Below are 104,683 nucleotides of genomic sequence, written 5' to 3' on the forward strand. Positions count from 1 at the left end.
AGCATTCTCTAGCAGAGAATGAAGTTTCTTTGTTGCCATTCTATAGTCTCTGGTTGTTTCTAACCTGATTGCATTCGGTAGGTAGGAATTTTAGTTTACTTTAAAGGCTTGAAAGGTAATAGTTTTTACAAAGTGGAAGTGTAATTAACAAAAGAAAGACACACGCATTTTTTTATTCACTACAGAGTCTAGCATGTAGGGCAACTGAAAAGAAGTATGATAGAGATGCAGCTGTTTATAAATGCTACTGTGGTGGCAAATACGGGTTGTACACAGCAGCCTAGAACTAGGAATATGGCTGCAACTATAAATTTCGACTACTAAATGCAGACACTAGGAAGGTCAATAATTTTAAACAAAGTACATATAAAACTACATAATAATAGATATAATCATTACTAAATATAATTTCAAACAACCTCCCTACTATAATTCGAAACTTTCACTAGAAATACGATATTTAAGTGTGACTAAATAGATCAATAGTACTCACAAACTGTAACTACTGTAAATGCTATTTTGACTGCGAGTTATACTAAAGCAACGGAGAATATTTGAACCAATATAATGAATTCGATTATGACTATTAAATATCGACATTAGAACTCTACTAAATTTTGATCATAGCTGAAGCACATGTGAAAATTAAAAGTTGTAGTCATTACTACATTTGAGAATACGATTCTGATTGGTATTTTAATTTGCACGCCTACGTTTATAACTATATATAGAAAAGCCCATCAACTTATTATTAATACTAACATAACTTTTTCTTACAAATCCTCTATTCGTAGTTTCGTCCATTAACAACCCAATCGTAGTCGGAAGATACAATACAGTTCTGTGGTTAAGGAAATTTCAATGGATGCAGTAGGACTGCATAAAATACTACGACTTCATTATATCACAGACAAATAAGTTCCAGTAGAAAAACATCGATTCGGTTCAGCAAATATTTGCATGATGATAATGAAATTTATATCTAACTACAATCCATATTATCCATAACATTATTATAATCGGAAGGACTTGTGAAGGATCCCTATTTAAAAAATGGACATATGGACATCGGTAACATGCTGTAATTAATATTGTTTGTAAGTATGACAGCATTAGCTGTGAAATAGCTTTAAAAGCTCTAGCTTATCATTGTGGATATAGAACATTTTAGTTTTTCCTTTAGATTATGTATGAGACTCCTAGAAGATGGCGCTGTTTTTAGTGAGTCAGTGCATTGTAGGTGTTGTTATAGTTAATATCTCAACCTTATTACCATTGTGTAATCTAAGTGTGTGCATTAAAAGATAGTGAAACGAGTTCTTAGAAAATTTTAAACTACTTTTTTTGCAATTACAAGAATCCTTTTTTAAAAGTTAAAAACGTAAATGTATTTACTTAGACCCCTTTCAGTTGCGCAAGTCTGTTTATCATTTTCAAAAATAAAATTTAAAGAACAAACCAACTTGTCGTGTACAATCAAGTCTGAACTCAAATTTGACAAATTTTCTTCTCCTTAACCCTGTACAAACACATACATTGCGTAGACTGCAATCCTCCTTAGCGGCTGGTCTGATTTCGATGAAATTTTTTGTGTGTGTTTGAGTGGGTCCCTGGATGGGTTACATTCATAATTGACCTATATAGTAGATACAATGGGCGTGGCACCTCCCATACAGAGTAAACATTTATTGATAGCTATGGTCAGCTAGTAATGAGAAGACTACTAATACTAATAGTTCTTTAATGTTGACTAATATTCGTATATCCAATAATGTAACTAGAACTCCAACTAGCTATGGTGTTTAATTTCTGTTTTATTTTTATGTAAAACCCCTTTCTAGTCCAGCCTCTACCAAATGTAATTGACAAAAACTCGTTCGTTTTTTTTTTGTTTTATGTAGCAGAAAACTTAATCTCAAATCGTACGGAAAATCTTTTGACTCGCTGAAAATATTGCAAACAGAAATAGGATTTTATTTGCAGTTAGTCTTACAAATAATTTAATTAAGTTTATTTTTTCACACACAAACACACACACCAGATAAAAACGGCCAGCTAATCAAATCAACTGAAAAGGGGTTAAACTGACACATCCCCAGCCAGTTTTTCGCTTATTTTAATTTAATTCAATTTTAAACATCGCCCTCCACAACCACCCCAAAACACAAGTTGTTATTGTTGTTGTTGTATTTGTTATGAGTATTATTAAAGTTGTTGGTTGTTGTTTATTATGTTAGTCCTTTTTTTAAGCCTAAAGAGCCTTTGTCCTTTTCAGAGCCGCATTAAATCTATGTGCAACATGTTGCGCAGCAATGTTGCATTTTAATGGCCAAGAGTTGCCATTAAAATATGTTTATGTTTGGTTGAATTATTTCATATTTTTTAGGTTGTTTTCTTGCCATTTTATTTCCGAGTGCCCTTCCAACAACATTGAGTTGAGGTACTTCGATCTGGTAGTAGTACATCAAGCTGGCTTATGGCCATTTCAATCTAGACAAGTAAGATTTGATTTTATGGCGTTGCCAAGCATTAAATATTTTAATAGCTTTTGGTGAGCACAAAAAGAAAGAAAGAAACAAACACACAAACTCATAAAAGATTAAAATTTATAATTATTTTTAAGAGCATCTAAATTTTTTAAATCCGTGTAAAAAGAAAGTATACATTAAGTTTTCATTCAAACAACGTTGCAAATAAATTACAAGTTCTCTCTTTTGTTTGTTTGGTTGGTCGGTCTCTTTACTTTGTAACAAATGCGTTTCTATTACATTTTAGTTTTTATTCGCCTTTTTCATTTTATTTATAATTTTTTTTAAACCATTTTTTTATATCTCACTGTGGCCTTTGTTTGTTTGATTGTGTGAATAAATTTGTGTGTGTGTGTTTGAGTTTATGTGTATTGTCTGCCTCCTGCTGCTGCCGTCTTAGTCCTGAGCATAGATTTAAGATGAGATGTATGCTACATAACGACGGCACATTACTAACTTGTTTTTTATAGCGGTCAGTGTGTTAGCCAGATTCGGTTTTTATGTCTGATTTTGTATTGTTGTGTTGTGTTTCTTTCATCTTTTATATTTTTCAATGTCTAATGAGGATTTATGTGAAACGCCTGCGCTGAATTTATTTATTTTGTAAGGCAACATTAGTTGGAGACTGGAAGGAATGTTATTAACATGACAGTTATAACTGGAAAGCTTTGGAAATTAGCAATGAGGGGCGTTATAAGGCACTTCCATTAAACAGTTCTGAAAAAACCCTGCCACCTATTAATATTTCCCATTACAGTGAGTTCTTAAACCAACAATAAAACTTTATATATTGTCTTGGAAAAACTTAAAATTTCTATTTTACATTTCTCAATTAGAGTTAGTTCAAAAACCAATGTTTATTGGTTTGGGAATCCGGACAACACAGACAGCCATTGATGACAGAATCAAAAACCTAATTCAAGAGAATGTATTGTTATATTGTATTGCAATTGTGTTTAATTTTTTATCGACATGTCACTCTACTTTTAATATACATATCGCTCATTTGCTGGAACAACGTCATAATTCAAAAAAAGTCGTTTCGAGAAAAACGATTTTGAATGTTTTATGACATTTTACTATTTCTTAAATAAATTTTCAACAAATCATGCGATTTCAGATATAAAACCTGATTTAAATAGTAGACACTAATATTTTTCTAATCTGTTTTTTACTTGTCAAATATACGAGAAAACATGAATTTTCATTTTGACATTTACAACAAAAAAACACTCTCATACAAAAAATAATTGACTTTTTTTAAAACTGATAAAACTATGTATATGAAAGACTAAAGAAGGGCGCATATTTTGTATTACTCAATTCAAAACACCCGGATTTTGAGTTATGACGTTGTTGCAGCAAATGAGCGATATATCGAAAAAGTTCAACTAAATTAGGTAATGTAGTTTGTTTCATACTGTATTTTCACTAGGCGCTTAATTTTATAAAACGAAACGATAAATGTTTAAAAGAAATTGTAGGAAAAATATCAGTGAATTTATATTTCATTTATTTGCACATTAAATACCTGAATTTGTACGTAAAGTAAATTTAACTATGTGTGGTTTGAGAATTAGTTTTTAAACAATTTGACAACCCTGTTGCCAAAAAAAGTTTTACACGTTATCCTTAGAAATTTTATAGGTTTATTTATCTTAGACATCCACTACATTATATTTAGAAATTTTATTATGAAAGCTTTTATTTTGAGCTATTGTGCAAAATAATTTACATTTATTGTCTTTGACAAAAACCTTTGTGGTAAAAACAGGCTCCCCTAACGTATTTTTATGGTAATATTTGTGATTTAGCGGATTCGAGAATCAAAAAAGGACTTTTTAATTATTACATACCGACCAACATAATTGCTCTTACTGTATATCTTGTTAAGGACCCAGAAAAACATTTTCATTATTATCAAAGTTATATTTTGGGAAACAACATTTTTATTCAGTCAGTTTTAGTTATTTATCGCGCTTTCTAGTTCCTAATCGTATTGCAAGGCCAGATCATCAGGAAAAATTTACCCAAAATGCTTTAGAAAATCAGAAGATATCATAAAAATTTAACTAAAAAGTGAATGAGAATGACAGATATCAGTATAGATATCTTAAGCAATGTTTCGAAAGAATTCATTACAAATTAATTCATATGCATTTAGTACTTCAAGCGTAGTGAATTCTTTGTAAAAAACATAAAATTTTTTAAATAGAGTTTAGTAAGGCATTCAATTGTATATGAAACTTAAAATAAAGTTTTTCAGATCAAAATTTGGTTTCCATTTTCAGATTCTGCGTGTGGTGTTGCGGTAAATAGGGGTTTCCAGTCAAATCGCCGGCAAATTTCGGCGTCCATTTTCGGATTTAGCGTGTGGAGTTGCGCTGAATAGATGTCTCCAGCCTAATCGGTAAATTTAGGAGAAAATGCTAAAAACATAAAATCTTAAATTTTCAAAAAATGTATTCACAGCACAAATGCAACTCTCATTTATTTCCAAATAAAATAACAAAATTTGTACTACATATTTTAGACTTTTTATTACATTTGAAAAAAAACGTTTGTCAGATCACAATTTGATGTCCATTTTCGGCTTCAGCGTGTGGAGTTACGGTAAGTAGGGGTTTCCAGCCAAATCGGAAGGTAAATTTAGGGGAAAATGCCAAAAAAAAAACATAAAATCTTGAATTTATGTAAAATGTATTTGCAAAACACACATACACCTGTATGTGTATCATTTATTTACAAATAAAATACCAAAAATTATAATGCATACTTTAGGGAGCTTTTTTTATTAAGGTGACTGGACCAAAAATTTTTTGCAAAAAAGTTTGTCCGATCAAAATTTGGTGTCGATTTTCGGATTCAGCGTGTGGAGTTACGGTAAATAGGGGTTTCCAGCCAAATCGGCCGGTAAATTTAGGAGAAAAATGCAAAAAACATTAAATCTTGAATTTGTGTAAAATTTATATTTAACACCTATACATACGCATGCTCTCATTTATTTGCATATAAAATACTATAATTTGTACTGCATACTTTAGGGTCCTTTTTTTATTAAGGTGACTGGACCAAAATTTTTTTGCAAAAAAAATTTGTCTGATCAAATTTTGGTGTCGATTTTCGGATTCACCGGGTGGGGTTACGGTAGATAGGGGTTTCCAGCCAAATCGGACGGCAATTTTAGGAGAAAAATGCAAAAAACATAAAATCTTGAATTTTCATAAAATTATTTTTTAACACCTATACAAACAAGTGCTCTCATTTATTTACACATAAAATACCAAAATTTGTACTGCATACTTTAGGGGTCTTTTTTATTAAGGTGACTGGACCAAAAATTTTTTGCAAAAAAAGTTTGTCTGATCAAATTTTGGTGTCGATTTTCGGATTCAGCGTGTGGAGTTACAGTAAGTAGGGGTTTCCAGCGAAATCGGCCGGTAAATTTAGGAGAAAAATGCAAAAAACATAAAATTTTGAATTTATGTAAAATTTATTTTTAACACCTATACATACGCATGCTCTCATTTATTTGCACTTAAAATAAAAAAAAAATTAATGCATACTTTAGGGGGCTTTTTTTATTAAGGTGACTGGACCAAAAATTTTTTGCAAAAAAACTTTGTCAGATCAAATTTTGGTGTCGATTTTCGGATTCAGCGGGTGGGGTTACGGTAAGTACGGGTTTCCAGCCAAATCGGCCGGTAAATTTAGGAGAAAAATGCAAAAAACATAAAATCTTGAATTTATGTAAAATTCTTTTTTAACACCTATACATACGCATAATCTCATTTATGTGCACTTAAAATAAAAAAAAATTAATGCATACTTTAGGGGGCTTTTTTTATTAGGTGACTGGAACAACATTTTTTTGCAAAATAAATTTTACACAAATCCAAGATTTTATGTTTTTTGCATTTTTCTCCTAAATTTACCGGCCGATTTCGCTGGAAACCCCTACTTACCGTAACCCCACCCGCTGAATCCGAAAATCGACACCAAAATTTGATCTGACAAACTTTTTTTGCAAAAATATTTTGGTCCAGTCACCTTAATAAAAAAAATGCTCCCTAAAGTATGCATTACAATTGTTGGTATTTTATTTGCAAATAAATGAGAGCATGCGTATGTATAGGTGTTAAAAAAGAATTTTACATAAATTCAAGATTTTATGTTTTTTGCATTTTTCTCCTAAATTTACCGGCCGATTTGGCTGGAAACCCCTACTTACCGTAACCCCACCCGCTGAATCCGAAAATCGACACCAAAATTTGATCTGACAAAGTTTTTTTGCCAAAAATTTTTGGGAAAAAAAATTTGTCTGATCAAAATTTGGTGTCCATTTTCGGATTCAGCGTGTGGAGTTATGGTAAGTAGGGGTTTCCAGCCAAATCGGCCGGTAAATTTAGGAGAAAACTGCAAAAACATAAAATCTTGAATTTTCATAAAATTATTTTTGAACACCTATACATACGCATGCTCTCATTTATTTGCACTTAAAATAATAAAAATTGTAATGCATACTTTAGGGGGCTTATTTTTATTAAGGTGACTGGACCAAAAATTTTTTGCAAAAAAAGTTTGTCTGATCAAATTTTGGTGTCGAATTTCGGATTCAGCGTGTGGAGTTACGGTAAGTAGGGGTTTCCAGCGAAATCGGCCGGTAAATTTAGGAGAAAATTGCAAAAAACATAAAATCTTCAATTTTCAGAAAATTATTTTTTAACACCTATACATACAAGTGCTCTCATTTATTTACACATAAAATACCAAAATTTGTACTGCATACTTTAGGGGTCTTTTTTATTAAGGTGCCGGACCAAAAATTTTTTGCAAAAAAAATTTGTCTGATCAAAATTTGGTGTCCATTTTCGCATTCAGCGTGTGAAGTTATGGTAAGTAGGGGTTTCCAGCCAAATCGGACGGTAAATTTAGGAGAAAAATGCAAAAAACATAAAATCTTCAATTTTCAGAAAATTATTTTTTAACACCTATACATACAAGTGCTCTCATTTATTTACAAATAAAATACCAAAATTTGTACTGCATACTTTAGGGGTCTTTTTTATTAAGGTGACAGGACCAAAAATTTTTTGCAAAAAAAGTTTGTCTGATCAAATTTTGGTGTCGATTTTCGGATTCAGCGTGTGGAGTTACAGTAAGTAGGGGTTTCCAGCGAAATCGGCCGGTAAATTTAGGAGAAAATTGCAAAAAACATAAAATCTTGAATTTGTGTAAAATTTATTTTTAACACCTATACATACGCATGCTCTCATTTATTTGCAAATAAAATACCAACAATTGTAATGCATACTTTAGGGAGCATTTTTTTTATTAAGGTGACTGGACCAAAATTTTTTTGCAAAAAAAGTTTGTCTGATCAAATTTTGGTGTCGATTTTCGGATTCAGCGGGTGGGGTTACGGTAAGTAGGGGTTTCCAGCCAAATCGGCCGGTAAATTTAGGAGAAAAATGCAAAAAACATAAAATCTTGGATTTGTGTAAAATTTATTTTGCAAAAAAATGTTGTTCCAGTCACCTAATAAAAAAAGCCCCCTAAAGTATGCATTAATTTTTTTTTATTTTAAGTGCACATAAATGAGATTATGCGTATGTATAGGTGTTAAAAAAGAATTTTACATAAATTCAAGATTTTATGTTTTTTGCATTTTTCTCCTAAATTTACCGGCCGATTTGGCTGGAAACCCCTACTTACCGTAACCCCACCCGCTGAATCCGAAAATCGACACCAAAATTTGATCTGACAAAGTTTTTTTGCAAAAAAATTTTGGTCCAGTGACCTTAATAAAAAAAGCCCCCTAAAGTATGCATTAATTTTTTTTTTATTTTAAGTGCAAATAAATGAGAGCATGCGTATGTATAGGTGTTAAAAATAAATTTTACATAAATTCAAAATTTTATGTTTTTTGCATTTTTCTCCTAAATTTACCGGCCGATTTCGCTGGAAACCCCTACTTACTGTAACTCCACACGCTGAATCCGAAAATCGACACCAAAATTTGATCAGACAAACTTTTTTTGCAAAAAATTTTTGGTCCAGTCACCTTAATAAAAAAGACCCCTAAAGTATGCAGTACAAATTTTGGTATTTTATTTGTAAATAAATGAGACCACTTGTATGTATAGGTGTTAAAAAATAATTTTCTGAAAATTGAAGATTTTATGTTTTTTGCATTTTTCTCCTAAATTTACCGTCCGATTTGGCTGGAAACGCCTACTTACCATAACTCCACACGCTGAATCCGAAAATGGACACCAAATTTTGATCAGACAAACTTTTTTTTCCAAAAATTTTTGGTCCAGTCACCTTAATAAAAAAAGCCCCCTAAAGTATGCATTATAATTTTTGGTATTTTATTTGCAAATAAATGAGATTATGCGTATGTATAGGTGTTAAAAAAGAATTTTACATAAATTCAAGATTTTATGTTTTTTGCATTTTTCTCCTAAATTTACCGTCCGATTTGGCTGGAAACCCCTACTTACCGTAACTCCACACGCTGAATCCGAAAATCAACACCAAAATTTGATCCGACAAACTTTTTTTGCAAAAAAATTTTGGTCCAGTCACCTTAATAAAAAAATGCTCCCCAAAGTATGCATTATAATTTTTGGTATTTTATTTGCAAATAAATGAGAGCATGCGTATGTATAGGTGTTAAAAAAGAATTTTACATAAATTCAAGATTTTATGTTTTTTGCATTTTTCTCCTAAATTTACCGGCCGATTTGGCTGGAAACCCCTACTTACCGTAACCCCACCCGCTGAATCCGAAAATCGACACCAAAATTTGATCTGACAAAGTTTTTTTGCCAAAAATTTTTGGTCCAGTCACCTTAATAAAAAAGCCCCTAAAGTATGCAGTACAAATTATAGTATTTTAAAATTTAATGCATACTTTAGGGGCTATGTTAAAGGGTCATTCAATTGTAAATGAACCAATTTGCAAAAGAAATTAATAAAATAAGGCTTTTTGGTTTTCTAATAATTGTTTCTTTTATTTCTATGTATGAACTTCTAAAAACTATACAATACAATTTTGTTCTGTTTTTCTTTTTTAAGTTATTATTATATTATTAATATCATTATTTTTTTTATTTATAATAATTAATCATGTTAATATGTTTACTTTGTATGTATAAGTATATATTTTTATTGTTAATTTTGTTGTTGTTGTTATAATATGTTTGTTGTTATTTCTTGTTGTTGTTTTTTTATTTCATTCTAAATATAAATATGGAAATGTATATAATTTGTATAATAATTTCTTTCTTTTTGTAATTAAAAAATTAAAATTAAAAAACAATCTAAACATTTCAACTAAAAAGCTAAGAAAAAACCGATAACAACCAAAAGAATTATTGCACTTATAATTGGAATAGTAGAAAAACATTAGTTATTGGCAACAAAAGAAAAATTCATTGCACAGAAGAAAAGAAAAACAAACTAATTAAACTTAAATTATTGTTTGGCACACAAAACTACATATATAAACTAAATGAGAATGGGAACAGAATAGTTTTAAAAACAAACATATAAATATTGCACTTAAAGAATAAACGCTTATAAAACGATAAAAATAACATATGACTAGTAAAGTATTTTTTAAATAGTATACACATATAGACCAACACACACACACAGATACATACATATGTATTTATGTATTGATATGTATGTGAGTGTTTACAGATGTATTAGTTTAAAAACATATTTATGTATGTATGGCTTATAGTTTTGCTCTTTGAGAGTCTTTCTTTTTTTTATTTAACTTTTTCTTTTAGTATTTTAAGCGGTTTACATAAAATTAATCAACAAAGTATTTTTTTCGTATTATTTTGTTATCGTTACACTTTTGAATTACTAAATAACTAACGAGCTGAAATATCGATTCTTTAGTTTATTACGAGTATAAAGCAAATTCTACAAAGAAATCCATTTAATTATACATATTTTAGTTGCATTCTGTTCAAAGAGATGAGTTAAGAATCTTTAAACAAATTCATCTTTAAAGATGAATTTATTAAAGAAACTTTATCTTTGCTTTTAAAAAACTGAAAAAGAAATTAAAAATTTAATAAGTATTTTATTAATCTACTGATTAAATTCATAAATTATGTATGTATGTTGTCTGTTAGATGAACATAAATTAAAAATGTTTGCTTTGAATTTTCATTGAGATGTTTCAACAGTGTTTCTAACATTAATTATGAGAGAGAGATAGAGCAAGAGAGTGCGTTAGTTGATTTATTGTATTTAATTTATGTAAAAGTATTTAGTTCTACGATAACTGGAAGATATATGTATGTATGTTTTCATTATCATTTTTTGTTAATGTTTTTTTTTTTTGTTATTTATTTTAAATCCATGTAAGAATGCTTGCTTGCTTGCTGGCTTGAGTAGTATGTGGTGTAAGTGGTGAGTACTTTTAAAGTAATTGGGCAATGACGGGCTCTATTAAGCACATGTGTTCGGCTCCTCTGACTGGCAGACGATTCAGACAAAAGTGTCTTATCATATCGGGTACCGTTTCGAAGGGACGACTGAATTGTCCCAGTATATATTGACCGCTATCATTGCGTTGTATACGCATGTGCATAAAACCTTTAGCTCCCCTTTAAAATTAAAAAAAAATAAAATCGTATTAAAGTTGCTCTTTACATTTCCATTTCAACAATTACTTACTTTAAGGATAACGAATAGTCCTGTTTAGTTGACTCACAGTTGCGTACTAAAAAGCTGCCTTCTGTTAAGGGTCTCAGTGTAGTTTCGGCCTCAATACGTGTTACCGAACCATGATACCATCTTTAATAACATAAACACACAAAACTGAATGAATTATTGAACATTTCCTACATGTTTTCTAAATCCACTTACCCTTGTCTCTCCAGTGGTATTGAGACATCAATCAAATCGACTGCAGTGGCAAAGGCTGTTGCATTCAAATTCAAATTGAGTTCTTTGTTGTTGGTAAGACCACGTAAGTCCAAGCTACCAAACTTATTGTTCGCCTGGCGTGGTTCATTGAGATTCAAGGTGAGATTTTGACGGAATATGGCAGAGTCTGAAAAAACACAAGAACACAAAAGAAATTCATTTATTCATTATTCTCACACTCGATTTCCTATTGGCTTTTGTTTTGTTTGGTTTCGTTTGTGTCCAGGTACATCAGCCGTATATTGCATCAAATTATGTTTATGTGTTTGAATGTATATATTTAACCAAGTGTTTAACAATGTGAGCCACTTTGTTTGTATGTTGTACATATGGCTATTGAAGTGGAATGAGGTTAATTAAAAAATGTTAACACTGATGGCTGATCAAACTCTTGCACAATACACAGCCACATAATGAAAGCAGAAAACAAAGGCATTCAGTTGTGTACACACCCAGAGAAATTCATTATTCTTACCCAGTTTCATAGCAGTTTTAGTGTCATCCCTCATAGAATGACTGGATGAGGCCTGTGAGATTCCACTAGATTCTGTGCTATGCATCATAAGATTATTGATTTCCGCCTGGTTGGCTCGCAAACGTCTTCTCAGTTTGGGCATATCGAAGGGTAGATCACCCAAATCCACCGATGTGGCACTACCCGAAGTACAAGCATCCTAAAAGAGATACAATTTTATTTCTTTCCCTTCTCCATATAAATATAATTTTGTTTTATACACACCTGTTGTAAAGTTTTTCTTCGTCTCAATTTTGGCATATCAAACGGAAGATCTCTTAAATCCTGCGGCAAGCCCACACTATTACTCATGGCACCTACCGCACTAATATCACTATGATTGTTTCCCTTGTCATTTGGCGGGAAATTTAACTTTGGCAGCGTAAACTTTTGCAAGCCCAGCAACGGCTTGCCGTCTTCTCTCGAGTGCAATGAAATGCCACTGTCCGAGCCGAGTATCTCATCTGTCAGCTGCATGAGGGTTTTATTTGCCGGTGGTCTTCGTTTCTTCAAGGCATCTATATGTAGCTGGGGAGAGGGCCGTACATTTTCTGTATCGCCTGAGCGCAGCTGGAGCTGTTGTTGTTGTTGCTGCTGTAGCAGCTGTTGATTATTTGTATTCGTTTGGATGGCTGCGCCATCTTCGGGTGAAGCATTTTGGGTTTTATTTTGTTCAGACAATTCTGAGGCCGGTTCTTGCGAAGACTTGTCTGATATGGGACTAAGGATATGCAATTTGGAATGTATGACCACTGGTGCTCTAAGGGGAAAACCAACACTCGAGCTACCAGATTCAGAGCTATGTGAACTCAACGAGGTCGAGTGCCTTGACTCTGAACTGGACGTACTGCGATTGCCCTCGCTAGTGCTCGAGCGTAGCGATTCCATGCTGCCACCACTACTCGATGTTGCTATGCTCTCGGTCGAGGAATAATTATGCGGCCTTCGACTGCCATTACCAACATGGTGGTGGTGGTGAGAGGCGTGGCTTTTTCGCAGCTCCAGCACCCGCCCCGACTCAAGAACAAACGATCGTGGTCGGCTGCGGGATCTGGAGCCACCTGTTACATTATTCGTGCCTTGATGGGATGACAAATGATGGTGATGGTGACTGTTATGATTGTGGTGTAGACTGGAAGATGGTGGATTCACGTAGGCGCTGTCGGTTAGACTGTTCTCATTGCTGGTGGCCAGTGAGGAGCCCGTTTGCTGCTGTTGTCTCAAATTGGATTGTAGTGGAAGACGGAGATCGCGTAAACGCGGATGGGCCGGATTCGATGATGGCAGGTTGGGTGCACTTCGTATGCTGTTCATGAAAAAACGCTCATGTTTACCAGGAAACTTCATAGGCAACGGGGCTGTAGATGGCGGTGAAGGCGTATAACCACGCATGGGTAATTGCGAGCTGGACGTCGTAGGATTATTTTGTTGATCCACATCTTGTTCTCTTATATGGACATTGCTTAACTCCGTCGATAGGCCCGACACAATGCTGGCCACTGGTTCCACGGTACGATTCACGGATGCCACCGTCAAAGGGGAACCACTGCCGCTATTATTACCTCCTGAATTGCTGCCTTGTTCTTGGATAGCTTGATTCTTAGAGTTCTTCAGACGCTTACCCTCCAAACGGCTTTTTGATGACTTGGAGGCACGAGAATCCGTCTTTGGCGGTGGCAAATTGCCATTGTTAAGCTGCAGCAATACCGAATGATTTGTTATGCGATCCACTTCATCCAAATCATCGTCTGACTTGGCAATTTTGCAATCGAATGCCGTCTCGTATATCTGGCGAGTACGTCCCGACATTTCGTCTTCTTCGTCGGCAACCACAGAGATTTCGTCGAGAGCGTTATCGGACTGGGCTAGACTGTTCGAGTCCAATGCACTGTGAGAACTAGTATTCGTATTTAGATTTTTCGTATCGGGAGCACAGTCAACACATTCATGAACTCCATGTGGGTGCACGTAGAAGATGCTGCGAGGGCGAAAATATTCCTCTAAGTCATCACCAAGAGAGGGGGCGACACAGGCACAAACTGCAGGACCTAGCAGTCTATGTGGTGGCATTGACGCCGATTCTTCTGCTAGATTGCCACAATTTAATTCCGCCGATGACTCTTGACAAATATTACCGTAATCGGTAGCGGCAGCCGGATTCAAAGGCTGAACGTTACAAGTCTTTCTTACCAGAGCCAAGGCTCTTGCATGCCATTCGCGACGTTTTAAGCATTCACTGCAATCCGACTCATCCGAAGTTGTGGTGGAAGGCGAGTCACAACGTATTATGTGGACTCCTTCTTCAGTGAACGAATAACGCTTGGGTGTGTCTAGGGGACCAGGAAGGACAGTGCTATTGGTTGGCTCAGTTTCATCAAAATCGTCGTCCTGCTCTTCTCGTTCCTCGGAGCGTTCGGGAACGTCAAGACTAGTGCTCTTGCGATAGGGACCACTAGCCTCTGGAAGTGTTTGAGTGGATTGCGGAGGTTCCGATACCGTAGATTGGCGGCTTTTTAGTTTGGCTTCCTTGTCGTTCGCCCCCACTGAGGCTGAGGGATCTTTGGGTTTAAGTAAATCAGAGTAGTAGTAAGGAGACGGATTACGTTTGCTGTACTCTGATTGAGCAGCTGTTAACTTGCGTGGACTCCTATGAGTTTGGGGTGGCAAAGGCCTCACCAAATCATCTGAGATGCTATCTGGAGAATTCAGATCAGGAACTTTAACTGATTGATTGTCTTCTTCGTCATCCGAGGACTTTGGTGCCGATGAATCTGCAAAGTCAACAAGAAAACACAGGTTTATTTATAAGTTTACAGGAATAACTTTAGGTAGAGGTGTGTGGAAAGTGTTGCCTGAAATGTCTATTTCATGCTTGAAAGCCTTTGCTTGTTTATAAATGTGGTGGTAAAAGAAATAATTACACTGTCAGGAGTTTTTGCACTTAACATTTGCATTGGAAAAGGCACTACTGGTTGGTTTCTATCTTATTTTTAACTTTTCTATTTTCAATGCTGTTGTTAACTACAGTATAGAGATGGTAGGGAGGTATATACTTTTTTTTGCAAATGGTTTGAAAGTTAATTTATTTCATGCAGTTGTTGTCGAGCGTAAGTGAAAGTTGATTAAAATCGTTTAAACTTTGTTAAAGAGTTAAGCAAGCAAACAAGCCATTGGAAAAAAAATAACACTGACAGATTAGTTGGCCTTTGGAGAAAAAAAAATCACAAAACCCTTGTGATGAAGTGAAATAAAAAGAAGTAAAATAATGGAAAAAATAAAAAAAATAAAAACGTACTGGACCCCATGTGTAACTAATTGCCAATTGTTATATGTATTTTTAAAGGTGGATGGATGAGTCAGTCAGTTAGTCTGTCTGGCTGTCCGACCTTATGTCCATTGTATTCGTAGTGATGATAGTGATTTTTGTTTTGTCAGGGATGATTTCTTCTCACCACTCACCTGAATTGTAATTGCTGCGTTTATCCTTCTCTTTGGTTTGAGCAGCTGTTGTTAACGTTTGCGAATTATTAGATTGTTGCTGATTATTTTGTGGCTGTTGCTGTAGTTGTTGCAGCAGCTGTTGGCGGCGCTTTTTATGAGCTCGTCTCTTAGCCTTCTTGTGATAGACTTTTTTATGGCGTTTAGTATCTTTGGGATCTGAATAGCCTTCAATAAGTTTGACTGATGCTTGTTTAATATTAGAAATTTGACTTTGTATGTGTAAAGGCGGTGGCAGAGAGGCTACAGTGGCTGTCGATATTACAGCACTTGTCGGATTTGGTAAACGTTGATGCGTCTGACTACTACGTGTGCCATGTGACTTTTGCGAATGATGATGTTGTCGTTGTTGATGTTGGTGGCTCTGGACTGGCTGTTGAAGGGTAAGTGATGGTTGGTGTTGGTGTTGCTGCTGTAGTTGTTGCAGAGCACCAACTGTTTGTGTGGGTAAAGTGCTGTTATGGACTGCTGTTTCCTGGGCTAAAGCATTTAGATTTGCATTTACTCTGGAGGGTAAAGTCGATAAAGGGGCCGGAGGTGGTGGTGCCTGTGATTCAGCCTGCTGCTGTTGATGTTCAGCAAATTTTGCCTGCAATTTATAACGAAAAATTTGTGTTTTAATTTAAATTCACTAAACAACCACTTAATAATAATTAAAATGTTGTTAATAAAACTCAATTATAGTGAGTAACTAAGCAAGTTTTTCATCATCTTCTTTGAATTTTAAGAAGTTCTCTTAGCATTGCTAAAACCGAAAATTGCCGAAGGCAACTCATTAACGACACTAAAAATTGCTGTTGGCAAACCAAATTTATAGACATCTACCAAGGAGGTTAAATATAAACAAAATTATAATTAAATTAAATAAACATTTTGATAGATTTCTTTGAATGCGTTTTTGAACTTAAAATCTGCAATTAAAATTTCTCGATTTTTTTCTCAAACAATTATTGACTAAAAAATATGAAATTTTTGTTTTTTTCATTGTTAATAAAAACAACTTAAGCGATAAAACTCATCACATTGACAGTTGACTGCGAAAGATAAAATGCCACATTTTGCATGCATCATCATCAAATGCCATTAACAAACGAAGCCTAAAAATCACAAGCAGGGGAAACAACCATTATGCCACAGTTACAAAGTCACAATTCGGAAAGAGGTTGAGTGAATGGAAAGTACTAAACATACAACCAGTAAGTTAGTCAACCAACCAACCATTTAGCCAGCCACAATTTCAATGTTTTTGTAATTTATAGCAGCACAACTGAGTTTCATACCTCTGGTTTTTTTTTACCAAAAAAAAGAGGGAAAATGGCGTCTAATGTTTGTGATGTAAAGTGGATATTTCTTTGAACCAAAAAGTGCACGTGTTTTGTGGAATATTTAAAGAGGAGTTTGATAAAAGTATTTTTTTAAAGGATTTTAACGATTTTTTAAAATAAATTATAATTTTTGCAAGTTTGTATTACTTATTATTTTATAACTTCGCTAACAGTAAATGTTACTTAAATGATTTTAATTAAAATTAATGAATCCAGTATTTAATTTATAGTGTAATGGATAGAGGCAAATATGTAGAAGTAATATAGATTTTAGAAAAGGGTGGTAATATATTCGTAAAAGAGAAAATGGTGAAGGAAGTTGTATTTTCAAAAGGCTGACGTTTTCCTACTTATCGGAAAATAAACGTTTTCGAAAAATATATTCGATTAAAAAAACAGTTAATCCCATAATATTTTATATTCTAATTTTTTTTAAACATAATTTATTTATTTATGCTTAATTTCTATGATATCTATAAATAAACGTATTCAAGTAATTTATAAAAACCGGATCGAAACTTATTAGATTACTATTAATACTTTTAAAATTATAATTCAACTGCGAGTATTAAGCAAAATGGTTACTTAAAATTTATTCGATTAAATACCGACTACTCGAATAAAATAGTTGATTTCATACTGCAAAAGGATATTTTTGGAGGTTATTCGAATCAAATTCTGAATTTAAAGTAGATTTTTGAAGAACCCGATTATTCGATCGGTTATTAGAATAAAATTTTATTTGAATTTAATTTAATATTAAAACTTGGTTTGCAAATACAAATTGACTCGATAGTCGAATAATTTTTTTTTATATGTATATTTGTTTTTTTTTTAAATTAATTCTAAAATCTAAACAGTTGTAAATAGTTTATTTGACTAAAAACCTATTATTCGAATAAAATAAAACATTTTCATTTAATTATGATTCTGAATTCGAATAAAATGTAAATTTTATTTTTATTGAAATTTAAAAAAATATCAAATTCGTTTTGAAAAACCATTTACAAAGAATTGAATCGATTACAAATTTGTTATTCGAATAAATTTTTAAATAACCGGTTAACCTAAACGATTATAAATACTTTTTTCTTTTAAAACCATACATATTCGAATAAAATTAAAAAAAAAATAACCTTGATTCTGAATTCGAATAAAATTTTGATTCGAATAAAAATTGGTTATTCGAATAAAATTAAAATTTTAATGTTAATTCAATTTTACACATGAAAAGAAAGGCCGTTTTGTATAAATTATGTTTTATTAAACAGTAATACTCTATAAATCATAATATCATAAGTGCTCGAACTAACCTCAAAACTATTCTTTAAGATTAGTAAAGTGTGTATCAGAACTTTCAAAATATTTTGTATGAAGTCCACAATCAAAATCAGGCAAGTTTTTATGTTTATGAAGAACGTGACATTATGTATCGAATTTTTTAATATCTTCACTTCTGTTTTAATTCAACATTTTATGGTACTAACGACCTGTTAAACTTACATACACTGACTTCCGCTACAATAGAGGAGGACATTCATTATAATTGATTTATGTCTAAAAATTACCTTATGTAAATCATAAATACATACAATGTACAACAATATGTAATAATGTAAATAAATAAAATGAACAATAGCAGCAACAAACTGAAGCAACAGCTCACATTTTATAAATACATATGATACAGAAAAAATATGTGAAGGTATAGGTGAGTTTAGCACAGACAATTTGACAGGAATGAATGTATGTATCTACTACATACAATATGTTTAAAGCTAGACATACATAGAGACTACTTAAATATTGTTCTCCATTATGTTGTATACATATGTAATATGAATAAAAGTTTATTCTATTGTTACCTTATAAATGACAAATGACATGATATTAATATTGACAACAATAAAAACTCATCTACCTCTAACCACTCAGCTATAATAATTTAAAAATTCCATACAAAATGTTTGCCCAGCAACTCTAAAGTAAAGTCTTTTTCATTGGATGTTGACTTACAGCCATTACTAAAGGAAAAGATAAAATTACACAAAAATATGTCTGGTGGTGGCAATCTGGGTGAGAGTGCTGTGTGTAAGTGAGCCTATTTATAAATTGCTTACAGCGTTCATTACTTTGACATAGAGTATTTATATGTTTTTGTTTTTATTTTTTTGTATTATTATTTGCAGATATGTAGTCATAAGTATCAATATCATAAAGTATCAGCTGTATATGGCTGAGTATTGCACGTTTTTGTTATTATGAAGGTCTGTCTTTTCAACTGGCTGACTGTCTATCTGACTGTTGGTTTCCATTTGTATTTGTTTGCTTGTTGAAATTTGTTTGTCGTACTCATCATTGTTGCTGTTTAAAGATAGCAATGACAACACTCATTACTGTTTATTGTTTACCACAAACAATTGCACAAATGCCCGTAAAGTCAAAATCAACATTGTCATCATCATTATCACCCTCAACGATGTTATCGTCATTGTCTATTTACATCTTTACCTGCTCCAACTCTACTGCTCTAACTCACTCTCTCTTTCTTACACTCATTGTGCTCAAATATTTAGTTTAACAAAAATTGAAAGTGATACTTTATTAATATTGCCTGCTGCCTACTTTAGGGAGAAATTGAAATGATTGGAAATGTCATTTATTTTCAATTTAATGTTTAAATTTTGTGTGTAAACGATAAGGCATCATTAAAATTGTTTACTGGCAATTAAAAGTTATCAAGAATTTGCATAAATTTATGAAATATGTAAAATAAATATAAAAAAATGCTAAAAGAAGAATTATTAAAATAAATTTTGTTATTTTTCTGCATTAGCAATGAAATCGTTGTTATAATTAAAATTATAATTATAATTCACTCGTTTACTATTTATAATTTATTATTTGTAACTATCTTTGCAGTTATTCTTAGTATATAATTATCCTTTTAGTAGCTGTCATGTTTGTTTCGCATATGAACATACCCGAGCACCTGTTCTGTTGCTGATAAATGAATGTGTTTGCTGTTTTTTTGGTACCACTTGCAATAAATTGTAATTAAGTGGTAATTTATTTTGATAATATATTAACGAGATACTCAGTTGTAATAAACTACAAAATGACCATAAATATTGAGCTTAACAAACCAAAAAGATGAAATTGATAATTAAATTAAATTGAATTTAAGCTAGAACATAAAATTTTATTTAAAAAAAGGAGTAAATGTTTTCAAAGATTCCAAGTTTTCATAGATTCAAGATTTTAACATAAATTTATGTTACTTCGGGACTTCTACCACAATACAGGGGATATATATCCGTTCAACTAGTTTTTCATTTGTATTTTGCTTTCAAATTCAATCATCTTGAGTGCCAGCAACTGATTTGGAAGATGGAACATCAAAATGGTAAAAAGAACACATTGAGATAAATAAAAGGAAGAGAGTCGAGTCTTCAAAATAGAATATCACTCGTCTTAACACTGAACCCCATTTATATACAATACGTACACTGGAAATACCTAGGGCAAAAGTTGAGAAGGAGTTTTTATATAATAAATTTCAAGCGGAAACTCGCCGTACAAAAATCATGTCTTCTGTAAGGGAAATCGTGAGACACTATGTTTGCTCTCCAGCTTCTTAAATTTTTCTAATTTGTATGGCGGGTTCCCGCTTGGAACTCGTTTTAACCATTGTTCTAGTTTTCTGGCTTACAATTGATAGTGTTTATCTTACACTACAGCATCTAAGAAGCGGTTTTCACAGAGTGCACAAATAAATGCATTTCTTCTCTGCTTCGAAGAAAGAAAAAATTTCAATTTATTTCCTGGAACACTTTAACTCATACTAATAATATTACTAGAATAGTAAAAAATTTGGAATTTTTTTCGAGGCTATAACTTTTTTCTGCTTAACCGATTTTTGCTGATTTTTAATAACAAACTGCATAAGATAACCAGGGAAACCAAGGAGCCCAGGAGTCTAATGGGCTCATGGATAAGATATTTACACGTTTCAGAACTATTTAAGAATTTTGGCATCGATTTGGTAGTGTATATTTTTGCATATTTTTGCATATATTTTAGAGCATATTTTACTGTTTAATAGCATATTTTGACTTTATCAAAAACTAATTCTGTCTTACTTATTTTTCGCTGTTGTGTTACAGGTTTTTATTTCCTTTGTTTAAAATTCAAAATTGAAAAATATATGGCTTTTTTAATATAAATTAAGCACTCTTTTAATAATAGCGCCATCTAAATATCATATTTTAGTTCTAATTCAAACTTAACCGTTCTAAGTGTTAAAGAAATATTATCTTTTAAATTTGCTCCTACAACATCAATTGATGTCAAAAGAACATTTTCTATGTATAAAAGAAATGTTTTCAGATCCAATAGACAAAGATTTTTATTTGAAAATTTAAGTCAACATTTTGTAATTTATTGCAATAATAACCTTAATTGAAGAAGCGACTTTATATTTATATAAAATATCACCAACAAATACCTCTCGATGCCTTTTCATAACTTAAGTTCCTATTGTTTTTATGTTGTATTTATTTTTTGTTATACTTGTTTCAGTTCTTGTTATTTTTGTTTATTTTATGTTACTTTACCTTTTTAGAAATGAATTGTATTGATTTATTTAAATAAAAGTATATTTTTTGGTTAAAAATTATGTAAAAGTTTGTTTTTTATTTTAAAGTTTTTACTGCATATTTAAAGCGCTTTTTTTAGAGCATATTTCAGGTTTCCCTGATACAAACAAACATTTCACATGAATGTCTTTAATATCGGTTTGAAATATTGTATTTTACACAGACAGACATTTGAACATATATAACTCAAATAAATGAATATTTATCGTTACTTTAGTGACCACATGTGGTAAGTCTACTTTTAATGAATATTTAGATTTTAGTACAAAACGTGGTAAGTAAACTTTTTAATTAAACAAATTTTTTACAATTATTTCCTGTTTTCTCGTATGCAAGATTTAAAAATATTAAAAACAAAAGATTCTAGAACTGTACAATTTGTGAAAGGGAACTTATCACGTTTGCACACTAAGCTAAGGATATATTATGAGAGGTCTTAGACAAATATTTCTAAGTGTTGCATTAAAACTCATTCTAATATCTCAACTATTGCAAAAATAGATGGAGTAAAGTTTAAGCAATATGTTGTAAAGAGCATTCTTTCAATGTTTATATTTTTTCCGCATATCCTCTACTGTGCTGCATATCATATTACCAAAGCTTTATTGTAAAATAGTATAATGAAACGTAGTTCCAATGAAATTAAAGAATTCAACGAGATATTGATTTATATTTTGTGACAATATAAAATAATAATGAATAAAGATTTGCTTAAGGCTTGAAAGTGTAATCAGCTTGTAGCATAATCACGTTTTAAATAGGAGATGTTATATGAATAAAGAAATGTAAACAGCTTAACAATGTTTTTAAGAATATTTTCAAAAAAGTGTTTCTTTTGCAAGCCTTAAGAAAATCTGTATTTAAAATCTCAAAACCAGAAATTTTCTTAGTTTTTTCCATTAGCACAAAATCTAAATCAATATCTTGATGAGTAAATCAATTTTAGTCACACTACGTTTTATTGCTGTTTAACACCTTTGCTGCTAAACAAATACAACTTAAGAACAATTTGATTAAAAACATTTTCCTTAATAATAAACAAAACAAATATTTATCTTTTCATTATTTACGATTAATACGAAGCAGTGAAAACCGTTTACTTTATTGCACTTATTTTCCTCGTATTTTTTTATATGATTCAATGTCATTTGTTGGAAGCCCTGTCATAAATGTAAGGCTCGTTTGGATGCGAGCAGAGAATTTCAACAGCAATAATGGCAACATTACTACTTGAAATTTTTTATGCGTATCACTCATACGCCTTCGTAACAATGAGTGGGTAATACGTATTTTTTTTTTATTTCCTTGATACTGTTTTGTTTGTTTGTCTTTATTAATAATGGTTGCGTAGTAAATACTGGCAGCAAACAACAGCAACAACAATATAAAGACTACATGTGGTTTTTGTTGTAGTCGATGTTGTTGCTATAGCTGCTGTATATTACTACTTAGTCAGTATTGTATTGTTAGACTAAAATATGCGTAATTTTATCTTGTTGTAAAGAAAAAAGTACAAGTAGTAGTAAATATTTACGTAAAAAGCATCAAGAGTTAAAACGTGCATACACAGCTGGTTGAATGCTACAGCATGGTTCGTTGGCTGTGTGGTGGCTGGCTGTATGGTGGGTTGTTGGGTTAGATGTTTGATGGGTATTGGCAAAAATAATAGAACACCATGGGGTGCCATAAACAAGAACAACAGCCAGCTGTATGGAAAAAATCAAACCGGCAGAAAAACAACAAAAATAAAACCTAGCAACAACAAAAATGTAGACATTTAAAAGCAAAAAAAAAACACAGTATACCTCTCTTACTCTGGCTGATGACTCTTACTATGCAAAAAAATATAGTTATATACATATATAAACGACAACAACAGCAGCAATAACCAAATAGGAAATAAGTCTAGCACGTAAATGTAGTAGGGTTTCCGTTTTTATTAATTTCAATAAACAAACCAACATAAATAAATAAATGAATGAATAAAACACACAGAACAAACATTTAGGAACATTTTGTATAACTACAATAAATAAATACACACATTAGGATGGCCCTTATTTTGCGCTTTTTATATTTTCGATGCTCTCAACACGCAGAGAAAAAATATAGTTACTCATGTTTACCATAACCATTTCAAAATTTCTACAAGTGTTTTAACAATATTATGGTCACTGTAATTATTTATATGGTAGTGGTAACAATAATATGTAAACGTTACCATTTACATGATTATGGCAATCATATATACGTTTGTATTAAACATTTTATGGTGAAGTATTAACCATATAGTGTTATTCGCGGATAAGGGTTATCACAAACATATTATGATATGATTCATCATGAACATGATTGCCATAAACATATATTTATTTACTACAATATGATTTCTACAATCATGTGAATGGTAACTTAAACATATCATGGTTACCGCAATCTATAAATAATTACAGTGACCATAATATCGTTAAAAAACATTTTTAAATGGTTTTTGTAAACATGTCCAACTATATTTTTTCTCTGGGTGAAGGTCTAAAATTGTTCTCCGTCAACAACTACTAAAACTGAAATACTGAAAAAAGCAAAATAAGGTCCATCCTAATATACACATGTATGTAGTATGTTGGAATATTTATGTGTATCTGATTGTAGGGTATATTTTTAATATCATCAAATAACAGCACTTTTATCTAAAGCATAATCATTTATATTTGTTTTGTATTTACTAGATTTGCTGGTGTGTATTTGTAAACAATAATGATTCATGGTTAGTTGATTCATGGTTAGTTGATTCAAAACCAGGCAGGAAGAAAACAAAATTACTAAATTTAAATAATCTATGATCTTGTTTGTTTTTCTTTATTTGTTTAACAAAACAAACATAAATTCAAAAAAAAAAAAAACATATGAGAGACATTTAAGGCACCAACTCCTTCCTACCTTTAAGAATATTCCAATGTATAATAAAAATCATTTAAGGAAACTTTAAGCATTAACTTGAGTATATTTTAAAGTAAATATTTATTATACAAACTTTTTCTTTAAACAGTTTTTGCTAGATTCTTAAATATATATTTAATGTTACTTAGTTTTTTTAGCCTCTAGCTAAGAAAACACATTTATTAATAAATATTTTTAGCCTTCTCTCAAGCTGCTATCTTTTTTACGTCTCCCACTCTCATCAACTAAGTAAAACCCATCAGCACATGTCTCACATGTACTTGTTCGTTATATATGTATGTATTTTAACTATACACACGTTCAATTTACTCATACTGCAAATACATACATACAATATTGACGTTAAATCTTGTGAAAGCCGCCATGAACAAAAAAAAAACAAGCGAAACATTTATGATTTTTGCAATATCTAAAACCTCAGCCCCTTAAATAAGGGGCTCAAGTAGAAATGTACACACTTACAATCGAACGCATACACATTTATGACTTTATGACATTGAAGCCTTAGGAAAATTGAAAGTAAAATCAATGCATATATTGATACTCATACATACAATGAAAACATTTGTTCAAATGTGTTTCTATTTCTTTATGTATGTATAGAAATTTATATTGAAGACTGTGTAAAAAAATCTATAAAATTGGGTAATAAAATTTATTAAATTAAATACTTTTAACCTCTAAAATTTAAAACTTTTTAATAGAAATTCAATTCCTAATAATGATAGATTCTGAATCAAGACTTGTTTTGTAAATGAAGGAAATACCACAATTACTTCCAAATTAAGGCTAAATATATAAAGAGCTACAATTTTTTATTAAGGAAGACATCATAAATGGTTGCCACAACCATATAAATAATCAAAGTGACCATAATATTGTTAAATAGCTTGTAATCATGTTGTTGTCGTAATAGTCCCACTGCTACCGATAGTAAAAAAACTTTCGGTTGATTCAACTGTCGCTGAGTTGACAATCATAGGCCGATTATAACTCGCCTCGTTCCGGAGCGAAGAACCAATTGTCATGTACAATAGCATTTTTTCTCTGGATATGCATAATATTAAATTCTCACTAGCACTGTTGGAAACCTACTGTGTAAAACCTGCGATTAATTCCAAATTAAAACTGTGTACGATTGATTTCTCATTAAAACTTAATCTATACAAACATACGATTACTTCTTAATCCTCATCTCACCCTTGTGTGGAAAACAACACAAAATTTTTATCCCGCTTTTTTTTATTAATGATTGGGCTGAATATGTTGCTGGTGGAAAATACGTATGTGTGAAAAACCACACACGATGGTGAAGGTGAAGGTTAAGTAAAAGTGCTTCTAAACTTCAAGTGCTTCTAAACTACAATTTTAAAAATAATCAACAAACTTACAAATTGTTCCTAATTCATTTTTTTTGGAACTAGTTTTCAATAACAAACCGAATTTTAATAAAAAATAACTTATCTTTGCATGGAAAATCATATAAAAATAATTTTTTTTCTCAAGGAAAATATCTTGGAATTAAGAAGGGCTACAGTAAAAATGATGAAACTTTAAATTCACTCATAAACTTTAACAAAAATATATAGCTTAGTTGAGCTTAAAATTCAAATTTCATAAATAAAATTTTATAAAAAATAACAGTATGTACTTACAAATTCCTGTTGTGGACTAGCAGCAGCTGCAGTTGCCCAATTTTCGGGATTTGTAGGTAATGCTTCTGCTAAACAGGGATCAAAACTGGACGGTCGTTTTTTAACAAAGTCCACAGGCAGACTATAATCATCACAGATGGCAATCTAAATTCAAAGAAAAGAAATACAACATAAATTAATGAAATTCTCTTAAATTAATTAAACATATATTAAATTTTTTACACAACATACAACAAAACAAACAAGTAAATACTTGTAATAAAAAATATCTCTATGGCTTAATGGCACTTTACACCCCCTTATAAATATAGAAAATAGACACGAATTTTTATCTTAAGACAAAATAGTTGTTTTTTGTTTTTTATTTTTTTGTTTTGTGTTAAAAATAATCCACAAATCTTACAAGTTAAGCACGCACCCTTACCAGCACAAACTAGAGAATTCAAAACATTCACTAACATTACTCTGACAGACCATACAACAAAAGCCTTAAGGATATAAGGATGTAAAAAAACGCCACCATTTCTAAAGGACCACCATAAAGAAACAAAATACTCTCGAAAAATTACTTGAAGAGAAGGTCAGCAAATGAGTCGTAATGATAATGCTGTAGCTGATGATGCCTGGGAAAACTGAATCGAAGTTTTCCATAAAACATAATTATTCGTGGAAAGTAAAAGTATTTCATAATTATCATCATAGTTGTTATGTATGCTCGCACTTTGGTATGAGTTTTTGTATTGTTCTTTTAGAAAGCATTCATTTTTTTTTGTTTTGTTTCCGCATAAACATATTTCTTTTTTCCAGCCATTGTATTTTGAAATATTTTTCATTTTCTAAAAAGCATTTCCTTTGGAGTATGGTTTCTTTTTTTTTTTGTACCATTAAAAGCTGCCTTACTAGAGGGCTTTTTTAATAGCTTCTTATGTTTTGGAGGGGGTAATTTCTGTACTTGCTTTTTATTTTTATTTTTTGTGTTTGTGTTTTATTTTTCTCTCTTTTTTGTAGATGAAGGAAATAATTATCATTCTTTAAATGTAACTAACAATGTGAGAGGAAGAAATTAAAATTTTATATTACCTTGGTATTTTTGGTGAATATTTTGAGTTGAAATTATAATTGGATTGTATAAATTAAACAATATTTAGAATAGCTAACGAGAGGTTACAATCATTAGTCGTTTATTATAGATTTAACCTTAAATAATGAAATTTTTGGTTTAGGAATTAAATTCATAATTTGTTTTAACACAATCTGCATACTTCAAACTTTAAACTTTAGTTAAATTTACTTTTAAATTGTTCATATTTTCTGTCTAACTGATGTCTTTTATAAACTCTTTTCCTACTTAATCAATTTCATTCATTTTCAATATGCAACTGCATAAGAAAATAACAAATGAATGTAAATAATTGTTTTATATTTTGTGAAACTATATAAGAATAAATAGTTAATTTGTTCTTTTAGTTTATCCAAATGTAAGCTGATTTGGTATAATTTCAGTTTTGAGAGACATGACGTATGATGAATATTAATTAAGGGGTTATTATATAATTTCTTTAATAACTTTTAAAATATAACAATAATCAGAAAGATTAACATAGATTTTAGTAAATATTTAAAGCTTCTTTATCAAAATATAAAATATTTTGTTTAGGTAAATTCCGTTAAAAATAAATTTAAAAAAATAAAATATTTTCTCAGAAACTTTAGAACATTTTAGATAAATTTTAGTTTCAATAGAATTGGTGCTATGTACAAGCAATTAATTATTAGTTTATTTCATATTCTTTTCCAAAATATTTTTAAAATTGGTAAAAAGTAAGAATTTTCTTGAATTGTATACATACATATATGGAAATACATGGCGTATGATTAATATTAATTATTGGCATATTGTTTAATTTATTGATATATTAAATTTCCACTCAAAGTACTCGTTCGCTATAGAAAAACAGCACATTAATTTTCAGTTCAAACTTTTTGAAAAAATTTAAAAAATAAAATTTTTTGTTGAACTTTATATTTTTAAAATAAACGACGTATGATTAATATTAACAACCATTAGGGTAATTTTAAACTATGAGAGAAATCAAAAAGATTTCAATTGCGAACATGCCACTATATTCAGAAAAAAACTTTAAAATTTAGAAATGCGTGTGTATTTCAAATAAAATATTAGGTGGACTACATGTGGTATGAGTAATATGTATCCAAATTGAAGTCGCTGGTATTTCAGTTAAATATTAATCATACGTTCCAATACCACTAAACATTCGAATTGATTTATTTCCAGTCTTTATACATTAATATTCATTTCGAAATTACTACATATTATTATTAAGTCTTAAATATTAATCATTTGTAAAAACTAAATAATCGTTACTAGAGTTGTCTTGACATGACATGACTTTATTTTGTTTTGTTTTATTTTATTTTGAACACGAAACAGCACTTGTCTAGTTGTTTTGTGCATTGGCTGACACACCTTCTAAAGACATTTTTCAAGTTGAAGGTCATTCAGTTATTTATTTATTTTTTTGTTTCATTTATAGCGCGAAACGTGTTGAATTCTCTTTTCGTACTTAATATTTCGCCTCAAACATAAAATAATAAAACGCATTTAACAATATGTATGGCTAAAATTTTAATGAGACAAAATGTCAAGGTTTCACCTTAAAATGAATCATAATTCTAAATAAAGCAACCACTCCAGCAATGTACAATATACATATACATACATATTTACCTCAAAATACAATTGCAAACGATACAATTGACGACAGTGGCAACAATACCATTCTAATTCTTGATTTGCCAGCATTTCGCGTGCCACTGCATCTGGCAAATCGACACAGCGATTGTGAAAGAACCAGGCACAAGGACCGGAACACTGTATAAAAGGCTCATTGGGCTTGAAATCCAACCAACAGCGACGGCAAAACATTTTTGTTAATGATGGTTCTTTTTCTGATTCCCAAACAAGACCCAGGTGTGACCAAAGTGTATGAAGTGTCTTTTAAAACTGTTTGCCATAAAGTGTAAAAAGTATTAACGAACTGTTTAACATTATTTTCTTTAGCAGCTACCTCTAAACAATTCCCAGCAGAGTCATTAAAAATTATGAAAAAATACCCGTGTTTGTAGAATATTTGTTTTTCTTTTAACAAAAAAAAAGAAGAAGAAAATATTGAAATAAAAATGACTTCAAGGATTTCATAATATTTACACAACAACTTGTTTTAGCTCGACATCTCATTTTTTAATATGCCCTTAAGCTGACAGCATTTTTCTTTCTTTCTTCTAGCCAAACAACATCTATTCATTGGCATTGAATAAGATTTATAAATATTTAAACACAGCCTTTAGAAACACAGTATATGTATCTACTATCTAGCTATGTTTCTAAGTGTGTAAAAGAGTGAGTCAGTTCTAATAACACCCGCCAAATGTGAATGTGGTTTATGTAGTTGGTGGTCTCGTTAGAACTGTTAGCAACATATGTTAAGGCATGCAACAAAATGAGGTAGACAAATATGTAGTGGAACTAGAGAAAAGAAATATAAATTGTTTTGACACGATTTTTGGTTTTGGATTTAAGCCAAATTACTCTACATTTGCTGTAACGGCTTTTCTCACTCTAAGAAAATTCTACAAACAAAAAAAACAAGGTATGAATCATTTCAGTGACATTAAAAGTAAAAGAAAATAAAACACAACACAACGACCAATGCTGGTTTATTCATCTGCTGTTTATCTGTGGCCAAATGGTAATAATGACAAAAGTATGAACCAACCATAAATGTATGAAAGAAAGAATATAATTCTTTATACTGCAGCTTGGCCAACAAACTTGCTAAAGAGATGCTAAGCACTCACACAAACACTATTTTTCTTTTTTATAAGTAAAGGTTTTGTTTGTACTTTTGTTTGCCCCACTACTACTTTTACAAGAAACTTCATTTAAAATTAATGAAAAAAATCTAGTTCTATGCCTTAGCTGAAGCAGGCAATGAGTGTGGAGGCAAATCTGTGCCAACACTTGTTACTGTTTGGCTGCTGGTTTCTTTTTTTCACAGGCAAAATAGATCAAGATTCACAATGAAACTACAACTTGTGAACAAAAATGACCTAAGGGAGTTTAAAGCTTTGAAAAAAATACACAAACAAAAAAATAGAAATGAGTACAGTTTATTGTATATGTATGAGGTTTTTTGTACTTAGAAACATTGTTGAACATCTAAATGTAGCAGAGTAAATATTTTGCTTAATATAAATTGAATAGATAAGTGCTGGAAAATAATTTATTATAATTTGGTCAGCATCATATAGATTAGTTTAATACATATGGGGCCAATGTTGGCTTTGATATGGGCAATTTGTAAATTTTTTGGAAAATTAAAAAAATAAATTTTGTATTCTTTCAAAGAATTTATGATATTTTGCTGAATATTGGAAAAACAAATTGCAAAATCCAGTTTACCATTTGTATGAAGCTAAAAATGCTGTCATTATAAAAACTTAAAACAACAATTTTCTTTAAAATTTTAATAATCTAAAATATTGGCGTATATTTAGAAATTATTATTGTGTCCATGGATGCACCTTTCAAATACCTTTTATATGATATCAAAATTTCCAATTATTCTTTTGGAGCAATTATGTGAAAAATCAAAAGAAACATGAAGAATACCATTTCTATACTACTGTACGTATGATTATTTTGCAATATTTGTTTAACACTCATATGCCTTGAAAAACCAATCTAAATGGTGTATAGTTCTATGTGTAGATTTACACCAAAGAAACCATTACTGGTGGTCCATCTCATATTTATTAATTCGCCAGTCCTACGCCCAAGTTTAAGTTAGCAGGAGAGTTTGGGTACACCTACGCATTACATATTTAATGACCTGCTCATCCCCTGTACGTAAGCAGGTCCCTATTTATGTGCAGCTAAAAATATCGTATACTAAAGTAGGAGTAGGGGCTGGTCAAAGAAAACAAAAAATATGAGAAAAATCTGGAAAAGCCTTAAAAAGAACCACTTTGTTCCTATAAAATTTTTTATTTTTATTTTTTATTTGAAATTTGCAACTGAATTGGACATTTATTTTATGTTGCTCCATATTACTTTCAAAGACCTTTCATATAGATACCAAAATTTCATATACATCCTTTGGAGCAAATATAAGAAAAATCAAAATAATCAAAACAAGAACTCTTTTGTACTACAGTACGTATGAGTTGTATTCAATATTTACCCAACACTCATACGCCATGTTATGTTATGTTGTTTGTCGTTGGCACAATGAAACCAAAATTTATTTACTACTCCCCCAATAATTTGTTTATACGACAAAAAAAAACACACCATGCACAACAATGTTGCTGCTGTTTTATTTTTTAATTGTTGGGCTAAACAAATTTTCAACATCTATTCCCTGGGTTTTGCGACTGCAACTGATTGCCAGATCAACAACAGACAAAAAAAAAAAAAAGTTGCTCAGTGTGTTGTCTGCATACAAAAGAACTAAACTGTAAAGGATACATGTAATAATAATTGGTAGTGGTTTAGTAACGTAAATAAAAGAGTTTGGCTTAAAGCCAACATACAAAAATGACAAAAAATATATGTAAATAATGGTTGTGGAAACTCCAAGCTATAACATAAAAATACAATATATAAGCCAGTAAATGTTTATGACATTATAGTTTATAAAATACCATTTATATAATAATCGAAAATATATAAATAAAATTTAGGAAATCTGCTAAAGTTAAACCATAAAATTATAAATATTATTATTTATATAGATTACAGTTTGGCTTACTAATTTGCCACCGGTCACAATTAACTAAAAATCATGAACTTTTATTATTAAAATGCTGCAAATAAACATAATTTTAAGCAACATTATGTATTCTAACATGATTACAGTTGCCAAGGATTGCCAAGTTTATGAAAACTATCATTAAATACTTAATTTAAGTAGGTGTTTTATTATTACAACAATCTGGGTATTTAGTAGTGTAATAAGAACAAGTACAAAAACACATTAACTTTGGCACTTTAGTTAACACAAGCTAGACTCCCTCCCTCCCCACTGCTCTGTTTGCAAAGACTCGTGCAAAATAAGAATTTCATTTGATTTGACTTGTAAGTTTAGCAGTAGTGACCATGCGTGTCCTTTTGTTATTAAATTCTTTGTTGTATATATTAAAACCTAAAGCACCCTCTTTTACATGAACAAATATTAGAAGCCAAACTCTAGACAAACATGCATTATAAACATAGAAAATCATTTCAACAACTTAATGTGTTTCAAGTGCGTCTTGTTTTTGTGTTAAGTTTTACTAGAAAATTTAAGAAAATTACTTGATTTTCTCATACATAATTGCATAGTAGAGTGTTACGGATATAAAGTTTTTTTTTTTGAAAATCTTTTTTGCTTTTTTATTACAAATAAGAGACTGTAGACAAAGTTGTATTTACGCTCGATTAAGTTTGAGTTTTTGTCTTGTTCGTTCTGTTCATTGCTTAAACAAATGAAAACATTTTAAATTGATTTTTCCCTCTTTTAGAGTTTGTGTTTTAAAAAGAAATTTCAATTGTTATATTTTACCTTTAATTGAAATCAGAAAACAATTGAAAAAATGAGAATACAAATACAACAATTGTATAAAAGTTGAAGTCATTATGTAGCATCTAATTAGTCTTGCACTAGAATTTTATTACAAAGGCCAGGAAATACTAAACAAAGCTGTAATAAAGAAAGGAAATAAAACAACTTATTTTAAACTTTCGTTTAAAGACTTTAAAATAACATTCTACCTTAAGAATCACTTACATGTAAGGACTACTATAACTCATTGATTGGAAGGACTTATGGAGGTCATTATCAGTAAAAATAAACATGGAATAGAACGAGTTGCTTTGAAACTTTAGAATGAAGAAACTTTTGCAATTGCCAAACTGCATCCAAAGAAACAATATAGATGTCAGCAATCATTTTAACAGTATTACAGGATATTCAATAATGTTATGGTCACTGTAATTATTTATATGGTTACGGCAACCATAATATGTTTTAAAGATGATTCACAAGATTGCAGCAATCATTAGTGTTTTTAATATTGTTAAATAACTTGTAATCATGTTAAAATGATTGCTGTATTCATTCTCTGGTTGTGTTTAAAATATTCTTAACTTAATCCGAATTATATTGAGTTTTTGTAAGGATTTGATACAACTCTTCATGAGGATTAGATGTCTAATAATTCAGTATTTTTATATAATTGTTTAAAACACACATTACTAAACTAACTCCAAGTAATGCAGACAATATAATGTATTTATAGCAAACTAAGATATACAGTAACGACATGTAATTAGCAAGTTTTTGCGAAGTAAATAGCAAAATATAATTGAGGTCTGATCAGATGTTTAAATTCACATAATTGAAGAATAAAGTCTATAAGGTAAGATAAAAGAAACTTGCTTTGACACCAGTACATACCACCTTCTTATAGCTACAAAACAACTTTAACTCTCTATACAGATGGCAATAACGATGATGATGATGAGTTTTAATCCCTCGTTTGTACTAAATAATAGTTTAGATTTAACCATAATTACAAACATTTCCCTTGTTTTCTATACAAAAACTCGGAGACTAAGTAATAATAAGAAGCATTAGGGAAAAGGAGAAACTAAAATGAATTAAAAGATTAAGAACATTTGCCATTACAAACAAATTAAATACTTCCTTAATGAATTTCTGTAACAATAAAACAAAACAGAAACAGATAGAGCAAAAAATAAGCAAAGAAAAATGAGCTAAAACAAATCAAACTTAATGGAGAACAACACCTTTGGGATATTTATTTAATAAAAATATAAAATCAAACTTTAGATAAAAAAAACACATGGTCCCTGAACCTTAAAAACAAATTGAAAATGCTGACGACATTTAAATGGGCCGGAATGTAATGAAATGTTATTTAAATGTCATTATGTAGAATATTGACTCAACGGAAGTTGACAATTGCTCTTTTGAGGGTAACAGCAGCAACATGATTGTCACCACAAATCAATTAGTTGGCCAGCAAAGCCTGCACTTATAGAAAAACCCCCATAGGCTGGTCTATACATGTGTAAACACCCCTAAACACCACTCTTAACTCTTGTGACTATTTCCGCGTTACGTTAAAATTTGTAAAATTTAATGAAATGTTTTCTTTATATTGTACAAAGGAAGTTGTAAGTAATTACTTTTATAGCCGCCCTAAGACTCATCATCAACATCATCATGTGTGGCTGGCTTTTTATACCTAAAACTAAAATGTTTTCAACAGATCCCCTTTAACGCAAAAGGAAGTCAATCAATCAGTTTCACATGACATTTGTAGCCAAAGGCTAAAGAAATTTATTAATATTAAGGCATGCCAGCCATAAAAACAGGAAACCTTGTTTTAATTTTTATCTCGTAAATAACGCAAATATTCAGCTTATTTCTCCGTTTATTAATTTCTTAATCTTTCATGTGTTCACAAAATATTGTAATAACAGGGTGGGGGGAAAAGGTCAAATATTTAATATTCAGTCAGCCATTGTTTCATTTGTGTTTGAAAGCTGAGGGTTTGTTTTTTTTTGCTGCATTGTTGTTTTTGTTGTAATTACAATCGTGTTTCTACCTCATTGATTTATGAAAATTTCAATTAAATTGAATCACGTTCAATCAATATGCGATTTTTTTTCGGTTCATGGTAAAGTATGCAAAAAAAAAAAAGAACGGAATGATAAAAACGAAAAAATTTCATCAAACAAAGCAAGATTAATTATGAAAATATTTCAAGTTATATTACAACTTTAATGGATTAATTTAAATTCAAAGAAGCTGCTTAATTTAATGGCATGAAATTAAAAACAAATAACAAAAATAAATTAATATTTACTATTGAATGTTGAATAAATTAAAGTAAAAATTTCAAATAAAAAGGTTTGTGTAAAACACGTTCAAGTTTAATACACTAAATCGAAATGAATAAGATTCATGTGGCATATTTATCATGGTCCTAGGCAGTTTGGTATTGAAAATCAGCAAAACCAGTTTAGAAGAACGAAAGTTATGAACCAAAATGTAAAGCAACCATGAAAGATTGAAAAACATTCAATATTTTTAATAAAACGCAGGATTAATTAAAATTGAAATAACGAAAATATAATAATAACAGCTATTGGATACGGGACAGTCTGTGTAAATCACACTCAAGTTCAAAGCACAGTATCGAAATTATCAAGATTCATAAGGAATATTTATCAAGGTCCTAAGCAGTTCAGTATTGAAAATCAGTTAAATCAGTTTAGTACAAATAATGTTATGAACCAAAATTTAAGACAGCCTAGAAAAGAGTTAATGTTTTTAAGAAAAACCAACTTTCAATACTGTTTCAATACTGTAATGTGTATAAGTAAACATTATTCTGTAGTATTGATTGTAGTTGTATTTTTTACACTGTTTAAGAAAACACACATTTAATACTTGTAAGCTAGTGTAAGTGATGGGGCATCAATGTTGAGTTGAGTGTAATTTGCGTATTTTGAAATTAAAATCTGGTATTTAACAATTTTACCAGTTTCATTTAAAACTCTTTTAAAGTATTTAAAAATCAAGCCCGCCCATCATATGCATTCGACACCAAGCAACATTTTAGAATCATTAGCAACTACAAATTTGAAATCTTTTTTCTACAATTTCCAAAGGGATACTTGAACGTGAATATCATGGCAAATGTCTAAAAAAAATTGCTAGTGATATGACTACAAACCGTTTTACAATTTTTTTTTTCACATTTTTCGGAAACTTTTTTAAACAACCCTGATAACGAATTAAAAGGAAAATGAGAACTAAACAGACTTGCAAAGAAAAAACAAAAACATACACTAAAACCAGCATCGACAGACAGTTGAATTCAAATGATACGTCTAGTGAAATGGTGGCAGGATATGTGAAGGCTTAAATAAATGGACATCTTTTTGTATTTTATTATTTTTTTTAGATTTCACATGTTGGTTTTTCTTGTTGTATTGTCAATGTTGCTGTATGTTAAACATAAATTTTAATTAAATATTTTAAAAGCCAAAGAAATCCCCATTGAGACCAAAAAATGCTACCGCACAATGGGGAGTAACAAACGTAACAGAAACTTATCCCAAAATAATATATAAAAGACGAAAAAGAAAATGTCGTTGGCAATGTGCGTGTAACGGTGGGTATATTTTTCAAGTGTAGGTATTCCAAAAAAAAAAAAAAGACAACTCAAAAAGAAAGGAAATATGTATAACGTTATGCAGATTCACAAACAGATCTATGGCATTTGCAGCAAAACACAAACAAATAAATATAATAGACTTGTAAGGTAATGAATAGCTGTGTGCCACCCCTGCCCCCTTCAAGAAATTATTTCTGTTTGTTTTAAACTTTACAAGTGTTTTTCGAGTACAATGCTGCTTGCTGCCTTCGCCGTTATTTTAGAATTGTTTCCATTTGTTGTTGAGGTTTATTTTTAAACATTTAAGAGGGTTGTTTTGTTATATTGTCTTTGTGAATAAAACTAAAGTCAAAATACAAATGTTTTATTACTCGTATCTGTATTATTTTTAGCCATAAGTTTTATTGTTTATACAAAAATTTTCATTTGATTGCAATGAACATTTTAGCAAATGTTTGTGTAACAATTAAAATTATGGTTGACATTGTTGGTGGCATTGGTTACAACAACAACAACCACAAAAACTAAAGAGATAATAATAGAAAAACCAACCCTTTTTTCCACACCAGCAACACTCCACCTAAAAACACAAGCAAATACACACAAATCCCTTAATTTAAATAAATACCAACACAATTCTGTTTAAACAGTAAAATATTTACCTTTACTCAATACAGAAATGTTTTAGTTAAATATTTATTGATTTTGGTTTATAAAATATGATTTATAAACCAAAAAAATAAATAAAGATTTCTTGAATATTTATTTCAAAGTATTTATTTATGATTATTTTCATAACAGACCACTTGAAACTTTCCACCTCGTTAGCAAATATTTAACCCTTAAGTCATGTTACTCTTCAATCCCAGTTATTTTTTGCTTTTGTTTTTTGCACTGCTTCCTTGGAAATAATAATAATAAGAATGTTGTGATTTAACTTTGGTGAATTGAAGCATAAACTTGTATATTTTTTATTATTTTTCTCATATTCCTTTTTTCTATTTTACGTTGTTGTTTCACTAATATACATTTTAATACCACCACTGTGAATTTGAGTAGATGGTTTTAAGTATTTACTCAGGTTGAATGCTGTACATGTAGATTAATAACCTTGTTTGGGGGAAAAAGCTGTTTCTTTAAAGTAAAGTAGTTTTTTCAACATTGTTGAAGCTTAAAATGTTAGCATTCTAAAATTTTTTACCTTGGACTAACTTTTAAGACCTTTATAAACCCTCCCCGCAGTTTCTCCTAAAAAAAACTTGAGAATTAAGCATGCAAATCATTAATGTCGGTCCTTTTTATTCAAAATTTATTTACACAAATCAAATTTCGATACTCCCCATACTCCCCATTCGATACTTTCATACAATCATGTTAATGGTAACTTAAACATATTATGGTTGTCGCAATCATGTAAATATTACAGTGACCATAATGTTGTTAAAAAATGGTTATGATAAATATGTACAACTATATTCATTCTCTGCGTGTTTGTACACACAAATTGTCTTTCTCTTCAGTTAAATTTTACTGGAATTTCCCAGTTTGAATGCTGGTGTTTTAACTCAGACTAGTTTATTTTTAGTAGTTGCTCCTAAAGATATCACGAATACCATATTGCCTAAACCTCACACTTAAATAAATACCTGTGGTTTAAACCAACATCGTTACTAAAAGGTTGTCACCTGATGACAACGACTCTTAACCAAGTGTAAATGAAAACTTCATTATAACTACTACACATGTACATATTTACCATGTTGCTGATTTAAAACGTTTATAGCTAAACTACTCAAGTATTTATTGAGATGAGAATGAGAAACTTAAAAGTGGTGATGGTAGCGTTGGTTACAAACCCACAACCTTGAGCATATTTCAAATCTAAGTGTGTTGGTTTTCTTAATTTTTCTAGCTAGCAATTTATGCGAAAAACAAATACATATTGACAACTAAAATGAGTTTAGAATTCAACATGGTGTGTTTTACTAAGAAATTAAAAATAAAATTTAATTGTTGCCAGCAAACCTCAGTAACAGGGCTGCTATTGATTTTTTTTTGTGTTTTTTTTTTAATTCTATATTGGTGTCATCTTGTGTGTTAGAAGAAGAATGTTAAGAAAAATGCAAGAAGAAAACTGTATTGTTTTAATTGAAAATTTTTCTATTGTTGCAATTCTAAACAAAAACTATGTATTCATATGTTAAGACAAAAAAACAAAATCTAACAATTGAATGCTTGAAATGTTTTATAGTTTTTCTGGATTTTTAAATGGAACAATGGTTGCACAAATAAAATAAAACCCAACTTTAGGTATTGTAATGCAATAAGGAAGTATTGTTGTTTTAGTTTTACTTTTTCTGCTACTACTCTTGCAAACCCCTTTGCATTTATGTTTTTATTTTTTTTTTTGGAATAAAAGTTTAAACAAATAAAAACAAAACAAAGTTTTTACTAAGCTTTTGCTACAAGGGAAGTGGAGAACAACAGAGTGAGTTTGTTTTTATTTTAACCCAAATAACTAAATGCTAAAAAAAATCCAGTAAGCTGCTCTTAACTAAAAAAAAACAAACAATTTTGAATGAGTTTTTTGTGGAGAAAAAAGAAAATAATTTTGTGCTATTTTATTGTGTTGTGTCAGAGATTAAAATTCAGGGAATTTCGAAGCATATTAGAATGAAGTATGACTGCAGAAAACTCTACTTTCGATTTATGCTAGATATATTGATCGGTTGTCTAATATTATCACCTGGTAACTGATATTTTTGTTCAGTCTGACGAACGCTGTTTTAATATCTATAACGCTAAAATTTTGTTGGCATAATTATTACATGTTGAAAATTTCAATTATGAGCTGCCAACATGTGATCAACGATCAAAATCCAACTTATTACATGAACATTTTTCTGTTCACTTCTGATCACAACTTTAAGTCATATTTAAACAACTTTTGCTTAAAGTAGGGAACAATTTGTCCCTTTAATAGAATATTTTGGTTGTTGCAGTCATTTGGGAACCACCTTTTGGTCATTCCATATTATTTTTATTTAATTTTATGCAGTCATGTGTTATTTATGGCCTACAGTTTCATTATTTTTATTTCCATCTTCTTGGTTATTTTGTTTTTTTTTTTTTTCAATAAAATACTTAAACGTTCCAACATTATTCTGAAAATATACTAAATACATTCATACAAACGCACTGAGTTTTATCACAAGTTTTGTTTTTATTTGTTGGCATTTGTTTTGTTGCTGTTTTTATTTTTGGTCAGTCAATTTAATGGCTTTTTGTTGGATAAAACCCTTTCACACTCATACTCATACACAATTTACTCCCCTGCCATTTTATACAAGAGATAGAGACAGAGAGAGAAAGAGTGTATAACTAACTGTAAGTGCACATTTGCACACACACATCTTTATGCAAATTAAAACCGGAAAGAAACACATGAATGCAAATTTTTGTTGGTGTTGTTGTTTGTTGCTATTGTTGTTGTATAAACACATGAATTTATTTAAATGTCTCTTTTTTTGGGGGTATTTTTGTATTGTCTGTAGATTTTTGGCCATTAAGATAAAGGTTTTTATGAAATTTATTTGTTGTTGCTGTTGTTGTACACATGTGTATGTAAATGGTAGGGGAGTATAAAATTTAAAAAGGATTTCCTTTTAAAATTTATATTTCCCTTTTATAAATTGAAATTGTTTTTTTCTTCTCAAAATAAATTAATAAACAAATGAGCTTTTTGTGCTTTATTTTAAACATAAACTCTAATGTCTTAAGCATCTTCATACTTTTGCAATTAATTTGTAATCCTTGACACACACACTCCTTTACCCCTACACACACACACACAGACACACTAAGACGAGTTAAGCCACTTTATTTGTTTAAGGTCTTAGTACGTACTCCAAAGAAACTCTAGATAGAGATAAAATTCTAAGCCATTTCATCTCTCATCAAATTAAGCCATTATTTTTTGTTTTTATTGTTTTAATCTACAAAATATTTACTTCCTGTTTTTTGTGTTTTCTTTCTGTCTTCAACAAATAAAAGTTCATATTACAATCCTTTTTGGTTTGCCCTTGTATTATAACTCATACATATGTACGTTCTGGCTTTATTTTCCCTGTTTTGACTAGACCAGTTGGTATTTACTAAGCTGATTTGCTTGTAATGAGCGACACGCTCCTTCAGTTAGCAAGAACGAGTGCCAAGTCCATTTATATTTTTTTTTATTTCTTAGCATTTCTGTGGCTACTATGGTTTGCCAAATTGTAATAAACTACTGGAATTACACCTCTCTTTTTACATATCAAACATACAAGCACCCCCTCTCTGTCTCTCTTTCTCTCAATATATATCGTTGCTGTTATTAGTTTTAAGCTCAATGACCTTTAGTCCGTTATTCCGTTCCCATAGACCCATTAGATATTGTGTTTGGGGGAGCAACGTAGTACTGCATTCGTTTCCTTTGGGTTTTATGACATTTATTCTCTTAAGCTTTATGGCCAAGTGTCACTTTGATGTTTATTTTAATGTTGAGTCTTTCACAAAACTGCCACAAAAATAATTCGAGCATATTTTTATAGTCAGCTGGCTTACTTACTTGCCCTTGTTGGTTGTGTATTTTGCTAGAGAGTAAAAGAATTTTTGCAGTTGGTATGTTATGATGTTGCCTCCATTGTCGTTTAAACATAAATGTATTTGGCATGTTAGAACAAGTAGTTTTGAAGGGTTTTTTGTTGGTAGTTATAGTAACTATAAAAATAATCGTAATAATTTTTAACATTAAAGGTACTTAAATGTTGTTTGCTTTTGCTACGGTTACAGCTTAATTGTGACCGGTTTTACAAACTTTGAGCAGGAGCATCAGCCTTATGTTTTTTGCCAGGGAAACTATTATTTATAATAAGTTTGATATGAAGTAATAAGAGGCGGGTTTATCAACTCATTATTATTATTTTAAACAACTTAATACATATATAATCATAAATATTATAGGCCGTATTCATAATTTTCCATACAAAATTTGATTAATTTAAAATTAAAATATCTTCATCCTGTAGTGACAGTCATTTCGTTTCTTATGTCATATAAGACTATTAAATCGATATCCATAGGTATGTTGAAATCATTTTTTAATGTGCCTCCAAATATTTAATGGATATTTATGTAATAAATCACATATGCTTTTAATAATTTACAGTGGCAGAGTTATGAGCTAAATATTAAAGTAAAACTCAAGCCAAATTGTAAAATAAAATATCTAAAGTATGATTAAAAAAAATAAGCCAAATCGGCAGAGATATGTGAGAAAATCATTAATTGACTTTGTATTGTGTTTGCTCGAACTCTGTTCTTTAGAATTGGAAAAGCTACAACAGTAACAACAGTTTCACATTGCGTGTTTAAAGAATTTTTCTCGAAATGGTTGAAAATTCAAGCCAGTTTAACTAGTATGTTTAAAACAAACTCACGTCCAAAATACAAAATTAAAATTAATAAAAATCATATAAAATGTTTATCATTTTCATAGAAAGTATGGTATTGAAAATCAGAAAAGTCCGTTTAGAAAGAAACCAGTAATGAACAAAAATTCGTGACATCTTTAAAAAAGAAAATTTAGGTTTTCAACGAATCAAATTTTCAACATCAAATCCGTTCATTAGGAAAAAAGTTATAAACCAAAGTTGTTCTAATGTTTATATGAATTTTGTAGATTTGATAAATATTGAAAAAACAAGTTAGAACGGTATATTCGGCTTTGCCGAATCTTAAATACCCTCCACCTTACATATTCTTTAGGTTGATATATATGGGAGCTATAACCAATTATAGGCCGATCATCATAGAATTAAGTATAGCGATTTTGGTATATATGGGGATTAGTTATGACGAATTTCAACTTAATAGCGATATTTATATGATATTTATGCTAATTTAAGTGATTTTCGGAAGTGAACAAATATGCCGATCCACAAAAAATTTAGCGTTGTATTTTTTTTAAAACGAAACTTATTTTTGCTGAATTTTGTATGGATACTGCAATTTTGAAGGCATTTATAGACCATAGAACCATATTTCGGGAAGAAATTTGTATGGGGGCTAGAAATCATGAACCGTTTCTTATAATTTTCACCACAGTTAGTCCTTTTATTATAAAAATAACGTGTGTAAAGTTTTATGGTATTATCTGCAATATATTTACACAAATAACCAAAAATATGTGAAAATTGTGAATTTTTTTTAGGTTGTCTCACATTTTGGTTGATAGCTCCGGTTCTACTGAAACGATTTTGCTGATTTTCAATACCAAACTGCTTAGAACAACAATAAACATATTTTTTTGCAAGTCTACCAATTTTGTTTGCATATTTTGGACGTGAGCGTGTTTTACACAGACACACAGACGGACAGACGGACATGGCTCAATCGACTTAGAATTTCATAAGGATCAAGAAAATATTTACTTTGTTGGGTCTCAGATGAATATGAATATCAATGTTACACACGGAATGACAAACTTATATATACCCTCATTCACCACTTGTGGTGGTGGAGGGTATAAAAAATTTGGTAAAAAAAATGTTTTTTGAAAAAGATGTCAAATAGTCGAGGTAATCGTGGTTTTTTGCTGTGTTTAAATAGACATCAATAATTTAATTCTCTTGCTAAATTTAAAATTTTCTTTAACATTTCTACACCCTATTTAAAATTGGAGATTAACTTAATACTTGAAAATTATTTCAATCTAAATAGAAAAATCTTAATGCAATTATTAACAACAGCAACAAAAACAACGTTGTCTATAGTCCCTTAAGGAAAACAAAAATTAAACAAAACAAAACTATTATAAACATCGCCATTGTTGACAAATTTTCTTGTTGTTTTTGCCACCAACAAAAACTTTTAAAATTTCCTAAACAAAAACTTTTTTGTGAACAAAGTCTTGGCATTTAATTTTACACCACAAAACTTTTGTAACAAAAACTCCATGGAAACCCTTATACGTACTTATTGTTCTTTCACAACTTTATATTATCTGCTACAATTCGTTTTATTTTTATTTTATATTCAGCTGCTAAATATTAACAGATACTACTACAATATTAGCCCGTATTTATTTATGAAATTTATTATGATGTTGTCTTATTGCTGTAATAAGATTTTCAAAATAATCCAACTAAATTCATAAGCATGGCATTCACTCATCCATCCATTCATTCATTCTGCCATGACTGCTAGCGCTCAGAATAAAAGCAAATATTAAAACGATAATAAATAATTTTTAACGTTTTGACAATTTTTGAAAATTATTTTCTCCAGAGACTTGAGGAAAAAAAATAAACAAACAAAAAACCCAAGGAAATATAAACGGGGTATGAAATAAATTCATTTTTCTTTGCGGTAATCAAGAGGAGGCTGTCATTGCTGGGGTGGTTGTCTGCCATGTCAGGCAAATCAGTAGAATGAAATGTAGCTGTAGTACAGCAGCTGCTGACAGCCGTATTTTGAAAATCCACTTTATATTACACATGTTTAGAGCGCCACAAATGACAGCTACAAAAGCAAAAAATTTTGTTTGTAGCAATAACAAGCAAAGGAAATTGTTGCAAACCTTACATAATAACGACTACAAATTGTGGTATTTTAAGAATTAAAGGATTAATCTTAAAATAGGCGCTAAAGGCTTATTAATGTTACTTTTCTATGCCTATAATGTAAATAGCTAATGTAGGGCATTTGTGTATTGGTTTGGTGGTTTATGACAAATGCATTGGTGTGTTAATTCAAAAGCCCATAACAGGCTTTATGGATATCCCAGGCATAGCATTAACAGACATAAGTATTTTTTTTTTTAAGAAAAACAGCAACCAGACAATAGAAACAAAAAGTTTTTATTAGAAAAATAAACCAGACTCAGTAACACACACATTTGCACAAAAATGCACTTGATTAAAAAAATACTGTCAGTTTATAATGAGAATTTCTGCTTTGTATTTGTGAAAAGAAAAACAAAACGAAATCTAAATATGAACTTGAAAATTGAACAGAAAAACAATTTCATTTTCAAAGGACTTTAAAACGAAGGCAAATGATAATTTTTTTAATTACTGGCTTTAATATAAAGGATACTTGTTATAAAAATACTGTTTAATAAATAAGTTGATTTAAATTATAAAAATGTATAAGAATTGCTAATGATATTTTATTGTCTGTGTAAAACACACTCAAACTCAAGTCTGAAATAAGTATCCAAAATAAATGATATTTTCTGAAATCTTTGTTCTAAGCAAAAACAAACTGCTTAGGACAAACGCGAATAATCTCAGCAAATATAATTTATTTTGGTTGCGTATTTTGTTATTGACACACATAAATGATCAAGGCTAGAACAATATAGAATTTCATAAAGTCTTATAGATTTTCATTATTTTTCAATAGTAAATATCTGACAAATCGGTTGAGTTGTACAAAAAATGTAAGTTATACATAAGAAAATGAGTATTTTTTAATTACTGGCTTAAATAGAGGATATTTGGCATGAATTCTTGTGTTAAATGAATAAGTAGATTTAAATTTGTAAAGATAATATTTAGTTTTCGAAAATCATGTAGATTTATAAGATTTTCTTTATGAAATTCTATTTTGATCTAATTTTGACCGTTTATGCGTGTGTGTAAAACACGCTCAAGACCAAAATACATAACCAAACTTAATGATATTTGCGGAGACTGTTGGTGACTATCCTAAGCAGTGTGGTATTGAATATCAGTAAAATCGGTTGAATAAAACAAAAGTTATAAAGCAAAATTTGAGACAACCTCGAACAAATTTGATTTTTTAACGAAAAAAATTATCAACATTACATGTTAGTCCCTGCCTTTGTTATTTGAAAATTTACGTATGTGTGGCATGTTGCAAAAAACTACAACAACAAAATTGAGTCATAAAGAAATATTTTCATCTCATCAAAAAATCATAACATTTTAATAATGCACAACACATTCCAACTCAAACACATACTTTAGCTCACACATGGACACAAATTTATTACAACTTAATGTTTGTAGGTATTAGTATCTTATAAATACACACACACACAAATCACATACTTATACACATCTATATACAACTACATTTGCATCTAAATAAATGGGTATGATACCACTTCATAACAGTAGATGCCACATTAAATACTTATACTTTTACATTTTAGCACACAAGTACATGTGTGAGTGTGTGTGTTTTTAGCCATTACAAATACATATTGATACACATTTCCAATTTGCCACAAGGGGATCAATAAACTTGCAATAATATCAAATGTTGTCTTACAAATAAGATTCATATGTTTTAGTTGTTTGTGCCAAAATGGGTTTATTTCTTTTGGTTTCTTTTCCTCGTTTTGCACCTACCAATACTTTTTTACATTATAATCTTTAAGCAATTTCCATAAAATGGAATTGAAAATCACACAAACTCTAACATCAAACAATCTGTCTGTCTGCCTGTCTTTCTGTGTTTGAGAGTGTAAGTGTTTACAAAGTATCTTACAAATATGAGAAAATACTTTACGTATTTGCTGGGTGTAAATTCTGAACACATAAACGCCACATAAATCAGATTTATTTTTTGTGATTTCATATTTTGATTTCTTTTTTCGTTTACTCTTTCTCTTGTATGAATTTTTTTTTGTTTTCTTAAACAAACTTTGGGTCTCAAGTGTTTGATTTTTTAGTATTTTTGTATTAAGGATATCACGGGCGTTACAGCAGGATTTTTTTGCTGTTATAAACAAATTTAAGGAAATACAATTTGTTAGTAATTTATACAATAACACTTGAAGGTAACCCAGCTAAACGAAATTGATTTAATAGTAAAAGTCTACATATATTTTCGCACAGTGTCTGTAATATACTGTTACAGTAACTCCAATAACAATATGAAACATTTACAATTCATGGATTTCTTAATTAAAAAACTGGCTGTCCTAGCTTAATGTGGAACTGGAACTGTCTTGCAATTACTGAATAACATACTTTTCAATAACTACAAAGAGAAAACAGATTCGTGATAGCAACCGAATTTGTTGCCAATCGAATGATTCGGTTGCACACATAGAATTTTTCAGTTCTTACAACAGAAAGTCAGTTGATAAAGAAGAATTTCAGTTGAGGCAACTAAACTTTAGTTACCCCTTCCAAAATATTGTAGCCACAACTGTAAAATTCGGTCACTAAGACAGAATCATTCGATTAGCAACAAATTCGGTTGCTATCACGAATCTGTTTTCTCTGTGTACTAACTACCGTCTGCATTACTGAGAAATAGTTGAATAATGACTTATTCATTATCAGATCTATAAGTACTTCTTAAGAGAATGTACAAAATTCGTTTGTGATTTCAAATTAAAAATGTAATATTCTAAATAAAATTGCATAATTATTTATGATTTCTTATGAATTCGCGAGCTTAAAAATAAAGGACGAAAAAGGACAAAAAACAGCGTTTGCTTTAGAATTTAAGTTTAAATCAATCTCGAGTTTAAAAATATCAAGAATTAAAAAACTCATTCGAGAGCGAATAAAATAATCATTTTCATTCTTCAGTAAAAAAAAAGCTTGAGTATGAATATGGATACTCAAAGGAATTCAAGAAATTTATTGGCAATTTCTAATTATTCGAGAGTTGAAAAATAAATCTTAGAAAAGAATACAAAGATTTAACTTAAAAAGAAACACATTTTATAAAATAAATAAAGGAATTGCCATAATAATTTTTGTCACGAATTTTATTTTTAACTCGCGAATTAAATTTTTTTCATTCTGAAACTTGTTAACTGGGTGGCATAAAAGTGTGTGTCTGTAAGTAAGTGAGCAGGTTTAAGTAGTGGTTTGTAATGTAATGTAATGATGATATTGCAACACATAAACTCTTGCATATTTCATGATTACATGTGGTGTAAATGGCTGAAACGTCATGTACAACGTACACAATCACTTTTCTTCGTTTACTACACATTTGTCTGGATTTTATTTTTTTTTTTTTTTTTGTACAATTCGGATTGTTTTTTTTTTTGTTTCACTAGATTTTCTTTTGCTGTGTGATGTATTACATGTGTTTGGATGTTAAATATGTATTATACAATAGTATATAAGGCCAGGCCGGCTAGAAATGACACATCCATCCTAGAGCCACAGTCAGTTCAACATGTTGTTTGAATACCAATAATAATGGGGGTGGTGGCAGTTTGACGCATATTAAATTAGCCTAGTTTGTGCTAGTGGCTGTGGCAAAAATACTTGTAAGTGTGGCATACACTCAAACTAAATATTTATGAAACTATAAGTAGTTGAGAGAGTATTTGGTAATTGTATGCTGCTAACATTTGTTATAAATTGCTTATTTATGGCAGAAATGTGGAAATATTACAGCATGTAAATTGTACATATGTTTGTACTTTGTTTTAAGTACGCAAGTTTCCCACTTGCAAAACAACAGTCAATGTACTGTACCAAATGCGTAACGAAGCAAAAGTGCGTTTAGTTGTTGTGGTCGATTTACAAGAGCCACCCCCGATCCGACCACTTTAACATTTTTCTAAAATGAATCAAATTCATTTTCTTATAGTTTAAAGTAAACAAGTTTTTCGAGTGTAATGCGAAACGACAAGTGGGCGTTTAAAATGCTGCTCAAACTTGTCAGGGTTAAAAAGTGTTTAAAAATGCATGTTACATGAAAAGCAAAACACATATTGCAAATAACAATAATGACAGACATATGTATGTATGTGAGAGTACCCACAAGTACTTGTATAACTATAATGTGGCAATTCTAACAAGACTTGAGCATTTAGCAGTACGAAGCCAAAAGGAATTCCACAAAAATCTAATAAAACTTTAACAAATCACTTGGATGTGAAAAAATGTTTAATATCTCTCCAATGAATTTGCATAAAAAAGGCGTTAAATTGTAGCCAAATATTTATAGCTGCACAAAATTAAAATGTAAGAACGCACATTAAACAAATTTATAACCCAAAAAAAAGAACCCCCAATTGAGATTCCTCCATCCCTCACAACAAAACCAATCACGCACTACTAACAATCATTTTAAACAGCCGAAAAAAAACCAAACAATCCAACTGTCAATAGAAATGAGCTCAAGGATACAAGCAAAAAACAAAAAATCGTCAGTCGTTGAATGAATGAATTTAAACAATGCCAGCCATGAATCACTAACAAAAGGCAAATGTTTCAACACTTGAAAATCAACTAACAATTTCTAACAACTTTCTATTTGTGTAAAATTTTAACAATGGCATTTTTTGGTTTTCTTTTTCAATTTATCCTGACAGCAAAAACAACCAAACAGCCAGCAAAACTTTGGCACATTGTTAACCAGGCCCCTAGATTAAAATACAAAAGAGTGAAAGAGCAAAACTTTTGTATTGGCAGGCAAATAATGCCACATAATGTTGTAAGCAAAGCATAGAGCTACCAAAGGCCTTAAAATTGCTATTAAATACTACTACATACTTGTAGTTCCATGATAAAAATTAATTTATATTGCAAACAAACAAAAAAAAACAAGACAACAATGAGACAACAGTTTTTGTGTTCAAAATTAAGCGAACATTTCTCTCCAGCCATCCATAAAAATGACAATTTAACGCCGAGTATTGTCAGCAAATTTAATAATACTTGAGACTTTTGCTGCAATCAGCAATTTTATTAATAGTGCAAGCAATTGCTATTTTTTGGTTTTCTGTTGTTGTTTAAAGCTTAAATATTATAGTTTATAGAAATCATGTACTAAAAAAGTACTAAGGATTTGTATGCAAAAAGTACCTAATAAATATAATTATTACTACACTCCAGCATAAATTTATATTCTCTTTGCAACAAGCAACTAAACAGTTGCAATGAAATTCTTCTTATCATTTTCACATGGTATTGGAATCTAAAAAATCTTTGGTTTTGCACGAAAAAAATACAAAAAGTACCTTTTCTATTGGAAATGTTCATTTGAAAAAAGTACCTTAAAAAGTTCCTAAAAATTATTAAAATTGTACACTTAATGTACTAATGTACTTAATGTACTCATATACCTTTAGTTTAGTACTAAAAAGGAACTTTTGTGCTTTAATAACTAAAAATATCCCAAAAAAAAGATCCACATACAGTACTTTTAAAAAGTACTATTACTTAGTTTAGAAAATAAATTAAAATTATCTAATAATACAAAAATTTTAAAAGTGCTTTAAAAAATTAATTTAAAAAACGTACTTCAGTTTAATACTAAAAAGGTACTTTTTAAGAAAGTTCTATTAGATAAAGTTAAATAAAAAACTCTAAGGAAAAAGTGTTTAAAAAAAGTATAAAAAAACGTACTTTTAATTCGTAATCAACTTAGAAAACTAAAAATATCCAATAGTACCAAAAAAAGATCAAAAAAACAGTACTTTAAAAAAGTACATTAAAAAGAGCTTTTATTTAGCTTAGAAAATAAATTAAAATTATCTCAAAGTGAAATAAAACAAGTAAGAAAGTATGGTCGGTCAAGCCCGACCATATAATACCCTACACTAAGTAAAAGAGCAAAAACATTTTTCTTTTAAAATTTCAATAATTTATATTTTTGAGTGATTTTCGGAAGTGGGCCTTATATGGGAGCTATGACCAATTATGGACCGATCACCATGAAATTAGGTCCTGTGATTTATGTCTATATTAAAGTTAACTATGTTGAATTTTGTGTGTATACCAAAATTTTTAAGCGATTTATGCACGTTAAAGTGATTTTCGGAAGTGGGCCTTATATGGGAGCTAGGACCGATCACCATGAAATTAAGTCGTGTGATTTATGTCTATATGAAAGTTATTTATGTTGAATTTTGTGTGTATACCAACATTTTTAAGCGATTTATTCACGTTAAAGTGATTTTCGGATGCGGGTCTATATGAGAGCTATGACTAATTATGGACCGATCGTAACAAAATTTGGTTACATGAATTTTGTTTATATAAAACTTATTTGGAGCGGAATTTGTGGATATACATACTTAAATTAAACACATATGACCGATAAAGTCTAATTTGGGAAGGACATTTGTATGGGGGCTAGGTGAAATAATGGACCGATTTCAGCCAGTTTCAATAGGCTTGGTCCGAAAAAATAATATGTACCAAATTTGATCGAAATATCTTCAAAATTGCGACCTGTACTCTGCGCACAAGGTTTATATGGACAGCCAGCCAACCAGACGGACGGACGGACATCGTTTAATCGACTCAGAAAATGATTTTTAGTCGATCGGTATACTTTAAGGTGGGTGTTAGACTAATTTTTGGGCGTTACAAACATCTGCACAAACGCATTATACCCTCCCCACTATGGTGGTGTAGGGTATAATTACTATTTATTTCCCATTTTTGTTACTAAAATACACCCTAAATTCTTAGTAGTACTTAAAAAAGTACTTTAGTGAAATTATGACTAATTGCTCTGTTGCCAACCTATTATTAGCTATAGCTATTAAATATGTCTAAATACTAACTAAATAAGACTAAAATTAAATCTTTAATTAAATCATTTAGCTGAGACCAAAACAATTTAATTATGCTTCATATAAAATGTCGCAATTGGACAGGTGCTAAAGTTGTCTGTGTTACTTCAACCAAAAAGAATAAAAGAAAAAACAAATACAAACATTGTAATACAAACTAAATGGATTAGTTTTGTTAATTAGCGTGGAATTGATTAGGCTGCGTAGTTCCCACTACTCATACTAAAAATAACTATTCTGTACATTTCCACAATTCTAGAGGATTTTTATATGTTAAAAGCACTTTAGACACATTTTACTTTATTGCTATGTGTTTTTGTATTTTATGTCAAGTCTCCCTAATGGGTGGGTGTCAGTCAACATAACAATATTGTTCATTTACTTGTTCACAAACCAGCCGTGCCGTGGTCGGTCTAGCTGCATTTGATTGGAGGGCGTTCATTTGTGTTGAGTAATAAAGGGCTTTTTATATAAAAATCAAGTACAAGTAGGTACGTACGTGTGTTTAGTGTGAAGTTTCTAATAATTTATCAATTGTGTTGGTAATAAAAAGGCAACTAAAGCAAGATTTTTATCAAAAACAAATTAATATTTTCTGTTTATTTTTTAGAATTAGAAAAAAAAGGGGTGGATTATAAATAACAAGGTGCCCATGTATTGAGGTTAAACATCACGTACACAAAGATGAACACACGATTTTCTTTGAAAGTGGAAAAAAAGAAAAAGTTTTTGCTTTTAGGAATATGTACGAGTATGTTTCTTTTCTGTTCAATATAAAGTTCTTTTCTTTGTGATTATATATTTGCTAGAAAATGTCTGTACTTTTATACCCTTTAATGCTCCAATTAACCAAGAAAACTCTTATAGAACAAATCAAATGTTTGTTGGATTTCCTTAAAGGCTTTAAGTTTCAAGCAAAAACAAAACTCTTTCATTTGAATTATTGGCATTACGCCCAATTCATGACAATACCAAAAAAATACTGCTTCTTATTAAACACTTTTTTAGACAAACGACGGAAGAGTGCAAAAAAAAGTAATACAGACATAAAATCCAACCACGCGTAAATGTGTTTAAAACGTTGTCTGAATTATAAAAATATAAATCAAAGTGGAGGAGTTTTTTTTTCTTTACTTTTCAAAAATAACTAGTCAAGGCAACTTGGCAAAAATCAATGCTTTCAAAGAAAAAATATATGATTTCCGCCACCAAGAACCTTAGTATTATTAGTATAGAGCGGTTATTCAGGAAGAATAGTAGCTATAAAGAATTGAAAATGTATTGAAATTTGTTTAAAGGAAATTCGATACGATCTAAAATATTTAAATATATGTATTTTAAAGCTACAGGTATTTACAATATCTTGGAACAGTTTTATTTAATTTTATCTTAATTCTTATAAAACTTTTAGGCGCTTAACTATGTTTCTCTTCATGTCTGTGTAAATCACTCTGAGCTCTAAAATTCAATGCAAGACTAGTGAAATCTTTCTAGAATATTTATCAATGTCCCAAGCAGCAACTAATGAAATCTTTCTAGAATATTTAACAATGTCCTAAGCAATATGGTATTGAAAATCAGCTGAATTGGTTCAGTAGGAAAAAAGTTTTGAACTAAAATAAGAGACAACTTCAAAAAAAAATATTTTTTTTTTATAAAATTAATATTCAACAATGTGTGTCGTAAAAAGTTCTTCCCTGGTTGATATATAAAGGATGTTAACATATTTGGCAGCTATATGAATGTATAAATCCTATAACCAATACTAATAAAACTCTTAGTTATTTTAAATCAATCTGATGTCTATAATACAAAGCAGAAACTACTGAAATTCATCTATGCAATTTAGTATTGAAAATCAGCCAAATTGGTTCAGTAGGAAAAAAGTTTTGAGTTTAAATAAGAGACAATATTGAAGCAAATAATATTCAACATTGATATCACTGCTTTGCTTTTTGTTTTAATGTGTATATGAATTTAAAATGTTTTCGTAGTTCTTATAAAACTCTAAATCAAAATTTAGCTTTGTTCCTCAGTATGTGTGTGTAAATCACTCTAACGCCCAAAATATAAAGCAGACACTACTCAAATTCATCTATAACATTCATCCTAAGTCCTAAGCAAGTTGCTATCGAAAATCATCATAAATTGGTTGAGGACGAAGGAAGTTTTGAGCTAAAATGTGAGATAACCTTGAAAAACATTGATTTTAAAACGAAAACAATATTTAACATTGATATTGATATTGCTGCTTATATTGTTGTTGTAATGGGTATAGATATTGAAAATGTATAAGCTAGCATGTTGTTGTAATTATGATTTTTGTTGCATTTGTGAATTAATGTGTTAGACATCATCGATGTTGAAACTAGTTTAGGTGGCGGATTTTTTTAATACTCAATAAAGCCGATTATAGTATTCTAACTTGAAAAACAGCTTTAAATATCATTATTGAAAGTATTGTTTCCCTTCCCAAATATTATAAGCCATTACGTTGTTCCCAATATTGACCCAGGTTGCTTTATTTTTCTGTGTTTCTTCGCGTCTTTCGCAAATTCTAAGCCAATTTGTCATTTTACTGGTGTTTACAAGTGTTTTTGGAGCCATTTTTTGGTCGTTTTATTTATTTTCATTGCTTTTTCATTTTGGTTTTATTTTATTTTGTTGTTTATGAAACATTAAATATGCACCCCTTTTTAAAGCTTTAACATTTTTCTTTCTTGTTTTTTTTTTTGTGTTCGTATCCGCATTGTTTTCAAATAAGAAATGAACAAAAAAAGGAAATCTTTTATAATGTTTAACACACCTCATACCACTGCTACTGCAGACATTATAATAAATACAAAGACACTTGTAACTCTTTTAAATGATTTTTGGTTTGAAACTGTTAAACATTTACAAGGATATGTCAAAAGTTATATAACTATCATTAAACAATAAAATACCCTTGGAATTAGTGAGAAATATATACCACTTCATAGTCGATTAGGCTATGTCCTGTTGCTTGTCTGTGTAAATCACGCTCTCGTCCAAAATAAAAAAGCGACATTAATGAGATTCACTCAAAATGTTTATTATTGACCTAAGTAGTTTGGTATTGAAATTAAACTAAATCGATTTGGTAACAAAAAAGATATGAACCAAAATATGAGACGGCCCCAAAAATTTTATATTTTTAATGAAAATCATTTTGAATATAGTGTGTATGAATTCAAGAGTATTGTTTATAAACAAATCAATTAATAGCAACAAATATATAAGTTTATAATAGAAGTCTGTATTGGCAATTTTCTTTAAGGCCGTAAAACAAGTCTCATTTATGGTGAATTATGTTGTAAACCTACAATAATAATGATATACTCATATGAGTCTTTTATGATTCTTGTAGATTTGTAGATTTGTTTTTTGTTTTGTGTGCCTTTCTGTTTGATCATTATGGCTAAAACTGATGTTTACACATTTACGCCAGGAATTTAAAAGTGTTTTGTATTATTTTTTCATAGAAGCAAACAAAAAAAAAGGATACAAACTCAAGTGGAGCTGTGAAGTAGACATTAACAAACACATACATATGTTTTTCTATCTATGTATCTATCTAAACTATGACTATAAACAAAAAGTATTTCTTTATTTAGTAGACACGGATGTTTATCACTTTAACTTTTAAATAATATTTACAATTTATGCTTTTATTTTTTTACATTTGGCTGTTGGTTTGAGATGGTTGGGATGGTTACTCTGGGGACGTGCTGATTCATTGTATCACTCTTGTCTTTGGCTGTAAACTATCTAAAAGCGACGAATACTTCAAAATGTATATTTTAGTGCAAAAGACTAAGTTTTCTCATACTTTACATGGTTGGTGGCTGTCAAGTGGAAAGTTGTAAACAATAAAAAACAAAATACAACATGTTTACAAACATCTTTGAGTCTGTTCATTTCAGCTTCCTAACACTGCCACCACCACCACCCTTAAACTCACTCCTTTTCTTATATTTCTGTAAACCTCCCCTGATTTAATGTTTTCAACCAGTAATAAAAATAAAAAGAAATAAATACAAACAAAAAAATCAGTTTATATTTATTTTTTAATTTTATGAGCAAGAGTTTTTTTATTTTGTAAAATTACATACTTAACATATGTTTTTGTTTTTCTCAGCTTTTATTATTATATTGTTTTTGTTGGTAGTAGAAAAATTTTTAATATGTTGCGTTGAAAAGTGTTCAAGAAAATAACAAAACAAAAATTTGCATAAAAACACTTTGGAAGTTTTTTTTTGTGAGCTTCGTTTTTTGCAACATCATAAACTTTTTCAATATACAAATATTTACGTTTTGACTGTTTTTTCTTGTTGTTTTTGTTTTACAACACATCTTAAATATTTGTTTATATGAACTTTTAGCTCATACAACTAATTTGCATAAACACTTTGTGCAAAAATATAAATCTCTTCTTTAGCACAGCTTTTAATTCAGCGATTAAAACATGTGTTAAGAAATGAATAATGAAACTTTTAGTATGTTAATTTAACAAGTTGTCTTACATTTTGGTTTATAACTTTGGTTGTTCTAAACCGATTTGGCTGATTTTCAATAGCAAATGACTTAGGACAATGATAAATATTTTACATAAATTTCAATTATTTCGAAGTGGTATATGGGACTTGGCAGTGATTTACACATACAGCTAATTTTTTTTATAGATTTCATTAAAATCTAAAATCTTTATATTTTGAACATCAAATGTATGTGTATTAATTAATTCAGCACGAATGCCAAACCGATTTGGCTGACTTTCTATACCAAATTACTTAGCACAATGATAAATAATATTGATAAATTAAATTTATTTCTGATTGGTATTTGAGACATGAGAGTGATTTACACACACATCTAAAATGTTTTAAGATTTCATAACCATCAAAAATTTATACATATATTTAAAAATTTTCCAAAGTATTACACATATAACAATAAATGTTACCGAATTTATTACGTGTTGTGTGTATTTTAACATATTGTCTTAAATTTTGATTCATAATTTTGGTTGTGCTAAACCGATTTGACTGATTTTCAATAACAATTTGCTTAGGGCAGTGATAAATATTTTACATAAATTTCATTAATTTTGGTTTGGTATTTTACACGCCAGAGTGATTTACACACACAGCCAAAATTTTGGTAGACATCTGCCAAAATATTTGTCTATAACCCCATGTCTGTACTTGACAAATATTTGTCATAAAAACAAGTAAGAAAGTATTGTCGGTCAAGCACGACCATATAATACCCTACACTAAGTAAAAGAGCAAAAACATTTTTCTTTTAAAATTTCAATAATTTATATTTTTGAGTGATTTTCGGAAGTGGGCCATATATGGGAGCTATGACCAATTATGGACCGATCACCATGAAATTAAGTCGTGTGATTTATGTCTATATTAAAGTTAACTATGTTGAATTTTGTGTGTATACACATAATTTTTAAGCGATTTATGCACGTTAAAGTGATTTCCGGAAGCGGGTCTATATGGGAGCTATGACTAATTATGGTTATAGGTTTACATGGACTGCCAGCCAGACGGACGGACGGACATCGTTTAATCGAATCAGAAAGTGATTCTAAGTCGATCGGTATACTTTGAGGTGGGTGTTAGACTAATATTTTTGGGCGTTACAAACATCTGCACAAACGCATTATACCCTCCCCACTATGGTGGTGTATGGTATAATAATGAAGTTTGTTGTTAAGACAAACTTGTCTGAGCAAAAGCACTAAAAAATTGTTCAGAACATAGCAATAATACCAATAAATAGAGACTATACCTGATAATTTTTTATCTTGATAACCATTTTGACGTTTATCATGACAAAAATATATCATAGGGTAAGTCAAATATGTCTCAAAATATCATTTATAAAGAACTCTTTTTTAAATCCTTATCATTAGAATTTATATTTATATAATTTTCTTTAAATTACCAGTTAAATGTTTTAATGTCTTGTAATATACACAAATTATCCCTAATAGAACAAACATAAATACTTTCTTTTATAAATTGCAGCTCATTATTTTAAGGCTTATTTTTAGTTTTTTTCCTTAACAAATTTCATTATTTTATATAACAAAATAAAAACCAGAATATTCCAAACATTTGTGGTTGTAACCATAATTTTATATAATTTAAAAAAAATATTATGAATGTGTGGAACAATTTGACAACATCACTTTACAGAAAATGTGTATTTTTTTATTTATTCCTAAGAAGCATATCAAATTATTTAATCTCGCATTTATTATTAAAAAGGTACCCGAAAATGCGCCAGAAAATGTTTGTTACCAACAAAAAAAGGTTACAATGTAATTTGAGGAAAATTACAAAATATAAAGGAAAACTCAACTCAGTCATAAACTAAACATGAACACTCATGCTAGTACAAAATGTTAAAAATGACACAAAAATGTTTATGTTAATATTAGATTTCATGAATAATAAATAAGCTATGCTTTTGGGTAGGCAGAATGTATAATATGAAGGGAATATCAGACTGTATACAATTTTGAAGTATTTTTGAGAAAATATAAAAAAATGAAAGAAGACAACTTTAGGCAAGTGATGAAATCAACAACATTTATCTCAGAAGCAAAAGTTTGCAGGACAAAATAAAAACAAAATTGTTACTTTTGAAATGAGGTGATGAATTTTGAGACTGCTAGGAAAATGATAAAAAAACACCAGAATCTATTTATATATACCAAGGGTTAATACAATGACAAACAATACAGCTGGACTTTAATGCAAAAGTTTCTTTTTTCAAATCAATGGTGTGAGCAAGACAATCCTCTTACATGAACAACAACAACACAAACAAGAAAATTCTGACGCAAAATGTCACAAAAAACTGAACTAAACTGTCTGCTACAATATAAAAAAAAAACGAAACAGAAAAAGGTTTTCCCAACCGCCATAAATGACAATTCTTGTGCTAATGATTAATGATGTCTTAAATAAAAAATAAATAAAATAAAAACATCATTACAGCCTTAGGCAGGTTTTCTTCGTCTTCAGCAAAAAAAAAAGAAAAAAAAAACTGCGAAACATTTTACATTTTCAACAATAAACTGCAAGTGTATGAGCAAAAGTCTTAGTTGTATGTTGGGCTATGACATGTTATGCCCTGGCATGATAAACTTCCTTTTCAGCCAGGACTTTCATTACATTTTGTCAGCTGTTGCAAATCTCAACATTGTGATTATGCACGTGCCGTTGAAATTATTTAAGTCTGAATGACAAATGTTGTTAAGAAGTTGCTTTTTTCAATTCTATACAAAAAAATATCTACCTACAACTTATAATTCAAGGTATTTTTTCTTTATTTCTTTTCCTTTATTTTTCCAATGTATGTTTACGAATAGCTGTGTACAGTTTTTCCTGCCTTTTGCAAATAAAGTGTTGATAATGGTTTTACTTATACAGCAACAACAACAATAGAAGAAGAAAAAACAAGTTAAGAAAAATTGTTAAGAAAGGGAGTTTATTTAAGAAGGAGAAAATTATAGAGTAAATTGTTCATTTTAAAAGCATATTACTCTTACTGCTTATTTTTTTTGCCTTTTGATTTTTGCCAGAGTCCTTTTATGCAAGTTCATACACTAACTTAGAGTTGGTTAAAGGTAGGTAGGTAGGTAGGTAGGTAGGTAGGTAGGTGGCTTAAATGGCAAATGTTGTTTATAAGGATTTGAGAATAAAAACTTTAAGGAGTTTTGAAATGTTGGTTTGGTACTTTATTATTTGTTCACTTGTGTCTTTCATAAACTTAGTAACACCCTCTAAAATTTAGTCAAATGTCAGCAATACAAAATCATTACATTGTTAATAATATTGGTAGAGCTTAGTATGGAAAATGTTGCACAGTGAGATAGATTGCAAATAAAGCTTATATAAATGAAGTAAAAAGTAAAAAATGATTCGGCTTAAAATCGGACAGATTAAGCAATTATGAAACAGAAAATTTAAAAACTGGAAACCATCAAGAAATACTATTCCCTCATTTTGTTCACTATGAAAGAACAGTATAAAATTAAAAAAAAAAATCACTATAAAAAGAAGGTGATCTGAAAAATATGCTGGTGGGTTATTCCCTATTTCGAGTCGAATATCGTTTTCGGAAAAGTGGAAAAAGATTTAGTTTTTTGCATAAATTAGCCAGTAATGTGAAATTTGAGTTTATGACAAGCTATGTATTTATTAACGTATGTTATAAAGATTTTTATTTTGGGAACGGTTTTGAGTTTATTCAGGAAAAAGTATTTCAAGTTGGAACAGTTTAATTTTTGTTGGATATATGTATATAAACAAATGGTTATAAAATAAAATTATAACTTTTAGAGTGAGATGTAATTGTTTTATAAACGTATATGTTAATTTTTAGACTGAGAACAGTTTTTTAAAAAGTGGGAACAGCTTTAGTTTTATATAGGAATAGTTTATTTTTGTTTGAAAATCCTTTTAAAATATATTAAAGCGGATTTTAACTGTAAAATTTAAATTTATAAGTGGGAAGAGTTTTCTAACAAGTGGAAACAGTTTTAGTTTTAAATAGGAATAATTTATGTTTGCTAATTTTAAGTGTAACATTTAAATTTTATGGGTGGGAAGAGTTTTCTAATAAGTGGGAACAGTATAATTTTGTATTTATAAATTAGTCAGGAAAGTGGTATTTATGACATGACACGAATTTAATATCAATTAGCGTAACAATTCTTGATTTGGGTACAATTGGATAAACGGTATTCGAAATGGAAAATACTTTGTTTTGGAAACACTTTTTAGTACAAACATAATTGCTTATTAAATGAGAATTAATAAAGGAATTTTGAGAGTGGGAACTGTTTAGTAACAAGTAGGAACAGTTTTTTTTCTCATAAGTTAAACAGTAACGTAGGAAAATAAACCGTTAGCTTTACCGTTTACAGACAAAAGGACCTAGATTTCCATATCCTCTTATGTTGGTAATATAGATGTCACACAGTCGAATTCCACTTGCTTGTGTATTTTCTATGTTTTTCGATATGCTTTGTGTGACAGCTTTAAAAATAGGCGGTTTTAATTAATAACTAAACAGTTTGGAAATACTTAAAACTTCAATAACATTTTCATTAATTATAACTTGCTGATTAACTTAACTTATTTAAATACTTGTACAAAATTTATTTATTTATGCCTAAACTCCTACTTCTCAAATTACTTTGATGTGGTTTTAACAAAACGTTTATTGCAGTACATTTTGTGGGTTTCCTTTAAATCAACAGTTTAACAACAATGTCAAGTAACTATTCCAAAGATCCTTTAATTAAATATGTAAGTACACAATAATTAACCGTTTAGCCAAAGTAGTAAAACGATAACGACATGATTTCTTTTATTTCTAGTATTTGCAGACTTTATTAACAACAACGCATTTTATTTATGGCCGTTAATTTGGTACGCTAGTAATAGACACGCAACCCATACCCTAATGATGTTCAAATGAGGAGCCAACGTTCAAAAGGTGTATAACAACACACGGCTATAAAAGACAACAACACCTGTATGTTGTTGAATACTGACAAATACAGTCGGGAAACCCCTATTGGTAGGTGGCGTTGGGTCATGGAATATACCTTAAAGCCCCTACCATAGCCCACAGCAACGATGAGTCATGAAGGTCATGACGAAAGCAATACAACAATAATAACAACAACAACAACAACAAAATACAAACAGAAACACGAAAATACTCAAAATACTAGTATAAGCAAATAATATATAATTTTTCGAACTTTAAAACAAATACAAATAAACATGGCTATTTATATAGGAGAGCCAAACAGAGAGAAAGCCATTTCTATATGGCGAGAGTGGCAGAGAGAAAGAGAAAATTTACCGCTTTTAAGGAAGACTTAAATAAATAAATATGAATCACATAGCGGTATTTCTTACACACTCAAGCACTCACACATTCGTTAGTATAACAGTTGACAAGTTGTTTTTATTTTTGTTTTGGTGCTGCTGCTGTTATGAATTGTTCTCGCTCTCCGTGTTAAAGGATTTTTGTTCTGGTCCTTTTGTACATTTGTAATTTTGCCAGACAGTATGGCAGTATCGTTGTCATTATTATTATGATTTTGTTTGTTGTTTTCATTCTTGTCAGCCAGTATTTTCTGTGCTGGGAGTATTAACCTCAAATTGTAAACAATAATATTGTGTGTGCTTGAATGAGAGAATTACGGAGAGCAAAATTCATTAGCTCTATAACTAATATTACACAAGAGATAAATTCTTATAAAAAAACCGAAAAAAAGAAAAGCACAGTTGTATGGGTAAGTTTAAGTTCGAAAAATCAATTTCGCAACACACATAAGAAAAATATTTGTTAAAAAACCTTTTAAGAAAATGATTAAAAAAATTAGAAAAATTGTTTTAAAAGAAATTACATTTACTATTTATAAATACCAAAATTATTTAATTTATTTACAAAACAGCATCCTTTTCTAAGCTTTACTTTTCTTTTAAACAAACACTTACCTATTTTCTGTAATTATTTGGTTATTTAAACATAATTTGTTTGTTAAGTATAATAAATTTGTATTAAATTCTTGATTAATAATTTGGAAGGATTAATTTGAGAGTTTTACTTAATTAAATTATTTACAATTGATATGTTTTAAATTGGGTTAAATTTGGTGTTTTTTTCTTTAGAATTTATTTCGCAATTTTCTTGACACTTCCGTTTTGTTATAATTACTAAACACTTTTAAAATTTTTAATAATTTCAACTGTTTATTTTAAACTATAAAGCAAATTTTAGTTTATTTTCTTTTTAAATTTTCTTAATTTAATTTTTTTCATATATTTTTAAGTTGTTTTTTTTTTAAATTAAAGTAAAATTGTTTAGCGCTTTCTAAATTCTGTTGCTTTTTAAGTGTTTACACATTGAAATCTCCCGTAGAACTGTGGAAATTTTGTGCGGAAAGTGGTTTTAATGCAACCCTTATACGTCAGAAAAGGGAAATTTTGTTCGCTACACACAATGTTGAGCAAGTCCCTTATAGTAAAGAAAATATACCCACAAAAATATCCCCTTTAAGCAAATAAGGGTGGAATTCTTGCTTATAGCGGTAAATATGGAAACAGACTTGCCAGCTTAGAAAGTTAAAATAAAATTTCCCTTTAACAAAAAAGAGAAGAGAGAAGAGAGAACAAGACACCAAACACCGAAAATCTTTTACTGTTTACAGTAATAATAATAATAAAAAATATTTCTATGACAAAAAATACACACAAACTTAAATACATTTCTACCATAACTTATTAACAAACGTTAGCAACAACCACATTAGGCCTACAATTTTTGGTTGTTGGTGTATAATGGCTGCTGTGCTCTTTTATTATGATAATTTTCTTGTTCATTATGAAGTTAATAATGATTTTATTTGTATTTTTTTATTTCTATTTACAGACAATAAAAGTTTTAAGGAATTGCCTAAATATTTTTGTGGCTTTTGGGTTTAAATGTTTTGAAATTAACAGTTATTTTATGTTAAATACAACGTGTACAAGATAACACATAAATGGCCTATAAAATATTAACATTTCTTGGGGTCCTTTTTTTGTCTTGTTTGCTAATCTAAAGGACAAAATTCATTTACATGTGTTGGCTAGTGCGTTTATTTGTTTATTTTTTGGTCGTTTAGATGTTCAATTTTTATTTTGTGTCAGTTTTGTTTTTTTCAATTCTGTTCAAAACGGATATTACGTGTCTTGTGTTTTTTAATTTTGTATTGTATTGGCCTTTAATAGTGTCCAATATATACCTTTTTTTGTTTTGGTGTTGCAATTTTCCAACACTTTTGTTGGTTGTTTGTTGGGCTCATTTGTAACACATGGTTGATTGTGTTGACTTAAGGTTTTTGCTTTTGGTTTTGAAAATAAAAAAAACGGTATTTTTCATATTATAGTTTTGTACACTCATATTTAGAGTTTAAACAATTTAAGAATAAATTTTAAAGCTAAAAGAAGAATTATGTTCAATAGTTTTAGAATTGATAAGCTGGCAAGTTTTCATTTCAAATCGATTTTTCATCAAAAACATAAAATTAATTGTTCATTATAAAAAAAATTTAAAACAAAACAAATCTTGCTTTTTAAAATGCTTGTACATTAAAAAAAAACTTCAAAAACATAAAGTTTTTTTTACATAAAATCTTTAAAAAATAAGATTTTGGAAAAAAGCTTTTCCTCAACAAATACATTTTCATTATAAAAAAGATTTTATAATAAAATATCACTTAAATCTAGCTTTTTCAAATTTTTGTACATAAAATTGTTAAAAAGTAATTTTTTTGAAAAAAAAAACTTTAAAAAAGCTTTTTCACAAAAAGTCGTAATTTATAAAAGCGTATTTTAACAAAAAAAAAACTAACTTTTTTCAAGTTTTTTTATGTATAATCGTTAAACAGATTTGTTATAAAATAAATTTAGTTTTTGCCCCTTAAATCTTTAAAAAAAATATGTTTTAGAAAAAAGCTTTTTTCATTAAACAAAACTCTTTTTTTTTTGTAAAATTATGCATTTTTTCATTTAAAATTAAAACATATAAGTTTTTTTTTGTCCAAAATTTGTTATTCCAACAATTTTATTTCTCCAAAATTACTTTTCAAAAACAAAAAGCTTTTTTCAATGCAAAAAAAAAAATAAAAATTCACCAAAACTTTCTCTTTAAAAAAGTTTTTTTAACTAAAACACTTTTATTAAAGAAAAATATTTTGCCAAGAGAAAAATAAAACTTTTTTTTAAAAAAAAGAAATTTATCTTAGAAATATTAAAAAAAGCTTTTTCTAAAAAAGTTCAAAATCAGTTTTCTTTACAATTCAACGAATTTTTCAACAAGTTTCGATTTTTTTCAATTAAGTAGAATATTGTCACAAAAATCTTTTTTCTTATACAAATGTTACTAAAAATAAGCATTTTTTTATAAAAATCTATATTTTTAAAATTTTTTTTAATAAAGATTTTTTTATTTCTTTTTTAATTTTTTACTTATGCCCTTTTTCATGAGTGTAATGAGGAAATAATGTTTTTTTCATTTCACTTCCAAGTCATTCAATGCAATTGCAATTCCAAATGGACCAGCAAACTGAGCCAAGTAATTAAGTTGAGCATTTCTCTACATTTCGCTTTATTTTATTTCAATTTTTTGCTTTTTTTACTTTCTTTACCAGAAAAAAACACACTTTTTACAAATTTATTTACAGAAACTGTGCCAAATGGTAGAAATGAAAAGGCATGACAACATATGAAACAAAACCGAAAAAAACCAACGCTAGATAATTAAGCAAAATGAAAACTCAACATCAAATAAGTTTTATTGAAAAAGACAACATGGACAATGGAAACAGACAGCACAACTAAAAGCCAGCCACATGCCAGACGGACGAACCCAACAGTCAGCTAGCTAGAAAAAAACTAACAACAACTACGTGTTCTTACTAATTACTAAATTAACAACAAATTCCATATGAATAAAACAAGAGATTCCAACTCAATTGACCAAGTTTCTTTAACCCCTCCAACACCCTTACTCCTGCTCCTCATTCTATCTATTTTATACTTTAAACAACTTCTTTAGCAGCTCGTAAGTTCTAAGGGAAAGAGGGGAAAGAGATATTTCCAACATAGTACATAAATCATTTGATTTGAAGTTTGATATATTTTTTTTATTCATTTGTTTTAGCTACAACTGCTACATGTGGGAGTATTGCGTGCTTTCCGGTTATATATCCAGCATCCAGCATCTATCATCTTTGGGTTTTCTTTTAAGAAACTTTAAGAATTTGTTGCTATCTTGTATTGTATTGTAATTATTGTTTAAATACTGTATAAACCACCTTGCTCTACTAAATAAATATATAAATATAAAATAGTATTTATAACCCCTGCTGTCTAAATTGAACAGAGAAAGAAGCAGACCTTTTCCTTTTGCAGTTGATTTCATAGCAATTTAATTTCCGTTTATTATTGCTTTTAATCATACGGGTACTTTTTTACATTTGCCTTAAAGTGTATCGAAGTCAGTTGGTGTATTGTAAGGGATATTTGTTTCTTTGTCATCGTTTAACATAAATTTTCCATAAATCCTTTAAACAGTTTTCTCTTACATTTCTTTAATTTGTTTTATTGAAAACTTATCATGTGTATACGAATTAGAATTAATCCTTTTGTTATCACTTCAAACACGTTTTGTGTACATTTTGTTGTAAGGAAATGTTTGTCAAACTTTCTTTTTCTTTTAAACCCTGCAAAAATGTTTTAAATAATTTCATAATAAAAAGAAATTATTTGTAAAAATAATCAATTACAAAGTTTTGCTTTTCTTAAAAGAAAATAAAAATTATATTTAAAAAAAAAATCAAACAAAATTTTATTGCCTCTTAAGCAGTTTTAAGGATAAACGTATATTTGATAACTAAATCCTGGCATATACTTGACTAAAAAAAATGCAATCAAGCATTTAGTTTGAAATCAATTGAAAAATAAACTTTAGAAGACCCAATGAAGCCAAAAAAGAAGAAACGAATAACGAATAAAAAACCATTAAAATTTATTAAGCAAAAGAAAAAATTATTTGAATTTGAGAGCTATTATTTAAAGCACGAAATAAATTCAAACTGCACTAGTAAACAGAAATGAGCTCGTATGGAAATCTTAAAATGTTTTGAGATATTTAAAACATTTTTATAAATGAAATTTTAATTTAGTTCAACTTAAAGAAGAAAATATAAATCTGTCAATATGTTTGTAATTTACAATTAAACGCTTTTTACTACAAACGCTTTTTCAACTAACAAAAGACTTCAACAAAAATTATTTGTTTATTAACAAAAATCTTGTTTTTTATAAAAAAAAAAACAAAATAAAATTTTATTGAAAACTGTTTTTTTAATAATTTTTTTTAATAACAAAAACCTATTTTTATTCTAAAAAGAATTTCCAAAAAATAGCAAAAAACTTTCAAAATATTTTACTAACAAATTCTTTACTAAATACACTTTTTTTTAATAAATTTTTTGAGAAACAAAGCTTTTTCAATAAAATTTTTACTTAAAAAGCATTTCCAATATATTTTTTTCACACAAAACTTTACAAACCAAATTTATCATATAAAAAAAAAACGTTGGTAAAAAAGCTTTTTAAAAAAAATATTCGGAAAAGCTTTTTAATATTTTTTTTATAAAAAAAAGCTTTTTCAAAATTAAATGAAATCATAACTCCTCTCACGATTCGAATATTTTTGCATATTTCTACATGTACCTCAAAATGAGTTCCATTTTATGTCACGTACGATATACCCTTATTTCGCTCAATATTTTGGACAACAATATTTCGAAAGAACTTTTTACATATTTAAAATATAGTACCCTCTGAATGGAACATAAAGACCAAATTATTTTTCAGATACTCTTAATTTTGCAAAATCTATTCCACTCTATAGGCATACAAATGTCACGTACGATGATATGGAATTGCCCATATTTAACTTTTTTACTAAAATGTTTTTTAAAATGCTTTCTCAAAAAAATTTGTTTTAACGTTTTTAGTTATTTGCTAAATTAAAATCGTTCAATAAAAAATATTATTTATTTTTTATATAAAAAATAGTTTAAAAAATGAAAAGCTTTTCGCAAAAACATAGTTATAAATAGATTAAAAAAAACAATATTTTTATCAAAGAAAAACAACCCTATTTTAGCCCTAAATATTATAGTTTCAATCATAGAGAAACATAGAGCGGAAACACATACCAGTTTTGTTTTTGTGTTCACATAATTTTTTCTACTAATACATTCTCACCACTTAGGTTTCTAACAACTGAGTTAGGTATTTGACAGGAGAGTTTCCGCTCTATGTCTATTCTATCTCTCTCTCTATGGTTTCAATCTCAAGAATATTGTGATATTTTTATTAGAACATAAATATTTATTTTTTCATTTAAATACCAACTTTCTTTTTTAAACAAATTAAAAGTAGCTTAAAATATTATTTTTAATCTATGCCGCTTGAAAAAAACATATTTAAATGTAAGCAATTTAAATTAAGCTCAAAACCAGTTAAACTGTGTTGAATACGGTTATTTATGCTTATTGACAGCAGAAAAAAAAACACAACGATTTTGTTTTGATCTTCATATTCTTCACATAAACTGTTAAATAGTTAAACAATACAGCAAATAATAACACAAACAACAAAATAAATCATTACTAAAATATTTAAAAGATACATCAGCACCTTTTGTTTGTAGCTTTTGGCGATATTTATAAATAAACTGAAACGTACGTCAAGAAAAAGAGTTGCCATTATGGGAAACAAATTTGAAATAGAAAAAATTAAGTTATGTTTTTTACAATAAAATAAGAACTATTATAAATGAATTTAATAAAAAAAAAAAATTTAAATGAAATAAATTTTTGTAAAAAAAATATATTCAGTAATAATTTCTATAATTTATTGGAAAATAATTCTTATAGCGGAATTATTTTTTGAACTATGACCACCCTGCTTATTAGTTTTTTGTCAGTTATTGTTTAAAGCGGATGGATGCCCAATTAATTAATAAACATGACTTAATAGCAGAAAGTGAGAAAGAAATATTAACCAGAAAAGAAAAAAAAAACTAATTTTGAAATTGGAAAACCCCCTGCGCAAAAAAAACTGTTTGAAATAAAGGTGTTTAAAGTATTGTATGAACAAACCCAGTTTTTTAAAACAAATTATTTAATGATTAATTACAATATGTTCACTTAAACAAGAGAAATATACAAAATACTTTTTTTTGTAATTAATTAGATTCCAAAATTGCAAAGTATTGAGTTTTTTTGTTAAAAGCTTTAATTTTATTTAAAAAGAAATATTAATTACCAGTTAATAAATAAAATTAACAAAAATACAAATGAATATGTTTATAAGTGACAAACAAAACAAATAAATTTATTATTCAAATCAAAAACTACAAAAAAATTTAACAAATCAATTTAATACTACTTTTTACAAATACAAAAAGATAATCATTAAATTACTGATAAAAACAACTTCAAAGCTTTTATTTGTTGTTGGCTTTAATTTATAATTATTTTCCTTTTTATTAACAATCATTCATTTTTCAATATGTTTTATGACTTATCGCAAAAAACACAAACTGATTTGAGCCTTAAACTTGCTTCTAAACAAAATATATATAAAAAGGACCCCCTTACACATGCTAAACAGTAAATGCTTAATATGCTGACTATGTTAAGAAAAAAGAGAAAACCAGAGAGTTTGAATATGAAAAAAAAACAGCGTATTATCAATAATGTCTTTCTTAACTTATCGCTCATCATTCAAGACCATAAATCTAGCAAAACACTATACAATGCTGATGCTTTAGCATCTGTTGAACGCACAGCTTATCAGTAAACAGTATCCTGTATTTTCTCATTCATTTCTCATTCATCTAAAAAATAAAACCTACTCTAACTGAAAACAAAATTTGAACGGCAAATGATTTAAGGAAATCACCCTTAAAGCTATTAAGCTTAAGATTTTTTCTAATACATTTTTAAGGCCAAATTTCAACCCCGATGACACTAAAATGTCATTGTTATTGTTGTTGCTCTAACATGTACTAAAATGCTTGTCAGTGTGCACGTTCTTGGAAGCCAGTGACAAATGTAGTGTTGTTAATGATTATTAGATGGAAAAACAATACGATTTGATGGAGTCATTAAATTTAAATGGATTTTTGTTTAATTCCCTGGTTCATTTAAAGGCAAAGAAATAAGTACTACACAGAAATTGTAATTTAATTGAAATTAAATCTGAATTAAAAACAAGTTAGAATAATGAAAAGAATCTTAAGTAACCTCCAACTAAAATTTAAATTTTCTAAATCATACTTATTTCAACATCATTATGTTATTGCAGCTTTTTCCTAAACTGTTTAAAAATTACAACAACAATACAAACTTCAACATTGTGCATGCATATTCACACATAATAACAACAATCTAAAACAACAATATTGAAATAATTTTTGTTAAAAACATGAAATTTGTAAGAAGTAGTCACTTATTTTGTGTTCCAACTTTTGCTCTACTGCATCGATTTGATTGATTTTCAATACGAAACTTTTTAGGACTATAGTAAAGCTACTGAATGAATATCATTAGTTTCGGTTACATAGTTTTGATGTGAGAGTGATTTACACACACTCACTTTCGAGCATACAAATATTAAGTGCATGTTATTGTAGATTTTTCTTAAACAGTGTAAAAATTACAACATCAATACAAACTATAACATTAATTATACACCTAACAACAACAAACTAGACAACCATTTTGAAATGTTTTTTTTTTTTGTTAAAATTATCAAATTTGATCGAGGTAGTCACACATTTTGATTTATAACTTTTTCTCTACTAGCACGATTGTACTGATTTTCAAATACCGTGAGTTTTGGTTGCATATTATGGACTTCAGGGTGTTTTACACACACCAACATATCGACTTTCTTTATATATTATATAGTCTTTCTACATACATATGCATATATTTTGAGGGGTCTTACGTAAATTTGTATACGTGTTATAATGGAACCACATACTTATTTAAGCTCCATAATCACGGCAGATGATGATGCAACCCAATACAAATTTTTAATATAACTTAAACTCAAAAAGAAGTTGAAATAAATCCCTGCCACCTTTACATAATTTTAAAGAAAATCTTATATATTTAAATGATTTCCCTTTAAAAACATCATACAACAATTTTAAAATGTCACTTCGGCATATTTGTTATCACAAATTTGCTGATTCAAAAACGAAAAAATTCAAATCTAGTTTTTAATGTCTTCTATTTAAAATATGTACATTTATCTGTGCAATTTTTTTTTGTTTACCACAACACACAGTATCATCATCATCAAAATTAAACCACGTCATTTTCCAATTTGAAAAATTTTCATTGTGAAATGTACAACAAATGCATACAAATTCATTTCAATGTCTGCTGATTCCATACAACAATTTTTTTCTTTCTGTGGGTTTTGTTTCTTTCTACCAATCCATCAAATGTAACCAACCACTTCCTTTAGTCTGTCAATTTAAACATTCATTGTCATGTTCAATTCAAATGTGAGTTTTTTGTTTTTGCAACAATATACACAACACCCATGCAGTTTTTGTAGTTTTGTTATAATGAAGAATATTTTCAAGGAAATACGCTTTAAGAAGCACCATGTTGTAGCATGCCAGTAGTGTTCCTAGGCAGCCAGTGCACGCATACAACCAAATACTTTACAATTTTCAATGTTTTATGTGTGTAATAGGTCTATTTTTACACCCTACACGTGTAAACGTAGCGAATGAATTTGTCGTTTTAAGAGCAGCACTTAAAATATTCGATTCTTCTAAAGTTCTAATTTGATTTAGCTTTATGCGTTTGTATGTTTGTTTAAATCATTGCCTCTTCCAGAATACAAAACAGAAATTAATGAAATTTACCCAGAATTTCTATCACATACCTAGGCAGTTTGGTATTGAAAATCAACAAATTGGTTTCACTACAAGCAAAGTTATCAGCTACATAGTTTTGCTTGCTAATTGTTAGCATGTTGTTGAAATTTTGTTTATAGTTGGTCGTGTAGATATGTGTAAATGGGTGTCAATATTGAAACGTAATTTTTATTTAGCTGCAGGGTATTTCAAATTCGTTACAGCCTAACAAAGCATTCAAACTTCTGTTTTATTGTAAAGTTCATTACAATTTCATTTAAGAAAAACATTAAAACTACTGTTAGCTTAGAATTCCACACCCTTTGTATGTTTAATTTAACACTAAAATATGATAATGAACCGTTATTAACGTTCATTACTACAAAAAAGATGCCTTTCAAAAGCTCTATTTTCAAGATTTTGGTTTTAATTTTTGAGATTTTTGTGATTTCTTTTACGTTTGTTTTGAAAAACCTCAAGCGGAAGACGTTAACAGCAAATTGAGCTACTGTTTTATGTGAAATCTCAGGCCATAGAATTTTGTGGTCTTTGAAAACAAATAAATGCAAAAAGTATTAAAATTCACTGCAGCATGAAACATTTGAGGTGCACAGCAAGTGCTTCTTTATTTAAATCACAATAAAACAATAGCAATAAAAATATGTAATATAAACTATGATTTAAACACTTAAACAATTTAAACATTTTTAAATTTTAAACTACAAAATTAAAGTTTGAAAACAAATTTCAAGTATAATGTTTCTAACTTGCTTTTGTCTTTTTTTAATAATTTTGGGTGTGTTGTTACCTTTTTAAAAAGACTTGTAGTAATTGCTTTATATATTTTTTGATTGAATGTTATTGGCCAAACAAAAATAACACAATTGTTAATGATTAATTGAGTTTTTACCCACAACCAGCAAAAATCTTTTGTATTTAAAAATCAACAACCAGGAAATTTTCTTATTTTAAACTCATATTGGTTTCACATTTTTTGTTTAAGGGAATGGATTGATTAACTAAACTCAGTATAAAGTTCAAGTTCATGAAATCAATTATAAAGATCCAACAAATAATAATTAGTTTTAAAACAACGATATCATTACAAAATAGTAAATAAATATTTAAAGGCTAAAAATGTATATTTGTATACAAAAAGGCTTGTCTACAAATTGAGCAAAAATTAAAAAAAAAAATCAGAAACAAAGAAATTAGTTCTAACTAATGAAGATATTTTTTCAAAAAAAACTTAACCTTAAGAATATTCTACATGTTAATATTAATTGTCTTACTTGTATCAATTTTTGTATTTCAAGTTTGTTAAAAAATGGCCTTTAAACTAATATAACAGGATATAAAGTGATAGAAAATGGCAAACTGGGATTGAACAATTTGGTACCTTTTCGAAGCACTATTATAAATGTAGGAATTTTTATATTATTTGAGAGAGTTACATATGTCTCACAGATAACTTCCCCGAAATAAACTACAATATCAAAAATTTAAGGTAATTTTCCTTGTTTTCCCCTTGGTACTTTTTCTTCTAATGATAATTTTTAATATTTTAAATGAAATAATCTAAAAATGAGCAGATATTGAGCAGGTTATTGAAGTAAGAATCGAGAAAGGAGATTTCAAGGTAGTTTTTGTTAACTTCTGATGGTACCAACAAATTACCACATATACCCATAATGTATTTGCTGATGTCACAAATTAATATTGCAAAAATTAAAAACGAAATGACAAACCCTATTCACTCATGCTGAACGCCATAATAAAGAAATTTGAATACTATTATTAAGAATAAATTATATTAAGCAATAAAAATTAGATGTTTGAATGTTTGCCTAAAATTTGCTGCACTTTTTTAGGAAATATTTTTTGTTATGTAGTTAATTAAATCTTATATATGATCAATTAAAATTTATTAATTAACTACTTGATACTTTTAACAAGAACATTTTTTTTATCTAAAACCCATAATTAAAACAACGATTATTAAAATTTATTATGTATTAATAAAAAAAAACTGTTAAACATTGTTTGCTTAAAAAAGAATATTAGTAAATAATGACGAATTGAAAACTATTCCAAAGAAATACAATAGAAACACTTAAAGTGCATAAAAACCAATAAAAACAACAAGAACGTTAACTAAATATAAACAGTGAAGCCAATAGAAATTCGAGAAATAGAAACGCAAATAACAAAAATATTTTAACAAAAAATACTTTAATTCTAGAGCAGGGGTCAGCATAAAGAGAACATAACATATATCTGCAGTGGTCTCTTGTTTACCTATACTTTTTTTAAAATCAAAACGACATGACCCAGCCTTAATCAAAGCGCTCTCTGATTAGCTCACTTTAATAAACCGATCGGGTTCGTTCTCTGGAAACTAGTTAGGCGAGCCATATCCTCATATCAGGTTTAAAAATTGAATTAAAAATTACAGAAATAAAACTCCCGATTTTTTTTTAAATTTTTTTTTAAAAGGCGCCAACGTTAACTAAAATCGTTACACTGCAATAATAATTGATGTTCAATTTTAATTGACGTAATAATGGCAAAGAAACGCCACCACAAAGAAGAATCTCAGCAACAAAAAAACTCTAAAGAATTTATAAGCAAATTTTTGTTTTGTTTCGCAGAATCTATGAAACACAATCTCATTCTAAACTCTACAATAATACAAATGCAGATAAATACTTTACATACATTATTCTAATGTTAAAAGACAACAGACGATAATGATGTTGGCAATAATCATCAAGTTAATAAAGCAAAACTATAACACGAATCAGACGATGAAGATGAACTAGAAAAAGAAGAGAGAAATAGCAAAAAATTCAAAACAAAACAAAACAAATCAAATAAACCAATAGAATTGTATGAGATTTATGAATTGTTTGGCTATAAAATTGGCCAAGACGAGTTGAGTAGTTATTAGTTTGAAACAAACATTTCATCATCATACAACTAAAAGAACAATCAAGCTAGCAAACAAATCAACAGCATTATGAAATTTGTAAGGATACGAAGAAAAAAAGGATAATCGAGAATAAAAAAAAATTAAATTTAATTTGTGATTTTTTTTCTTTTAAATTTACTCAGTTTGTGTGTATTGCCACCGTTGCCGTGTGTTTGGGGGTTGCTGCCGCAGGCAGACCTTCAACTAAATATTTGCCACCCAACTTTGCGGCTGTAGGTGCTGCTGGTTCCAGTCAATATCCTCATTATCATGGTGTTAGTGGTGGACGTGCTGCCCCTGGTGCAGGCCACCAATATGCTGCTGCTGCTTCAGCTCCCGTGCATGCTGCCTCCCAGTATGGTCATAATAGAGCAGCTGCTCAAATTCCCATTCTAAGAAATGATTACAGTAATGATGGCAATGGCAACTATAACTTTGGGTAAGTGGAGTTGAATATAAAAACACTAAATTGAATTCTACAGTGTGGAGCTGTTATTCATAATGAAATTATTAGTTTATTAATAGCTTATAAAACTAAATTTCCTAACAAAAATTTGTTTTATAAACCTTTGATTAAATTAATATGTCAGTAACCCCCATTAACACGAAGCCTGGTTATGGCCTAACTAATAGTTATACTGTCGGTTAAAAAAATTTTTGTATGAAAACTGTCAGTTTAACCATTACAAAACTCTTTCAAAATTTGAAGAAGCTACTGTCATAATTATTTTGAAAATGCATTTAAATTTAAATTGAAATCTTTGTGTTTTACATAAAAGTTGTAAAGATGAAAATCTATAAAGCTTGAATTTCAGCTTTCAAACATTTCAAAATTAATTTAATAAATATTTCCTTAACCAGATTTTAAGTTCAATTTGAAATTACTGCATTGTACGTGAAAGCTTTAAGCTCCTGATAAAAACTGATACTAAACACAGAAATAATGCTTTAGAACAGTGCTTCGAATTTATCATTTAAATCTCTGTGTTTTATATAAAAGCTTTAAAGTTCAAAATGAAACATCTTTAAAGCTAAATTCAGTAAAATCGTCATTTCATAAAACCATTCCACAAACAAATTCTTTAGTTTCATTCAAAGAATTTTATTTTTAATATTTTATTTGATAAATAACTGAATTAAATGATAATAAAATTCTTTCAATCTTTGATTTTTTGAATATCTGTTAATTCAAATCTAAAACAATTTGCTTTATTATTTGATGTTTGGAAAGCTTTATAATTGAAAACCAAAATTTAATTTACAAATTCACTAGTTTCGAAACCGGCAATGGTATTAAACGTGACGAAACTGGTCACTTCCAAGGCTCTTGGCCAGGCGGTTCTTTGAATGTTGCTGGCTCCTACTCATACACAGGTGATGATGGAAAACTCTACTCCGTTAACTACAAGGCCGATAGCAATGGTTTCCATGCCGAAGGTGATCATTTGCCCACACCACCACCAATTCCCCGTGAAATTCAAGAGTAAGTAATATTTTATAAATTTTTAAAATTTTATTTAAATTTAACTATTTTCTTAAAGAACTTTGCATTTACACCAACATGGTACTAGCCATCATGGCTCTGGTGCTTCTTATGCTGCTCCCGCCAGCTATTCGTCAGGTGGCCATCATGCTCCCGCTGGAAACTTTGCTGCCGCCAGCCATCATGCTGCCTCTAATGTGCGTGCACCCAATGCCAACTATTTGCCACCCCAACAAGGCCAAGGTTACAACTATGGCAGACGTAATTAATTTAAGTATTCCTTTTTGACACTCCCCGCCCCCTTCGCCCTAGAGCTACCGTCTAAGTATTGATGTTAATAAAACGTAAATAAATTTGTGTATAATTCTCGTAAAAAAAAAGTTTTTTGTTTTTATTTTGAATTTTTGTTTGTTTGTAAGGGATTTCCCAAAATCCTTTAACGCCTACAAAAAAGAATAGAAACTTATTGAAAAACTTTTTAAATATAGATTTCCATGTGGTATTGTTACAGAGTGAGGAGGTAAGGCTAAACAGCACACATCAAATTCAGACACCCAAAAAAAAAAGGACATGCAAACTGATGAACTCTAGTTATCAATTGAGCAAAAACAAAAGGGAATTTTAAATTATTTCGCATAGATAAATACATATAGATGGGAAACTCTCCTATCAAAGACCTATGTCAGTTGTCAAAAACTTAAGTGGTGATAGTGTAAACAAAAAGAAAACTCGTATGTGTGATTATTTGTGTAATTTTTTATCTTTGAGTTTTTTTCTAGTTTCGACTCTATGTATATTTCTCTATGTTATTTCCTTTTCACATGCACTACTGTTTTATTGTGAGTGTATGTAAGGCTTTTTGTTTGTATTTCACCAGTCTATAAAGATTTGTAGCCAAAGGAATCAAAGGAGAATTAAATAGAATTTGAAAACTTTTACAATTTCATAAAGAGTCAACAAATTCTATTGTTTTGTTTTAAAACAAAAAAGTTGCCACAATTATTTGTATACTTCCCCCGCAAAAAAAGGACTAGTTTTGATTTTAAATATTTAAGGAGGATTAGCTAAAAGGAGGATAGAAAGAGTTGAAATAAAATTTGCATAAACAGGGAGTAATAAATGCAATTATTAAGGTCTGTTAAATAAATGTTTAAGTTAATCAAATGCAGAAGAATCATAGCAAAAAGGAATTTAAAACTTAGTATAGAAAGATATTGAATTTAGAGGAACTGAATGAAAATAATTAAGAACTATAAACCAGAGTAGGCAAAAGTTGTATTCTCAGGAACTTAATTTGATTGCGAAATAAAAAAAAATAGTAAAAGTAGTAAAGTAAAAAAAGTACGAATGTAAAATGAGAATAACTGAATAAATTTGGGAGCGTTCGTAAAAGAACGAATGTTGAAAGAGTTATAAAGAAGAAAACAATTGCGAGCAAACGTAAACAAATGAATGCATAGAGACAAAACAAACAAAAAATGTTTAGCGAGATAAAGATAATAATTAAACAATCTTGAGAATGTTCGTAAAAGAACTAATGGCGAAAGAGTTTAAAAAAAGAGTGAAAAAATAAAAAAATCACCCATATATGCAATAACATGTGAAATTTTGTTCCCATGAAAGATCCATTTCCGTCGAGATCGTAGAGATAGTAAAAGAAAGAGTGCAAAAAGATTGACATAGAGATTATTTTATCCGTTTTGTTGTTTTAAGTCGTTATCTGAGATTTATTTTTAAAATTCGCGAATACAAAAGAAAAATTTCCAATTTTACTAAAACACTTAACATTAAAGTATTTCTTACATTTTATAAATTTTAACCACAACCTGTTATGCTAACTTTTAAAAAACTTTATTTTCCTTTAAGTGCTTGACACTTTATTTAAAAAATTTTCACAATCTCAGCTGTAAATTCTTCCTGTTTGTTAGTTTTTTTTTTCTTCTTTTTAGTACTTTCTTTGCACTTTTGCATACAATCTTATTTAATTCCTGGAAATCCTTTTTAGAAAATTTATTACTTGTTTAAGGTTGAAACCAACAAAACCAAAGACGCTGGCGTTGGAAAATGACAACTTTCTGCTGCCAAATAACAACCATATATTTAATAATACAACAAAGACTTTTCAAGATTTAAGCTGCAAAAAACGTCTACATTAAATTGTCTACAAAATAAAAAACATAACAACCCCCCAACTAAACCTAAAACAATCTAATGATTTTGTTGCTTTTAATTTATGCGTTTCATGTTTTGAAGAATGCAACCAAGAAAGAAAAAAAAACTGAAATTTTTAATTAAACTGTTGTGTTCAAAGCAAAAGGGGAAATCCCTTTTTATAATAATTTATATGCAATTATTGACCCTTGAGCTGTAATTTTAATAAATTTAATTTCAAAGCTGTTTACACTACCACCTCCTTCCTCTCAATTTAAATAAGTTGCCTTAAAAATGTCCTTCATAAATTGATGATGTTGTGAAGTGTAAGAAAGAAATATAAAAAAAACTTCTAGAAAAAGAAAATAAAAATCCAACTATGAAATTCATTTTCATATAACAAAGGAAATTGACTTAAGTTAAACAGAGGGTGCTGATTTCCTTTTTAAAGAAAAGTGAAATTTTGTATTAAGGAACATATAATAAGAATGAGAATATTAAACCACAAATGATTTAATTTAATGGAAAATTTAAAAAAAAAAAACTATAAGCCAACCATTACCTAACCGCTTCTAAGTAATATATTTGGTATGTTGTATGTTGGCATCTCATTACCAAGTTTATTACATCCAATACAATATCATTACATTTAATTACACAACTAAATGGCGTAAAATAATAATCATTTGCTATTCCTTTCATTCTATGGCCTCAAGCTAAATTACAATTAATATTTATTAACAAATTTATTTCATCAATGAAACAAACATATAAAACAAACTATTGTAAATATAAACAAGGTTTTGCACCATAGGGACTGTTACAATTGACAATTCCTTTAATTTTATTACACATATTTTACTATTCACACATTTTATTCATTAAACGAAAATGTGTATTGATGTGTTGGGTAAATAACCATTAAGGATACAAAAAAGGATACAAGGGATAAATATACATATGGATTAGTAATATGTTATGCGTGTTATTTAACCATCAATATTAGGAAGGCATAAATATTCATTGTAGGGTTCGAAATGTCAGGAAGCCTACTTTTATTCAAAGCATAATGGCAAACCAGGAAGAATATTATATTTATTTTCTAAATATTATCTGAATTGGAATGCAAACAGAAAATGTATTTCAAATGGTTACTTACTTATTTTTTGATATAAGTAACCATTACTTTTTATGACAATCCAGTAAATAAACAAAAGTAAAAAAGTTGTAAGCCTTAAAAATCATCTAATTTAGATTCATCAACCATTAAGATAATATTAAAAAGTTTAAAAAATCCAGCAAATTTTAAAAAGTAACCATATATTTTTAAGCATTATTTTAATAAACTTTTGCAAAAGCATTAACTAATGTCACTCTAACACAAAAATTACCAAAAAAAAATTTAAATCCAGGAATAAAACAAAAGTAACCGAGTCTTACAAAAAAGTAACCATTTGGTTGTAAGCCTAATCTTCAAAAAATATCATATAATTTAGATGTTTTCTACAATTACCATACAAAAATAAGAATTTTTTTTCAAAAATCCAGCAACTTTAAAAAAGTAGCCATAAAATTTATAAAGTAACCATATATATTTCAACAAATATTAAAAAAAAGCCTTCCGAAAAAGCATTTCTAAAGCTAAAACCATTACAAAAATAACATAAATCCAGCAAATGAAAAAAAGTAACCGAGTCTTTCAAAAGTAACCATTTGGTTTTCAACCTCATCTTCAAAAAATATCATATAATTTAGATGACTTCAACAATTGTGATACAAAAATATACAAATTTTTAAAAAAAATTTTAGAACTTCAAAAAAGTAACCATAAAATTTATAAAGTAACCACATATATTTTAATAATTATTAAAAAAAAAACCTATTGGAAAAGCATTTCTATAACTTAAACTATTACAAAAATAACATAATTTTGTTAAAAATCCAGCAAACGAACAAAAGTAACCAAGTCTTCCAAAAGTAACCATTTGGTTTTAAGCCTTGTCTTTAAAAATGATCATCTATTTTAGATGTATCCACCAATTATGATAACAAAATATGAAATTTTTTTCACAAATCCACCAACTTCAAAAAAGTAACCGCCAAATTTATAAAGTAAACTTATTTATTATAAAATTTATTTGAAAAATCATTTTTGAAGCTTAATCTATTACAAAAGTAACATGATTTTGTTAAAAATCCTACAAATGAACAAAAGTAACCGATTATTCCAAAGTAACCATTTGGTTTTAGGTCTTATCTTCAAAAAATATCAACAATTATGATACAAAAACATGAAATTTTTTTTTCAAAATTTTAAATTTGATCTACCATTTCTTCGCCTTAAAGTGTATTATATTCTCCGCAATATTTACTCAAATGTGTTATGTTCTCTTTATGCCGACCACTGCTTTTATTTTATTCACCTTAAAGTGCGTTAAAAGCTCCACACTTGGCAAAATGTATGTTAATGTCAAATTTATATAAAAGCTATTTAAATTTTTAATAGAAAAAAAACTTAACATTACTCCTAAATGTCAAGAAACTGTGCAGTTTAATAACGTATGCTTGTAAGTAATTCTATTTGCGTTAAATTTATAAGCACGCATGTTTTTAGACCAACTACAAGCAATCGAAAATAAGGAAAACTATCATATATGCTAACACGCAATACAACTCTCGCAGACTTGACAGGAAAAACCCCTTAAATAAATGAATATAAATTCAAACTTAGACTTAATAAGAAAGAGAAGAAAAAAAAACTGTAACAACAAATACCAATAAACTAATTTGCACACGAAAATTACTTCATGAAAAAATAATTCTATATAAATTCAAAATAACAGCAATAATAAAAATATAAAAATACAACAAATACCATAGAAATGTGTGAATAAATTGTGAAAAAAAACACTAAACAACTGATGACTGAAAGTGAAAAAGCAAAAGAGAGAGAGAAAATATATTTCACACGCACATCTTAATAGCAGCAAGACAGGCAGGCTGTATGGCTGGCACACAAGTGCCAGGAGGTAGTAACTGGGGGTACTATATTACAGGATAATAAAGTACTAGGGGATTTCAGTTATACACTCAAACACAAGCAGACTTTCACATTACTCCACAATAAATTTCTTTACCGACTTATATATATTTTTTATTAATAAACACATGTTTTCACATTAGTGTATCCCCCTCTGCCTCTTTCCCCTTTAGTTATTCTAAGAATTGTTGTTTTCTTACACTCCATTATGAATATAAATCATTTTTTCCACAAATACTCATACAAATAATACAAGAAATTATGATTTACAGTCCCCGTATGCTAAAATTACAATTTGTACTCGTATGATTTCTTTCATTTCATTCATTTCTATAAATTATATTTTCTTTTTTTTATTATTTCAATTTTGTATACAATATGAATGGCAACTAAATAAAAAGCATCAAATTATAGACATTTTTTTCAGATTCATTTCATTTTCTTTTTTTCTTTTCATTTTTTTTTTTTGGTGCAACTTGTACTCAAAGGACCTTTTTTAACAGATTACATACATTACACAGCTCGTACATGGCCATAAATAAACTTTAAATAAACTTAAGTAAAAAAACAAATGCAAATAGTACTAGAAGTACAAAATCAAATACATAGATTTATTCAAGCATCTAAAGAAAAAACCGAAAGTCAGCAAATCATAAAGTTATTTGAGAACTTTTTAAGTAAATAAATCACAAACAAATTCTTGAATTAATGCCAACTGATAAGCATAGGAGAAGAACGAAAAATGTGTCTTAAGCTGGTTATAGTTTAAGGACTTGGGGACTCATGAATCACTTGTGAAAATTTCATAGACATAAAATAGTATTTTAATGGATTTTGCTGTAATAATCATTAAAAGCTCATATTTTTAGATAAAAAGCTATTAAAAACTTTAAGTAAAACTTGTCACATAAAAGTTAAAAGGCTTTATTTTAGATTTTAATAATAAATAATACCATAAAAGGTGTTAAAATCATTATTTTACATTCAAAATCTCTTTTAGAAAAGCTTTAAGAAAAACATTTACCTTGAAAGTACAAAAAGCTGTATATAAGAAACAACCATTAAAAGTGTTAAAATAATTTCTTTAGCTACAAAAGCTCTTTTACTTTGAAAATTCGAAGCTTTATTTAAGATATAAATAAGCAGTTAAGAAAAACTGTTACTTTAAAAGTTCTAAAGCTTTATTAAAGATATACATAAGTAAAACATAAAACTACTGTTGAACTCATTAGTTTTGCTTCAAAAGCTCTATTGGATAAAGCTTTAACCAAAAATTTGACTTTGAAAGTTCCAAAGCTTTATATAAGATATACACACAGCCTAAAAAATGAGTAAACACCACAAATTATTTGATTTTTTTATGATAATGAAAATCCTAAAATCTATTCATCGATAAAAATTTAAAAGTTTCGGTTTCTTGGAGATTGGGCTATGAAAAAAAGATTTATGTCGGACTATAATGATTTCCATGATCATAAAAAAATCGAATAATTCACTGGTATTTACTCACTTTTGAGGCTGTAAGAAGCAAAAATACCATAAAGGTGTTAAATGCTATTTTTTTCTTCAAAGGCTCTTTTAGTTAAAGCTTTATGAAAAACATTTACTCTTACCCCCATTTTCTCAATCTCTGGTTATTTTTTATCGTGACGATAAACTGACAGTTCTCATACAAAATAAATGTTAATTGGAGGTTTATCGTTACGAAAAACGATAACCAGATATTGAGAAAATGGGGTTAATGTTTAAAATTATTATTTAAGATAAGGAGCAAAAATTTAAAATCATTATTTGTGCTTTAAAGCTCTTTTAGTTAAATAAATTAGCTTTAAAGCTAATCAAAATTTTCCCTCAAGCCGCTTTTCAAACAACTCTAGATGTAGCTTCGAAATCAATCCTAATAGGAATCCTGTACTTGAAATATAAGTTTGCCATACTGTTTATAAGGCACAATGTAACTTCTTATGTAAGGAATTCTCTACAAAATAATAAATCCTAATTCCCTAAAATAGATTTCCCACATATTTCAAGTGTCACTGATTTGTAATTATTTAAACAAAAACCTTTTAACCTAAAGATCATTTTTCTAAACTAAACATTTTATTTCACTAGTTTTTCACAAGTCACTATGGACCTTTTTAAGAGCCCCTATACCTATTTCTCGTTGTCATTGTCAATTGCGCAAACAATACTCGCTGGCTCGTCTACTTACAATCATTAATTTGGCTCTTACTCTCCAAGTGAGGAATGGATGGACGGACGGACGGACGGACGAACGCACGGATGGCTGTTAAAAGTTAAACAAAAGCCAAGCAAAACTGTGGTCAAACCCATTTTCCGCACAATTGTTTTGTATTTGCCATTGTCAACGATTTTGATGGCTCATGCTTTTCATTATGTCAAATCATTACTCATGTTTTTATGCTCGTACTCTGTCTGTCCTGTACCCTCTACTTATACATTGTGCGGAAATTGTAAGTGTCTAAGTAATGTCTCGTAAGTATGTGTATGGAGGATGTATGTACAAAGACATGCAGGATTGTCTCAAAATTGATGCTGAGACATCAATATAAAAACTCAAACAACAATGGGGAAAAATGGTAGCAAGTCAACACACAATCTAGACATGTTAGCAAATGGCCAAAATGTATGGAAAATTGTTGAATTACGAGTACACTAGAAAAATTTCTACTTAAAATGCAACACAATACAAGTTTGGAAATATTTTTCCGTTCCTTTATTTCTTTTTAAAGAAAAGGAAAAGGGAAATTGTTGGTAAAGAGGAAATATTTATTTTGGGCAATTATTGATGGAGTCCCAAATGAGGAAATATGTAAGGAAGAAATAAAGATCATTTATAGGCCATTAAATGTTGGGTTCATATAAGGTTTTTTGAAAATTATCATTCAAAATACTGAAACAAAAAAAAAAACTGAAACATTCAGCTTTAAAATTTAAATTCAACTGAAAATTTGTTTAATAATTGTTTCCTTTTTTCTTTTTCTTATATCTCGACCATTTATACACCAATTTTGATTTTCGATTGATGTATCAATTATATTCGTGAGTTATTTGTGAGCTTCCGAAAACTTCTGTGTCATTAGACAGAGATAGAAAATCGTCTGTGAAATCTATAACCATCAAATTTATGAGCTGACAAATGAAAGGACTTTGAAAATAGCTTTTCAATAATAATTTTCTCTAAATATCAGATATGATTGGATTTTAATAATATGAAAATGTTGAAAATGTTTGTAATAAGTAGTGACGTAAATAATAATTTTCAATCCCGTATATGATTTGATTAATATTTATATATGTAGATGAAAAGGTTTCTATTAAGTAGTTTTATTTAAGTTTGTTTAAATTTGTAAGATTTTTCCCCACACAGTTTAACATGCAATAAAGTAATAAGAGCTCCTTTAGGTTATTTTTATTAAATTCTAAAAATCATGTTAAATTTAGGTTTTTTTCTACTTGCGTGTTTGATAGGATGAAACCTTAAGTGGGTGGTATAAATTATGAATAAATTTCATTACCAATCTAATCTCTTTCAAGGAGGGTGGTTGCAAATTATTGTTTTTTTATAAAGGAAAAACGTAACAACAAAAATCTAATCTAATATTAAGCACACAAGAGATAGACAAAAGTAAAGGTGTGAATATATAAAAAAAGGATATAAAAAAAAATATAAATAATAATAAAGTAACAGGTGAGAAAAATAACAATTGAACAAAAATTGAAATAACTTATTTACCTATATTTTCTAAACAGTTAAGAAAATTATTTATTTAATAAAAAATTTAATACTTTTTTTACCTTTAACCAGATTTTCTGTAACAAGCTATAAATAGCAACACTGAGACTGGTAATTGTTCCTCAACAATACGACGTAATAAATTAGAAATAAATTAATATTACGCATACCACCCGTAGTCCTCGTAAGAATTAATATTACTCATACAACCCGTAGTTCTAGAAACTTCTTTCAGAATGCACATATAGATTTTATCTATACTTTTCGTAGAAAATTTCAATATTTTATATAATTGTAGTTTGCTAGAATCCCAAATTATTTTTTTTAAAACTTCAAAAACATATTAATCTCTTTAAGTTTTAAATCTAACTTGCACAGTGTCCCTTTTAAAACTTATGCATGTATAAGTAGCCTAATAATTTAATTACTAAATTAAGTTTACCGTAAGACAAAGTTAATTAAGTTAATTTTCCAAAAACGAAATAAATACTATGTAAATTGTAATAAATATCTTACTTAAACTTCAATACTCTTAAAGATTTATGTATGCCGGCATATCAAACACAAGGAAAATGACTAGGAAATTATTCCTAACTGTTCAGAGGAGGTGGTGTGTGTTAAACACAACGTCAAACAAATTAAAATAATAAAAATAATAATGATTACGTGCTAGAAAGATGTAATAATTATGCCTAAATATGTTGGTAAACAGTACGACTACATTTTGTTATTAAGTATATAAAACTTTACATACCACTTTGGGGGGGATGATGAATTAAATGGAGAGGGTTTACAAACGACAAGAACATTATAAGACAAGAGAGTTATAAATAACGGATTAACTTGTTAGGAAATTAAAATTAAAAACATTAAGGCTAGACACAGACAGTCATATTGTTGATTTACAATTACAAGCAGAACAAAATCTTTCATTATTGTTATCACAAACTGTGATCACCCTAATACCATCAGACATGTTAAGACTCGTCTAAGACCTTTTTTTAAAGAAATAAAACATTGTTTCACAAAACAAGCAAAATTAATTTCACTTTCAAAGAGTTGTCTAGAAGATCTCTTGCTAAAGATAAATTCGTTTATTTAAACGTATGAACAATAATTAAGGAACATTTTTTTCATGTTCCTGGAAAGACAATAAAACAAGAGGAAAATCCAAAATACACAAGACAAGAAAAACAGCACACTGATATGTATTTAACAAAAATGCTAAAGACATTTACACAATTTTTATGTCTCTCTAAGTTTACTTCCTTATAAGTACAAGCTGCAACAACATGGCAAGAAACACTTAAGTATTATTAGGAAAAGCGAAAAAAAAAATGAAGTAAAAACAAACAGGAAAACGTCAGAACAATTCGACCACACCATAAATCTAGCAAAATGAGTGAAGCTGCCAAGGGATTAGGCAGCGAAAAGAAAACTCTATAAGAAACTGCAACTGCTTGAAAAGAAACTTGACAGCCTGAAAAAATACAACAGCACAAACAGGATGTAATACAACTCCAAACACGCAAACCTTTAAATAAAATAGCAACAAACAAACAAGAAAAATACTTATATGGAGAAATATTAACATAAACTTTTGCACAAACGCCAAAATGACAGGTAATCCAATCACAAACCCTCAACTAACTCTATATTTTTAAGAAATAAAAGTAAAGAAGACGACTACGGGGAAGGCTTGCTTCTCTAAATAGTAGTGGTTGGTGGCAAAAGGTTACCAGAATCTAGTCAATCACTTAAAGTGGCTGTGGGTTTGAAACTAATTGAAGGTGATATGAATCCCATAAAAAATGATGGTTAAGAAGACAAGACAACAGCTAAACTCTTGCACAGCAATGGATAAGACCATGTAACTCGGGTATAAACATTAACTAAGAAACTTCTCAGTAAAATGTTTTGCTGTCTCTTTTAGTTTTTGGCTGCTGCAGGTGAAAGTGATAAATGTATTGATGTCTCACTGGGCGTTTTACAAGACTTTATGAAGAAGAATGATAACTGATAATGATGTGTAAAGTAGTGGCAATAAAAATGGAAGTTAAAATGCTAAAAACTGGTTATAACGAATTTTAAATACCCTCCAGCAATCAGTAGGATCACACACATTTATTGAATGTATTCGCTGCATATTCAACATAAACCAAACAACAAATACAACAAAAATTAAAACAAGAACATCTTATATTTATTAAACTCTTCTACCGCATTACAACAACAAGCTAAACAAAAGAATGAATGTTAAAAATTATTTTCATCAAAAAAACATCAAATGTTTTCGAAGTTGTTTTATTTAATGGGTTATAACATTTTTATTGCTAAACCGATTTGGCTGATTTTCAATACCAAACTGCTTAGGGCTTTGATAAATATTGGAGGTGATTTTAATTAAAATCTGTTTAGTATTTAGGATGTGAGCATGATTTACACACACAGAACCAAACTTAAGCACAGAAACCTATTTGATCAACTTAATCAAAGCAACAAATACAAATATTAAAACTACAAAATCTTATGTTTATTAAACTCTTCTACACATTACAACAACAAGCTAAGCAAAAGAAACAATGTTGAAAATTATCAAATGTATTCGAAATGGTTTATAAAATTTGTATTGCTAAACCGATTTGGCTGATTTTCAATACCAAACTGCTTATTACCAAGGCAAATGCTCTAGGTGAATCTCATTAATATGGATTTGGTAACAATGATATGAGCATGATTTACACAAACAAAAAAACTGATAAAAAAATTTAAAAATAATTTTTTTTTAAGATTGTCTCACATTTTGGTACATAATTTATTAACTATTAAACCAATTTTGGTAATTTTCAATAGAAAAGATCTTAGGATAATGGTAAACATTTTCGAGGAGTCTCACTAATTTCGGTTTAATACTTTAGACTTGAAAATGTTTTACACACACTTAGAATTTCTTAGAAATATTTATAAAATTTTTGTTAATTTTTATGTTACCTACAGTACAACAGGTTAAACCAGTATTTCGGATTTATATGATACATTCAAAATAATAGCTAGCAGTTCCTTTTACATTTATATTTCCCAAAAACTTGAAGTATTTTAAGTCACTTTATGATTTATTTAAAAAAAATATTATATTTCCTTTTCCGTTTTTTCAAATAAAACAAAAAAGTTTTTGTTTCTGTTTCTTTGCTACTTAAAATGTCATAAAAATCTGTCAAAAAATTGTATTGAAGATTGATGATTTAACACAATTTTTCTAACGTAAAACCTTAAAACATAATAACACCAAAAATAGACATAAAAAATAGATATCAAATGATATAAATTTTCAATTTCCTTAACACAACACTTCATTTCCAATAAAATTCTTTAGCTATAAAAGTCATCAAGCAATAGATGAACATATTGTTAAACATTAGACAATTTAAAAGTCAAATAAATTTATTTTAATTCTTATACTTCAGTCAACAAGGGGGAAGGGGGGCAACAAGTGTTTCAATTTTAACATTACAATAAAGAATAAAATAAAAATTGAATTTATAATCTTCACGAAACGAAGTCACTTGTTTTAAAAGCTAAAGCCATATTAAGTTTCCTGTGAAATGAAAAAATAAATAAAACAAACAAACAAATTTGTTAGGAAACATATTTATTTTGTTGTTAAAGCAGACATCAGCCAGCAGGCAATATTGAGTAAATTGTTTTACCAACAAAAAACCACAATTTCCTTTGAAGCTTTTAACAACACCTGACCACTGGCCCCCACCTCAGACACTTTTGTTTTACTTAGTTTTACACATTCACAAGGGTTTCAAACAATTTCATTTCCTTAGTTTCTAATAAAAAATGTTAAAATATGCGCATCTATTGCTTTTCAAATTACAAACATTTAATAAAAACCCACACCCACCTTTAAACATTTCTTTGGTTTTTATAAATTTCTATATTTATTGATCATTTTATAAATGATTTTTGTAAAACATTTTTTTTTCTCATTGCAGTCTATAGCTGTGTGTTTAGCCCTGTACGTACGTACGTACGTACATATGTAGTGTAATATTAGCCGTTGCTGTTGTTTGTTGATGTTATTCAATTAATCACTTAATTGGCCATTAAGGTGTAGCACCTGCGTTTCAAATACTTTAGATTCAATCGTTTAATAAAAATTACTTGTTGTGTTTTTACATTTAATTGGCTTCACTCCCCCTCAATTTAAGGCATTGATTCATTTCCATAATTGTTACGGGGGAAATGTGCAAGGGGAGTTTAGAAATAATTTCCTGTTTTTTTTTATTTTGTGAAAAGTAATTAATTCAAGGTAAACTTTAAAAAAAAAAGAAATTTATATTAAATAAATCAGTTTTCTTCTAACTATGATATTTTAAAATCTTTTCAATAGCAAAAACTAAATTGAATTTTTTTCTTTTTAGAATTTTCAAGATTTTCATAATGTTGTCTAACATTTTGGTTCATAACATTCTTATTACCGAACCGATTTAATTCGAAACATCCTAAACATTTCGGCTTAATAACATTAATTTATATTACGTATTTTGGACAAAAGCATGTTTTACACACACAGTTAAAAAACATAGTTGAATTGACTTAAAATTTCGCAGGAATACAAAGAGCTGTCGTAAATGATTTTTGTATAATACTTGGGAATTAAACTAATCACCTGTAAGTATGTTGACAATTATTTTCGTTTAAAAATGTTCATGTTTCTGATGAAGTTTTGTCACATTTCAACATTCTAGCTTAATATCACTTATTTTCTCTATATGTGTGTGTAAAACATGTATATCTGAACATGATAGAGAATCTTATTATATTTTAGTTGATTGTATTCAGCTTTAGTGTCCGAATTTTTATTTGAAAAAAAATCACTTTTTCAATTACTCTATTTAATAATTATACATATTTGAAATCAAGTTAAATTTCATTAATATTTTCAAAAGCTTGAATTATTAGTTCTTTAGTGGTTATTGAGATTGATTAAAATTCATTACAACTATTAAATTGTTTTAATTAAAACAATATTTTCAAATGCTTGAATTATTAGTTAATTCATAATCAAATATTTATTTTATTAAAGGTTTTTTTATGGAATTTTTGTATTATTACCTTTGCTAAAATTTGATTATGATTAAAACCTAGAATAACTGTAATGTGTTTTTTTTGTCTTAAATAATTAAATTCAAATCAAAAACTTTTGTAACGCACTTGAATTTTGAAATTCAATATTGGCAATACTGTGTTTAGCGGTTAGCGCCATCTTTTGTTAAATATTTAAACAGAAAAACATAACAAAAGCTTTCTTGAAAGCTTATTTATAACATTATATCGCACATACACACTCTTCCAAACACACAAATAAAACCCCACAAACAAAACCCCTCTTCCCCCACACACACACACTCAGCAATTACACGTACAATACTCTCTCATCAACCCTGTAAGTAGACACTACAATACGCCAACAACACAACAACAAATAAAACTAACAAAAAACACTTATAAAATATAACTGTTATTATTATAACGGTGCTTTCCTCTTTAAGCTTTACAAGTATTTCCGTTATAAAAAAACAAGAAACGAAGAAAAAAGAGAAAAGAGAAAAAAACTTGCAGCAGCAAACACCTAAAGACATAAATAAAACTTTATTTTGTGCCTTATTACTTCAATACACAACTAATTCTATTGTTATGCGAATTGTAAAAGGCTGAAGAGCGAGGAAGAAGGGCTATTATTATTAAACACAAAGCCAAAGTAGGAAAGAGAGTCTTATAACAATAAATAAATATGATTTAATAAGCAAACCATAATTTCATTCACTCATACACTCTGTCATTCATTTATTCATTCAATCATACAGCAGCCAGTTTGCAGTTACAAAGGAATTTAAATTTTTGTTTATTTTCATGCACTCACCTGCTTTTGCAAAGTATCCGCCAGCTCTTCCAAATATTCTTTGCGTTCGAAACGTTCAAACTTAAAACTGTTGGAACGATAAAGCTCATTGTCATCACGACGACGATTCCGACACAGACGTCTTGTGATAATATTGCCACCACTGCCGCTTCTTTGTAATTTGATTTTTGTTGTATTTGTTTTTTAAAGAATTTTCGTTTCAGTGTTTTTTTTTGTTTTTGTTAAAGGCATGATTGTAGTTGTAGATGTTTGATGGTCATGGTGGTGGGTGGTTAAACAAACATGAAATGAAAAAACCAGAAAAAAACGAAATAAAACGTATAAATTTTGTATGATAATAATAAAGCGAAAAAGAATTGGCAATACAAAAGGTAATAAAATTTGTAAAGGGATTTACAAGGAGATCAGCAGCTGTCCACAGCCAGATTTATAACATTTCAATAATGAATGATTCAAGGTCTATTCATGATTATTGCTATATCTTTGTTAATAAATAATTGCATTGAAAGCTTTGTTTGCTTTGTGGTTTGGCTAAAATTAATTAATTTCGTGAGAAAGGAATATGAATTAAAATTACAAAAAAAAAAGAAATGTTTTATTTATTTAGTAGTTTCCCCCAGTTTACAACAAGTTCTTTTATCTTTTTGTAAAAAAAAGAGAATAAAAATGAATATTTAAATGCAAAAAAAAAACTCAACTTAACAGTTGTTGTATGTGTTACTTCCGGTGTTAGAACTAACACCTTTATAATATCATAATCCTCATCATCATCATCGTTATTAACAATATATTATACACATACATACATATGTATGTATTTATGTTTGTATGTATGGTGTTTTTTAAATTGTTGCTTGCTTTACACTTTTTTTTTGTATTTTGTACCAAAAACATAAAAACCAACAACAAAAAAACTTCATTAATGCTGAATTTTTCCACCTACAAACCTTGTTTTTAACTCCTTAATTTCTTTTCAACACACATACGCCTACAAACACATATACACACCTACATATGTAGTTTCAAAGTACACACATATACATATAAACAAATATTTATGTACATTAGGGGTGCACCAACAAAAAGTTAACTAAAATTTAAGTTAAGTTTTCTTATGACAAATATGTCATATCATTTGAACGGTCATGACAACGAAAATTATTAAAGGAATTTAGATGCATGTCTAATCATGCACGATTTTTTATATGGACATTAAAAAATCTGCATAATCTGAAATTTATTTCAAACTGAAAAGGACTTTGAAATACCTTCAATTTGTTATAGATATTGTCTATGTACATAACATAGGACTTGGATTTTATATGGATTTCTACTTAGTCAAACATATTGCCAAAAATTAAGTTAAACGTGTTTGTTTCCTCAAAACTCAGGCATTTATGGACCGATTGTGATAAATACCAAAATTCTCGAACGTATATCTGATATATTGCCACAAGATTTGGATCCGACCATCGGAAATCAATCTAATAATCTTGAGCATTTTGCCTAAGCAATGCTGCTCGCAACTACAACTTGGGCAGAACAATTTGATTTAGTAAAGATTTGCTAAAGCCCTTTTATATATAATTTTTGAGGCCATCCTAATACGTATGAATTTTGTTTGCTTGAGTGCAGGCTCAGTTTTATGTAAAATTGTTGTGTGTATGAATGAAATTATATGAAAAGCTCCATACAAAACTTATTCCCATACAATTATGTTTGGCGATACAGTGGAAGGTGGATAAAAGCGACAATAGAAATTAAAATTCATTTCAATTCCAAAACTTTCTGTATATATCCCCCCTTCTCTGTTCACAGAGAGAGTTTGGTTTTATCAAAGTTTAAATTTAACTATGAATAAGGGGTTTAGTTGAAAAATTATATTCAATGCTGGTACTTTAAGAAAATTTTGATATAATGACCTCAAGTAAATTCTTCTATAACAAACATTTTGTAAATGAAAACATTTCGATAAAACCACATAAGGGAATTAGTTGATCAATTTGTAACATTGCTGATAGATTCACATATTGTTTAAACAATTATATATAAAGATACCTGCTATACAATTCCAAAATCACAGGAATGCTGTAAATGTTGAAATTTGGAAAGGTATCCTTTGGGGGCTTTTAACCACTGATGGTCTACTTTCATTTCACATTATAGCATTTCGTAAAGTGTATAAATTTGCCTTTTTGATGTCACTTTAAGCAGATCTACTATTTAAACAATCATAAACGGAGATTACTGAATTATTCAAGCAGAAAACTTTCGAAGTAGCCAAATTCCAAAGGGTAATAAATAATAAATTTGTGTTGCATAGAAAAAACCCTCTGGGGGGCTTTGGAGTATTGATCATATTTAGAAAAACATTGGATTTCACTACTCATCAATATCAATATCCCTATTAAAGGGGCTCCACTGTGATTTTGTTTATATTTATTGTTATTTAGGGAGTGTAAAATATTTATATTTCTGTTTTAACAGCAATATTTTCCATTAGTTTTATTTCATTTTTCATAATTTCTTAAGCGTGTAGAGAGGATACAGGAATATGAATAAAACTCACACACTTGCAAATCTACAGAAATGTATAAATGTTAGTGTAAGCATATCTATGTCTGCATATGTTTGTATAGATAAGCATAAATACATTCATTCATTCATACATACATATGTGTATGTTTATGCTGTTTATTAATGTTTATATTTATTTTAGAAGTGAGAAAAAGCAACAACAAAAAACTAGGACAACACATGTACAAACATACATACAGACAGGCTGACAGACAGACAGACAGACATACAGAGAGATAGACATTCATCTTTATTACAGTGTCTGTGTTCAGTGTTAGTAAATATGTAGAAATGCTAAATAAATCCTTAAGTATCAGTCATACATATTACAACATACATACATACATATTCGTACATATATTTTAGTCGCAGTCTCATTCTTGTTGCCTTTAATAATATTGAAAGAATATACATGTAATTTCAGCAGTAGCAGGAGTGGTAGCAGCTGAAGGAGGATTCGTCGCATACACCTCCTGAAATTTTTTTTAATAAAAAGCAACAAAAAACATCATCAACAACAAAAAACTCCATATACAATGACAGCTAACAAAAAAAAAAAGAAATTGAAAGGAAAACTACAACACGAGAGATAGTAGACCATAATAAATGAAGCTAAAATAGTGTTACCACACTATTGCCAACAAGAAGAAACAAAAACAAAGTTTTATGATTTAACGATAACACTTGTGAGCGTGGGTAGGATTGATAAGTATTTTGCCAATGTTGGCTATTCAAAGGAGTCTTAATTGGGAAATGAAATAAGTTAATGAAAAGAATTAAGAAATTTCACCTTGTGCTGTAATAAGGGCTAACATTTAATAAAAAGTCTGCTACGCTTTCAGAAATTATCGAAATTTCCCTATTCAATTGGTAAGCGGCATTTAAGCCCGACATTTTAATTGCCAAATTTAGTGATCTATTTATACATATATGAATAAAAATCAAATGTCGTTCGTTGGTAATTGCATCAGTTGAGAACGGCCGGACCGATTTATATAATTTAATTTTTAAATGTTGGTCATAGTCAAACTTAGGTTTTTAAGGAATGAAAAATTGACCATGCCCACATTTATACCCACTTTTTTCGATTTATCTAAAATCGGAAAACGGCTGCACCTATTTGGCTAATTTTTTATTTAAATGTTCGTAGTTATCCAATTTAAGTTTTTACTGAAGGAAAAATTGACCACGCCCACTTTTATACCCACTTTTTTCGATTTATCTAAAATCGGAAAATGGCTGCACCTATTTGGCTAATTTGTTTCATAAGAAAAATTTACCACGCTAAAATCACAGAACGCCTGGACCGATTTGACTATTTTTTATTTTTTTAAATGTTCGCGTTTAATCAAGAAAAGCAGCTCGATGCAATCACTCATATTTCTGAACAAAAATCGATTTTTTTATATAAAAACTCAAAATATCTAAATTTGCTAATAACTTGGCCAATAAGCGTTTAATCAAGAAAAGCAGCTCGATCTATGATCACTCATATTTCTGAACAAAAATAGAGCTCGAGATCGATCTGTGGAGCTCGATCTGTGATCACTCATATTTCTAAACAATAATCAATTTTTTATATAAAAACTCAAAATATCTAAATTTGCTAATAACTTGGCCAATAAGCGTTTAATCATGAAAAGGAGTTTTTTTTCTTTTTAACTATTTTTACCAATTTCAAACCGCTTCTCTCAAATTCACAAATCGAACACAAGCATTTTTTTTAATTTGGACAGGACAGCGTCTGTCGGGTCAGCTAGTTCGATATATGAATCATGTATGTAAGTTATTTGGTAGCTACGAAAAGTTGATTTCAACATACGCACATGGGGTGGCAAATAAAAATAAAGTAGAAATTTCAAACGGAATGACAAACTTTGATATACCCTTGGCTCTCAGATGGATCCTCCCTATTGTTTATAGAAACTATTTATTCAAACAACTTGCTAACAAAAGTTTGTCTCTTTTTAGAACTTATTAATTTAACCACCATTTTGTAGCAAACACTTCATCAGCACAGATGTAGATAAAGTAACAAATATTTGTAACTATGGTGGCGATAAAAATAATAATAAAAAAACCAAACTTTATTTAGAATTGCAACACTTAACTTCTGAATGAACAGCTTGTGGTGTGGTCAAGTTATGCTTGTTTTTGTTCCCAGCAAATTCCCTATTTTTCCTCAACTTTCTATACAAGCACAGTGTTTCATTCATTACTCGCAATAAAAATGCATTCTTTAAGAAATGAAGTGCATAAATGTAAGCTAGTAAGAGTTGCTATAGTTTATGATTTTTTTCTTTTTTTGTAACAACACTTAAGTTTAAAAATATTTAGGCCACAAAGTACTATAGAACAATAAAGGCAGCAGTACCTACTGCAAGTTAGAGAAAAGGGGTAGCTAGATAGTGAAAGGGAAAAATAATAATAAAAAAAACTCTTCAAAAACTGCACCTTTTGTTTTGTGATTTTTAACATACTCACACACAAACACACAATACCCCATTAACCTCATATGTGTACCTAAGAATAGATGTCATTTCGTATGAGAGAAAATAATGAAAGAAAGCAGAAGAAGCCTTTGACACTTGTAAACAGAACAAAAATAAAAAAAAAACTAAACAACAAAATAATCATAATAAACACTTGAATAAAAATATATAGAGGAAGGACAGACAGACAATAAAACATACAACAACTCATAGACCAACAACACCCACCTACACACACACACACTCTCTCTCGCTCCCTATCCCTATGTTGGTCACAGTAACTGTATGTATGAGAGGAAACAAAAGCAAAACGGAAGCTCTCTGTTTAACATACAAAGGATATGAACGAACCGTTATAACGTTCATACTTTTTATTCTTTTGTTTACTTTTTTTTTGTTTTTTGTTTGAGCAGAAATAAACCTATGTGTAGGGAAGGGTATGTGTAAATAAAGCCAAGCTAAGCAAAGTAAAGCAGACCAACAAATACAGGGAAAGTAAAAGTCAAAAACTCTAAGAGATGATATGCTAGATGTTGATGTTGTTGATGATGATGCTGGGTAATGGCGATGATGTTATTTACTCTAATGATACATGGGTTTTTTTTCTATTTTTTTTTTTTTTTGTTTGCTTTCCCTACTTTAACTTCACCTTCTTTTTTTATTGTATGTTACAACAACTATTATTTACTTACCCACATGGTTTGCAATGAGTCATCTGTAGATCCCAGTTCAAATGAAAGTTAAACATACGCAATTTGGCGACAGCTCTTTGTCGTAGAGAAATATCCGGTGCTGCCGCCACTGTAACAGACGTTGTTTGTGTAGCTGCCAAATTGCCAGCGGCTGTGGCTGCTGCCAATGCTGTTGTAGTGGATGTTGTCGTCGCCATACCCAGTGTATTGGTTAGTTCACGCACTGTACTGGGATTAGGATACATTAAGACGGTACCACTAGGTGCTGAACTGGCCATCATGCGAGTGGAACGATGATAGCGATGATTGGATTGATGCGACTCTTTGATTGTGTAAAAACCACCGGAAGACCTTTGAAAAAGAAAGAAATAAATAAGCAGAAATCAAGAGAATTTTATTTTTATCATAAAAAAGAAACAAGAAATAAAATAAGCTAAACTATTAATATTTATACATATTTAAATACTGTTAACTGCTTTTTAAAGGACATTTTAATAGCGACAAGATGATGTTGACAACTTTAAAATATGCTTCAAATTAATCCCTGTACGTTTATGCAAATTTAAATTGTTTGCTTAAAAAGCAAAAATAAAATACAAAAGATGTAGAAGTCAAAAGACAACAAAAGAACTTAAAACAGAATGAATGTGAAAACTGAAAATGTTCAAACAAAATTGCAATTTTTGTCATTTGATTTGAAGTTTCCTTAATTGGTTCTGGTTCCTTATAGAAAGCGGAGACAATATAGTCTGTTGAAATCAACTTTTCAAATACTCCCAAATAACTTACGAACATAAACAATGGCATCAATGAATCGAGTATGATCCTGTATAAGTTGCTTTTGAAAATCGTTCAAATCGATCCATAATTGAATGAGTTAGAATCGGATAAAAATTACTAAAACAAATTCAATTCTGAAGGAACAGACCTAAAAAAAACAGTCCAAAATTTGCAGAAAAAAGTATTTATAACCATGGTTAAAAAACTAACAAGCATGAATAAATCATCAATATAAAGGATATGGTCTGAAGTTGCTTTTGAAAATCTGTAATTATTATTATTGGTCACAACTTAAGCTGCACATTTCAATTTTATTTCATTTATATAAAATTTTTGGGCAACAAAGTTTCAAGCCAATGGAACCTTCTTCAATATTTGTGCTGAATTAAGGAGTTATAAGGAAAAATAGCTCCCAAAGCAGTGGTCGGCAAAAAGAGAACATGAAATATGAATTAATAATAACCTGTTAGATACTTTCTAACTCTAACCAGCTATTTATTGTAATTTTTGTTTCTTATTGAAGAATTTTTATGATCTTCGTTGATATTCGTGTTGTTTACAGGTACAAAAACGAAAACGTAACAGTTGTTGCTGAGTTGACGGTCCTTGGTCGAGTGAACTCGGGCCATTCTAGTGCGAAGAACCAGATATTGAAGAAGTGTAAAAGAAATTGATTGAGAGATTTTATGAATATGAAAAATTCGAAAATTGCCATTCTCTGTCCGTTTTGGAATGAGTTATATCTCCCCCATTTATCAACTTATTTTTATATTTTTTTCGAATTTTTATTTATAAATTCATTCAGACCGAAAAAATCATTTAAATAGAGTTACGGGAGTAGCTCCAATCCGAATTGTCGTTACCGTTAACTGCTAACCGTATCTACATGGCCAACATGCGTTAAAATGCCAATTTATAAGTACTGGAGAGCCATTTTAACCCATTACTGGGTAATTCATGTCTTTAATAGCTCCTAATAACTTTACAATCAGCTTCTTACAAAAATACTTAAACATCCTTGTTCTTAGGCGCTTTTGTCCGCCACTGTTAAACACAAGAAAAATATAAACTTGAACTTATCATCCATTATCTTGCACAGCTATTTCCAAATCTATTTATGCTCTGCTGCCAATTCTATACCAACCTACACACTTCCCCAACGTGTGGGTAATTATTTATGCGTTGACGTTTTAAACGTCTAAGACTACTAAATCAAAATTTGCTCCTGCTCAAACACACAGACACCACGTACTGGCAAACATAAAATAAAATGTAAAAAAAAATAAAATATGTACATTCTTGAAATTCTCAGTGTAGTAAAGTTACGTTTAATCTTTTGTTATACACTAAACTAAAAACTTGGGCTAATAAATCATATTAACTGAAACAAGAACATAAACAACATATAAACCTACAAAAATCAAACATAACCTATAAACTTAAACAAAGTTATTTCGATAAACTTTGTTTTTTTTCTGGGCATTCAGGTTTTCAAGAGGAGTAGGAATACAAATTATAAACAACCACAGAAAATTATAGTACTCCTAAGTACTTACCAGGCAAAGATTAAGATAAATTATAATTTATGAGGAATTAAGTCATACATATATCTGAAATTTAATATATTGTATTTAAAGAAAGTTTTGAACAATTTTCCAAATTTACACAGTTAGCTGTTTGTTAATTTAATTTGAGTTTAGAACTGCAAACCACAGTTGCCATAGTTTTTCATATTTTGTTTAACATTTAGTTGAAACATTTTTTTTTTTGCAATGAAAATATGTTATTTGTATTGTATTTAATATTCATGTTGAGTTACCTAGGTACTCCCCATCTCTATATGAAATTTCTTCAACAAACAAAATACATTTTATTTAAAACGTTTGCAATGAATAAGGCCTTAACAGTAAATTGTTTAAACAAGAAAAATTTATATTGAAAAGCTGTGTTGTTTAATAACATAAGTGACACATTTTAGTTCTTATTTATTTAGAATTTTACCTTGTTATAGCTTTTTTCACATTATAATGTTGTCCTTACCATCTCAAAATGTTACCTTTTCTATTCAGAATAAATGAAATAAATTAATGTAAAACATGTTTACATTAAAAAGTGCAAATAAAAAGCAAAATTTTTTGCAGAAATAAACGATACTCTATTTTAAGAGCAAATTAAAAATTTTTGATAGAAAGCTTTTAGAAAAGAAACACAAAAAATCCAATTTGAGGGCAAAGTGCAAATAAATATGCTATTTTATGGGCAAATGACAAACTTTTTGTTAGAAAACTTTTAGAAAAAAAAACACCTTTGCCTTTTATCAAATAAAAGGCAACATTTTTAGACTGAAAAAAACGCTATATAATTGTTTTAAAGGAAAATTACAAACTTTTTTGTTAGAAAGTCAAACAAAAATCCTTCTTTTAGACAGAAGCAAAAAGGATAAAATCTATATAGCGGAAGTTTTAAAGTACATATATTTTAAAAAGCCACATATGTATAAAACATGTAAGTTCTCATCGGAATTGAATCTTTCATCGATCAAAGCTCCAGTGAGTATTCTAAAGCCATACAATTTAATATATTAAAGAAACCTTTCTGAATTAACCGATAAATAAAAAATAAAAATCTCAGATCCCTGAGATCTCTTGTATTGTGGTTTTATGAAAGACAGTCCTTGAAAGGGCCACAGAAAACTAACTACAATCCTAAATCTTTCATTTACTTTTAAAACCCTTTATTTCAAAAATAAACTTTAAAACACATTTGTTACTTATTCCATCAAAATCCTTGTACACATTTCTACAAATTGTATTCCCAATTTAGTAGACCAATCGATTTTTATTTTCCCTGGTGTATGACTGTATATTTCTGTTTTTATGTGTGTATTTACAAGCATTCTCTTACATATTTTGTAGTTTTGTTTTTATTTTGTTTTGAGGAATATTAAATGGAAGTGGTTTTGGAAAAATGATTACAATATTTTAAATTAATTTATGCAAACCACAAAAGTAGATAGTTTTTTACTATGTGGGTGTAAATTAGAATTTATATGTCTGTATGTAGAAGAGAAAATACATTGTAGGTATAATAAATACAGAAATTAGACAGTTTTTTAAAACAATGAATTCTTAAAAATTCAAAATAACTTTAAAATTTGTTAATAGATTTGAAAAGGGACTCCTAATTGTTCTATCATTCCCCACTAAAATAAATTATACGTTTAAAACAAAGGAATAAAGTTTATTTGATTTCTATTAATATAATTTAAAATTTAAAAAAAAAAATAATTATTTTTAATTCGCGAGTTAAAAAAATAAAGTTCGCAAAAGAAAAAGTTGAAATAAGTGGCAAATGAAATTCATCTCATGAATTGAATAAACTATAAATGGATAAAATTCTTTCGGGAACGAACAAAAATATAGAATTGACATACAATTCACGAGTTTTATTTTTTAACTCGCTTAAAATAATGTTTGAATGAAAGAAAAAATTGATTATATTCGGGAGCATAAATTATAGCTCATGAATAAATCATTAATAACCTTTCTAAGAAACAGTTTTAGAAATGCTTTCGAAAAAATTAATTTCGAGGAATAGATTTTATACTCCACAAGGAGTATTCGTTTGCCACATTGATTTAATTTTGTTTTTCTTTGTTTGAAAAACAAACAAACTGCTAAGCGTTTTGCTTGTCTGCAGATACACCCAGAGTCTCTGGCAGGAATCGAACCCGCGACTCACAGATTAATAGTCAAAAACACTATAGACTAGTCCAAAGGTAACCCAATCATCATATAAGTGGGATTTTCTTTATATTATTTTATTAACAACCTATAGAATTAATACCTTTAAACTCCCTCCATATCTACAAACTACATTATTGGTTGATTGAGATTTGTATCCATGTCGTCAAATCTATCGAAATAACTTTCTTTTACTTTCATTAGATCAGTTCATGGGTAATTAAAAATTGAAAACATCAAAGCCACAACCAATACTGGTACTTATATGACACAAAAGGATGCTAGGGATTTACATTATGTGTATAATTAAACATATTTCGATACGTTTTTAGTTAAATATATGTATTTAGAATTATTTACAAGTGTAATTAGAGAAAATTAAGTGGGTTCTTAGTCAAAAAAACCAAGAGCTTTGTACGAAAGTGTTTAATTGAATTTTGTTTTGTAGGTGGCAACAGAAATGATACTAAAACTAGTGAGTTTTAAGTATTAATGGCACAAAATTGTAAGGACAACTAAATTACGAATTATTGTTGTCATTATATGAATTCGATTTAAACTACAAGTTAGAGTGACTCTGCCGGCGAAAAAATTGTTTAGGTAGAAACCTGAATTTTTGAGTGAAGAAATTTTAAGGTTTTCGAGACCGATTAGGCTGATATTCACTAGCAAAATTCTCGGAACCATTTCAGATATATTGATTTTGATGATTCATGTGAATTGATTGATTTCTAGGCAGGCGTCACAAAATGGGGTCAGATATCTGGGACTTTCAAAAAGTTGATTTCAACTGGCAGACTTCACTATATACTGTGATGATTGTCATGATGTATAAATCGAACTATATATAGGATTCTAACCATAGGGTAACATAGAGACGGGCGTAATTGTCAAAAACCTAACTCTTGCCACAACAAAATACATGTTAGTCAATATATTTTGTTGTTGTACATATCAGACATATGATTTGTTTAATTTTTGTTTGACAAAACATAATGTCTCGTACTCTATGATTATAACCATAGATACATACACATAGATCGTAAACTCCCCTGTCAAAGACCTAACTCATTTGTCAAAAACCTAAAAACCTAAAAATCGATGTGAAAACAAAACCAACACTCGTATGTTTGATTTTTTGGAGTAATTTTTTGTTGTTTGAGTTTTTTCTAGTTTCCGCTCTATGTATATTTCTCTATGATTCTAACGATATATTCATTCTAACTAGGCAGTGACATATTATTCCTTAATTTTTATACATATTTGCTTTATGAAATAAATTAAGCCTAAAAATATGTTTACTTACGACATATTATCTCCGCCACCGCCCACACAACTGACTCCACTGCGACGAGGTCGTGATTTACGGCGTCTGCGTCTACGCCTCTCCGATGAGGCGGTGCGTGGCTGCAACACATGTTGACTTAAAGACTTGCGAAACTTACCAGGCGCAACCACCGTCAGACGATCGGTTGCTACCTGGACTGTATTACTATTAGCTGTATTAGTTGAATTAGCAGCCACTGCTGCTGGAGCAGGAATTTGGCCACTTGTCGCCAAACGTCTGCCGGTGGCAGAACTGGAACCAGCCACAGCCACCACCACCTGGCCGTCGCCAAAACCACCCGCCGAGCTGTTGGTGTCGGTAGCATGTGCATGAGTTTTGGCCGCACGATTGCCACCAAAACTATGATTCACTTTACGCCACATGCGCTCCATTTTTGTTTCTTTTTGTTTGCTTCTTTTTATTGGTTGTTGTTGTTGTTGGAAAAAGGGGGGATATTTTCTATCTAATTGTTAGTTAACTTTTAAATATTGACATTTGCGAATTCTTAGCAGCAGGAACTATAAATTATTCATATTTTTCTTATTTATGCTGGTTTATTTTGTGTTTTTTTTTTTCTTCTTTTTTTTGGAATATTAAATTGTGATTTTGTATTTAGTATTCCCCTAGTCTAGTTTACAAATTAAGGAAGATGAACATAAAAAAGTTCAATTAACTCGGGGGAAGCATTACGTTTTCTAAACATGGTAGTTATAGTTGCTGTTGTGGCATGTTCTTGTTGTTTTTGTAAGGAAGAGTATGATGATGATGAATTTTTATTTTTTAGGTTAAGTACCGCTTAGCTAGCTAGCTAGCTGTTGCTGCAGATGCAAATGATGAATGACTAAAGTTTTTTCTTGCTTTGATGCTTTATATTACAATATTTATAATTTTTTATTTTAGTTGCATTAATAGAAATAGTTTTTAATTGGCAAAAAAACACATTTGTTTGTAGATTTGCTGGTTGGTTGGTTGGTTGGTTTGTTTTATTCTTCACTGTGTTCAAGTTTCGTTGTTATTGGTGTTTATTTTCTTATTAAAAGCACAAAATTCTTAAAACTTTATTTGATTATCAGACAATAATATGATTTCTTATTTTCCTTTGCTTTTTCTCTTCTATTTATTTTTATGATTATTTGTTAACAATGCACAATGAACACATATTTTCTACACGCACTTCTGACTACAAACTGTGTGTCTTAGAGAAGAAGTCTTTCTTCCACTACATTATCACGCTTACTTTAGCATTGAAGTGATTCATAAACGCGAAAGCAGAAAAATAAAAATAAAAAACTTAAGCGAGACTTTTGAATATTTGATGTTTTATCGACATACTGCACTTGCTGCCACAACTAGTAGTTGAAGTAGTACGTTGTTTTTGAATACACTCACACAACAATTGTTCACTTGCACTGACACACACACACACACACCTACAGAGAGACATACAAGTCTGTAGGCAAGTATAGAAGCAATCTAGGACTCTAACTCCTTCACTAACTGACTCACTCACTTGCCAGTTGTTGTACAATACGGTAAATGGTTATTGAGTGAGTGTGTGTGTGTATGATATTTTTGCACTTTTCTGTTTTTTTTTTGTTTATTTGTATGTAGTTTGTTACGTTTCCGTTTTGCCCGTGGGAAAACTACCCTACCACACTTGACTTTATCTTTAGAACGGAAGGTAAAACATTTTTGCTTAAAGGAAGACACAACTAAGACTATTTTCTGCAGGACTTTCTTCTCACAGCACCACCACCAACAACAACACAACAAACATTAAGAAAATCATGCAACGTGTAGTGTGTGTGTGTTTTTGTAGCTGATGTATACAAATTCAGTGAGTCGCCTTTTAAATATGCTTGTTCGTTCGTATTTTCGTATTATGCTTTTGCTTTTGCTATGTATACAACAATTGATCCAAAGGAATTTTAACAGTATCAAATTTTCCTTTATTAACACCCGCACCACCCCTTTGCCATGTATACACAAACATTACAAAATTTCAAATTTCAATTTATTGCCTTGATTTCCTTTTAAAACCACTCATTTTCATTTAATTATTTAATTTTCCGCATAATTTCTTTATTTTATTATACACTTTTCTTTATAGATTTTCTAAATTTTCTCTAGTTATTTCATAAAATTTGCTGATTTTTCACGTTTTTGCTTTGCTTTGGAAGAAAAAAAGATTTTTTTGTTAAAATATTTGTCTATCTATCTGCACGTTGCTCTGAGTCGGTGAAAAAACCTTCTAACAAAATGTTCATAAATTCACTCTAACATCATTTTCGAACTCTCATCATCAGGCAACGAAATTTATATCTCTGTGTTAAAGTGAAAAAGCTTTTTTTTAACAATTTGACAGTTCTCTTTAAAAGTCAGTTGGGTTTTTCTTTTGTGTGTAAATATCAGCCAACACCACCTGTCAGATGACTAATATGTCAAACATTTCCTTTATTAAGGCGGCCTTTACACAAAGCACCAGTTTATCCTGTGAGAATTTGAATTCATTCAAGTCAATAGAGAGATTCTGTTAACAATAGCATTAATCTCTTGCTAACAGCGCAGGCCCAGTACACACAGCTGCTGTATTTCTAAGTTTTAACAGTTCGAAATGAAAACTTTTGAAAGTTTTAACGATTTTCTAACAAGTAATTAAGAGGCTTTTAACTAAATTTCTTTTTAAACCACATTTTCACAATGTATAGTTATTTTTAAACTAAAGTTATGCTGACAATTTTCATATACAAATTATTTTGAAAGACATTATAACTATGTTAACATATAACCAGACATGATGTTAATGCGGGTAACTGATATATAAGTTTACAGTTTGTTTAAAATATTAACAGATTATTTGGTAACGTATATCAAAACTTTTACTGCTAAAAGCTTAACTGTTAACAGTTTGAATAGAAAGCTTTAATATAAAAAAGCTTTGGTGGTTAACAGTTTGAAAATCATTGCTTAGAGAACAAGGCTGCCAACAATTTATAAATTTTATGGAAATGTAGTTGGTTTTGATAGCATGTAACAAAAGTATTAAACAATAGATTCGTTCAGATTTGCCGTATAATCTAACCAAGGTAATACGTATTGAAGAACATTTTGCAAATTGCTACAAAATATATTGATTCGGTATCGAATAAAATTGTTGTTTGGAAATGATAACAATATTCAAATAGTTAATTGGTTTTATTCTGAAAGTACCAAAATTGA

At 29.2% G+C, this 104,683-nt stretch overlaps 2 protein-coding genes across 2 annotated transcripts; one reads left to right on the forward strand and one right to left on the reverse strand.

The window, feature by feature from the left end:
• Nucleotides 1–10,902: 10,902 nt before the first annotated feature.
• On the reverse strand, nt 10,903–102,264 carry hwt (heavyweight). The gene is made up of 10 exons (XM_065506819.1): nt 101,444–102,264; nt 95,615–95,965; nt 89,854–90,004; nt 26,098–26,241; nt 15,460–16,087; nt 12,226–14,771; nt 11,962–12,160; nt 11,427–11,613; nt 11,235–11,354; nt 10,903–11,164 (listed from the first exon to the last, which is right to left on the reverse strand). Exons 1-10 carry the CDS (start codon nt 101,854–101,856, stop codon nt 10,978–10,980), a joined length of 4,926 nt encoding a protein of 1,641 aa, XP_065362891.1. The 5' UTR covers nt 101,857–102,264; the 3' UTR covers nt 10,903–10,977.
• Nucleotides 73,381–75,332, forward strand: Cpr11B (Cuticular protein 11B). Its single transcript, XM_065506820.1, has 4 exons — nt 73,381–73,547; nt 73,634–73,929; nt 74,764–74,973; nt 75,032–75,332. The coding sequence occupies exons 1-4, from the start codon at nt 73,539–73,541 to the stop codon at nt 75,240–75,242; spliced, it is 726 nt and encodes a 241-aa protein (XP_065362892.1). The 5' UTR covers nt 73,381–73,538; the 3' UTR covers nt 75,243–75,332.
• Nucleotides 102,265–104,683: the final 2,419 nt, after the last annotated feature.

Source organism: Calliphora vicina, chromosome 4 (genome assembly GCF_958450345.1).
Source record: "Calliphora vicina chromosome 4, idCalVici1.1, whole genome shotgun sequence".
In the NCBI taxonomy this organism is placed as follows: domain Eukaryota; kingdom Metazoa; phylum Arthropoda; class Insecta; order Diptera; family Calliphoridae; genus Calliphora; species Calliphora vicina.

Coding starts and splice junctions, on each gene's coding strand:
- Cpr11B (XM_065506820.1), top strand. Junction 73,930..74,763: donor AATGGCAACTATAACTTTGG/GTAAGTGGAGTT, acceptor CAAATTCACTAG/TTTCGAAACCGGCAATGGTA. Junction 74,974..75,031: donor ATTCCCCGTGAAATTCAAGA/GTAAGTAATATT, acceptor ATTTTCTTAAAG/AACTTTGCATTTACACCAAC.
- hwt (XM_065506819.1), bottom strand. CDS start 101,856: ATGGAGCGCATGTGGCGTAAAGTGAATCATAGTTTTGGTGGCAATCGT. Junction 90,005..95,614: donor ACTCATTGCAAACCATGTGG/GTAAGTAAATAA, acceptor CAAATTACAAAG/AAGCGGCAGTGGTGGCAATA. Junction 16,088..26,097: donor CTAGTCCACAACAGGAATTT/GTAAGTACATAC, acceptor TATAAATTGCAG/GCAAAATTTGCTGAACATCA.